At 39.1% G+C, this 117,548-nt stretch overlaps 5 protein-coding genes across 8 annotated transcripts; 3 read left to right on the top strand and 2 right to left on the bottom strand.

Annotated features, from left to right (window-relative positions):
* Nucleotides 1-13,756: 13,756 nt before the first annotated feature.
* On the bottom strand, nt 13,757-30,024 carry LOC118803006 (serine hydrolase-like protein). Of its 3 annotated transcripts, none has more exons than XM_036563503.1 (13): nt 29,795-30,024; nt 24,806-24,864; nt 23,911-24,054; nt 23,484-23,597; nt 22,853-22,888; nt 22,213-22,232; nt 22,046-22,120; nt 21,215-21,324; nt 21,048-21,127; nt 19,719-19,753; nt 19,501-19,577; nt 15,443-15,521; nt 13,757-14,708 (listed from the first exon to the last, which is right to left on the bottom strand). In XM_036563503.1, exons 2-13 carry the CDS (start codon nt 24,861-24,863, stop codon nt 14,580-14,582), a joined length of 957 nt encoding a protein of 318 aa, XP_036419396.1. In that variant the 5' UTR covers nt 24,864; nt 29,795-30,024; the 3' UTR covers nt 13,757-14,579. The 3 variants fall into 3 exon arrangements, with proteins under 3 accessions (XP_036419396.1, XP_036419395.1, XP_036419393.1); XM_036563502.1 differs by having other exon boundaries at nt 22,847-22,888; nt 29,683-30,024; XM_036563500.1 differs by having other exon boundaries at nt 22,847-22,888; nt 29,795-30,023.
* A 2,282-nt stretch (nt 30,025-32,306) lies between these two features.
* On the bottom strand, nt 32,307-43,963 carry serhl (serine hydrolase like). Its single transcript, XM_036563499.1, is given in 13 exon segments — nt 32,307-33,372; nt 34,528-34,606; nt 36,211-36,287; nt 36,665-36,699; nt 38,670-38,749; nt 38,835-38,944; nt 40,207-40,281; nt 40,384-40,403; nt 41,027-41,068; nt 41,635-41,748; nt 42,227-42,307; nt 42,310-42,369; nt 43,618-43,963. Coding segments are annotated over 13 exon segments (963 nt in total). The 5' UTR covers nt 43,676-43,963; the 3' UTR covers nt 32,307-33,240.
* A 384-nt stretch (nt 43,964-44,347) lies between these two features.
* On the top strand, nt 44,348-46,339 carry trappc5 (trafficking protein particle complex 5). The gene is made up of 3 exons (XM_036563504.1): nt 44,348-44,437; nt 44,916-45,187; nt 45,692-46,339. Exons 2-3 carry the CDS (start codon nt 44,918-44,920, stop codon nt 45,986-45,988), a joined length of 567 nt encoding a protein of 188 aa, XP_036419397.1. The 5' UTR covers nt 44,348-44,437; nt 44,916-44,917; the 3' UTR covers nt 45,989-46,339.
* Nucleotides 46,340-49,296: 2,957 nt separating this feature from the next.
* Nucleotides 49,297-78,754, top strand: mcoln1a (mucolipin 1a). The gene is made up of 15 exons (XM_036563414.1): nt 49,297-49,539; nt 63,009-63,250; nt 64,089-64,253; nt 67,432-67,588; nt 68,448-68,529; nt 68,633-68,729; nt 70,565-70,664; nt 71,371-71,477; nt 71,735-71,884; nt 72,710-72,811; nt 73,348-73,470; nt 73,638-73,754; nt 74,682-74,771; nt 75,076-75,206; nt 76,277-78,754. The coding sequence occupies exons 1-15, from the start codon at nt 49,497-49,499 to the stop codon at nt 76,311-76,313; spliced, it is 1,743 nt and encodes a 580-aa protein (XP_036419307.1). The 5' UTR covers nt 49,297-49,496; the 3' UTR covers nt 76,314-78,754.
* Nucleotides 78,755-84,818: 6,064 nt separating this feature from the next.
* On the top strand, nt 84,819-116,931 carry si:ch211-214c7.4 (protein piccolo). Of its 2 annotated transcripts, none has more exons than XM_036563383.1 (6): nt 84,819-85,194; nt 102,025-102,748; nt 103,592-103,673; nt 108,926-109,086; nt 109,302-111,950; nt 114,368-116,931. In XM_036563383.1, the coding sequence occupies exons 2-6, from the start codon at nt 102,133-102,135 to the stop codon at nt 115,465-115,467; spliced, it is 4,608 nt and encodes a 1,535-aa protein (XP_036419276.1). In that variant the 5' UTR covers nt 84,819-85,194; nt 102,025-102,132; the 3' UTR covers nt 115,468-116,931. The 2 variants fall into 2 exon arrangements, with proteins under 2 accessions (XP_036419276.1, XP_036419277.1); XM_036563384.1 differs by lacking the exon at nt 84,819-85,194 and adding an exon at nt 85,661-85,806.
* The last annotated feature ends 617 nt before the right edge of the window (nt 116,932-117,548 follow it).

Genomic DNA, 117,548 nt, shown 5'->3' on the forward strand with positions numbered 1-117,548 from the left:
GCTGTGCTGTGATGTGCAGGTTCATTTCTTTCGCTCTCACTTGTCTTTGAACCAAACAGAGAAGGGTTGGTTTTCTCTCCAAGATCCATAGAGCCTTGCTGTGAAACCTCTGCATGGTTTATATGGGTGTGGATCTCTCGACTGCTTAGATCTTTGATTGAAGATGATCGAGCCACTGTTCTGGTTGGTTTTGGAAAATGTCTGCTGTCCACTTTCTTAAAAGTAGGGACTTCAAACCCTTCCTCATCTTCAGAACCAGTTATACATACTGTTTTGAGCTGACTGGCAGGTTGATTCCTAACAGATCCTTCTGGAAATCTTTGAGATTTTGGACTCTTCTGAAGACTATTGTTGAGCACTGATGTCTGATTTCCCTCCTCAGATGCTGAAATCCGTTGCTTGGATTGAGGCACTGTTGCTACACCAATAAGATCTTTGTCTTTCTGAACGTTTAAGTGTCCTTGATTTATGATTGACTTTGCCTTGTCGCCAAAAACCCTTGAGCTGGAGTTTGCAGTCCTGCCAGTTTTGTTCAACCCTAGGCGGGCTTGAATTAAGATAGGATCCTGGGTTAGATGTCTTTTTCTGTAGGATGCAAGATTCTGTGATCCTCTTATGTGTCTCAGGTTTCCAGGACTTATACTTTCCTTCTTACATCCAGGAGATTTGTTAGCCAAATTGATATCTTGGTACTGATGCCTCAGCAACTGCTCCTGTCTTTGCTTCATTTGCGTCTGTGGAATCCTTGTGTTGGAGATGGGGATTGATTTGGCCCGTCTCTCACTGGATGGTATGGCTGTGAGTTTAGACCTCTCAATGTCTGTTGCCCATTTCTCATCTTCCTTAACAGGGGAATGGGACGGCCTGTAATTGTGAATGGGTATCTTTGAGAGGCGATCACTCATGGCTGTCTCACGTTGCCCATGGTCTTTGTTTGATGAGGATTCCTTTAGAGTCAAAGATGGATCCGTTGGAGAGGAGCACACAGAGGGGTCTTTCCTGTGGAAAGAAAGAATTATATCATTCAACAAATATTCAGTTACTCACTGGAAAGAATGGGCCTCAATCACCAATATCTTCTTGCAGAATTGTTCGCACCTTTGTGCTCTTGAATGTGCCTAAGAAAAAATCCCAAATAATAAAATATTGGCGAATATCAGAATCTTTGAGAAAACCCTACATGGGAAGAAATTTCTTCCTAAGAACAGTTGGCGAATGAGGCCCAATGATGTCTTGGTAAGTAAAATCTTCTGAAATCCAGTCACTATATCTAGACATAATGACATAAATTGACGATGTAAATATTTTAACTTGCCAAGATATATTTTTTTCCAAATTGCAATATTTGCACCAAATAAGCCACTTTCAAACAAACACATTGTGTGCATGCTTGACAGTGTTAGCTCCTGCTAGGAACTAAGTTTACAATTCACTCTATTGAAGAATACATATGCAAATTGTCATTGCTGCTAATTACTGCACATTTAAGGCAACACTGTGTAAGATTGTGTTGTTAAAATGGAAAGAAGTAGCATAACTGAATCAGGACGGGGAAAAATATATATATCGTATGATGTGCGTGCATCGCTGTGAGTCACACCGTAAAGCCTGAACTAATAATTTAAAAGTTACAGGTGTCAGGTAGGATTACACAGGAGTTTTTCAGACCACGTCATCCATTTTTATGTGTTAATGTCACACACACAGGCTCAAAAAGAAGGTCTGGCTTTGATGTTTAGGTCTCAAATGCAAAATCAACATTACACTGATGAAGATATGATGACAATAGTAGACAATTCACTTACATCCTCAGAAGACGCACCTTCATCAAGTTTTGACTGGGTTCACTTTGAATACTCTATCAATGTGCTCACAATCATTAGATTCATCCACTCAGGGAAGAGGTCCAAAGCAAAACCGATGAGTTACAAAATGTTCTTCTGAATGTTGCTTGCAATTACACATTTCCACCAGAGAGGTCTCCAAATCACCAAAATTCATATAGTGTAGCTTTAATGTTTGCATAGTTTATTGTATAGTGAGTAAATGCTTTAATATCAGTAGTTTTTGCACTGACTGATGTTTGTTTTGTTGTCACCTTATCTGCCTGTCAGCTGCTGTTTTACTAAGACCATATCACTTTGACCCAACAAAAACATTATGTTGGTGTGGCATAAATATGTGTGTATCATTCACACTGTTCTAAAATATTTCCACCATTCACACACTTTTTTTTTAGAATGCTGTCCTCCATTCACATTTTTTCTAGAATGTTCTCTCTCATTCACACTGTTCTAGAATATTTTCAATGATATACGCCACAGTTGCCAAGTCCACTTATTATAAGTGACTTTGGTCTCATTTTTAGTAAAGTTACTTACTAATACTTGCAGTCACAGGTTGCAGGTTTTTTGGGCTTGTTTTTAAGTACACTTTCTTATTTGGGCTTGGTCCCTGATCCTGTCTCTCTCCACTACACCTGTCTAAAAGGTGAAACTGCTAGTTTGATCTGTATCTGGATCTGTCCACAACCCTATTCCCTCCACCCCTTCCCCATACAAATCAAAACAAATCAAAATTGTGCCATTGATGGTCCATCAATGATGGAGTTTCTTTAGCTAGTTCATTAACTATGTCAGGGACTAAGTGGGTAAAATACAGAAAGAATACAACAAAGAGTGCATTTACAGTAGTTTGGTGGGTTTTTTAAAGAGCCAAGTCACTTCTTTTTTTGGCTTATTTTCATTGACCTTGTAGCTTGTTTCTCTTACAAGATTTGGTCGCACTGATTTACACTGTTCTAGAATGTTTTACACATTGTCTCCATCCACACTGTTCTAGAATCTGCTCTATCCACACTGGTTCATTTGGCTTCTCAGTTCCTCCCTGTGGTGGGGTTTGCTGGGGAATGTTGGGTCAGTGTATCATGGCCTTTTACAAATACAGACATCTGGTTGGTGTGTCATATTCATGTTAGATTTGGAGACCCCAGACACCCCAACCATCCAGAGAGTGAGACCTATTATGCTCTCTTGGACCTCTGCTCACAAATGGCAGGATCAAATCTGTGATCTCCTGATAACAGGGCCAACCCTTAGATTTTTGACTTAACTTTATTTGCCTTGACTTGAGACGTACCTGCATGGAACAGCATGGTCTGTAGTATCCAAGGGACTCCTGCTGTCACTGAATGAGGAGATGTGGATGGGCCTTTTCAGAATGACTGGAGACGAGAGTGGTGTGGAGCACGGAGATGATCTTGTTGGGGTATGAGAGGTGAGCAGTTGAGGACATGGAGAAAGCCTGTTAGGGGACGATGAATGGGATAGTGGTGGGCAAGGGGAAAGACGTATTACAGGTGAAGAGGAGGACATGGGAGATGGACAAGGGGATACACCCATAGAGGAGCACGATGATGGCGGAAGCTGGAGAGATAGAGAGATTTGTGTGGGTGAAGATGAAATGACAGGAACTGGACTTGGTGAGAGACGAGCAGGAGAGGTAGAAGAAGGAGAGGAAGAAGGGTGTTGGAGGGATGGAGAGAGACGAGTAGGGGATGTGGACGATGGGCGCTGGGGACATGGAGAAAGTCTTGTAGGGGAATGGGTGGAGACATATTGGAGACACTGGGAGAGGTTTGTTGGAGAGGAAGGAGCTGAATGTAATGAGGAATCAGTGGGGTCAATCTCGCTTGGGTTCATCATATAGTTGTGAACAGTAAAGCAACAAACAGCAGAGCTTAATCAAACAATCAGAGCACAAAGGAAGGAACAGGTTAAGATGTGTTTTTAGTGCAGGCCACAGGAGAAGTAAGTAAAAGCAGATTAAACAGGACAGCCACTGAAAGAGTGCATAAAAAAGAGCATGTCAAGGTAGTCAAATACAGACTGTACAGCTACATTTACTCAAGGCAGTAATGTTTTTTAGTGTCTTACTAAATGTACATTGAAACAGTGAGCATTAAAGTTCTGAACTGCATGGGCTGGTTGGTAAGGGGTCTTTGCTTAAATATACAGTACTAGGAAAAACCTTTACTTTTTATAGAACTTTTACATTATTTGGAGGTTCCTCAAACTTTAAAAAGGTTCTTCACACTCACATGTCTCATTTACAAAAATAGCTCTTCCAAGAATCATTCATTAAAAGGCTCTTAAGGAACCAAACGTCTGTGTCATCACGACAGACAACACTTTTTCGCACCGTTTTTAGGTGTGGACAGGCGTAAGCCAATGTATTCATCACCATTTCACGTAAATGCAGTCTGTGAGGTAGCTTTTAGAGGCATTAAACCTTTTTTCAGACGTCTGGGTCCCGTCACCACCACAGTGCACATTTCAAACTGGTTAAGTTTCTCTAGAACTACACGTTTCACATCGAACTACTCTGAATGACTTTGTTTACGTCTTAATGCTGTAATTATACAGAAATTTAGAACATTCAGTGGAACAAACTCACCTGTTAGTCTCCGTCTGCATCTTTCTGTTGACTGAGAGAGAGGGATTGACGAAACAAGACAGGGAGAGAGGGAGAGAGAGGGGGAGAGAGAGAGAGAGCAGCAGCAACAGGAAGTAGTGGGTACCAGATTCACATTCTCTCCATTCTTTTCATCTAAAGCCTCGCTGTCTCATTCACCCACTCCCATCACTCTGTGCTTGAGAAACGGTCGAGGGTGTGTGAAACTCTCGAATGTTTATGGAGACAGAGAAGAGCAACAAAGCCTTGAAAAGCTGCTGAGCGTGTCAAACAAATCTCCTTTTCCTTTTTAACTCAAAGGGCTCATATTGCTGTTTTCTACAAAAAGGAAATAGTTTTTAATGTGGTACTAAACATTATTAAAGTTTTGAAAATGTACCATTGACTCTCCAGTCCTTTACAGTCCATGTGGGCAAACTGAGCTGAAAAAACAGATCATTTTTAAAAATCATCATGGCTGTGATGTCACAACACACATATTTGCATATGTTGTATGCATTCAGCCTACAGCTTTACCTTGCTCTTTTATATTGAAGTGATAATGATGTTTACAATTAGCAAATATACTGCCGTCGCAACAAATTTTTGCTGTCGTTTTTCAGTTTTTGGCATGATTTGAAAAAGCCTGTTGCCCTTTACATTGTGTGTTATTTACATGATGAATGGACTAAAAGAAACGCCCCAGTGGACATTCCTGTGATTTTTACAGCACTGTTAGCTACATTAATCAGTGTCAGCATGTGCTACAGTTTCCCAGAAATGTTCATATTTTGCCCATAAAGGAGGTCAAGTGTTTGAAAGCCAGCCAGCTAAGTTAGCCAATGTTAATTAACAGTGGTTAATTAGCCTCCCTGACAAATATTGAATACTTTCTTCTTAAAGGAGTAGAATGCTTTACAAAACATGGTAGATGTACAGGAGTAAATCCTGAAATATCTTTTATTTGTAATGATGCAGACTGTACCACATGTAATGTGTACCACTGAGGGTGGGGTTACCCAGAATTCTTTGAGGTTTTAGTTCCTCTTTCTGATGTTTTGTGTTCAGATTCACCAGTACAGCTTGTCAGGTGGTAACTTTAAGCATAGCAATTACTAACTAGGCTTTCAGCAGGTAACTTTTTAGGGCTTTGCTCTATTGTCAGGATATCACATGTTTGAGTCCTGGCGATGCACAACCCTAAAAGGTGATTATTAGCGCATCATTAACATTATTTTTATTGATACAGCTAAACCTGTTGGTTGTCAGTATGACTGATATCTTGGTCGGGTTAAAATAGACAATACAGAGGATTTTTCTCCTCTTAGTTGAACAAAACATACATGACTTTTTTACAGTTAAAACTGTAAAATTATGGGATGTTCTGTATATTCAGTGAAGGAATTGCCCTTTATATACACAGAATATGCACTGTAATTTAACAGAATTGTCTGCTAACTTTACAGAAAATGTACTGGTCATTTTTTGCCAGTATGTTTTCCATTTTTATCTGATTTTTTATTTTTTTTTGCAGTGTACAACAGCTTAGCGCCATCCATTTATGCTGAAGCTATAAGGAGTGTTTCAGCCCCGATTGCTTGTTGAATGAGACGTAACACAGGGTGGCCATTAGAACAGAGCTAATTTACAAATATCAGTCTTAAAGTCACAGTGATAAAAAGGCTGTTTAATTCAAAGGGATCAATGCAAAAACAGGTTGGAAAATGACCATTTAAAAACAAATTATGAACGTTTGTGCAACAAACCATGTTGTGCCTTAAAAACAACATCAACTTCAGCATGTCTAAAATATGACACATTTATTCACATAGTGCATTTATTTTGTGAGAACATTCAAATAATAAATCAACCATCTATAAAAAAAGTGTTTTCCACCACAAATCAACAAACAAGTATCTCACTTAGGAGAAACAGAATGAGCAAATGAATGTGGAAAAAAATCAGCTGTCGTAACATCCAGAATCAAAATGTCACATATTTACAGGCATATTTGGCACAAAGTGGGCAACAGTAGCAAAAAGACACTGTATTTTCAGTTTCTCACATTTATTGGGATTACTGTCACTGATATTGTCTTGAAAAAAATACCAACATATTCAGACACACATTAGACTGACATCTAACATAAATAAGAACACACATCTAAATCACTGTCCAGGCAGCAAGCTGTGACTCTCAAATCAGATTTCCTCTTCACCTAATCTGATTCATTAAGAGTGGTATATGACTCTGAGCTAAACTGAAAAAAACATCTGGTTTTAATTAAAGTTTATGAAATAAATATAAACAGTGCCATGAAAAATCTTCCCCCTCCTTATTTTCTCTATTACTGCAGATAATAGACAAAAATTTCTCTAAACAAAGTGTAATATTAGACAAAGACTACCACATTATATAATACTGGACAATTAGAACCATATTAATCATAAACATACATCTTTACATATCTAATATTACATTTTGTTCAAAGATCTAAGAGCATTCACTGGGACAAATAACCAGAAAGGTACAAATACCTTTTCACAACACTGTATATATATATGTATGTAATGTATGTAGAGAAAATTAGGTTCATTGCAAATGTTGGCACTTCACCAGTTGTGCAGCAAAGGTGTACAGTTTGGCCACTAGTGGAATTTACATTAAACCTACACTGCCATTGAAAAGTTCAGAATCACTTTTCATATTAATCATTTTTGCTATTTTATACACAATAACAACTTCTGTAATCCACTCAGCCTGCAACTGTTGGTTATTTAGGTTTTTTTGTTTGTTTGTTTTTTAGTTGTTTTCTTGGCTGATTTATTATTATTATTATTATTATTATTATTGTTGTTGTTGTTGATATTATTATTATTATTATTATTATTATTATTATATTGATGTAATTTTTTTTTTATTTTTTCTTATAATTTTACAATTGTATCATTCCTATTATCATTTTAGAATGTTTTCTATTTTTTCTTTTTACCCTACTCAGATTTTTTTATTAGTTTATTTTAATTTCTAATCTGATTAACAGTTTTACTTGATTGTTTTGATTGGTTAATCTTTGTCTTTGTCTTAAAGTTTTCTATTTTTTTTTACCTTATGTACTGTTTTAATAATGATTTATGGTCTTGTTTTATTTTCTGTTATATTTCTACTATCATAAATATATATTTACTCTTTTCAATTGTTTGTTTTTGATAATGTTCAGCTATAGTGTTCTCTGAGTTTAAATATAGGTGGATTGACAACACAGATTTAAACGTCTAAACTGGACCACAAATTTCTTAACTAGACATCACATGTAATTTTTTGATGTTGTACTCATTATTTCATGTATTCTGTCAATAACAAATGGCAACATTATTGAAGGATAGTTATCTGCCTTGAAATGTAGTTGCAATGTGACTGCAGGTATTAAAAATATTATAACTAATTTTATTATAACTTCATGCAGACATTTGAGACTGATCTCCAGTTTTGTGCATCAATTTCGGCACATTTCTTATTTATTTATTCATGAATTATTTGTTATTATATAAACTAGTGAACTTAGCTAGTATATTAGAATCCCATAACTAGTGTATTAGAATCGTTTTATACATTGCCACCACACTCCTTTTATATTACTGAAAACACTGATTCCAGACTTCTGAATGATAGTGTAGATCATCAGTAGATTAAGTGCTAGACTAAACTAACTGGTGCAAACCTTACATGATTAAAAGACAAACACATACTACCACAAATCCAGCCATTACTGACACTGTGTAATGGCACAGTATATCTTAACATCTTCCAGGTGTTTTACTATCTGTCCATAAACACAACCTGCTAATTAATACTTGGAAGGACACTGCTTCTACATCATTTGGCCAGTCCATTTTACTGGTCTTCAGCCGCCACCACATGTCACCACATCCTGCCAGTTGGTACATTTTCTGTCAGGAGTCAAATTTCTGAAAATAGCTCTACTTTGAGAGCACAAACTGCAATGAAGCTGTTAGCTTGTGCAAACTAGCATAATACCTAACTGCCTACGCTACTGAGATTCTCCTCAATAGATGCTCTTTAGTTAACAGTTAAGCTTCTTAATCAACTGAAACCTCAACCTGTCAAAAAGCTCTCGATACAATAGAACATGTACGCAATTTTGGTGGAATTTGAGTGTTTAAAAGTCCTTAAGTGTTGGCTGCTTGTTGATGTGAGGCCAACATGAGGAGGCCACTTCTTGTGCTCCTCCTCCACGCGTCCTGTCATATAAGTGCAATGCTGTCGTCATCTCGGTGGGCTTGCGGTGTGGGTGCCAGGGGTTGCCGCTTTATGGACTTGTTGCTCCACTTGTGAGGGTCCTGAAGGCCGGGCTCCAGGAAATACAGACAGGCCCCGAAGCCGGCCAGCACCAGGACCGAAACCAGCAGATAGACAGGAACAAACCAGTCCACAAACATCCAGGGCATGCTGTATATAACAGACAAAGAGAGAAAGAGAGAGGGAGAGAGAGAGAGAGAGAGAGAGAGAGAGAGAGAGAGACTTCAGCTTTGGCATCTGTCCATCGACTTTGACAGTAAGTATTTTGAAAGTCAGTGGGTTTTCTATTCTTTTCTAAGTACATGGAAATACAGATGTCATGTCATTCCTTACTCACATAATTTACATATTAATTTCACTGTAGCTACTGCATAATTTACAGCAATAAGTGTTAAGATTAATAACTGAATTATAAGTCTATTGTTTAAGGGGTTCATTTATCATGCATTAACCATCCTTACTACAGCACACATTATCCATACATGATTTACACCATACATTAGCTACACAAGCTACACTGTATATTACCTTTACATTATCTGCATGATTACATACATTAACCTCCATAACTTATAGCACATATTAACCATGCATGACTTACATCATACATAACCTATATATGACTTGCAGCATACATTCACCCTACATAACTTAGAGCATACGTTAACCATGCAGGATTACACCATACATTAACCATACACGTAACGTACAGCATACATTAATCAAACATGGCATACACCATATGTTAACTATACATGGCTTACACCATACATTAACCCTACATAATATACCCCACACATTTACTATGCATGACCTACACTATACATTAACCCTACATGAATTACAGCATACTATAACCATATATGTGATATATATACACACATATGCTACACCGTACATTACCACATGCTCACACACTGCATGTAGGCTACTGTTGCATCTGCACATACCTGTAGATGCTCTTGTATTCCTTGGCTTGTTGTGTGACTTCAGGGTGTAGCACACGTCCAAACGATGTGAAAACACTGGTGCTGCAGTGTGATCAGGCTGTGAAGGTGAATGGAAAGATACAACCTTTTTGCTGATGTACACGAGGGTCCGCAAGCTCATGCGGTCTCTCCACACACACCCTCACCCTTCTAGTCAATGCTGTGCCAACCCTGTTTCAGAAAGGGGGGGTGGGTAACTATAGTAACAGCTCGGGTTGTGACGAAAGCAGGGAGGGTGAGTGTAAGAGTCTTATGTAAGGGATTTTTTTAAGGATTTTTGACCTCTTTTCATTACGTCCTTCTCTGCAGTAGTTGAAGGAGAGTGATGTACTGCAGATCAGTCAGTCTCTAAGAAGCAATAAAGTGATGGTTCAGCCAAAATTTAATTTACACAATTTTTTATTTACCCAAAATGTCAGTCAGCCTGGATTTATTTGCTTCTTTAGTTTTGCAGGAGCTAATAGAGCTAATGTAGCTAACCTCACCAATTAGCACTGTGCCAACTGCACATCTAAATCACAACAAACTGTATTGAAAATAACACAAAAATACTGAGGCACTACACTGGACTTTAGGGTTGGCCCAATTGGGAGAGCGGAGAGGAGTATGTAGAGGACTTCCGGAGTCATGTTTTTAGTTATATTTAATGTGCTAGATGGTGTTACTTATTAGTTATAATATATGTTACAACATAGTTGTGCTTTATTGTGGCCTTTTTATGTTAAACTAGGAGTTGGAAATGTTTACCTTCATCAAGTTTTGTTTTTCTGCCATTTTCCCCCATGTTCTAGTTCCCTTTCCTGTCTGTTCCAATAAAGCGCATTTTCCTGACAGAAAATGGTGGACTCTGAGTCTTCTTCTGCACTGACGCTACACTACTGTAGAAGTGGGCAGTGGGGCAGAGTCAAACAGCACATCTATGAACTCAAAGGCGAACTACAAAGAAGACTTGGCCTGGAGAAAAGGGCGCTATGCCTGCCCTCTCCCTGACAGGAGCTACATGGAGAAGGAGCCTGAGGAGGAGACTTCCTGCTGAGCTTTCCCCAAGCGAGTGGGGGCGGAACAACTGGTGTGCTATCGGTGCAGGAAGAGGGGACACTGGTGGAGAAAACAGCTCTCAGCGTTGACGCCACAGCCAAGGAAATCAGATGCCACCATGGACTTTGGGTTGACACAGTTGATGGCAGAGAAAGTGGAAGGCAAAGAAAGAGGGGTGCTGTTGCTGCTGTCGTCGCCCCCTGTAGCACCGGACTTGCTAAGAGCTGTGAGGACGCTCAGCGTCCCCCTCTTGGGCACGGCAGAACTCCTAGTGGCATTGACCATGGCCCTCCAGCAACGATTTGTGCAAGTACTGGTGGTGTCGTCAGTCAGGCAGCTGCTCCTGGAGAATCAGAGGCTAAAGGGACAGCAGGTAAGTGTGTAAGTGCGCTGGTGGCAGAGCTGGGCACAGTAATTCGACAGGCATTTCCCGCTTTGAAAAAAGCTGCACAGGAAGAGTTGGTGCTGGAACACTTCCTGAACACGCTGCTGCCAGAGGAGCTGAGAGGGTATGTGCAGCTCGCTACACTGGCCAACCTTCAAGCAGCCGCTGCTGAGGCAGAGAGGGCAGAACTCATCCTCAGCGTAGAGATGCTGCAGCAAGCAACACAGTGCTACATGGAGAAGGAGCCCGAGGAGGGGACTCCCTGCTGAGCATTCCCCAAGCAAGTGGGGGCGGAGCAACTGGTGTGCTTTTGGTGCAGGAAGAGGGGACACCCCACCAGTCAATGCCGTGAGCCTAAGCTGGTGGAGAAAACAGCTCTCAACAGCTCTCAGCGTTGATGCCACAGCCAAGGAGATCAGATGCTGACATGGACACAGAAGGCAAAGAAAGAGGGGTGCCATTGCTGCTGTCGTCGCCCCCTGTAGCACCGGACTTGATGCTATGAGCTGTGAGGAGTTCTGCTGTGCCCAAGAGGGGGACGCTGAGCACTCTTGGGCATGTAGATGGTTCCACGCAGTACAGAAACCGGGCTGAGCAAAAGTGATGCCACACAGGCCCGCTGCTAAGGTGCTTTGTGCCAGTTGGGACAGCCTCCGGATGCACGACGAGAAGCTGTACTGCATGTGGGAGGAACCAGGGGTTTAATGTGCTAAATATTGGTGCTTATTAGCTGCACTATATGCTATAATGTGGTTGCGCTTTTATCATGTCGTTTTTGTGTTTAACTAGGCGTTGAAAGTGTCTTTCCTTGTCAGGCTGTGTTTTACTGTTGGTGGCTTTCCCCCTCCATTTCCCCATAGTCCCCCTTTCCTCTCTGTTCCGATAAAAAGCATTATCCTGACAGAAAATGGCAGACTCCAGTTTTTTTTGTGCCAGTGCTTCAATACATTGCAATGCTAAAACAGTTTTGGAACCGTTTTCCAGATAACAGAATATCATACCATCTCAAAAACCACATCAGCAAATCTAGGTAACACCTTACTGAAGGGTAGAATTTAAGACTAAATTACACCTAACATTTCATGATAATGGAACATAAACCAACATAGACATTAAAAGCCATTTAAAGGGAAACTTGCTTTTAATTTTAGAAAGTAGAACAATGTATTCCATTAAAAAAAATAAAAAAACAATTTACCAGTATATTTTTGTATTTCTACAGCAAACAGGTTTTTGGCAGTGGCATGCCAGCATTACTGCTACTGAGTGTTGATTGGCTGGTGAGCCCATTGCACAAGTATTTTATGCTCTTCTGTGTTGTGATATTTAGTGCATTTTTCTCTATAAAAATGATTAAGCATTGACAAACTACAATTTTACACAAAAGCTCCATAGGAACCTATTCATTTAGAGTTTCTCAGGAGCGCCATCTAGCGTCTGTCAAACCTGGAAAACATTACTGAGTGGTCATTTTCATCACTAGATATTCCCTGGATCCGGCACAAAACTAAAGAAGGAGACTTCAGACACTAAACATGTCTGATTGGCTACACTTGGTGTAAGGGGAAAGTTGTGTAAAATTAATTTTTGGTCAAACTATTGCTTTAAGAATGTGTTATGAGGGGTAGGATGATGCGCTCATCACATACACCCACGTACTCTGCATATAAACACTTCAGAAATAGTCTTTTTCCTCTCTGCTGCACCATGACACATAAATGACACATTCAAACTCCCATGCACACACATATTACACCCAGTCCAAAATAATGTACTACTCACACAGACAAACAAACCTCCTCAATGCTCAGCCTTCAGAGTAAGCAGCTGACACACACTGCATGATCAGTAAAACACACAGTTACACTACATTTCCTCTAAGAGTGGGTCGTGCCTGTGATCAGGGTGAGCAATGTGTGTGTAAATCGACAAAATACATCTGCCTTGACTTTCATATCAACATGAGGCAAATGTGAATGGTTTAGTGAACAAACATAAGGACACAGGCCTCTCAGTATTCTGACCATTAGAAAAATGCTCCACTATAACAAAAGCTGATTGTTTATAATATTATTAAACTCTCCTTTGACTCCTTTTTTCTCTTGTAGGAGTGAACCACTTCTTCAGAGGATACTATCACCATGGCAATGTTAATGCGGCTGCATGAAAACTGCAAAAACAGGCAGGAAACGATGGTGAGAACTTAGCAGAGCTATGTCTAGTTCCAATAGGCCATTTACATAGTTAGCAAATAGCAGTAGTTGACCATGGTAAAGAAAAAAAAGTTCAGCACTTTGTGAAAGTGACATGAACATCGCAATCTTCTAAACATCATCTACACCTACTGTTGTAAAAGGTAGGCCTCTGTTTAATTAGCCTTTACTAGCTGTGGAATATGAGGCTGAGGTTGGCTAATTTCTTAAAGGCTTAGCTACAATAAAGTTCACTAATGCGAGGTCTCTGGGACATAATGCTTGCTAGTTGGCCATAGCCCTGAAAACCCACTCCCAAAAGAAGTCCTGGCTACGCTACTGCAACACATAAGGATAAGAAAAACACACATAGACGTATACACAGTGTCTATGTATTCTTTAATTGATAGCACCATCATACTACAGAATCAGACTAAGGCATAGTGTTCGTATAACATATTTTAGATCACTGTATGAAAAAAATAACAATGGATTTAGCTGAACAGGTGATGTACTGACTCCAATACAAAATCAGTCATCATACAGTTTACCCTGAATGGCATGAATGTCAAACCGAGACCCAACTGAATAAAACTGAAAACTGAAAAATAATTTCAGCCACTCCTTTCTGATGTTTGGATACTTTGGGAGCATGATGATACACTTTCTTCCTGACAGACAGGAGTAGCACACCGTTTAATCATTTTCCCACATCTTCCACTTTAATAAGGCTGCTACAGAGTGTTTGCAGTAACTATCACTTCATAGGCTAAGCTGCTCCAAGCTGGATGGGTGGTCAAATAAACATATGTACATGGTTGTGACATCACAACCCTGATGAATCCAAAACGGGTTGTATAATTTCCTTATATGGACTGTAAAGAGTGAACAGTTTTTTTTCAAAGCACATCAAACTCTCATTTTAGAAAAAAACAAGAAGAATTTAGCTTCCCTTAAAAAAATTCTTCAACACAGCCAGTTAAACTCATAACTATATAATGAGTTGGATCTGTTGTGTAAATTCAGCAGCGCTGTGGCCCTCCAAGACTGGTGTCTGACCCCTGTGTACAGCATACATTACACTGCAACTGAAAACAACGTTACCTTACTTTACCCTGTTAATTTAATTAGTTCTATATTATTAGTGAGAAAGCACAGATTTGGATATGAACATGCATACAAAAACGTGTGGAGAAGATTTCATTATTTGGCAGCTTGATTGGCAGTGTCTTCAGGCGTCACAGACTGCAGGAAGTCAGTGATTATTGGCGCCACAACCGCTGGGTCATTTAAGTGGATGTGATGGTCTCCTTCGACTGTCACAATAGTGCTCTGAGATAAACAGAGACAGAGTAACAGAGAAAATACTGAGGAAGTTGTAATGTCTCAATTTCATAATTCGATTTGGGACAAATCATCAAGTTCTAATCACACTTGCGTTCGCCAGTGAATTTTTCGCAAGCCTAATCTTATTCATTTCAATGGAAATTGGCGTGATGAGCATTTTTGTCTAGGGTGAATAAATACTGTATGCGTTGAGTTAAACTTTGGTACCAATAGTGCTGCTGCTTTGGCTGTCCTTCATAACAATGAACCTCCAAAACAGAAGACATGCTAATTTAACCACTGTCTAATCACAAACCTTTTACCATTCTTTCTGACTGGCTATAAACACATAAAATAGAAACTACATGATACTCAATCAGTCAGGAAAATATATTATATTTTCTTTTAGGGTTTTATTCTTTGTTTCAGATGAGTTAGGAAGCATGCTTACTGCGATATTAGCTCCATAGCTAACTGCAGAAGCAAACAAGTCACCCCACAGTGCCAACCACAGCACAAATGTGCAAATGTCTAGTGTGACTTCTGCTTTAGTGCTCTAGAAAAGTGTGTAGTTTTAGAAGCGGTTCTCAAACCGGTCCTCAGGGACCCTCAGGCGGCCCACATTTTGAAGCTTCATCCCAGGTTTCAACACACAGGGAGAGAACAAAAAACTGAACTGCTGGGGGTCCTGCTGTCTGTGTGTATGAGTGGAACGCAAGAAAACTGAGGTAGGCACTCACTTTGTCTTCCCAGCCCTTCTGTATGGGTTCAAATAAGTCCTCAGGTTGGGGAAAGACCTTTATCAAGCCCTGGTTTGCCCTGAAATAATCATAAAAAGCATTTAATCAAGTTGCTATAAGATGACTCAATTTAATCTATCACAGGCTACAGTGCCTGATTTCTCTGAATAGGCTTTCCTCCTCAAAGCAGGGCTATGTAAGTTTGGGGATTTGGAGCCTTCTGTGGTGGAAATATATAACTACAACCAACTGACAGAAGAACATTTTTGTAATGTCAGTTGTTCTGTGTATCCCTCTTCTAAACTATTTAATCTGGCCAACTAAGGAAGATGTTTTGACAAACTGAACAAACAAATTGTTCTACAAGCGATATACAGTGGTAAGTGAAAGTAGCACTGGAGTTTTATTGGCAAGACTCAAGGTGAGAAGAGGGAAAATGCAGGTAAATGCCATCCCCTGGATAAAAAAGCCTTATAAAACTGTCATTCCTTCCTGCAGAATTACAAAGAGCTTATACTTTGTTCTATCTAAACAAATGGGCAGTCTAATCACAGCGGACTGTGCTTAGCCCAGGCATAATATATATACATTAAACATACCCTACATAAGAACCCAGGGTCTGATAACTATGTTTATAATTATATGACCAAAAATTAAGATCATGATAAAGTGACAATGGCGGTCTACTGAAAGTTTATTCTAAAGGTCTAGTTATGTTAATTTCGCCCTCCCATGTGTGATATCCTGTGAGATCCTCACACCATTATGATTCACATTTTCTCTCGGAGAACGATGACATGGCTGTCTGTCCTATCTGCTGAGGATGTTTGCTTTCGATATGGTACATCAGAGTAGTTGTGCTATCATAAAGCGTCAGCGTCAAGGTTTCATGGTTAGTCACAATGTAACTTTTTTTTTTATTTTTCAAAATACCGATGAAAATATATTTACATCTATAACCATCTAGAAGTTATTGCTCCTTTACATAGTGTAGTATATATAGTTCTTTCTCTGGGTGTTTTCACATTTTTTTGTGTTTGCAATGCAAGTGAACTTAAAGTGGACGTGGTCCTAAAATGGTCTTTTTTAGTACAGACCACAGACCACTTGTTCACTTCACAACTTACTTAGAACTCAGACCCCACCTAGGAAATGTTTTTGGGTAGTGTTGTTCAAGTTCTTATGCATGTTTAACGCCATGGTAAAATACTGTAATAGTGTAAAGCTATTCCAAACCATTAAACAGTGACTGTTGTTCATGAAATCATTTTTGATCTTTGATCTTTAATTATACTTTAATATATTTATTTTACTGTATATTATATTTTTTGTTGTCATTTTATGAAAGCAATAAGCCACTCAATTCTGCATTACAACGATTTCAGTTCTGCTAGGGGGTTTAAGTCTGTGTTGCATGCGTGCTAAGCATAAGCCTAACACAGTAAAATCAAACAAGTTCTTATGTCTTATTGCTTTAATATGCTGCCGCTGCTGTCTCAACACGAGACAATGGGCCGTCTTTATCCCGAGTAGTACCTTAGATATGACCTGTGGTAGTCTGTTTTTACCTGCTAAAGTGCTGGAAGACTGTGGCTGTAAGTCTATTTTAGCTATGACCTCCTCCATTTCACCTCACACTGAAACACTTTACGCTCTCATAAATAAAGGTAGTAAACTGTCACTGGGGCAGTACCCCTCTTGTCACTGTGATGGGACCCTCAAGGGTACATCTCAGCACCTTTAGTCAGGGAACATAATTGCACCATAATCCATTGACATTATATTTTCTAAGTTGTATTGACTCCACACCCCATCTTGTCTCCAGGCTTTTTATTTTATTGTTCTGTTTTTAAACAAGAACTTTTTCAAACAAGAACAAAAGCAATATATACTTTTTAAATACGCCTTTCAGCGTAATCACATAATGTTTGATACTCAAAAGTCAGCTCAGTTGGCTGCTTTGCACTAAACTATTAAAAAAAACATACATTAATCAATAAAGCATACTGAAAACAAAGAAAAGAAAAAGGCAAGATTACAGCTGCAGCACACCTAAAGTCTGTAATATCCCTGCTTTGCTCAGCTTATTGTAGTTAACTAAAATTATTACTTGAAATTAGTAGTGAAAAAGGTGCTTGTTAACGTATAAAAAAGGTTTTCAAAAACATGTAACAAAATTAAAACCATAATGTCCACGGCAAAATTTACTGAGAAAAAAAACTTTAGTTTTTATTTTTCAGTATGTGAATGAGTGTTTAGAAGTGGATCATTTCTGTGCTTGGCTGTCTTTACAGAACTCTGTAGCCAAACTGAGCTCTGTCTACTGTTGTGCTAATTTTATTCTACTCTTATCAAATACCTACAACCACAGTATTCATCATAATACTAAAAATTCAACATAAAACTAAAACTGAAACTAAATAAAAACTAAACTGAAACTACAAATGCACCTTTAAAACTAACTGAAACTAAAAAGGGATCAAAAACCAAAATGAAAAACTAAATAAAATGAGATTTTACTATTTAACAGAAATATATTAGAAAAACTAAACACTAAACACTTTTGGTATTCCTTCATTTGATGCAAAGAAACATACAAAAGTATTCTCCACTTGAAGCACTGTGATTCCATGATACAAACCACCAAATTTTTATACTGGGTTGTAATACAGTGGAAATTTCAAACTGTGACACCCCTCACAGTGCTGCTGGCAGCTTTAAAAACCAGTGGAACTCAGTTAGTGAAATCCAGTGCTGTGGTACATAGCTAAAGTACACTGATGAGCCAAAATGTTATGACCACTCACAGATGAAGCAAATAACAGTGATTATCTCATAACAATGGCGCTTGTCAAGGTTGGGCATATATTAGACAGTAAGTGAACAGCTGATCATCAGACTCAACGTGTTGGAGAAATAGGCAGGCCGGAAGACCAGAGCGGCTTTGACAAGGGCCAAATCGTTTTAGCCAGACTGGGTTGGAGCATCTCCGAATTGGCAAGGCTTGTGGGGTGCTCCTGCTCAGCAGTGATGAGTACCTACTGACAGGGGTCAGAGGAGGGACAAAGAACGAACCGGCAACAGGGTGTTGTGCGCTACACCTCATCCACGCGTGAGGGCAACGAATGGACTATCCTGTCTGGACCAAACCAGCAGAAGAGCTACTGTGGCACTAGTCACAGAATTTTTTATGATAGTTACAGGAGGAATGTGTCACAACACACACTGCATCGCACCCTGTTGCATATGGGGCTGTAGCTGCAGACCTGTCAGAGTGCACATGCTAACCTACAATGGGCAGACGAGTGTCAGAACGGGACTCTTTTACATCACATGGACAGGTGGGTATGTGTGCAGCATTTACCTGAAGAAGTGATGGCAATAGGATGCACTGTGGGAAGAAGACAGGCTGGTGTAAGGAGTATGATGCTCTAGGCAAAGTTCTTCTGGGAAACCCTGGGTCCAGGCATTCATGTGGACGTCAATTTGACACGTGCCACCTACCTAAACATTGTTTAGGCAGACCAGGTACACCCCTTCATGGCAATGGTATTCCCCGATGGCAGTGGCCTCTGAGCAGGGTAATGCTCCTGCCACGCTGTACACATTGTTCGGGAATGGTCTAAGGAACATGATTAGGGACTCATGGTGTTGCCCTGGTCTCCAAATTCCCCAGATCTCAGTCTGATCGAGTATCTGTGGGATGTGCTGGAACAAGTCAGATCCACAGTTGCTTCAACTTGCAACTTACAGGAATGAAAGGATCTGCTTCTCATGTGTTGGTGCCAGATACCACACGGCACCTTCAGAGGTCTTGTAGAGTCCCTTTAGGGCTCTGACCTGCTTAATGTGGTCATAATGTGGTCACAAATATTTTGACACATCGGTGTATGTGCTGAGAGGAAATGCCTAAACTACAAATTGTTTAACAACACAGTATTAATGATACAGTACTTTTAAGATGCTGTGGTTTAAAAACAGCTAAATGACAATGTGGCCAAGTACACTGTAAAGTTTAGTTAAACTTGCCACACCTAAGGTTTATAATCAGTACTCACCTCAGTAAAAGCACTTTAGCTTTTATCTGTGCCTGCAAGTCTAGACACTGTTCCAAGTCCATTCGTGCAATGTTAGTCTGAAACAAACCACACACTATTAAGCATTCACAATCAGCAGCACTGATCACAATAACATGTAACAGGATAAGATCATTACCTGATAATGAAAACAATGCATATATGTCATTTTTTAGACCAAATGCAGTTACCGAACTTACTAAATTGATTCTGATGTCCCTGCTGAACACCACTCCTACAAGAGAAAAAAATGGACTTATAAGTTAAAACAAGACAAAAAAAATGTCTTTTTCCTCTATTCTTTCCTGCCTGGGGGTTTATGCTGAACATCTGGAGTGAGGATTATGCTCAAAATTAATTCATGCAATCATTCCCTGATTATTGTTATGTGTGTTTAATTTGAGTATATATATGATGAAGGCCTTGTGCCCAAATGACAAAGATAAAATGCTTCCTAATTCTTGCTTGTTCTGGAGTACACCATGGTGCTGTTTAGTGACTCTCCTGCATCAACACACCTGATATTATGAAATTAACAAACCCTCTACTGCTCTAAGGCTGTGTTCTTATTACCAGTTTGAAGGGGCACAATTATTATAATTTCCTTTTCTTAATGTGACACTGATGTTTGATCTGATGTTTTAGCACTGTGTGAACACAAACATCTAAACTCTTCAAATCAAATCTGAGCCACTTTCATATATAGTCTTACATGGGATACATCTTCGAATTATGGCCATGTGACCTTAATGAGAATGAAATGTGTGTTTTTTTAAACATTGCTTATGTGCATATTACAGTCTTTATGCAGTGTTCAGTTTCTGCTGGTAAACATTGCAGAAGCATTACTGTTTTCGCTTGTTGTTCACCTTATACCAGCTAATAGCTATTCATGATTAGAGCTAATGATCTTAAGTTGTCCATCTGTTACTGTTATTGTTCGTTATTTTTTCTGGCCTAACAGTTTTCTTGGTTGTAAGTTATTCAAAACTAATGTTTGTGTGAGCACATATCTGTCCTGAAATGACCAACATGCTCACATTTTCTAAATAAATAACGTGTTGTTCATGATCCACAGGCATGAAAAACAACTATGCAAGTAGTTAATTTTTTCCCTAGTGTTAGCTGCTGACGCACTGTAATACTGACTGGTCGGATTTGAAAAGATCAGATTTGCGTGTCCACACAGCTCTAATATCATCAGATCTGAGTCACATTTGGGCAAAAAATCGGATTTGTGCCACTTCAACCTGGTAATGTGAACATAGCCCCAGATATGTATCCAATTTAGAAACATGTATGTCACTGGTTCAAATCTAATTTGAAAAGATTTTTGTTCCCACAGCTGTGAAAAAATCAGATGTGTCACAATCTGTTTTGTGCTACAATCGTGTAATGGGAACACAGTGGAAAATGAGTGCTTCTTATGTTTGAATTGCAGAAGATGGTTAAAAAAATGCACACATTTCATTATAAAATATCATCACATGCAAACAGGCCAAGACTGGCAAATAAAGAAAATATCTAACCTCCATCCACCTGCTTAACTCCTCGTTCTAGAAGGCTCTGAGCAGACTGATCTGAAAGAAATGGATTTGTTGCCTTCAGCCTGGAGGAGAATGAAAGAAGAACATTCTCTGAATCAGATTAACTAATCTTTCAGTTTGACTGCATGAAAGAGTTCATAAAAAAATACCTTTCTTTGGCTGACTCATATGTGTAGATCCTTTCTTTCCTGTCACCCATCTTTTTTTCATATTCAATCATTTCATTCATCCCTTTCCTTATGATGTTGTTGATCTCTTTCTGTGAACAAAAAAGCACCATGTATGAGTGCAATGATTATGTTTGCCTTAATCACTGCAATCTAAATAGGGCAAATTATTGTAAATTTACAGTAAAAAATAAATATTATTTAACATATGACTGTCATGAGTGGACCAATAAAAATGGTCCAATATGACTTTAAATAAAAGCATATTAATTTAAAGGGGCCATATCCAACATTTTTTTGTATTTTATTTTTTTCCCTGAGGTCCTTTTATGATAACTTGGTGCACTAAAAACAATTCATTTGAACATTTGTCACATTCTCTATCATTTAGAATTTATTAGGCTGTTTTTATCATTGTGTCTTTAAGACTGATTTATATAAATGACCTTGGTTCTGACTGGCTGCCCCATATTGTGCCTCAGTCAAAAAACACTCCAGTAAAGAAAGCCAGTAAAATCAAACAGGCTGTTTTTGCAGCTTACTTTACATATATGGACTGCCTAGACTGGGAAGTCAATGTTTTGAAACTTGCAATGAAACTTCCTAACAATGTTTGCACAGTGCATCAAACACAAAAAAGCAAAAAAATATGTAGGCCCCTTTACTTAAATAAAAAGAAAAAATGTTCTTATAAAGTTACCATTTTGGAGATATAGTTTTGTTATGATAGTGACAATGCAGGAATGAATACAGAAGGAATTTACATTATAGATATTATATCTATTTTTAAAATTTAATGTGGTATAGTTGTACCTTGCATGCTGGGAGAAACCCAAAAGAGTCCAGGAGCACTACAGCCTCCACCATCTCTGGATACAATGCACTGAACTGCCAACAAAACAGCCATAAACAAAACAAGTTGCATTTGCATTCTCTCTTCATCCTATACACTGCATAACCATAACACGATAAGGTCTTACCATTGCAGCTATGCTTCCACCTGTAATGTAAAAAAGACATAACCCCAGTGTTTAAGTGAATAAGACACTGAGGTTCTGTTTAGCTACAGATCAATAAACAGTTTATCCTGAATAAACGCATGTATAATACAAGTAAACATTCACAGAGAATGAACATTGGTCAGTCACTCAAATCAGCTACTCATTATTTTATGATAAGAGCAGCTGTGGTGTCCAAGTCAGCAATAACCTGTCACCTAAATACCTCTGGTCTTATTACTCTCACACTGTTACTAGCCACATTTCAATGAGTTACTACAGAAAGCACATACAATACTGCAAAAAGGGAATGTGATTTGGAATGATGTGAATCAAAAACACACAAAACATGTTGTATTACACACATGCTAAAAATCAAGTGATATTTACTGCAGGATTTTAAAGTAACTGCCAGGCTAGCATATCTTACCTAAGTTAGACTGGTTTCAATAAGTTTAATGTGCTTGAAGTGGGCACTGTACAGTACTGGACCAGACTGGATTGGATTATATGAAAAATCAAAGACTGTGACTGTGTGTTGGAACTAAATTTAGAGATCTTAGGCAAAAAACTTTGGGACATCCTTAGTGAGGAAAAAGTATAATAATAAAATTACCCATACTGTGTCCTATTGCAGAGAAGCGCTTCCACTGAACAGCTGCACACAGAAATACAATATCTATTAGTGGCATAGGGCCATCGGTATCAAACACAGGTGAATGCAAGAGCATAACAACTTTAAATATAGTTTCTTACAACACAACAAAAAAATCATTTATTAGCAGTAGCATACATAGAAAACAAAAACCTATTAAAGTTATCCTGATATCAAAATTGACCTTTTTTAATGTTTCTCAGTTCATATCCTGGGTCATATTAAGCACAATTCATTATACTATATAATCAAACAAAATTCTTGTTTTCCAGTAGTCATCAAAATGTAGTGACTTTTGCCCGCCTGTAAACATGTGATTTTTTTAACCATGTCACTGTGCACCAGCAGGCCGGAACAAACCTTGTATTAATCAATCATGTTTCACTTTGCCCTTCTTCCACCTCCACCTATTACTGAGCACAAACAGTCAGCTCAGAGACTCTCTCTGATACTGTGTTTCCCTTGAAAGTACATCACAGTACAGAATGAAAATGTATTCTGATTTCTGTTGACTTGTGTTGAATGTTTACGTTCTTCATTTGCAATGTGTTTATATTATAAGTTCTGATGCATTTATAGAAGCATGATGGACTCAAACCTTCTATGACTCGTCTCACGTCTGCAACATAATAAGGAAAGCCGTAGAAAACACCTGCAGGTCTATGAGACGAGAAGCCATGACCAGGCAAATCTATGGCCAAACATCTCCAATCTATGAGAAACACAGAGAGAAAAAAAGAAAGGCATAGATAAACAGAGAGACAGCCAAAAAGATAGATAGATACATACATACATACCCACTGGAAAACATGTATAATTCACTGAATTCTCCACATGTGCTATATAAGCCTGTTCAAAGGAATTACTGACATCTTGACATACAATACTTGTATGTAACAAGTAGTGTACATACATTTTTTAAGACGTACAGTACATGAATACTTTAGACAGTCGTCTAAAACAATCCAGTAAATTCAAGGTCACGTTTATAATTGCTGTTGTGTAATTCTACAAAGATACTTTACCGCTGGGCAGCAGTGGAATCAGGCTGTTGAAAGAGCCACTGTTGTCTGACCAGCCATGCATACACAGCACTGGCCGCCCATTTTCTGGACCCCAAATCCTGCCCCTTATCTCTCCCCATGGAACAGGCACACGAAACTCTGACACTGTCAAAGCAAACAGACTGATATAGTTATAGAAGGTCTGATTTCTCAAACAGTCATAAGCATTGTGCAGTGAAGTAATGACCAATACTCAGACCCCCACCCTTACAAAAAGATCTGCAGCAGCGCTGCTCAAAGTGGGGTTGCGGCTCAAAATAGGCCTGTGAGGATGTTTGATTTGATTGCCAGAAAGTTACCCTAACTTCACCCGTTCATAAATGAGAAAACAAATATTTTTAATACTTTATACCACTTTCTCCATTGTTATCTTAATAAAAAATATGGCATGATGTTATTAAATAGACTTCTGAAAACTCAACTTGAACTCTACCTGCCTTCTTTGTTACTTTACTGTCTCTTTGGCCTTCAACCCATCACAAACATTACACTTTGGCCCCTCAAGATAAAAAAAATAATCAAACTAATCTATAGTAATATTGGAACAAACTATGAGGTTTGTATAGCGCTGCATAATATGCCTATAATAATGTTTAATATTGTTTTCTTTGTATATTATTCATATAGTACTCTCTTATAGTTATTTGTACTACTATGTTCTGTAGTAATTATCCGAAATTACTACGAGACTCTTCATGTTGTAGAAATTACAATAGTAACCCTATAGATCTTTTTCACAAGGGTGATTACAACCGAATATATATGCATATACTTTTAAACAATACAGTCACATTAGAAAATACAGTGCCAGTTAATTGCACATAATCAAACAACACATGTAAAAAATTTCACTCACCTCTATAGTTCATAGCTGCTGTGGCCAAGTGTCTCACACTTTTCAGGGTCTGAATCATCCTACAAACACGACAACATCACAATTTTTCATTTGAGATTACAACAAAATCAGTACCACTAAGTTTATGTGAGCTATCTAGCTAACACTGATACTTGAACCGTTGATCACTCAGGGACATTTAGCAACAAGAGAGACCTGACAGACCACTTTCTACCACTTTCATAGACATTACAAACAAAAAAAATAATGACAGTAAAAAATTCCAAACTTGATAACAACTTGGAATGTATCCTGTAAAGTCACACCACCAACACAGCAGGTTATGACATGAGTGAAGTCAGCAGTGACAGAAAGTTCACATTGTTCATGGCTGTTCTTCAAAACGCAAAACTGTAGTATGCATACACTAATAAGTGTGCTAGAGATATACAATGGAACTTTTTCCTTACTTGTATTTTCATTCCCGAGATTTGGTGGTGTTCAGTTACCTAATATTTTAATACAATATATTAACGCTATATGAACACACCTATATTAAGAAGTGAATGTAATTCTAAGTTTTGTTTCTAAACATGAGTGACTTAATTCTATAGTAGTCTGAGTAAATGTTAATGTAAGTCTGGGGAAAAAAAATAAATAATAAATAAAAACACTTGTTGCACACTTGCAGTTTGCTGTTGTCCAAATAAAATGAATTGAATTCTGAGAGGGACAACTTAACACATTTTGTTTTTTTGCTAAATAATTTTAGAAGTATTTGAGCAAGATTAATATTTTTGTGTACACAGACTGGAACTGTTGATATATTAATAAATATTTCATAACGACTCATAAGGAGTCATCTGTTTTGCTGACTTGTAACATTAGCATAACCCTTTTTGGTGCTAAACAGAAACCTTTTCAAAAAGGTTCTATAGAGAACTATCAACAGCACATTCTCCATCAATCTGAAGAACCCGTTCATGATGCTAAGAACCCTTTAATCATGCAAAAGGGTTCTTTGAGTGTTCATGGTCCTATATAGAACCATTCTCTTTACTAAAGAAACATTGAAGAACTGCTTTTTTTTAAACATGTAGGGCAGAGGTCTTCAACCCATCCTCAGGGGCCCCAGTCCACATTTTTGCTACAACTACACTCAGAATCCATAGGACAGAGCAAAAATATACAAGATGGGGGCCATCAGGACCAGTTTGAAGACCTGTGGTCTAGAGTGCCCTGAGGATCAGTTAGAAGTCACTCAGTAATTAAGCAGTTTTTGTTATACCTGAAGTTTTTGTATTAGTGGTGTACAAGTGCACTGTGACAATGCAATACTGCAGTACAAAACTGTGGCAATGCACAGCGTAGAATGGGCAATCTGTTAACTTTGGGTTCAAATGCAGTTGCTTTCCTTGAGCACCGAAGTTTGCAGAACACTAGCACCAATCATCAGCCTACTCTAGCATGCTCATTAGTAAGCTGTGCAACATGGATAGTCATGATTGTTCATTTGAATTTTGTTTAAAATAAATAAAGATTTTTGCTTACTTGAGGGCGTTTATGAAAAAACTAACCAACTTTTTACTCAGTTACGTTACCTAGGTTAACTAACTACATTAGTCATGAACATTTAGCTAGCCAGCTTTGTAAAGTGTCTTGTTCTATTGAATTTCACTAAGCTATGCTGTTGACAGTTTTACTAGAATCATTATTCCACTTAAGTGACAAGACTTTTAGTTTGGGTTCAAACTCGCCTCTGTTAATAACGTTTTCCTCATAACCACTTGAGGGCATTTGTGTTGTTATAACGGACTTCCCGGTTTGAACGATATGGCGTTGTCATGGAGACTTGGCAGCGCATAGCTAACTGTCACGCATACGTAGCGGGTGAAGCAATAAACCACCAGAGAACTTGCAGAGAGGAGAATTACGCTAGAGGGCGCTCCCGAGCGAGTCCAAAATGAATGGGTTGATATGGAGCATTTGAGCAGAATCATAGTTTATAAATGCTTAAACATTTTTAATGTAAAGGAATACAATCATTTCCTGAACATTTAATATCATAAAACATTTTAACATATATACGTATATACATATATACGTAACGTATATTCATGACGTTAGTGAGCGCGAACAGCCAATGAGCTGCTCCGCTCGCCAATCAATCATCACGCTCTGGCAGTAATGCCCGCCTCCTACTGCCCAAAACCCGTTTGCTGTAGAAAAACGGAAATATATAGGTAGTTAAGATTTCTTTGTTTTTTTTTTTTTTTCAGTGAAATACATCCTTCTACTTTCTAAAATTAAATAAAAGTTCTGGTCAAATGATTAGAAACTATTTTAACTTTTCGTTTTTAGCCATTTACTCCCATTCATTGTGTTCTGTTGTTTAGCAGGTCTGTTTTTGATATAATGGGGGGAATAGGAAGTGGCCAGGCTCCTCATAAACCGGCTCTAAAACTACTTCTTAAAAACTCCCTTCCCCGTGATAAAGTCGCAGTTATCGGCGGCCTTATGTAGCTTATTGCTTTTATATACAGCGGCCAACATAAAATATGATTAAATATACAGTTTTCGGAAAATAATTTAAGTCACTTTTGATAATAATCAACATGAACAAGTATTCCACTGAGAAATGTACGTTAGCTGCGTATGTATGTAATGTAGTGTATGATATCGTTGCCAAGCAACCACTGACTGCTAAATGCAGAGGAGAACGTTCGTTCGCCCATCGCTGTATACTGCGGTCATTTTATAAACCTTTTTGTCGTATAACAATGAACATATCATAACATAGCACCGTTTAATGCAAAACCATTGCTTTATGAGTATTTTTGGTCACCAAATTACCACTGCGAGTTTTATGTAACACCAATCCAATGGCGCTCCCCACTCGAACTTGGTCTGAATGTCAAATGGCTGCCTGCTCCCTACACAGTGAACTACACTTAAATACTGGCTCCTGTATCCCAACAGTAAAGACTTTGGTTGCTCAAGGGGGATTGAATGTTTTTCAGTCATGATGATAAGTACTCAAACACAGTTTTGATTCTCAAGTCTGGAGAAATAACATGCTTGCTATAACCAAGTTCACCTCTGACCACTTGATGCTGCTGTATCACTTTTTTTCCTTGTCATTGTTGGACAGACTGACTTTCATTTCTCTGTTAATGAGATTCTGGAGATGTCAAATTCAACAAATATACCCTTATTATCTCTGCTTATCTAACTAGGAGCACTTAATGAACTATGTTACAAACACAACACTGCATAAACAGAAGTTGGCCCTTGTGATTTAAATGGCAGTCATTCTTAACATTAATTTTGGTTGAAATGTCAGCAGACTTTACAGTCAGGAGTATTTAAAACCGGCTGAAATTATACTGGGGTGCAATATTTGATTAAAATAAAACTTATTCTGCTGATTTATGTTGGTGTGTATATGATACCATCTAAGGCATATGTCCCCAGGTTTAATGGGGGATTTTATGAGGGGTTGTAGGATTTTGGCAATGCTGTTTTAACACTTGCTGAAATAATACTCCCTCTGTGATCTCAGGAGTGCAGTGTCAGATTCACTTCAAATTTATTTTAGGGCATGACTGGGTCTGTAGATTGTGCTCAAAAATGCATTTTTCATTATGTTCAACAGGGGGGATTTTAATGGAGCACAATTTTGGCAGTGTTAATTTGACAACTGCCGAAATTATACTTCCCCTCTGGTATGAAGACTGCAAGGTCTGGTTAATATCACATTTATTCTGGTAGCATGTCTTGGTCTGTAGATTGTGCCCTAAAATGCTTTTATTCTAGATTCAACAGGTGGGATTTTACTGGTGGAGTACAATTTTGGTGGTGTTATTTTTAAAAACTTAAAGTGAACTAGACATTGCAGTCCTGAGATCATGGGGGAGGAGTATAATTTAGCCAGGCTGCCAAAATTCAACTCCCCCTGATATAATCCCCCCTGTTAAACTTGCCAGCTAGACATGCGCTGTATGTGGTAAAACATATACACCAAGATAAGTTACAACAATAAGTTTTATATGAACCAGATCTTGAATCTGAGGCATAAGGGGGAGTATAATTTCGACAGGTGATAAAACAGCATTGCCAAAATTCTGCTCCCCTGATAAAATCCTCCCTGTTAAACTTAGAAACATATGCCTTATATGGTATAACACACACATCAACATAAGTCACCAGAATAAGTTTGATTTTGATCAGACCTAGAAATCAGGATGGAGTATATTTTCAACAGGTGCTCAATTAACACTGACAAAATTGTACTCCCCCAGTAAAATCCCACCAGTTGAACCTATAGCAATGCATTTCAGGGCACAATCAACCAAGATTGTGCCCTGAAATACCATGCTACCAAAATAAATGTGATGATAACCTGACCATGCAGTCTTCAGATCAGAGGGGGGAGTATAATTTCAGCAGGTGTCAAAATAACAACCAAATTGTACTCCCCCCATTAAAATCCCCCTTGTTGAACCTAGAGTAAAATGCATTTTAGGGCACAATCTACAGACAAAGCCATGCCACCAAAATAAATTTGGAGTGAATCTGACACTGCACTCCTGAGATCATGGGGGGAGTATAGTTTTGGAAGGTGTCAAACCAGTACTGCCAAAATTCTACTCCCCCTGATAAAAAAGAGAAATGAAAGTCAGGCTGTGAAACAATGACGAGGAAAAAAGTAATACAGCAGCGTCACGTGGTCAGAGGTGAACTTAGTTATAGCAAGCAAGTTATTGCTCCAGACCTGAGCATTAAAACTGAGTTTAAAGAGTTCCGGTAATACTCACCATTTTGACTGAAGAACATTCAGTCCCCCTGAGTGCTGCGGGCAGAACCAAAGTCTTTGGTTCGTTATATTTAATTAATACCTTTTAATACACTTTGACTCCTTGTTTGGCTTCAGGTCCTGCTGTGCTGTTTGCTGTGAGGGATCATTAAAGAGTAGCCGTTATATATAGATGTATATATGTATATATATACCGAAATCCCAGGTGTCATCTGTAGCCTGTGTGACGCGCGTGCACGCGAAGGGGAGCCGGATTCGGCCGGGGGAGCCCGAATTCAGCCCAACACCGGCACTGCCCGATCCGTGCCGCCTGTCAGCAGTAGTAAGGTGTGTAATTTGCACTCTTCTCTGCTCACTTGGCAAGTTATCCACTTGAACACACAGACCTTTGAGCCATCCTGCTTTGTACACGATGTCGGTCTTAGCCTGTATTTGGGCTACAATCACAACAGCTTGAGCAGAGCTGGGCAACATATAGGCTCAGTCACAAATGGCTGTCTATTCCCTATGTAGTGCGCACTACATGGATCATTATGTAACGGCTTCTGCACACAAACAGTGCATTATATGTCCAAATAAAAGCTATTTATATTCAGTCAAGGCTGCACAACGTCTAGTGCACTGTTGTGGTGTAGAATCCCTGAATTCATGATCTACGCAGCGCACTATGTAGGGAGTGAGGAGCCATTTGAGATTCAGCCACAGGCATGGTCTCATGCTAAACAAACATGATAGTAATTGGTCAGGTTTTTTTTTTTGTCTGTACTCCTCTCGTCTCACTGCGCTCTAACCTGAATGTTTTCACTCACAGAAAGACACGTTTTAATTAGTATTAAAGTACGAAAGAGAATGAGACCAAGTTACAAATACAGTGGTCTCAGCATTAAACACCCTATGCTACCCTAGGCCGAGGACGCAGATCGGCTAGCAATCTCACCCATCCCTGTCATGGTACTAGCCGTGTTATTGGATGAATCATACATATCACAGCCATCAATCAACGATTTTGGGAGTAACCTCAAAATGCATGGGTAGATGTGCACGTGCCTGACTTTTAGTGAACTTAAATATTTTCATAAACAAATGTAACAAAAGTAGCACACAACTGAATCAAAACCGTGTCACGGTTTACAGTTTATAGTACTGGCTTGCATGATAATGAAAACGTGCTAACTTGCTAACTCTGGCCAAGGTTCCCTCAGAGGACTTGTAGAGAGGAGAATTAGTTACCGCTCTGCAATGTCTTCTGGGTTTTTCAGACACAAGAGGGCGCTCCCGAGCGAGTCCAAAATGAATGGATTGATACGGCGCATTTGAGCTAAATCATAGTTTATAAATACTTTTTTAATGTAAAAGTAAAACATTTTTAATGTAAAAGAATGCAGTCATTTGCTGAACACAGAACAGCATAAAACATTTTAACACAGCTGTTATATTTTAAGAGCTTTTAAACTCGAGTTATAGGAGTTTAAAACGGCGCCTCATGTATGTTCATGACGTCAGTGAGCGCGAACAGCCAATGAGCTGCTCCGCTCGCCAATCAATCATCACGCTCTAGCAGTAATGCCCGCCTCCTGCTGCCAAAAACCCGTTTGCTGTAGAAAAACGGAAATATATAGGTAGGATTTCTTTGCTTTTTTGGTGAAATACATCCTTCTACTTTCTAAAATTAAATAAACGTTCTGGGCGAGTGATTAGAAACTATTTTAACTTTTCATTTTAAGCCATTCATCTCCATTTACTCACATTCATTGAGGACTCCCTCTCGGGCACCCTCTGATGTTCAGCAGTCCTGTTTTAGATATACCAGGGCAATAGGAAGTGGCCAGGCTCCTCATAAACCGGCTCTGGTTCCACGGGAAGTGAAATCAGGACAGGGATGTGAGATTGGGCTGCACACCGGTTTAAGAGGAGCCGGGCCTCATCCTATTTCCCCCGTTATATCAAAAACATAACCGCGAAACGCCAGGGGGCGCCTGTGAGCAAGTCCTCAATGAATGGGGGCAAATGGAGCTAAACAGCTAAAAACGAAAAGTTAAAATAGTTTCTAATCACTCGCCCAGAACTGTCCTTTTGTTTTAGAAAGTAGAAGGATGTATTTCACTAGAAAAACATGCCTGTATGTTTCCTTGTTTCCACAGCAAACAGGTTTTGGGCAGCAGGACTCTGGCATTACTGCTACTGAGTGCTGATTGGTTGGCGAACTGAGCAGCTCATTGGCTCATGAACGTCCGCGAGGCACCATTTTAAACTCCTGCAACTCCAGTTTAAAAGCTCTTAAAAGTATAACAACAGTGTTAAAATGCTTTATGGAATTTAGTGTTCAGGACATGATTGTATTCTTTTACATTAAAAATGTTTAAGTATTTATAAACTTATAAATTTTGGACTCGCTCGGGAGCGCCCTCTAGCGTTTGAGAAACCTGAAAGACATTACAGAGTGGTAATTCTCTTCTCTGATGCAAGACAAAAAATAAATAAATAAAACTGACAAACTTATTACACAAATATAAACATGTTTTTCACCTTATAATGGTTTATGCTCTACTGTTTTAATGTGTCGTGACTTAAAGTCACCACCATTCCACAGTGGACAAAATTGGTCATTGCTAATCTCTTCGGTAATGAAATGAACTGGAAGGCATAAGAACATTGTGAAAGACAGAGATAGACATATACACAGTGTCTATGTTTTTTTGTTTTTTTTTAATTAACAGCACCAGTATATTACAGAATCAGACTACACCACAGCATATGTATAAAACATTTTAGACTGTGTTATAAATATAAAAAAAATACTCATGAGTTTAGTTGTTCAGTCAATGTACTCATAAAATTATTACAAAATTAGTTTTCATGTTGTTTACCCTGTATGGCAAGAATGTCAAACTGAGACCAAACTGAGGTGCTGGAGAGCCACGCACTGCAGATTTCAGCATTTCTATATATACAAACTTTTCCTGTTATTTTATTTTAACAGTTGTGTGGGTTTTTGTACCAAAATGAACATAAATCATTTCACATGATCATTTTTTAACCAATTAAACAGGCTGTTTTTGTTGCCGTTACTGCGACATCATAACCCCAACAAATCCAAAATGGGCTGTATAATTTCTATATATGAACTGTATGGTTTGAGAAGTGAATAGTATTTCTTGAAATCGGAACAATTTTTAAAAAAGCAAGGAAAATTTAGTATCCCATGATGTAAGCTCTTTAACACGACTCATGAAAGGCTTTGTAATTAGCTGATGAGCTGAATCTGGTGTGTAAATTTAGCAGAAGTGTGGCACTCCAAGACTGGTGTCTGACCGCCCAGTGTACAGCATACAGAACATTTTAATTGAAAATACCCATTACGACATTATCTTACTGTATGACTTCGTTATTTTGCATAGACATGAATGGAACTTAAGACATGAATGACCTGGAAAAAATCTATATTACTTGTGAGAGTACTGAAACCGACCTGGGCTGGGTTTCCCAAAAGCATCTTAGCTAAAGATAATTCTGTAAAGGTACAGCGTGCATCACACTGAACACTCTGTCTACCAGTTGAGATGATCTTAACATTAAGCTGCTTCTGGGAAACTGGGCCCTGAATATGAAAGTGCACACAGAAATATGTGTGATGGGCTTTTCATAATTTGGCAGTTTGGTTGGCGGTGTGTTGAGGCGTCACAGATTGCAGGAAGTCAGTGATGATTGGTGCCACAACCGACGCGTTGTTCATGTGGATGTGATGGTCTCCTTCGACACTCACAATAGTGCTCTGAGATAAACAGAGACAAAATAAGAGAGAAAGTACTGAGGAAATTGTAGTGACTCAATCTGACTATACAGTGTAGTGGCCACTTCTAGTGCAAGTAGGATGCTCACACTGAGAAATGCAAAAGGACGCAGTGTACCCGAACAATGTACTAGAAGTGACAAAAATGAAGTGTGGACATTGCGCACTGTTTGCACTCAGTGGCTGCAGGCTTGCAGAAACAGAGCCATCAGAGGTAATTGGCTTACGCATGTGACATGTTACACTGCTGCCAACTGTTTGTTTGGTGGCTATTTGCTTTAATTAAATTTATTAATGTTAGGAACCATGTGATAATTTTGATAATTCAATTTGGTGCAAACCATTAAGGCCCAGTCCCAATTGAATTTGCCAGCAAATTTTTGCAAGTGATTTCACAATGCAGACTTCCAGGACGATTCATTTTCTTGTTCAAATTTTCTCAGCAAGTTCACGTTAAGGGGTGGTCCTTCGTATCACTGAACCTCTAAAATGAAGAAAACGCTAATTTCTTCCCCACTGGCTGTAAAGAACCACATGAAATAGAGACTGCGTGATATGGGAGACTGCATTTTTATCTTTACTTTTATGGTTTGTTTTACAGCTTGCTAACTGTGATATTGGCTAACCACAGCTGCACACCCTACAAGTCACACCACAGCAGCCAACCACGGTATCTACATTTTTTACTCAGTGTGCAACACTATCTTCCCACACGTATATAGTTATCTGATATATGTTCACTTTTGTGTCGTCACTGTTTGTGGTTGGCGGTTCAGCTGGCTTGCTAAGTGCACCAAAATGGAGGACTTTTTTGTTGCCAGACCTCAAATCAGCCTCAGTCACACCCGTGTCACAAGGCAACACGGACTGTAAATGTCTAGTGTGAATGTGGCTTCAGTGTTTAAAGAGAAAAGTGCATAGTTTTAGCAGTGGTTCTCAAATCAGTCCTCTGGGAACCCTGGACGGTCCACATTTTGGTACTTCGTCACAACTTTCAACACACAGGGATAGAGCAAACCTAAACTGCTGGGGTTTGAGAACCACTAGTACAAGAATACAGTATATGGTGCCAAATAGAGAAAGGACACAATGTGTCTGTGTGTATGAGTGTAACACATAACTGAGACAGGGACTCACTCTGGTTTCCCAGCCCTTTTGTAAGCCTTCAAATAAGTCCTCAGGTTGGGGAAAGATCTTTAGCAAACCATCACTGGCCCTGAAATAAACATAAAAAGCATTTAATTGCAAGTTGCTAAAGGGCCCAAAAGCAGCACTACACAAGTCTGGGGATTTGGAGCCCTCTATGGTGGATATACAGAACTTCAAGCAACTAGCAGAAGAACATCATTTATGAATTTGTGCTGTACATTCCTCCCCTAAACTGATTAATCTGGGCAACTAAGGGAGACGTTTTGAAGTATCTTGTATGTTATTCAAGCAACATACAATGATAAGCCAAAGCAGCGCTGGAGTTTTATTGGCAGACTTTGATAAGAGGGGGAGGTGCAGGTGAAAAAATATCTTTTGGATTAATGTCTTCATGTGATATCACTTGTTTTAAAAATGCACATTTGATTACAGGAGGTAATCTATATCCATTCAGTTTAAACCAAGGGGCTGACAAATATAATTTGTTGGTATGTTCAAAAACAAACCAGTTTTGGGGATAATAAAATACAATGGGCCTCATACACCAATATCTTCCTGAAGTTTTCCTCAATTAGTTCTTGAGAAAGGCCCTAAGAAAAAGTCAGATTCATGATGGGACCCAATGACGGGTCAGTGAAAGTTCTATATTCCAAAGTTCTAGTTATATTTACCACTCATCACTAGTCACTAAGAGACTGTTGCGCAATTTTAATCGCACAGAAACTTTGGGCCTCATTCACCAACCGTTCTTCTTGAAACCCACTTACGCAGTTTTCACGAAGATTCTGACGTTCACTTATGTTTTCTCATTTGGGATTTGTTCTTAGGTAAAAACAGAATGTAAACACATGCAAGAACATAAAGGTGTGAACAGTTCTGTGGTTTAAGAACACGTCATGAATCTGACACAGACTTCTTCTTAGGACCTTTCTTAAGAACAAATTTAAGAAACAACTTAGGAAGATAATGGTGAATGAGGCCCATTGTTTTAGCCTATAAAAACAACAGGATATCATTAGACAGGGATTTCATATGGAAAAGTCATTTTCAAAAGTATGTTATCAAATTAGCTGTATATGTTTTTTCCGGCAACCATCTGTGATTCCTCAAAGTTACCCTCCTGAGAACAACTGCCTTAAACAACAGTAGTCTAGACATATCTCAGAAAAACAGTAAATTATTGAGGCTACTATTTATGGTAACAATTTAAATGTAACAATTCAAATCTTCCTTTTGGCTTTTCTGTATTTAACAGGCATGTAAAAAGGTACGTCTTAAGTTAGAGCTAAATCCAACTTGTAATTGCTCTGACTTTTGAATGAATATTTTAGGCTTTACAGGGTGACTCACGACAGCACAAAGACACCAAGTTATAAAATATTTTTCTCTCTACTAACCGAGTCATGCAACTTCTATAATCTTTAACAAAATGAATTGCGTAGGGCAGCTTTAACAACCAGTGGAAACCAATGAAATCAGGTGCTAGGATACATAGTTAAAAATACGAGCTGAGAGGAAACTACAAAGTGCTTAACAGTACTGCACTAACACAACAGTACTTTTAAGCTGTTGTGGTTTAAGGAAAAAAAATCTGCTAATTGATAATGCAGCCAAGTAGACTGTAAGGTTTAATTCATGTTGCTGTACATAAGGGTTGTAGTCAATACTCACCGCAATACTAACACTTTAGCTTTTATCTGCGCCAACAAACTCAGACTCTGCTCCAAGGTAATTCGTGCAATGTTAGTCTGAAATAAACAACACACTACTATGGGATCACAATCAACAGCACTGATCACAATAACATTGAACAGAATAATAAAAACATAGCATACAAAATATTTTAACCCCCTTAAGTTTTATTACACAATTCTATAACCTAAGAACAGCTCCAGTAGTTTTTATTGAAGTCCCTGTAGTTACTGAATAATAAGCCTTTGCATAAAATAAAGCTGGAATGTTAAAGGGTTAAAGTTAACCATTTTACAGTCAAAGTATCAAATTAAAGTTGAAAGAACAGAGAAAAGAAATGAACAGATATTAAACTGGATTGCTGGACATTACTTAGCAAAAAGAGAGTGAAATTGAATACACTGAAAAAACCAAATGAAGTTACTAAACTCACAAAGTTGATTCTGATGTCCCTGCTGAACACCACTCCTGTAAAAGAAAAGACACCCAAATATAAGACAAAATAAGATAGCAATATGATTTTCCTCCATTCATTCCTGCATGGCAATATGGTCTGGACTGAGGATTATGCTCAAAATTCATTGATTCAGTCATTCACTTGTGGCCAAATGTTGTGTGTGTGGCCTTTTCCATTTTTTAACTTAAAAATTAAATGCTTCCCCATTCTTGCTTGTCCAGAAGTACCTCTGCCTTGTGTTGTTTAGGGATCTCCTTGCATGTGTTGATGATATATATTGCATATTATGTAATTAACAAGCTCTCTGTTGCTCTAAGGCTATGCTAACCTTACCAGTTTAAAGTGGCACAAATGCACTTTTACTGTCTGAATGCAAACATCTGGGGCCCAATTTGTAAAACATTTCACACTTGTTGTTAAGAAAATTCCTCAGCATGTGTGTAAATGATTTAAAAAAGGAGCGAACGCTTGAATATGTGCACGCAATTTAGAACTGCAGCTGATCTTTTATAAATCACACACGCAAAGTGACCACACCTGAATGAGCTGTCCAGCTCCGCTTACCTTTTAACTGATTTGCATATGCAAATAAACGCTCGAAGGGAGAGAAGTGTATAGCACAGCATGGTCTCTTTAGCATGAATAAATGAATGAATTAATAAATTAACAAAAAAAAATCTTTGCTTGTACAATATTTGAAATTTGAAATTTTTAAAAAGTTACTAGATATACCTAATTGGATTGCTACATAATATCAGAATACAAAAAAAAAAAACATAAAACAGTAAGGTACGGTTAAAACAATGTGTTGTTTGCTGATGAAGTTAGATGTTTGGCCTGTTTTTTCACTGCTGGATTGTCCCAAGCCTCAAATCTTTGTTTTTACCATGAGCATGTGATTTATTCTGTCATGTTACAGCTAGACTGCTCATTTTCTATTGCTGTTTTTCATAATCCACGTGGATTATTCATATGACGCAACTGATTAGGATGGGTGCATGTGGGTCATTTCATGGCACAGATTCGTTCAAACTAAAGAAAGATGTGGGTCACTTACACAAATGTGAACCATCAAGGCAGAAAGATCAGATTGGAGTAAAAAATTAAGAATTGAGCAATAAGGCTTGTAATGCAAATTAGTTATAATGTCTATTGTTATTAATGCAGCGTACAGCTATATTAATTCAGATTTCTTTTCCAAATACAATCTTTTTTCCTTTACAATGTTCTTGGTTGAAAGTGATTCATATCTAACATTAGTGTAAGCACATCTGTCCTGAAAGAATCCACACATGCAAATTTTCAAAATCAATATCATTTGCAGGAGCCATAGGCATCTTTTCAAGACAGTCCACCCTCACAGCCCCTTTACAAAACAGACAAACTAGCAGCAGTTGCTCAGAAGCTGTTTGTGATTATGGCTAGAAGGCCAAAAAAGGCCACATACAGAGCTTGTGCAACTTGTGCAACAGCAACAGTGGATGATGATGACAGTGTTATGTGCATGTACGATAAAGTGTGAAACACAAATTTCATTAGTTTTATTTAGACAAGCAGCTCAAATCTGATTATTTTCTGTAGTCTGAACAATAAAAAGACACATGAAATATGACATATGACATATGTAAACAAATACAACTACGGTCTGAACTTACAAGTCAGATTTCTTTTTACAATGTGAACACAATCTTAAAAATCTTAATCTTAAAAAATGGATTTAAGAAATTGATGGTTTGCTGTGGAAACACCCATCTGAAAGTGGCTCAAATGATTTTGAAAAGACCAGAATTTTGGGTTCTCACAGACATGAAAAAAAAATCTGATCTGTGCCACACAAATCACACTCTAACCAAAGAGTGCCTGTTAAATTAGAATTGGGGATTTAAGGTTTAACAAAGCACACGTTTCACTGTGTAACATCATCACATGCAAACAGGCCAAGACCAGCCCCCTGGGAGTGATAAGCAAATGAATATCTAACCTCCATCCACCTGCTTAACTCCTCGTTCTAGAAGGATTTCAGCAGACTGGTCTGAAAGAAATGGATTTGCCTCCTTCAGCCTGGAAGAGAATGAAAGAAGAACATTTTCTGAATCAGATAACTGATATTTCAATTTGACTGCATGAAAGAGTTCATAAAAAATACCTTTCTTTGGCTGCCTCATACGTGTAGATCCTTTCTTTCCGGTCAGTCATCTTTTTTTCATAGTCCAACATTTCATCCATGCCTTTCCTTAGGTTTTCGTTTATTTTTTCCTGTGAACAGAGACGTATCACCTATCTACTTGCTATTTAAAGAATAGCTTGCTATGTAAAAAATAGGTCAAATTATTGTTTTGTAAAAACAATGTATTATAACACCACTGTCATATAAAATGTTGTAACTCTGTCCTTTATGGTCCTTCACAGTAGAAATGGTCCAAAATGATGTTAAATAAATCATTACTTCAAACGGGCCATGTCCTGAATTTTATTTTTTATTTTTTTTAGATTCTCTATGATGTTTTGATTGTTTTATGCACTAAAAATCAAATTCCCAATTAATTTATACATTATCATTTTTTTAACCTCTCTGTCTTTTAGAACTAAACAGACTGTTTTTGTTACTGTAACTTTAACACTGACATATGTAAATGAGTTCTGTTCTGATAGGCTGCCCTGTATTATGCCTGATTCAAAAAGCAGTCTGGGCTAAAACACTTCTTATAACTTCAATATGAATGGGCAGAGCTAAATTGCTGTAGTCTGGATAGGTGGATATACACTGATTGGCCACTTCAGTAAGTACACCTCCTTGTATCTACACTCAATGTCCATTTTATCAGGTCCACTTGCAATACAGGTGCACTTTGTAGTTCAACAATTACAGACTGTAGTCCATCTGTTCCTCTGCATACTTTGTTAGCCCTCTTTCACCCTGTTCTTCAATGGTCAGGCCCCCTCAGGACCACTACAGAGCAGGAAGTACTTGGGTGCTGCAGTGCAGAGAATGATCCACCACCCAAATAATGCCTGCTCTGTGAGGGTCCCAGGGGCGTAATGACCACTGAAGAACAGGGTAAAGGTAAATAAGGGCTAACAAAGTATGCAGAGGAACAGAAGGACTACAAAGTGCACCGATATGGTAAGCACACCTAATAAAATGGACAATGAGTTCAGAAACAATGAGATGTACTTAATGAAATGGCTGGTATATATGAGTTTTTGTGACATCACCAGTAAAAGCAGAACTGGCTGTTTTTGCAGACTGGTTTAAATACATGGACTGGATGGACTGGAAAGTTGGTATGTTTTGAAACTTTAATAATGTTTACATACTACGTCAGACACAAAGAGCAAAGAAAACTTGTTTTTTTTTTCATGATAAGGGCCCTTTAACTCATAACTGTAATCTATAAAGTTACAATTTCTGAAGATATGATTTTGTTACAACAATGACTATGTGGTAATCAATACAGCAGTGATTTACTTTATAGATATCATTTCTATTTGTTTAATCCAGTGTGTTATGTTTGTACCATGTGTGCTGGGAGAAACCCATAAGAGTCCAGGAGCACTAGAGCCTCCACCATCTCCGGATACAATGCGCTGAACTGCCAACAAAACAGCCATAAACAAAACAAGCTACATGTACATGCTATCTATATTGATCCTGTACATCGCACAACTTTAACAATCATGTGATAAGGTCTTACCATTCCAGCCATGTTCCCACCTGTAATGTAAACAAATAAATAACCACAATGTTCAAGTCAAAAAGACATTGAGGTTCTTTAAGCTACAGAACAATAGACAGTTATCCTGAGTAAAGACATAATGTACAACGGGAGTAAAAGTTCACATTGAGTAAACAGGCCATTCAATCAATTACTCTTTGCATGATAAGAGCAGCTAAGGTGTCAAAGTCAGCAACGACCTCTCACCTAAATACTTCTGACCTCACTGCCCTCACTAGACACATCTCAATGAGTATCTACAGAGAGTAGAAAAAATCATGCGAAAAGGTGCTCTAAAAAACAAACATAACACATCAGTTTAGAGTGTGTTGTATGACGCACATAATAAATATAAAGTGATTCTGACTGTAGCATCTTAAGGTAACTGCTAGCCTACCACATCTTACCTAAGATGGGCTGGTTTTAATAATTTTAAAGCACTTGAACTGGGCACTGTGCAGCTGAAGTATCTATGAAAACAAAAACCGGACTAAATTATATGAAAAGTATATTTGTGTTGCCACATAGTATTAAACTAGAAAACGATCTTGGACAAAAAACTTAAGAACATCCTTTGTGGAGGATCAGGAAAACTGTGCAGCAAGTATAATAGTAAGCTTACCCATACTGTGTCCTATTATGGAAAAGCGTTTCCACTGAACAGCTGCACACAGAAACACTGTCCATTAGTGGCATGGGGCCATTGTTATCAAACACAGGTGAATGCAAATACATAAGCACAACTTCGAATACATTTAGATTCCAATAAAACATAAAACACATTTTAGCAGTAGCATACATAGCAAAGGTCATCCTAAGTTATCCTAATATCAAAGTTGACCTTTTTAGTCTTGTTAATTCATGGCCCTAGTCATATTAAGCACAATTCATCCTATCATATAATTTTACAGACAAAATTATTTTGCTCAAGTCATCAAAATGTAGCCATTTTTGCCTGTCTGTAAATGTGTTGATCAAAACACTATATTAACCAATCATAATTTGCCTCCCCCTTCTTCCATCCCTAACTATTACCTATTAAACACTTAGTCAGCTCAGAGACCCTCTCTGATACTGTTACACTCAGAACTACATCACAGTACTGAAAGAAAACGCATTCTGATTTCTGTTGACTTTAAAGAATAATTTATGTGTACTTTAAATGCCTCATTTGCAGTGCGTTTACATTATATGCTCTGATGCATTTATAACAGCGTGATGGACTCAAACCTTCTATGACTCGTTTCATGTCTGCAACATAATAAGGAAAGCTGTAGAAAACTCCTGCAGGTCTATGAGAGGAGAAGCCATGACCAGGCAAATCTATGGCCAAACATCTCCAATCTAAGAGAAACACAAAGAGAAAAAAAAGAAAAGGCATCTATAGACAGATACCTAGTAAAGGAAAATGACTGTATCTGAAAATAACTGCCACTAAATCTGAAATAAAATTTTTACTCAGATTTTACTTAGATACAATTTAAGCTCAAGTCACTAAATAATAAAATGTTCTGACACATGTTCCCAGCACCTAGACTATCATTTGTTACTATTTTATAAAGATCACTGCTACTTGGCATGAAAGTGAATATAATATGTACTCATAGTTTTATGAACATGAATCTTCAGGGTCATATAGACATATGAAGAATTAATTCGCACACACATACATAACATATATCTAACTCTGTCAAATATATATGTCCACATATTGTATATGTTAATGCTTTCGACAATCATCTAAAAAATTCAATAAATGAAAATGACTCATTCAAGATCATGTTTATAATTGCTGCTGTGTAATTCTACACAGATACTTTACCGCTGGGCAGCAGTGGAATCAGGTTGTTGAAAGAGCCACTGTTGTCTGACCAGCCATGAATACACAGCACTGGACGCCCATTTCTGGACCCCAAATCCTGCCCCTCATCTCTCCCCATGGAACAGGCACACGAAACTCTGACACTGTCAAAGCAAACAGACTGACTCAGTTATGATTTACTTTGCACAACAGATGTGGAGGATCTACTTAAGTGGATCATATTGTGATAAGCATTGTGTGGTGAAGTAATGACAATAACCAGTCCACTGTCTACTGACTGTAATACAATACAGAGAAAAGTATGAACCCTTTGAACTACCTAGTTTTCTGCATTAATTGATTTATGTCATAAGTACAGACAAACACAATGTGCTGAAGTTAATAACAAAAACTATTATAATTTTTCATGCCTTTATTGTGCACACCAGTTTAACATTCACAGCGCTGGTGGAAAAAGTAAATGAACTCTTGCATTTATTAAATGATTGAACTTCCTTTGGCAGCAACAACCTCAAGCAAGGGCTTCTGGTAGCTGCAGATCCAACCTGCTTAACGTTCAAGAGGAACAGCGAACTATTCTTTCTCACAGATCTGCTTTCGCTCAACCATATTATTTAGACGTCTGGTGTGAACGGCTCAAAAAGCGGATTTTATTTTATTTTAAAATGATTCTGTAGTAGATTTACTTCAATGCAGTGATGTTTTTTGTGGACACCATGCCTGTTCAATGTTTTTCATATGGTAGACTCTTGAACAGAGATGTTAACCAGTTTAAGGTCATTTGTCAACTTGAAACTACCTTCCTTCTTTATCAGTTTATTGTCTTTTTAGCCCTCGACCCACACAAACATTGCACTTTAGACCACCAAGACAAACAGTTGGAGCACCATAATCTATAGTGATATTAGAACAAACTATAAGGTTCCTATTGGGCTGTATTGAACATACTATGGGGCTGTATTTAACATATTTAACAAGACACATTAAAAAAGCCAAAACACATTACAAAACCATCAGTAACCAACAGAAGCGTTTAATGGTTTTTATGGGTTTGTTCAGCAGGGAAATGATTCACTGGTTTAACAGGTGTTCTGGGATCTGATACATTTGATGGTTACCTAACGGGATCTAAAGCTGTCCTACAGAAAACTAGTGTTTTCTAATGATAACCATTAGGCCAATTCCCATTAGATGGCAAAACCAGATTTAATCCAAGGTGATCTTGTAGAAGTCCCTGTGGTTCCACTAGCCCATTGATCTTTTTCACAAGGGCGATTCCAACCAAATATATGCATATACTTTTAAACAATACAGTCATGTTGGAGCATGCAGTGCCAGTTAATCGTACAAAAACAACACTAACGCATGTAAAAAGAAGCGATTTCTCTCACCTCTGTGTTTCATAGCTGCTGTGGCCAAGTGTCTCGCACTTTTCAGGGTCTGAATCATCCTATTCACACGACGACACCGTAATGCCGTGACAGGGTGACAAGCAATGTTTTTCACGCGAGATTGTGATTAAAACAAAATCAGTACCACTAAGTTTATGTGAGCTGCCTAGCTAGCATTGAAAACTGGGATCATGTTTCACGCGGAGTCATTCAGCAACAAGACAGACACGCTGCACAGATACTACAAACAGAACAGTAATAAAAGCCACGCTTGATAACTTTAACTTTTTTTAAACCGGCCTGCAAAGTCACGCCACCAAAACTGCAGGTTGAGGCAGGAGTGAAGTCAGCAATGACAGATAAATCACACTGTTCACGGGGGCTTTTCAAAACGCAGAACTGAAGTCTCCGCAAAGCTTTTACTTACTTGAAATTCGGCCCCTGGAAAAAACATTATCCGCTCTGGCTAGAACACAAATACACATATTGGACTGCAGCCTTGAAATATCACTTGACATGTTGATGACTATGGTGATGGACATAGAATTGCCTAAGTGCATTTATTTATTTTAAAAAGAAATATTGAAATCCATAGCTTATCATATCATTATATATAGTTTTTCTTAGCATTGCGTATTCGTAAGTCGTTCAAGAACTGAAACTAACCTAAGCTCTGTAAAAAAAGGGAAGGATTAGGTCACTAGAATTTAAACATTTATTTTGCTACGCGGCTTTTATTTTGAAATGCGTGCCCGCCTCCACCTGACAATGACAGAGTGTTGAAATTGTGGCTTCGCAGCATTAAGACCCAAAACATCAGGTAAGCGCAATAAATATACTGGAGTTTTACATGTCAGTTAAAACAATATGTTTTTGAGTGAACAGTACTGGTTTATGCCGTCTTCATGTCTTTATTGCATACTGAAATGTAAGCTTAGCGTTACTTGGCTAGCCAGCTATGAATGAACGGTACTACAGCATCCAGCTAAACAGTCTCCATCCGTTTTAGCGACGCTGCTAAATCAGCTTCTTATTCTCTCTTATTCTCATTCTGGCGCCTCTTCCTTTAAGGTGGAACGGGGCAAATCAGAACAAGAAGCAGGCAAATAGTAAGCCAGCTTCAGCCTCGCGTCTTAGCGTTAATACGGTCCTGGCTTTAGTGCTGGATGGCTAGTAAATGACGCCTAAAACCAGCCTGACGTCGTTAGCTAAGTTAACCTAGCTGTTTAGATACGGTTTCATAGTGCGCTTCGTAGTTCCTCTCTGCTTTTGACTAAACTGTCCGTCTCGCTTCTCAGAAATGGAGACTCGCTTCACTAGAGGGAAGTCCTCCATCCTGGAGCGCTCTCTGACCAGGCCTAAGACGGAGGTGAGCGTCAGCGCCTTCGCCCTGCTCTTCTCGGAGATGGTGCAGTACTGCCAGAGCCGGGTGTACTCCGTGTCCGAGCTGCAGGGCCGCCTGGCCGACATGGGCCAAGGTGTCGGTGCCAGTCTGCTGGATGTTCTGGTGATGAGAGAGAAAAACGGCAAACGAGAGACCAAAGTGCTCAACATACTGCTCTTTATCAAGGTAAGTGATAGGACTAGCATGAGGCTACACAAGGAATATAGCAGTGGTCACCGACCCTCCTCCTGGAGATCTGCTTTCCGACATAGTCTAGTCCCAACCTGCATCTTACACGCATCTGATCCAGCCAACCAAGTTAGAAACAAGATTGAGTTGATTGGCTGCAGCAGATGTGGCAGATTGTGATACCCATAATTTCTTGAAGATAATTTTTGGTGAATAGACACATGTAGGCATAGATTAGTTAGTTAAAGCTAAAATCACGCAAAAACAATATTCTGTACCCTTCATTTACATATTACAGTAGAGGAAGAGAGGGTGAAAAATGGACATGTGAAAAAAAATACAGTTGTCTCTGGTACATAATGCACAAACTTCATAACACACATCATAATTTGACCTCAGGAGAAAAAAAACTAGGAAAACAAAATAGGATATGGGTCATTCACCTTCAGTAACTTACATTAACAAATGTTTATTCTCTCCCTGTTCCTTTCTTCCGCCAAGGTGAACGTATGGAAAGCCCTGTTCGGCAAGGAAGCTGATAAACTGGAGCAGGCAAACGATGACGACAAGACTTACTACATCATAGAGAAGGAGCCGCTGATTAACGCATACATATCAGTCCCGAAAGAGAACAGCACTCTGAACTGCGCAGCCTTTACTGGAGGCATCGTAGAGGCCATTTTGACTCACAGTGGATTCCCAGCTAAAGTAACTGTGCACTGGCATAAAGGAACCACGCTCATGATTAAGTTTGACGAGGCAGTTATTGCTCGAGATAAGGCTCTGGATGGCAGATAAGAGACCGTAGTGTAGTTCTGTGAGGAAATTGCCTTGTTCCCTGACTGATATTGAATTTCCAATAGTCCAGTTTTTCAAAGGACACTGATTGAGGCAGTAAGGTCAGCAATGTCAGTGAGGGAGTGAGGGCATGACGCTGTTTGAGAGAGTGCTGAAAGTGGACCACTTCTTTGGTCAGTTCATGTTCCATGTTTGAATTTGCAAAAGTTCAACAAAAGATCAAACATCACTTGACAGCACAAGCTACAGTGTTGGGTTAGTAGTGAGGTGAGAGCATGATTGGTAAGGGGTCAGAATTCATTTGGAGTAGAACTGGACAGTATCTATCTTTTATTAAAGGGCCCATATCATGGAAAACCAGATTTTTCTCACTTTTTTAAATTAGGAGGTTGATAAAGTGTCAATGTACTATTCAATCACCAGTTCATACAGTCATGTATGAAAACTAAACTGAAAAAGTCTGTTTTGAATTTGTTGTTTTTGTGATGTCACAATTTCCATATGTCCACCTTTTCACCCTACAGCAGTTTAGCCCTGCCCATTCATGTTGAAGTTATAAGGGATAAATAAAAGAACCTTTGGTCAAATTACATTTTGTTGACTTTCTAAGTAAAAATAAGTTACACATCCTCTACAGAGAACACACTTCTGCACATTTTAAGGCACACTTACTGTTTATTACTGTTGATTATAATATATTGGGAAATAAACATAAAATCTTGCCTGTGCAACAATATTTTAAACTCAGCAAATAAATAAATTAGAAATTGTGACAAAAATTTGCCAGAAAATACCTGTTTACTTCTGTAAATTAGAAAATCAACAAAACATGTAATTTGACCAGGGGTGGTGATATTATTCTTAAAGATATTGCAACAAAAAAGCCTGTTTATTTGTAAAAAGGTTAGAACTGGTAATGTAAAAATGAATAATGACTGTTTTTGGTACATAAATTCACCAAAATCATAAGTAAAATGCACTGAAGGACATGCAGAAAATTATTATACTATTAATGTATTATGTTATTGAAGTCAGAGGCCACTGTAAATGACAAACACACTGTAGTTTTAATGCACCCACCTTAAAGGTGTGATATATAATATGTTCTCATTTTGCTTGTAAGTTGTGTGTTTCATGCCTGTTCGCTGGTCACATGGTGCTGGAAGATGAATCAACCTGCTGAGACGGCCATTGTAGAAAGACAGGCATTTCCCCAACGTCTGGATTGGAAAGAATTTGCACTTCTTTTCACCATGTTATTTTCCACACTGCTGCAATATTATGTTTTTTCTTAATGTTCTGCAGATTTTATTGGGAAATATTATTGTATTTTAACTTATGCTAACAAATGTGATGCTCTGCTTTAAAAAAGGCAATGCATGATCAACCTTTTTTCATGTTAAATCATTGTGCATTGTGTCCTATGAATGAGCTTCACCCACTACACAAACAATGCTATCAATAGACAAAGTGTTGATATATTAAAAATATTTCAGAACGACTCTTAAGGAGTCGTCTGTTTGACTGTCTTTGACTAATAATGTTTTTCTTAGTGAGTTCCTCTTAAACACTGTTTAGTTTAAACGCCTCAGAGAGCTTAGTTCTGTGATAATGGACTTTCCAGTGTGAACAATGTTGCATTGCTGTGGAAAATTGTATTGTTTGCAATGCATTGCTAAAAGATAAATGTCTTTGGGTCCATGTAATAAAATATCTGAACACCAATAAAAGGCTTGTGAACTGTTCCCCACTAATTAAAGTGTTGAAATCAAAGTCTCTCTGTTTAAGAAGAGCATAAACTCAGGTAATTTTGGTAGATTTGTACTTTGGAAATGAATTTCATGCAGTTAGTGACATTGTATGTATTCCTGTTGGTCACATTTCTGACTTTTGAGTTTATTGTATTCCTTAGAACAAAAGTGCATAAAAAAAACAGAACGACAGACTTCAGTTCATAAGCTGATAGACGCAGAATGTTTGGGGTCATCCCAAAGGCACTCGGTGAAATGTCTTAACAGACTGTGCCCCATCCCCCCACCCCCCTGCTCTGTGTTCCCTTTTTGTGATTTTGAAAACAGCCCTATGTTTCCTCACTAAAATCTTGTAGGAAACCCAATGGCCTTATGTTTTCTCAACGTTTCTTCAATATGACAATAAGACCTTAAATCTATACCTCATATATTTAATACCAGACACATTCTGATATCATGTTCTCAGTAAATAATATCTGAAACTTTCTGGACATGCTGCTTTCGAATAGAGTCCCTTATTAGACCACACTCTGGTTGCACATTTCAGTGGACAAAAATAAGGATTTATTCAGTGATAAGGCAAGGTTTTAAAAGTTTTACTCACAAATTTATTTCAGTGTCACAGTATTACCAGAATTGCAAAGTATTAGCTAGACCCTTAAGAACCAGAGTGTGCCAAAGTCTACTTTAAAATACATACAAGAATAAGTTATCTATTATATATTATATAGCCACTTGAGGGTGATTTGGTGACCCCATGACCCTAACCATGGTACTAAAGATCTGAGAGAATATGTAATCCATGTAAAGAACTGAGGGAATATAACCCAAGGGCCCTGGGAACATATGGTGCTCCAATACAGTAGAATTTATTACTCATACATATATATATATATATATATATATATATTATATATATATATATATATATATATATATATATATATATGTGTGTGTGTGTGTGTAGGTCACACACACATCTTTGCATGGTGAAATGGTTCTTCAGATTGATGGAGAATGACTTGTATAATATGTTTGTATTTAGAACCTTTTTGAAAATGGTTCTAGCACCAAAAAGGCTTTTTCTACTGTTACAAGCTTGACATCGTTACAATAGCAGAACCCATTTTTGGTGGAATACATAACCTAGCTAGAACCATTTTCAAAAAGGTTCGATGTAGAACACATGGTTCTAAATAGAACCATTACCTTTACTAAAGAACCCTTGAAGAACCATATTTTTGTGTACCCCCTCTGTTAAATAACGGTTTATTCTTATGGAGCTCCTCATAAACTCCTCAGGCCATTTGTGTTGTTATAGCGTATTTGCCAGTTTGAACGATGTTTGGTTGTCATGGAAACGTCCATGAATTTTCTCGTGTGCAGCGCACCGCTAATGTTTAAGGCGTCTCAAAAGTCTTAGAGTCCGTGTAATGAAACGTTTGAACGCCAACAAGAGCCGGAGAAATGTTTTACACCACTTTAAAGAGTGAAACCATTCTTTCTAAGAAGTGAAACAATAAAAGATAGAGAGTGTCATCATGTGGTTCGGTCACATGACCGCTGTTAGGAAGCGAGATATCGCACTCGAGCTCGTACGGAGTGTCGGAGAGGTGGCCAGGCGAGCCTTCGACAAACTTCCTACACAAGTACAGACGCGTCTTTCTCCTTCATATCGGTTTACGTTCTGCTATTTTAATGCGTCCTGACTTAAACTCGCGTTTTATGAAGGATACTTCCCTCACGGCGTCGTCAACATGGCCGCGGTTGACAAAAATAATGTCATTCACGACTCCTCCGGTAAGTCATCAAACTCGTTTCCCTCAACAGCTTTGTAAACTCGTACTGAAGTCTGTGGGTATTTGGCCAGTGCAAAACAGAAGAACGAGAACGAGCAAAGGACTTTTAAATAGCAAGCTAGCTAACTGTTTGTTTTTACTGTCAGTGCAGCAGATAAATAACCTACGAGTGTTAGGAGTTTAGCAGTATTTCGAGATGCTAATAAAACACCGTGCGAGAGCCTGGAAGCAGATGAATTTTGCTCCACAGACTAGCTGGGTTACTTAACGTCTTCTGCTACTTTGCACAGCTTTCATAGGTTATTTGTTCAGTAAAGGCAAGCAGGTACAAGCAGTTAGCTAACGTTATTTAGTTAGGTAACTTAAGGGTAGGCGATAAGGCAGAAGCACAACAAAACGATATTTGTAAACATTTTCACGATACACGATATGTCTCATAATGTTTAGTTTTTCTTGGAACCGTCAAAATACAACACTAGTTTCAGGCATTTTTCAAACATGCAAAGACGCACAATTATAAGGAAGCACAGTCACATTGTTATCAGCAGATATTTGCTCACCGCTTCTCTCAATGCATCCATACAGAAAAGCATATTGTGATGTTGTTTATCATGATGATGGTAAATCGATGATAATTACTGTTTTTGATTCATTCCAGCATAATGTGTATTCACACTTTTAATGAAGAAGTGAAAGCTGATTTTCATCTTAAATTAAAGCCAAATTTGTGCAAATGGTCACTTGTTAGATTTGTACATTAACAGTGTGCTAATAATCACAGGCTTGATTGTTTGACTGCAGTTACGCCTCTAACATATACACTTTAGGATCAGGAACATCTGTATCTTCCACAGTTTTGTCTGTAAGGTCATCAGTCCACCACTGATTGATCAGTGTTCATTTTTACACCTAAGAATTTCGTCTTATTGATGCTGCATGTTTCAAGGCAGGGTGACAGACTGAGACTGAGGCAGAGGCAGAGTCATTCTGCATTTGAAGCTCAGAGGGTCATCAAGTCCTGAGGGCTTGCAAAATGTCTGAGGCATGCGGAGAAATGGTTTGACTCCCAGACATCTTGAGACAAGAGTTTTTCTTACCATAATAAGTACGAATGTTAAATGCAGATAAAAACAAGTGACTCAGTAGTGTTTGCGCTACATTGCAGAGTCATCTAATGGCATGGTCCAGCCGCGCCATCCAGGCCAGTGGTCAGTCTCAAGTGTTATGGTAATCACGGGTTTTTGGCCTGTGAGCTGAATACAGCTAAATATAACCTATTTTGAGTCTGTTGGAAAATGCCCATCATTGCATTTGCAGCTAACACAGTTTAGTGGTCTTAAGCTGTCTGGCTTGTGCTACATAATACTCAAAACCCGGTGAATGATTCTTTTGTTTTTTTTGCCTGGCTGAAAACCGGATTATTCATTGACCCCATCGGTTAAATCAAAGAAATGGGGACACTGTACAGCACAAACAATGGCTTACATCACGCTTGTTGCCACTTTTTGAAGAGCTTCTTATAAATGACTGCATTGTGCTGATACAGGTGTTTTTGCTGCTGCCTCAGTGGTGTCTAATTGTGGGTGATATAATAAAAATATAACCTCACAATACTTGAATAGATGTACACTTTATTGTGAATGGGAATTCTGATCTGATGCAGATGTCCGATATTTTGCATGCCCATATCTGTGGCTGTCAGTGCCTCCATTTTATAAAATATAGAAATTGGGTCTAGAATCTCTTGGATTAGCATAATGCAGAAATGCATTTATTTATAGAGGCTTAGGAGAGCAGTAAAATGAATAAAATCTAGACAGTTTAGCACAGTAGCCCTGCATCGCCCAAACATTCTGCATTTCTTATCTACAATAAATGCATCATCAAATCGCTGCTGTCAGAAAGAAACGGCCCAAAATTACTTGGTAAAATATCTGGTTTCATTGACTTACATTAAAAGTAAAATAGGTTTTTCCTTCTCCTGTAAAGTTACCATTTTGGAGATACGAGGTTTTCTTCTGACAACAGCGAAATATTGGTTTTAAATATCGGTTAAACCTAGACACCAATCAGATGCCAATCATTATTTTCAACAGTTTTCTTACATATTTTCTGAACACAAAATATGTAAGGCAAATTAGTAGTGCCACGTGAAAAATAATGTGTGCAATGATTTTTTTATTCATTCATGTTCACAAATATAATGTATTTAAGAAGGAGCGTGAGGAAAAATCAAGCAATAAGTAAAAATTATTTGAAAAAATAATAAGATTGTGTTATAATGGACTGATATCCAGTCAACTAATTTTTACTTCTACTATCATACTGGTTTTGTTATTTAATCTGTCTTTTTATGATAAATGCAGTTGTTCAGTGTTGTAGAAGTACTGATGATGCCTACGATATACTCAGAAAAGCATAAATATGTATTTATCACAACAGTGATAACATTCCGTCACATTGCCCGCCCTTAGTGGCATCATGTTTCACTTCTCGCTATGACAGTACAAAGCTGTTTAGACCCTCATTTATGTTCCTGTTCACCAGAGTCTCTTTTAAACTGCTTCGTCATGGTGGACGGTTTAGAAGGTGGAAGGTCAAGCAACAGGGCCGATTTACTGCCTTTTGGGCCTGGTTTCTGGATGTTAATCTCACTGCTGAAAAGGATTTTCAACAGAAAAATCCCACTGGTGGTGGAAAGTAGTCCAAGACAAAATCTGTGTTTCTGGAACTAGATTCAGATATTCTTAATTAGGTTTAAAATGAGCTTATTCAATGCTCATTCTAGATTAGCCTTAGACCCAGATTGCTGCTCAGTGGTCTGTTTTTGTTGCCTTTTTTTGCATAACAGTTCTACTGTGATTTCTTATGATATGATATGATTAGCCCTGTATAGCTCACACAATGATTTATGTCATACACGTGTTTTATGTGACGCACAGGCCAAAGGTGCGTTGCTTTTGATGTACTTTGCTTTTGGTTTTTGCTTTCTGTTGACCCTTTTATTAAGTTGCACATGCATGTTTATGGAAACCATTTTGTTTTTATATGAATCCAAACATGCTTACACTGCACACTTTGGTCTCATTTGCTGTATTCATGTCAACTGGAAACTCGTAATTTTCCAGCTTCCTACTTCCTTTTATAAAGCATTTGTGCAACTTCATCTGTTTGAGGTTGGAAACAACATTGGCTGTTCACAGTTAGCTAGTGCTTATTTGCTTGCTGTGTGAGTATGAAAAGCTTTCAAATAGCTTTTATACTGACATTGGTTTGTTAGTGCTTTCTTTAATTTAAGTGGATGTAGGCAAAATTCTTCCTCAGAGTGACTTAACCTTCCGAGTATCCAAGTATCGCCCTGTGTTTAGTAATCTGAAGCATATCATACACAAATAAAAACCTGAATTTCTGCTTAAAAAGCTTAACATGATCACTACTACGTCCAGTGATCCAGCACGTAGTTGTCTTTTTGAGTTTTTGCTCCAGTTTATTCTTGTTTAGCTGAGGTTTAAATAATGGAAAGTGCTTACTGTAAAAACAAAGCCTTTGGCTAGAGTGACTAAGTAACTCTGTGGGTTCATTTTCTGACCACAGTGTCCAGACACAGCCAGTGTACTGTAAACACGTAAGCCTGGTCTTGGTACAGAGAGAGAGTGTTTCTACTTGTAACTTTAATCAGGCCTGAAGTTCAAATCGTGTCTGAACCTGACCCAAACCACGTCATTAAGATCCAAGTACAGTAAAATTCAGTCCCAAACTGACCCAGGCTAGCCCGTTCTCACCCAAGGTGCTGAATTAAACCTGATAAGTCAGTGCGAGGTAGTAAGAGCTGTCATCAGATCACATACAAGTAGAGGTGGCACCATGCCACTATTTCTTTTGATACCAATACTAAAATCTTAAGGATTGACCAATTCTGATACTGATCTGATGAACTACTAAGCTTTAAAATTAGCTGTTTTTAATCGAAGCACTTAAGATGAACATCTAAAAGTATGCTATCATGCTCAGAACTACTCAAAGAGCCTGTTTACACCTTCCATCGACGTGTATTTCATATCTGGATCATATCTGGATATCAGGGTTTGTACGGTCATGAAAGTCATGGAAAAGTCATGGAATATGGAAATTTGGTTTTCCAGGCCTGGAAAAGTCATGGAAGATAATAAGTGCTGGAAAAATCATGGAATTTCTCGGACTTTTGTCCCCCATGCTGTTCATTTCGTCACATTTGAATCACTAAAGAGTCTAGATTGGAAAAAGCACCGAGACCCAAGACTAATGTATCTGCATGTGGACTAGCTTTACGAACATGTTGTTAATATGAATCTCGGCTGGCTGAGGTGTGACACTCAGGACGTGTGTGTTGTGGAAGATGTTTTGACATTCGAACACTGGAGAACACAATTTGCCAAGCCCAACATAAGAATTAAAACACACCGTTGCTGCTTCTCATCAAGACCTCCATGACTAGCTCCTTCACTGTGAGTATACTGTATACTTCAAGTGTTGTAAGTGGCGTGATGGTGCATGCACCAGAAATGACTCAACCGCAGAGTGTTGTCATGCACCTCCAAAATTTGTAACTTTGCGCAGACTGTACGCCACTTTGTTCAAACTGAATGAATTTGAAGGGAGATTTGCATAGCCAGTTCACCTCTACATGTGCTTGTATGATACTGAGCAAAATGACAGATCTGTTTTTGAGGTCAGAGTGTTAAACCTGGTGCAGATTTTTGTGCAAGGGTCAGATTTAAATTTCACCTGCAGTCATTCCATTTAAACTGCATTTCAACCACCTAGCTGATAATATTTAAATATGAAATTAATGTATAGATAACATAGGTCTTTTTTCCTCTCGTAACTGCTGTCTATATGTTAAATTAGTGCTGGCTGGTTACTGATAAAATTGAATATTGTGGTATTTTCAAACATATCACAGCATCATACTGGTGCTCGTCAAGTGATATTAAAGTTTAACATTAATAAAGTTAATGAGCTCATGCTTCGTTTCCTTATTTTTATGGATTTTAAGCAAATGAGTTAAATGTAAATCATCAAGGACTGCATACGATGAGTAAAGTGCACAAAATTAAATGGTCCTATATGGCTAAAATGATCAGAAAAACAGGAAATAGTATGTCAGTATCACAGTATACTCATATACAGTGGTGTGAAAAAGTGTTTGCCCCCTTCCTGATTTTTCTTATTCTTTTGCATGTTTGTCACACTTAAATGTTTCAGATCACCAAACAAATTTAAATATTAGACAAAGATAACACAAGTAAACACAAAATGCAGTTTATAAATGAAGGTCTTTATTATTAAGGGAAAAAGAAATCCAAATCTACAGGGCCCTGTGTGAAAAAGTGATTGCCCCCTAAACCTAATAACTGGTTGGGCCACCCGTAGCAGCAACAACTGCAATCAAGCGTTTGTGATAACTGGCAGTGAGTCTTTTACAGCGCTGTGGAGGAATTTTGGCTCAGTCATCTTTGCAGAATTGTTGTAATTCAGTCACATTGGAGGGTTTCCAAGCATGAACCACCTTTTTAAGGTCATGCCACAGCATCTCAATTAGATTCAGGTCAGGACTTTGACTAGGCCACTTCAAAGTCTTAATTTTGTTTTTCTTAAGCCATTCAGAGGTGGACTTGCAGGTGTGTTTTGGATCATTGTCCTGCTGCAGAACCCAAGTGCGCTTTAGCTTGAGGTCACAAACAGATGGCCGGACATTCTCCTTCAGGATTTTTTGGTAGACAGCAGAATTCATGGTTCCATTTACCACAGCAAGTCTTCCAGGTCCTGAAGCAGCAAAACAGCCCCAGACCATCACACTACCACCACCATATTTTACTGTTGGTATGATGTTCCTTTTCTGAAATGCCGTGTTACTTCTTTGCCAGATGTAATGGGACATATACCTTCCAAAAAGTTCAACTTTTGTCTTGTTAGTCCACAGAGTATTCTCCCAGAAGTCTTGGGGATCATCAAGATGTTTTCTGGCAAAACTGAGATGAGCCTTTGTGTTCTTTTTGCTCAGCAGAGGTTTTCGTCTTGGAACTCTGCCATGCAGGCCATTTTTGCCCAGTCTCTTTCTTATGGTGGAGTCATGAACACTGACCTTAACTGAGGCAAGTGAGGCCTGCAGTTCTTTGGATGTTGTTGTGGGGTCTTTTGTGACCTCTTGGATGAGTCATCACTGCACTCTTGGGGTAATTTTGGTCGTCCGGCCACTCCTGGGAAGGTTCACCACTGGTCCGTGTTTTCGCCATTTGTGGATAATGGCTCTCACTGTGGTTCGCTGGAGTCCCAAAGCTTTAGAAAAGGCTTTATAACCTTTTCCAGACTGATAGATCTCAATTACTTTGTTTCTCATTTGTTCCTGAATTTCTGTGGATCGCAGCATGATGTCTAGCTTTTGAGGATCTTTTGGTCTACTTCACTTTGTCAGGCAGGTCCTATTTAAGTGATTTTTTGATTGAGAACAGGTGTGGCCTGGGTGTGGCTAGGGAAATTGAACTCAGCTTTCCAAAGATCTAAAAAGTGATTTATGTTTTAACGGGGGGCAATAACTTTTTCACACAGGGGCCCTGTAGGTGTGGATTTCTTTTTCCCTTAATAATAAAGACCTTCATTTATAAACTGCATTTTGTGTTTACTTGTGTTATCTTTGTCTACTATTTAAATTTGTTTGGTGATCTGAAACATTTAAGTGTGACAAACACGCAAAGGAATAAGAAATCAGGAAGGGGGCAAACACTTTTTCACACCACTGTAGATGTTATATCGCCCAGCATTATGCTAAATGTTTGCCTTGGAAATTTCATTTTATGTCATGGAAAAGTCATGGAATTCCATTGTTTAAAAAGTGTACAAGCCCTGGGATATGCTTTGGTTATCTTCCATGTACACTTTTGTGACCAGATGTGATCCAATATTTCTTAGCCATGTGAAAAGCACGTCAGTACATGCACTGTTTCTGTTGTACTTTTGTTTACTTTTTTCCCCATTGTGATATGAGTCAACAAGCTTGGCTTGGACACTTTCATTCACCCAGAGTGCAAGATGGCTCTCGGTTTCGGGATGACTCCAGCCTAGTGTTTCCTCCATCATTTTTTTTTCTTGTTGATCCTCTCACCTGCTAGTCGGCATTAATTTCCACTCATGTAATTGTATATGGATACTGAAAACACATTCCATTTACACCTGTGTTAAATGTGGTCAAGATCCATCTCTAACCATCTCTAAATGTGATTTGAGTCATCCAATCATGAAAGTGCAAACTGGTAGTGTTTACACCTGGCTTTTCATGCCGCACCTGGTCAAGAGGAATCCAAACATGATCCAGTCATGGAAAACGAATGTTGATGCAAGGTGTTAACAGGTCCAGACTCTCTACTACCATATAAGAAAAAATGAACCAACTAACAATATGTGAGAGTGTGTTTTTCAGGATAAGATGAATGCAGAATTAAATTTAATTCTTATTTCAACTCTTCTTTTAATTCATTTCATTCTTTTTCCCCTTCTGATATCCGCATTTTCCACATTTTCTGCTATATTGGTCTAATACTGATACCTGGTATCGGATCAGTACCATCACTATGAACAAATAAAATTTAAAAAATAATAAATCAAGCAGTGCTTTCGAACAATATGCCAAACTCTGGATAAATGTTTCGTTATGCACTGTAGTATCCCGTAATATTTATTGTGCAACCATTTTCTCATGAACATGGGCTGTAAAGACCTCAAATTCCTAAACTAACAAGTGGCCAATGTCCCTGATTACATTTACTGTAATGGAATGAAAGTAGAGAGAAAAAAAGTGGGAAGCTGTGAGAACCTCAACATGAAACTTGAACCTGACCCGAGCCTGACACATTTTTGGGGAAATGACATCCATATGCAACCACACCCGAACCCAACGTGAACAGCCAGGGCCCATTGCACTGGGACATGTATTTCAAACTCTGTTTCTGCTTTGTGTGATGGACAGGCTAGAGAGAACAAGTGCGAGTGTGATAAAGCAATAGCTTGATGGAAAATCAGTTTTAAGTAATCCTAATGAAGCATGCTTATGTGGTTCCTGACACTGTATGAAACTGTTATGTATAAAAATAGACAAATGTACATCATATTGCTAAACGTAATAGTAGCAACCATCTTAAAGCTGGATTTGGAACTTTGTATTTTTGTTAAAGCAGCAGTATGTAAGATTTTTTTTGTTAGAAAATGAGAGAAGTAGCATTACTGAGTCAGGAGGAGAAAAACATGCTAAGATGGTGTGCACATGCTACTTTGAATCTTCCTGTTATTTTATAACAGTATGTCAGGCAGTTTGCAGGAGGCTGATTTATGGCAGATACCAAGTAAATTTCTATTACTTGTTAGTTGTGCTAGACTTTTGGTTCCAGTGCAGAACTAGAGAAGCAATCTTCAGATGTCAGATGTTTAGGGTAAAATGTATGTAAATTAATTTAGTTTTTGATGAACCTTTTGCTGTAAACTAGTAGTGTATAGTAAGCTAAAATACTATGTTGCATGTGTGTCTGTGTCTGTGTTGTTCTTTTGCATGTGTGTATTGTGTACTGTATTGTTTCAGTGATGTGTCCATGGTGTGCATGTGTGTGCGCTGTTTGTTTGGGTAGTGTGGCTGCGGGTGGCCCGGTGTGGAGTGACAGATCCAGATGACACTTTGGATAAGACTGATAGTTACACTTCTGCATCTCTCTCTGACAGCTGGAGCGTGTGTGGTAGTGTCCGAAGACTTACCTCACTGCTCACAAAGCTGGACGGATGAGATTTTTTCACTTATTTAACCCTGTTTGACTGACTCTATCGTTCCGTTTTAGACATGGTGGCTCAACGCAGCCTAAATACACCCGTATCGTCTATGATTTTCTTCAAGATCAGTATCACTCGGTCAGTATCCGTCCATGTTTACGGGAATTTTGTCCTGTTGACACGACATCAAGAAACACATACGTAAGTCCTGTCACTGAAGCAGCTGACTTCATGATCCTTCTGATTAAAAAAAGCTGGTATGGGTTGACTTCCTGTTTGAAAACAGAAGTCTTATTCTTTCAGTGTTTTCAACAGTGTTGAGCCTCTTAGTTTTGGCATTGTTCAGTCATTGAGGAATCTACTGATATGCTGCTGAAGGGCTGAACATGATGTCACACAGACAGTAGCATAGCCAGGGGACGGGGTTAGTTACTTCATTGTATGTTAGCTTAGTTATTCTATTTCCCACCTATTACCATATTAGCCTCAAAGTACCATTGCTTACTTGCATTTAAATGCCAGCATTAGTTACTATAATAGCTTACAGCATACCAGAGTAGGTAGAGGCTAATTAACCAAATCATACCTTTTACAGCACTGGGAGCAGATGTCTTGCGTGAACGATTGAACACTGACATTCTTGTCCTTTTTTGACAGTATTATTTGTTTACATTGGTATCTAAGAATTTTTTTCACCACTCAGAAATCTGGGGGGCCTTACTTCAAAGTGGAGGGCCCTAGGCTACCTCAGAATCCCACCCTCCCCAAGTGGCTGCGCCCTGAGACGTTAGAGGTGTTAGAATACGCATATTAAAAGGGCTGATAATCAAAATGCAATACTTTTATGGTACTGACCAAACTGCTTCAGTTCTGCTGTAAAATTTACAATTTCTATTTCATTAGTCAGTCTTATCACCATCCTTGAGCCAATTAGCATGCTGCTACCAAAATCTAGACTGATGATTGACTAACTAAATATCACTTCATATGCATATTCACATCAGTGCTTCTTGATTAGCCTGTAATCCATTGTGGTTTTCCCACACTTCACATTCATTTCTGGTTTAAGCCACACCCACTTTTGGTTTGTAATTTAAAAGAAGGTATCAGGAAAAAGTGTTATTCAGGAATTGGCATTGATACTTCTTTATTAAAAATGTGTCAAAAATGTTTGATCAATATCCAGCCCTACATATGACTAAGTTTTCAGCAATACGAGATATAATACGAGCTGTGAACACGTTTAGGTTTTGCACTATAAAATATCTGTGATATCAGATATTCTGACATGAATTGGGGTGGTTTCACTGTTCCATTAAAAACAAAGTCAAATGAAAGTAGGAAAAGAAACCCTCCTGCCCCCGAAACCATTCACACTTTTAATATATTTAAATTTATTTGTCATCTAAGAAAATGACACAAAAAAATGCAAAGTTAATGTTTTTTTTTTCCTTTTGTATTGAAACCTTGGTGCAAACATGTCACTGTGTATTATAATGAAATTGGTGTAGCGTTATACCCTGGGCAGATGTACCGGTTTTGAAAATGATTCTAAGCTCTGCTGACTCAAGATACGGTCACTGCGAACTGCGTCAGCACACCAACACCATAAAAGCGCTTTATAGGCACATTCCCTTCTGTGGTCTTTTCTGTCGACCTTTAATCTTGTTTGCTTTGCTGACCGATTTGTTTTATTTTCTTCTCTGTTTCTTTTTCTCTTTCACTTCCATTTTTCTTCTGGACCGGAGCGGCTGCTGTCACCTCGGGTAGTGATTTATTTCGCCTTTAATGAGCCATGCTGAGTGCTCTTCCTCTATCGCTCCATCCAGTGACCGTGTGTACATGCGGGTGTTCACTGCTCACTTTGGTGATTTATCGTGATTTATTTGACCTCGAAATCGAATTCCGAACACATTTTAGCTGACATTTTTCACCTGACAATACCATTGTAGACTGCAGGTTTTACTTAGTCTTCAGTGAGCTGTAGCAAAGTGTTATTTCTTTAACACTTACGCGTATGATGGCATTTGCCGTTTACTATTGCGATGTGTCATGATGTAATTTGCTCCGCATCAAATTCCTGCGAATTTTAAAGCTGGAATGCCCTTGTATGCCAGAGGGAGTACCGAGTACCTTGTATGCCAGAGGCTGTACCGAGAAAGTGCGTAATATGTTCCAGATACTAGGCGTAAGACAGTGTGCTCTGCCGACATGCTCGGCTCGTGCCATGGCACAGGTTTAAGGATTATCCTAATGTGAAATTCCCTAGGATTAACTGTAAATAACAGTAAGTAAACCTTTACATGTTGTTTAGGGTTTTTTTTATATAGAATATAGTACATAAAAATGGTTATATTACACTGTAAATATTATATTTAAAATTGGTCTTTGGTAGGTGTGGGCAGTATGTCTATGGTATTAACATTGTCATCATTTATAACATTATTAATCGTGATAATTTATTTTTTCCAATTACAGTCATATGCAAATGTTGGTTGGTCAAATCTCTGACATGTTTTCTTAATTTTTCTAAGTGATAATAAGTTAACACAGCTTCTACAGGGAACACCCTTCTGTGCATTGTAATGTACAATTACTATTTAATTGCTAAAATTAACTATTTTACATTTTATTTTTCCATTTATTTTTCCAATGTGTTAAACTTAACAAATACATAGTATGCACTAAAATTGAAAAGAAAAATGCCAAATTTAAATGTGTTCTCTGTAGAGGATGTGTTGACTTATTTTCACATAGAAAAACAACAAAAAATGTAATTTGACCAGGAGTGTTTAAACTTTTGAAGCCTGCCATATGCAAACGAGCCCACACATAAAGAAAAAACGTGACCAATCAGTTCCAGATGATTGAATTTGGTCACAATAATGCAGGCTAATTTTTAACCATGTCGCATACTCGGTTCACCAGACATATCACAATCACACAAATGAAGCAGTGTAATCACAATCACAGTATTATATCAATATCTCTATTGTATTGTGTGAAGTCAAGTGCTTAGTGTTCTCCTCCAAGCATACTGAGGCAAAGAGTAATGTTTGTAGCAAAGTAAATCCACAAATGTGCAGGCATCTGGATTTCTAGAGCAGCCAGTGGTGTTTGATCATTTTGTGCGATGTATTACTTTAGCAGTTTAGCTACTAAACATTGGTTATAATTGAAATTCAGACAGTACCAAAAAATCAGACTTTCTCCTACGTCTGAAACTGATGAGTCACCTAGATTGCCTTGAGCAACGGATAAGAGCTTTGACAGATATTTCAGACATTCTGCGTCACCATGGTGCCTCAGGGGCCAGAACATGTTTTTGTTCTAGAACAGCTACAGAATGTTACAGTGCAATACGGGTGGAAATATTCGATCTCAGGGTTAAATTCTTTTGGAGACTATTCAGTGTAGGGGTAAGTGATATGGCAGAAGTATAACAATACCTGAAGATATTTTCACAAATTAGTTTTACTGTGGTTTGATGTTGGAACATGCGAAAAAGAACCAGTAGTGCAACGTTAAAAAAAATCTATGAATACAATTATTTTTATTCAATATTTTACACTAAATTCAGTTAAACAGGACCAGTTATGCTCTCTTTTTCATGAAACTTGCAGTTGGTCAGTCTTTAAGAACTAACAAAATCCACAAATATTCTCAAAAAAAGTATTGTTATTTAATATTTCACAACTATATTGCACATTCCTAAATCAGCCGGTCATCAAATCTCAGATTTCACCATGAGTTGATTTGATTATTTTGGTTCAATTCTGATTTTAAATGCACTACATTCACCCGTGCATGGGCAAACTGTTTAAACAGTAGGGGGAATATAGGTAATAAAAACAATATACAAAGCATTTTGTTCCATTTTTACATTTGAAAATTTTGTATACTAGATATTTTTATATCCCTATATTACATTAGTATATATGTAATATAGTACAGATAAAACCCAGCCCACTACAATATCTCTGCTGTGTCATCATTTAAGGATCCCTATAGTACAATATATGATGTTTTCTTGAGTATTCACATGAATAAAAGGTACCATTTTTCACAGGTACATTGTCAGTCTTTTTCCATGCTTTGTTTTTGTTATTTTTACCTCCTGTTGATCTTAGCAAAGAACAGTCAGAATCAACCAGATGGAGGGCTCCTTCGTTCAAGCATACTCTGTTGCTCTCAAATGGGCTGTAAAAGCATTAGTGGGGTAGGTGAGGCAGAATGATGTGAATTCATGCCTGCTTCACGCCTCTGAGGGTTTACTTACTTACAGTACTATGACTGACCTCTGCATCTTTAGGTCTACTGAACTGGAAGCTGAGGTATTTAAGGAATACTTCACCCTAAAATAATGTGGCTCATCATTTATGAAAACTGGAGGGAACCTGTTACAATGAGCTTGTTGGGACAATAAACAGGTTCCTGCTAATGTTAATTCATTATTAGCAACATTAGCATAATTGGATAAAAGATAAATCACCAAGCCAACTACAATATCTCTGTTGTGTTGTTGGTTAAAGGTGATGACTGTGGTTTCTGATATGGTTTGTAGCATGTTGAAGGAGATTAGATCACCGCTCAGCTGATTCTTATCAGCTCTTTTTTTGTGCTGATGACCTGTCTTTCTTGAATTATTTTGCACATTCTCTGCTCTCTGTTTTTTTCCAGAAAGGGAAAAGTTGCTGTCTCCAGTGACTCGCTATGGTTCCCATGACTGCAACAATGACCACAGCAACCGAAGGTTGCCCCCTGCGACAGGAACCTGGGTGACCGTGGACCAAGAAGAGGAAGCCTTGCGCAGGAAGCTGAAATATTTCTTCATGAGCCCTTGTGATAAGTTCCATGCCAAAGGCCGGAAGCCATATAAACTGGCCCTGCAGCTCATAAAGATCATTATAGTCACAGTACAGGTACAAGACTGATCTGCAGTTTGAAACAGTTTATTTTCTTGCTTTACTCTTAAGCAAGGGTATAAGAATTTTAGGACATATACATTTGAAACAGTTGAAATTTAAAACCGTATTATCCGTGCCTTTCTGAGAGTTTCTCATTGGCCGTTTTTCACGGAAACTGCTGCCAGTGATCAAAAATAGCCATCTGGGTGCATCCTTTTAGAGTAAAATAAGAGGTGGTCACTATATAAAACTCCATGCTCAAATGACTGGCCTTTTTTTTTCGAAGTGTGTGACTTTTGGGGCTTATTTTGTTAGAGCACTGGAGTAGCCAAATTATGCCAAACCAATCTATGTAGTATTGTACTATGTAGCAGTGTGAATGCTGATGATGCTGCAACTGTCTGTAATTACTGGCTTTTTAGCTGTGATATTTTTGCCTGTACAGGTACCAGCACAGATGCTCAGTGGTGTGTCAGCATTGTTGGCCGATTAATACCAGCCAACTGATATATCTTTCGGCCTCTAATATGTGTTATTCACACAATAAATTTGCTAGTGTCCAGTGACCACCTGAACACAAGCCGCTGGTAGTTAAATTTGGTGATGTGTCAGCCTTCACATAATGATTAGATGATGACCATCCAAACGAACTGAGACTGTTCAAGCAAACAGTGCTAATATGAGTTTGAGTCTGAAGCATAATTTTAGGCTAATGCTATTTTTCTTTCACTTTTTCTTTCGCCTTGACACTGAAACCGTGATCACTGTAACGTAATATGTGATGTACATGCTGTGTTTCATTTTTCATGCTTTCTTCAGAAATAACTGAATGCTTCTCTTTATCTCTCTCTAGCTGGTGATGTTTGGTCTAAGTAACCAGATGGTTGTGACATTTAAAGAAGAGAACACAGCCTCGTTTAAACATCTGTTCCTCAAAGGCTACGACGGCGCAAGTGATGCACTGGCAGTGTACACGCAGAGTGATGTCTATGACTGCATCTACTATGCAATAAAGCAGGTAAACACTACTAACGTTTACATATTCAGCAGGCCATGGGCTTGGTGTATTAATAGCCTTCGCACATAGTAATAGAGGGTATGAGTATGATATCACTGTTGGCAGTAGTCAACGCGGTTATACCCACTGAGAGGCAGAAAGACTACTTAAGTGGCAATGTTAGCAAATGGGTCGCCATTGACATGGCAGTGAAGTACACGGCATGTCATCACACATCCTCTTTCTGGACATAACTGCAAACATCAACGCTGCTGCATACGAATATGTCTCTCTAAGTCCTGCCATGCATGGTCAATGAGTTGTTAAAATTGTCCCTGTCTTGTCTGCAGTTATCCAAGGTTTCAGTGGAGGCTGACATTGAGCGACATGAAAGTCATTCAGAGGGGTTTGAATGACTTGTGTTTGAATGCATTGTGGAGAAACTTGATGGGAACCAGGGGTTGCAATGTGAACAATGCAAATAGGACCATTTCCATTTTATTTACAGTCCGGAATGACAAAATGAACCCACTGGTAATGTAGATAATGGTAATATATTGGTAAAGCTGGGAAAAAATAATAAAATTTGTCTCAAAACTATTGCAAATCAATCTTTCAGGCCTCCGGCTGCATATTTGTTTCCATTTCATGTAACAGCTTTCTGTGGGGTAGCCTTTGTAAGTATTAAACCCGTTTGATGTCTGGTTCCTTTCACTACAGCTGTGAGTTTCCGTAGGGTGGTGCATTTTACTAGTGTGAGTGACTTTTTTTATATCTCAAGGAAGAAGTTTGGAAAAATGGTGAAATACCTCTTTAAATGTTTCCTCATGTAAAAGCACTGCACCGATTTTTGACAGCTTCTTAGACAGCAGACTTAACTCATCAGCTATTTTTTTTTAAGTGTTTTTGAGCTTCAGAAGTAGTTGTTGAGTAGGGAATAGTGCAATATAGTGCAGTGCTGATTAAGATAATGGAAGGCTTAAATCTTATGGTGGATGGATTGGTGTGTTAAAGGGGTCTTAGGCAGCTAAGTTGTTTATGAACTTCATGACTTGGCCACCTGTAATGTGCCTTACTGGCTAAAAATGGGCTGTGAGATCTGCTACATAACAAAGAGACTGCAATTACCGTAGTCATATGATGTACTGCATGATGTGGAAAATATTATGTGTGATTGTAGGACTTCGGTGCTGAAGCGTCTGTATGCGATGATTGTTATGTAACTTAAAGGAAAACAGGGAAATTGCTCATTCGCATAATAGCTAGCTCTCTTTTCCACTTGCTACCTGTCGTCAGCGCTGGATAAGTATAGACAAAGCAAGCCATAATTTGCCAGTGATGAGTCAGAATGGACTTAACACTTAAGTCTATTAAAATCTTTCTGTCTGGAGCAGATGTGATCTTAAATTGCCTCACTGCAGGTGTTGCCAACAGTTTTTGTGATATATACACACACTTATCATGCTTTGGGATATTTGAGTCATCTGAAGAAAGAGGGTTCTATCCCCATTCTGTTTACAATGAGCGAGAAATACACAGTTGCTTATAAATGAAGTTACACTGTGCCATTGGTGAATTGGGGTCTGAACACTAGTTAGGTTTCCATCCACTTATTTGTAATGTGTATTTTGACATATTGAACAAAAGAAGACTTGATGGAAAAATCAAAAAAGACTAAAGCTTTGTTGCAAAGATTATGTAATGCTTTAAATTAGGATAGAAATGCTTTTGTTAAATAAATAATGTCAATGTGAGTAGCATAAAGTCATGTGACTCATCGCTTGTTTCTGTTACTGTCAGTTTTTAGCAACAAATCACAGAAGGTGGCAGCTACCGCCATCCATCAAAGTAGAGTGGTTTTTACGCCACCTCTAAAATGTTTTTGAAATGTTCTTGAACCAGTAGGCAGTATACTATCTCCCTCCAACTGCCCTCACCAATCATCAAGCAAATCATAAAGTTGGACATGCACTGAAATCTTCTAGAACATCACTTCTAGAATGTGTTGCCGATGGTCCTTTAATTGATTAAGAAATCCAGAGACAAACTCCATCAAATCAAGTATTCCTGTTATGTTGTATTTCTATAGTATTATTAATGCCATTGCTGCTATTATGATATATTGTGTGCAAGACTTTTATGATCAATCATATGAGATTATATCATCTCAGACGGTTCGAGACTATATAGTACTGAATGTCAGTGAGTGGAACATCAAAATTGAGAGTGTTATTTTTTACTTGCCCTGTAAAACTCCATATTTTTAACTATGTTATAGCTTTAATGACTATTTTATCTGACATACTGTTACTATTTCCTATCTTTTACCCAGCCAGTATCATGTCTGTCACTGTTATGTTGCAGTAAGAAGTGGTGTGATGAGTGTTGTCACTGATGGTGACCAAGAATACACAGTTCAATGCTACTAAAAAACTTTTCTTTTTTTAAAGAATATGTTGAGCATGTGGATGTGACTTTGGAACTTCTGTCTAGATGCATGAAGTGTATTATCATAACACAAGTTGCTTTAGTGTTCATCATTTAAAGAGATGAAAAAGCCATAAATCTCAGCAGGTCTAACAAACACGAGAGTTTGCAGTAGCAGCTTTCAAAATGAGAGGTGAAAAAGTTTATTACCAATATATTATTAGCTATATACTAATATATTCAGTTATTCAGTTTTATTGATGTTAAGACCATATAGAACGTAGCTGCAGCGGACAGTGTTTGAGTTTCACTGTTGATCTGCTGCTGTTCAAATGTGTCTATGCTGACAGGTGCAGAAGAGCGAAGAAAAGAAGCAGCGCTTTCAGTCACTATTTCACGTTTTTATTCTTATTCAGATTGTTTATGTATTAATTTTTGACACTTCATCGTCATCAACGTCTGTTTAATGTGGTTCTTCTATAGCATCAGTTCGAAGAACGTTTGAGGCACCTTTGTTTTTAAGAGACTCATCAGGAGAGACAGGTTTGAACTATGTACAGCCCGCATGATGATTATCTCTGGGCAGTTTCAGAAAGTTCTTTTGCTTGTCATCATAATTTGCCCAATGTCGGGGCAAAACTAACCAGCTTGACCTAAAACTGATCTAAAACTTTGGGGGTTATCAGATGTTTCACACTTTGTCCTTTTGCTCTTTTCTTTTGTACTCCTCCCTCTCCTCAATTCCTCTTTACCTCTTCTTTCCTTCCGTCAGTACCTGGCCTTGCCGGACACCACAGTGGGCCGCTATGCGTACGTGTATGGGGTGGGAGTCAATGGCAGCGCTTTGTCTCTCTGCCAGCAGTATTATAAAAAGGGCTGGATAGACCCTGCCAACGACACCTTCTTCATAGACCCCCACATTATGACAGGTAAAACTTTTTTTTAACTCATTAATACCACCTGATGGATTTTTCCTTATTCCACATGATGGAATGTACACTAGATTTGATTTGAAATTTGATCACCACTTTTCAAATACAAGGCTTTCTGCAAATAAACTAGTGCCAGTGAAACTAGATTCCTGTGTATTGCAAGCCCAGCATTTTTGTACAAATTTGTGAAACTCTGCTCCTCTTTGCTGTCATGAAATAAACATTAACTGTAACTGTTATTGGTGTTTAACTTAACCTGTTATAACCTATTTGACAACCTACATTTATAAATTTTAGCCTTTGGTTGTTTCTCCGCAGCTTCAGATTCCATTTTTATGGATCCAGTAAGTTTAGTGCATAATTCTAGCTGAATTTGACAGATATTGATGATAGCTGTTTTTGCCAAAACAAATTTCTGTGGTTAAAAATCAAACAAGCTTGGTGTATTGTCTTTAAAGCTAAATTTACACTAGTGTGTAAGTAGCTCCTCCTGTCTCTTTTGTGTATTTTTTAAAATAATTCTGAATTGTGTTTAAAAAATTTACTCAAATTTCATGATAGCATGAATAATGTTAATAATTAAATCGTATTATTGTGAGGGAGTGATTTGCACACCTGTTTCATACTGCGTTCAAAGCACAGCCATAAATACTGTAGGTGAGAATTACTTCTTCATAGAAGTATAGAAAAAGTACCACATCCTACTGGTGCACTTCAAAACAAATGGTTGTAAAATGAGTCCTACAGTGACCAGCTGTGATCAGAGAAAAATCTGAGGTTTGTCTCTCCATCTCCCCCCGCCCCACTTTCCCCCTTCTCCCTTTGTCTCTTTTTCTCCTTCTGTCTCTCGCCGTAGACTGCGTAGGGGTCACCCCGCTTGCCACACCTCCAGAAGGTTTAGGAAGTGACTACAAAAACTTTACCCTCAAATTTCATAAGTAAGTTTGAATCTGTTCCTGAAGACATCCACACTGTGAAAAGTGAGAGTGTTTCTTACATCCTTTCTTTTCTTCAACTGTTTGCCAATCCTGACTTTCTCAGGCTCATCAATGTGACGATACAGTTTCAGCTTAAGGCTATAAATCTTCAGACCATCATAAACAATGAGATACCGGACTGCTACACTTTTGTAATCACGGTGAGTATTACAGTATGTGGTCACCCCCCACATTGTATGACCCAACTATTTGGATAGTCATAAAAATATCAGTGATTTTTGTACAGTTTAGTTTTTGGGGGGTTGATTTCACCAGACATTAACCAGGTTTTGTACCCAATTACTCCATGAACAGCCCTCTTCCCAGAAAATTTCTTTTTAACCTTTAACCCTTATGCTTTGGACTTCTCTTTAAAGCGATAGTTTGTCAAAAATCTAATTGACCCAATCTTCCACTTGCCTCAGATGTGGTTAATCAGCCAAGACATGTTAGGTGTTTGCTTCATTGCACTGGAAATATAAGACAAATGTGGTAAACAAATAATGGAAGCTTAGGTCCTACCAGTTGATGTCATGCAACCTGCACACCTAAATAACCACACGCTTGTCATATAGTATGTTGTGTTCTTAAGTAATGTCAAATAGAGTTGCTTATGTGCTTCCTGACACTGTGACATAGTTATGTACAAAAAAAAATGCTTCCAAATTAACATTATTATTATTATTATTATTATTATTATTATTAATATTATTATTGGCGAAATACGTTACATACTTTTTGTCTGTTCTTATAGATGGCATGCAGTTGGTGGTACATAAGCAGAGCCAGTTTAAAAGGACCACTTGCTATTTCTCAACATATATCAGAAACACATGTCTGTAAAACACGTCCACGAGCGAGTCCTAAATGAACGGGGGTGAATGGAGCTAAACGGCTAAAAATTGACTTCTTTTTAACCATTTGTGCAAGACCTTTTCTTTAATTTTGGAAGGTAGATGGGATATATTCCATTAAAAATGAAAGAAAACTTACCAATATCTTTATCTGAGGGAAGCGGTTCACCCTCACTGACACTAAAGTCCTGTAGCACTGTAGAAATATGACAGCAGTGTTGAAATATTTTATGCTGGTCTACGTTCATTTTGCTCTATTAATGTCTAAGCATTTACAAACTAAATGCTCCATTGGAACAAAAGAACCAAAGAACCCATTCATTTTGGCCATCTAGCATCTGACAAACACAGAAGACATTACTGAGTGGCATTTCTCCTCACTACATGTTCTCTGCTGTAAGCTCCTATTACTTGCTTGCTACATTAGCCTCGTAGTTCTAGCACAGAACTGAAAGAGCATACTTTGGGTGTAAAACATGTCTGGCTTGTCACCTATATTTAGGGTAAGGGGAAAATCTTTTTATCTCTTCAAAGTACAGTTCTATAATTTGACATATAAAAACATAAAGGCCAGAGCACAGCAGTCAAATATCAATGAACCCAAATGCTGAGTACGAATAAACTCAGGAGACTCTAAACTGTTCTCTCCCATCCACACTGTTCTGGGATGCTCTGCTCCGTTCACACTGTTGTAGAACGTTTTAAACCCATTCACAGTGTTCTTGAATTCTCTGCCCCGTTTGCACTGCTGTAGGATGTTCTCCATCTTTTGCATAGTTCTAGAATGTTCTTTCGCATTCACAAAGTTCTAGGATTTTCTCACCCATACACACTGTTGCACAATGCTCTGCCCCATCCACACTGTTCAGGAATGTTCTCCATTCTCACTGTTCTAGAATCTTCTGCCCCATTCACGCTGTTCTAGAATGCTCTGCCCTCTTCACATGGTTCTAGAATGTACTCCATCCATTAACACAGTTCTAGAATGTTTTCCCGCATTCACATTGCTTCACCTGCCAAAGTTCAAATATTGATGTATGTTTGTTTGGTCAGTGAGCTCTTGTGATTCTTGTGTTCTGAGACGCGAGTAGAAAACTAAATGAGTCTATGTGATCAATGTTGTTTCCTGGCTGTCTGAGCAGATAGTGCTGGACAACAAGGCTCACAGCGGCAAAGTGAAGGTCAGTCTGGATAATGAAGTCACTATTAAGGAATGCAGAGGCCACAGCGTGTCCGGCCATGGTGAGATTACGATTTAATTCATTTGTTAGATTTAGTTAAGTTTAATCCAATTTACGCGCACTTTTTAAAAAGGTATTTTCAACTGTTGCATGATTGTTATAATATATAATGTCAACTATTGCATTACATGCTCCGTGAATTGCCTGGATTCAGTTTATTACAGGGAGTGATGCGGTTAAACGTAAATGGCCGTTTTCCCAGACCTAGTTTAAATCTAAGACTGGACAAAGGATTTTCAAAAATGATCCACCCTTTTAGTCTTTTAATGGTCAGAGTCCAGATTTGAACCCTACAGCTTATAGTTGGTTTCACATTAAACACAAACCAGCTTGGCCATGTTTTTCAACTGTTTTGAGTGGAACAATAGTGACTCTTTTTTTCTCCACAAGACTTCAACATTTTAAAAAATCAAAGGAAAAGCTGTCCCATATTAGTTTATCAATTTGTTCAATGATTTGTTGTTAAGACCAGTCAAAGGTTAATGTTTCGCCATGTTGGACTTGACACATCTTTTTGCAGGGGTAATGTGTGTGTGGGAAACCGGCTGCCAGTGATTTCTGTTTTTCATTCTCCATTTTTTCTAGCTTTTTCAGTCATATGATTTGTCTATTGTACCCCAAATGCCTAAAACTATCATGTGATATATTCCCACAAGACCTTCCTGTGATCCTTCTGGTGTGACCACTCTTTTTCTCTCTTTCTTTAGCGGAGAACTATACTCGGGTGGCGTTTGATGTGATGGTAGCAGTGGTGTGTGCACTGTCTCTGCTGCTGTGTAGCCGCTCCATCGTCAGAGGAATCCTCCTTCAGCTTGTAAGAGAGATTCATGTTCTTCACCAAAGCAGTACTACTATAGTTAAACTCTGGAACTGTTCCAATAAAACAAGGCACTTAATAGGTCTGCAGCTGCCTTTTTATGACACATACAGTTGTTCATTGTTCTAGAAGTACTGATAATACTCATGATATACTTGGAAAAGTGTATCGTAACTCCTCTAAAATACGATAACAATAACATATCAACATACTGACCACCCCAGTACAACTTCAATGCTTCCCCTTTGCTGCAGGAGTTTGTGCAGTTCTTTAAGGACACCCTAAATCGTAGAGTGTCTTGGGGAGACCGAATGGAGTTCATTAATGGCTGGTACATCCTCCTCATCATCAGTGACCTGCTCACCATCACCGGCTCCTTCATCAAGATCGGCATCGAGTCAAAGGTGCATCAAACAATACTGACCTCACTGTTCGGAGCACAAATTAAGGAAAATAACAAGAGCCTTTTCACCCACATCTTCATGAGGGGATGTCTGCCAATAGCACTGTTAGAGCAGCATTAGTTTTCACACAGAGTTATGTAATGTAATTTGCTGGAGATTTAACAGGCCAATTCATAGGGGATTGTAATTTATCCAAATTACCACATATAGCCCAGGTTGAAATGTAATAACCCAGAAGTACATGTCCTCAATACATGATGGTTGTGAAATTTATTAACAGTTACCTTTTTGCTGAAAATGTTGTCGTGTGCAGAAGGCCTGAAGTGAGGACAATAGAACTGTGTCAAGTCACTCTGTTTTAGCGGTACTCTTCCTCTACAGACATGTCATACAGACATATTCATGCTGGGCCAAAATCACATCTCTTTGGCAATCACTTATTAAAGTACCCCCCCAAAGTTCAATCTAGTCCAGCATGAATGGTTCTAATGTACCTCCAAAGGCCATTTGAATGCCATTAGCTTGTTGTTACTCAGTATACTGGCAAAATGGCTGTCAATGTCATCAGAAGATGAGGCAACCTTTCATGTCAACTGACTGCAGTAGCAGTTGGAAATTTATTTCCATTTCACAGGTTACTTTTAGTCTTCTGTTTTAATTTCTTTTTTCTAATCTTACTTGAAATTTTGTATTATAGTTTTCGAGGTTATATTAATATATTTTTTAAATAGCCGAAAATAATAATTCATGCAGAAAATTGGATCGTTTTTAATTGACGTTATCTCAGCTCTAATGCTGTTTTTCTGTCTTTGGCACTCCCCACAGAATATCGCGTCTTATGACGTATGTGGGATTCTTTTGGGAACCTCGACACTTTTGGTTTGGGTGGGGGTCATTCGCTACCTCAGCTTCTTCCAGAAGTACAATGTGAGTAAAGTAAAATTTTTTTAAAGAATTACATTAAAACCCATCGACAGCTGTAAATAAGAACAGAGCCATAGAAGAGTCTAAAAATGACCGAGAAAGCCATATAGCATCAAGAATGAAGTTATATTAAAATTATATTGAGAAATATTTTTTTTAAAAATTGAGATCAAGTGTGTATGTGTGTGTGTATGTGTGTATGTATGTGTGTGTGTATGTGTGTGTGTATGTGTGTATGTGTGTGTGTATGTGTGTGTGTATGTATGTATGTATATATACATACATGGGAGTCACAAAATCCACTTTCCTACTCTGAAGCCACAAGTAGTCATTGTAGGTTTTTGTTTTGAAATACAATGCCGGTGCTCTGAAATGTAGAAGGGCATATCTAGATATTAACCCTAGATTAAGCATAAGTCCAATAGCCCAAATGTCATTTAAATTCTTCCCAAATAAAAAAAGAGCCTGTTTATCTTCTAAAATCTGTTTTAAAGTAGTTTTTGATTGCTGAAGAGTGGAGATTTGCTTTCATGTTCCAGATTCTGATAGTGACGTTGCGGGCTGCGTTTCCAAACGTGATCCGTTTCTGCTGCTGCGTGGCAGTCATCTACCTGGGCTACTGCTTCTGCGGGTGGATTGTTTTGGGGCCCTATCATGTCAAGGTATGGAGTAAAAGCCCTCGTATTTGAAATTTAGGACATTATTTTATTGCTATATGTAGGTTGATATTCCCCTCTCATCCATAATAGGAAAAGGGTGTTGAGGTTATTGTAGTCTGGTTCTTTTATGTTATTTCTTTTTTATTCTTTTTTCCCCTTCTTTCTGTTAGTTCCGCTCTTTGTCCATGGTGTCGGAGTGCCTGTTCTCTCTGATAAATGGAGATGACATGTTTGTCACCTTTAGCGGCATGCAGGAGAGCAGCACACTGGTGTGGGTCTTCAGCCAGGTATGTTTATACTCTGCTCACACACATGCATGAACAAAGTACACGCAGGCAACACACGTCTATAGTTAGACTTATAAATATGCATGTATAGCACAACACAAATGTAGGCCTTATATATTAAATTACACATCCACAATTTCACTTTCAGTGTGGTCAGCCTTGCGGTTGCTGAGAGGCAGCCAGAACACATCTGTGACTGACTGTAAAAGCTTAGGATTATACATGAGGAAGTATTTGTAAGTCAGCACTTTCAGCGAGTTGCAAGACCCATACAGTGTGCTCTGGTGGTTTTAGAAATAGAGAAGAGGGAATAGCTGGATATGTAGGAAAAAGTCAAACCATAAATCTACACATTTGGTTTGTCTTAATTAAAACAAACAAACAAAAACAACAGCTCCTAAATACGAACTAGCTCATAAAGTTCACCTATTACAGTAGGCAGAATGCCAGTGGCGCTCTTTCTATTCTTTGAATCCATAATGGTTTAACATGATAATGACATATCTGGTTGTATATATAACTGTTGACAGAGAGGATTTGAAGGGGGAACCTTTGTATGAAGTTTACATGGTTCGATTGGGAAGGCAAAATTTAAACCATGCAGAGCTCTAAGGCCACTTGCTAAGGTATCTAAGTTGCTAGTAAGCTTGATTGAGCTAACTATCTAACTTTTATGGATGACTGATACATTCTGAAAAGTATAAAAACATAAGCAGAAATCTGGATTTTATTCTCATTGCGAGCTTGTATGTTACTTTTAAACAGCCCAGATATGTTCAGTATAGTTTGTTTATTTCCATAGCAATAACTATATAGCAATGGCCGCCAGCAGTGAGCACAGGCATCCACTGTGGTGGAATGTAGCAAGAAAAAGTGCAAGTGGACATGTACCTTGAGTTTTTATGTTTGGTGTTTGTTTTTTCATAGGTGTACCTTTATACCTTCATCTCTCTGTTCATCTACATGGTGCTCTCGCTCTTCATTGCCCTCATCACTGGCGCTTATGAGACCATTAAGGTAAGATGGAAGGACAGAAGAGATCAGAAAAGAAGAAGGAGGGTGTGGATGGAGGAATATTTTGAGTGGAGTTGAAAAATACAATGTTTTACTGTCTCTCTCTCTCTCTCTCTCTCTCTCTCTATATATATATATATATATATATATATATATATATATATATATATATATATATATATATATATATAGAAGAAGTGTAGTGAATAGAATGTACATTTACATTATAATTATGCTACAGTGTTCATGCTATTATTTTACTCTCCTGCATCTGCATCTGTGCATCTTATGTGTTTTTGTCAAATAGCACCAAACTCATGAGCCCATGCACATCACGGATCTACACGCGTTCGTTGCTGAGTGCAAGGACACGCCCAACTCTGGAAAATTCCGTGGCCTGGAAACCTCACCATGCTCATTCTTCTGCTGCTGCGACAGGTCTGACTACAGGCAAAAGTGGACTATGAATTATCCTTTTATTTTTATTTAGATTAGAACTTAGTTGAGGAGCTTAGCTGGATTTGTTAAAAGATGCTAAAATTGAATTAAAGCTAAATTCATAAGCCAGTAGAGATTAGTTAGCATGATCTTACTTGCATAATGGTGACTAGCGGCCTTTCACTGTAACAGGCAGCTTTAGCCTATAACAAAGCATTCATTTAAAATGTAGATTAGGCTTGATCTAGTCAGGTTTTTCAGTCCAAGAAAAGGAAGCAAGCAAAGCCTTCACTCCTCTCTAATACAAAGTAAACAAAAAACTTTATTGCAGCTTGTTTAAAATGGACACAAAACATGATCATAAAACTCACATAAAACTCTAGAACTGCTACCATGTTATCAAAATAAAAAGCAAGTGCATTTAACAGGCTATGTATGTATCATACCTGATATATGGGATACTGTAAAATAGTATAGGAGTAAAATAAAATGTCTATTTGGACAAGTTTTGTTTATTTTTTATTATAGAATATTATAGTAAATTATATAGTGTGTTTACTTTAATACAGTCGTATGCAAAAGTTTGGTCAGGTTTCATGTTTTGTTGATTTTCTGTATGACAGTAAGTTAACATGTCTGTATATTTCTATACATTTAATGTAAAATTACATTTTACTTGCTGAATTTAACATACTGGGAAAGAACATAAAATCTTTTATTAAACTTCTGGCACATTTTATATTTTCATTTTTTCCCAATATGTTAAACTCAGCAAATAGATAGAAATTATGCACTAAACCCTGCAGAAAACTGTCATATTTAGGTCTGTTCACTGTAGAGGATGTGTTAACTTATTTTTACTTAGAAAATTAAACAAACTGTTGTGTTCAAACTTTTGCATATAAATGTATATTCTGTCTTACTGTCCACACTTTCTTATGAATTCATCATAACTGCTAGTCCTGGAAGCTACCCAACCAAGGTGATAGCCAGTGCCCATACTGCTGTCAATATGTGCTCAAAAAGTTTGTTCATGCTAATGTATTCATGTGTCTAACTGTACCTTACAGGACCACCACCTATGAAGACGTGTTACTGGTGAACTAGTCCCAGAACTTCAGTCTGCTGCCCTCTGTTGGCGACACCGGAACTGCATCTGCATTCATTGTTAGCAGCGGCCTTGTGCACTGTTACAGCAGTGGCACATCCAACACACATTCACTCCGACAGACATACAGCTGCACACTCTCTCTTCACATGCTGAAGAAACAAAGGACAGAGGACATTTTTCTGCTGAATGTGACTGAAGAAAAGTGAATCCCACTTTGTTTATTAGGCTTCCCAGAATCTTTCCATGGTTTTCACAGAGCAAGCTCTTCCATGGTTTTAACAACAGAGGGTGGAAAATAAGTATCATTTGGTGGGGAAAAAGAAAAGAAGGCTTGTAGGCGTCCTCCCGTATCTGTCTCTAACCATGCCGGGCTCTCCGTGCAAAAGATTTCTTCAGAAAGTAAGTGGGTTTTTGCAGTGTAGCTGTCATCAGTTTTATTGAATATCATGATTTTAGTGTTAAGTGGTAAATGTTTATGTTCTGTTGATAATGGTCTTTTAACATTCTGTTTTAAATGAATGAGTCATGACTGCCTCAGTGTTTTGAAGAAAAAAGAGAACTGATCCTTGCCTACCCCACAATGACATGGCACTTGTTCAGTCCGCAGAGTTCACAATGTTGTTCCCTAGAAGACCAAACTAGTCACTATTCACCTTAGACATAGTGTTCGATGTCTTCTGTCTGTTTGGGCTATACACTTACCAAATGCTAAGACATTTTCAGTGGACAGTCACCACTGAAAGCATTTTAGTCCAGGGCTAGGCTTAATCTGTGTCAAGCAGACATCACTGCTGAGTATGTATACGAACTCAGCAGTGAAAAGAAGACAGTCTGAAATAGCCGTAAGCAGTTTTTACTCATTTTAGAGCGAGGTGTGAATTGACTACATCCCAATTGGTTCCACAAAGAGCTTGCTCTGAACCTGGCTGGGCTTTAATAGAGACCAGCATGTGAAGACTAGAAATTCTTCGGTGGACCACTAGAGATGTTTACTTTACATGCTTTGGGACAATGAACTTAAGCAACGACACGGGGCATATTGAGGTCAGATGGTTCCAGTTGTTCTGGAATGTTCTCAAGCTCCAGTCATTACATCCTGGATAATTCAGCAGCGATCTCTTCAGTTATGATGCTCTTTGATGTAAACTGGCTCGTTAGGGTGCAGTGCTGCAATTCTGTAGGATCCAGAACAATAGAATTCCTTAATCGTGCGTGACGGCGGTTGACCTACATCAGGAGCAGCTCTGGATGGTAAACACATTTGCCTCGTTTTGGAGTTTTGAGAAGTTTCCTCAGCCTCATGGACCACTGCAGTGCATTAACTCTATTTGATGGACCCCAGAACTAATGCATTTAAGTGCCATTAAAAATCCAAGCCTCATTGAGGAAAGCTAAACGAGCACAGATTGATGTAATGGAATCAGACAAACTTAAGCAGTTGTTAAAATAGAACACGACGTTTTTTTTCCTGTCAGTAACAATGTCTAAGTCCAAGTTAATCACAATGTACAGAATTTTAATTTATTGTTATTTGTTTCGTATTGTTTTTGTTGTACGTACTGAATTTAAAGCGCACAATTAGTAGACCTTCTTTCAAGTTAATTTTTTCAGTTTTTGAGAGAGCTTATATTTGCCCCTGAACACTGACATAGGACCGGTTTCCTTTTTAAAAAATTCTGAGCCCTAATCATTGCAGGAGGAAGAGGAAACTGGTCTCGTATCAGCGGTCAAAGGCTAGAATGAAAGCTCACCATTCACCACACAGATATAAAGGAATGGTTCGCTGAAAAATCTAATGTACACAATGTCTCCCCAGTCCCTAACGTAATCGATGGGCCAAGACATGTTTGCTTTTTCAGTTTTGCTCTGGAGTATAAAGTCAGTGTAGCTAATAAGTAATGGAAGTTTATGTCTACTCAAAATTTTTGGGTGACATTGACATCTATTACATTAGCCATGTAGCTCAGCTATAAAACTAAAGAAGAAAACTTCAGATGCCAAGCATGTCTTGGCACATCAGCTAGAATTGGGTTAAGGGGAAATTCTGTAAACTTGATTTTTCAGTAAACTCTTCCTTTAAAAACGCATGGCCAGGTCACATACAATGGATGTACTTGAATGAAACTTCTTAACCAATGTAACCTATTTATGGTGTATGTAACATTTATATGTTAAACTCTGAAATGTTCAATATATCAGTGTGGCATGGTTTTCTGACCAAGGTGTAGTCCTGCCACTAGTGTTTGGTGAACAGGCCACTTCGTGCAAAATCCAGTGTTTACTGGAAGAGAATTTTTAAATACAGAGATTTTGGACACTTTTAAAGCAGACCATGTTTTTGTAACAGGGTATTTTTCACAGTTTTGTCTCTGTGTTTTGTTACTGTAGATTCGTCCATGTTGGTACACGTTCAATACAGATTTTCTGAAATCTTTAAGTGTAGACTGTCTTTATTTCTTTAATGTAGTGCCATGACAGTCAGTGAATCTGTTTCTGTTTTGCAGAACATAAGTTCCTTAAACTAAAAAGTCGTTTTTACATCAAATTAACTCGCAGAGTAAAAATGTTCTAAGGAATGTGGAAATGTGGAAAGAGTGAAGTGAGAGAGAAGTCTGCTATCTTCTACATGTAAATGGAACTATGCGTTCTAAGGTGAGGGACTTTATGTTGAAACCTGAACAAATTCAAGGATAGATTAACTTTATAAAGTTATAGAAAATGTCCTACAGCTGATGAAAACTTTCTTAGTGGAAAATAGGCATTGTGGTAATACCCCAACTTGCCCCTAGGTGGCGAACTAAGAACATCATTTCACAAATCTGCAAACACATATGTTTGTTTTATTGAGAAAGACATTACAGAGCAAGCAAGTGGAGGAAAACCTCAGGCTTATAACACCCTTTTAAAGGGCTATAACTCCTATTTTAATATCTTATAAATTTCAACATAGTTCTGGAGTTGGGCTGCCCGGTTTGGGTCCAGATAAGACAGAATTTAGCACAGTTTGGTGATTTTCCTACTCAAACACACCAAACCTGGTTATTAAAGCAATAGTTTGGCCAAAAATCTAATTTACCCACTTTTCCCCCTTATCGTAAAAGTAACTGATCAGTTGAGACATGCACTAGTGAACAACTAAAGACCAGCATTGTGTTTTGGATGCTGATATGATCATGCTGGGTGACCAGCACTAAACCGGCACAGACCAGAATGGAATTTATGCAGGCTGTTTTTTCATCAAGGAGGCTACTGTAGCTATCAAGTAATGGTAGCTTGTTCTAAGAAATATGCTTTAAACAAGCAAAGTTGTCTGCCAATACAGTGAATTATACTTGATAAAATGACTTAAAACAGGTAACAAATGTATAGAAATAAGGAAGAATAATCTTATAGTATTCCTACATCCATCTCAAAATTAGGAGTGTTACATTGACTAGATTTAAGATAATTTCACTTGACAAGGTTTTTTTTTGCAGCCATCTTAAAGCCTTAAGTCTGTATTTTTCTCCATTGAAGATCAGTGGTCAGTTAAGAGCAACCTGTTACTTCTTTGTTTTTTAGCTTGGCTTTTTAAATGCATTTTATGTGATTTCATGATCTAAAATCAGCCATTTGGTGTGCCAGCATTGTGATCTGGACCCCACCCTTCTGTTCGAGTACACAGGCAGAAACCAGTTTGTTCAGCATCACTCACAGTGATCATATTAAATCTGTTTATTGAATCTGCAGACTCACATTGTAACCTGGAATTCTCTCACCACTTTGATACATGATTCTAGGAGCTCAAATCTAGAGGCAAATTGGTTCTAGAAAGCTTTAATGCAGGCTTTCGATCAGCAGCAGATTAGACTCAGTCTGACGTAAAAGGCTTAGTAAATGCTATGGCCTCTTGAGATTTTTACTCAGTAATAAGGCCTCTCTAATAGATATGCACTTCAAATTCAGATACATTAAAGGTCAGGAGAATGACTGGGCAGATTCTAAGCACACTCACAGTAACAGACATCCAAGTAAGAAATACTACAATATGAATAACTATTTGAAATGTGTAGCTTTTAGTTAGGGGAAGGGCAGATCAATATTGAAGTATTGATACTTCCGTCCCTGTCATTAAAAAATCAATACCAAGTTTTATCTTTAACTAGTATTGTTAATATTTCAACAGTATTGAAATGTAGAAATCAAAATGTAGCAAACAAGTGCATCATCAATTTATGGCCTAATATTAGGTTATTTAAATCATTTTAGCACCTTTTATTTCTCAAGCATGATTTTACAGTTATAGCACAATGCGTAAGCACATACAGACATAGACTGGGCAAGTAATTAAAGGGGAATACCAACCTTTTTTCAAAAATTGTAAAAAAAAAAATGTAATTCACAGAGTGGATTGATGTGAAATGGTTCATTGTAGTGAAACATACCGACTCAAGAACCAGGGGGAAGCATTGTCTACAACACAAATATAGCCATTTTTTTACTATCCAAAACAACCAGTAAACCTAGACGTATCTGAGTTTTTATACATAATATTGACAACAGTAAAATAGTTGTAAATCTGAAAAAAAAGCTTTTTGGTACTATTTCACCTTATTTTAGGCCTGCATGTACCACACTACCATTAAATTTTCTTTAAATTAAATTTTAGGTGGCAGCACAGTGGCGCAGTGGATAGCGCTGTTGCCTCACAGCGAGAATGGCCTAGGTTCGATTCCTGGCTGGGCGACCAGGGTCGTTTCTGTGTGGAGTTTGCATGTTCTCCCCATGTCTGCGTGGGTTTCTTCCGGGTACTCTGGTTTCCTCCCACAGTCCAAAAACATACAGTTAAGCTAATTGGACACACTAAATTGCCCCTAGGAGTGAATGTGTATGTCTGTTTGTCTGTCTGCCCTGTGATGGACTGGCGACCTGCCCAGGGTGTATCCTGCCTTCTGCCCAATGACAGCTGGGATAGGCTCCAGCACCCCACCGCAACCCAGAAGGATAAGTGGTTTAGATGATGTATGTAATTTTTGGGCCCAAATCTTATCTCAAAACTAGTGTAAAACAATGTCTCTGACAGGTGGCAGCATTTTTATAACCAATCGCTGTAATAACTTTCTGTGATGGAGGTTTTTGAGGCATTAAACTCTTCAGACGTCTGGTTCCCATCACCATCACTATGAACAATTCTAACACGGTGAGTTTCTCAAGAATGTATTATTTCATATCAAACCACTCAGAATGAGTTTGTTTACATCTTAACCACTTAAATGCACAAAGACAAAAAAGAAAAATCTATTAAATTCCCCTTTAAGACTAATCTAAAGACATACTATTATGGATGGATGTACTCCACTTTTCTCAATTATCTCCCCTTTTCATCAGTGCAAGAAGATTTTTAAAGGTAGAGAGGTACAATGCTGTGAAACAGTATCTGTCCCCTTCCCAATTCCTTCTATTTTTGCATATTTGTCACACGTGAATGTTTCAGATTATCAAACTACTTTTGATATCAGACAAAGATAACCCAAGTAAACACAAAATGCTGTTTTTAAAGGATGATTTCATTTATTGAAGGAAAAATGTTGTTCAGCTCTACCTGGCCCTGTGTGAAAAAGTAATTGTTCCCTTACCTACTAAATCAACCAGTTATACAAATTCAGTTGACTATTGGGTTCACTTTCACTAGCCACACCCAGACATGATTACTGCCAGACCGGCTGAGTCTAAACACCACTTAAACAGAACCTGTCTGGTAATGTGAAGCAGGCTAGATCTCAAAAAGCAACACATGATGCCACGTTCTAAAGAGATTCAAATACAGATGCAAAACAAAGTCACTGAAATCTACCAGTCTGTAAAGGGTTACAAAGCCATTGCTAAAGCTCTGGGACCCCAGCGAACCACAGTGAGAGCCATTATCCACAAATGGAGCAAACCTGGAACAGTGGTGAGCCTTCCCAGGAATGGCAGATCCCCCAAATTTTACCAAGAGTGCATCAAATGGGCAAAAATGGCATCCATGTGAGAGTTGCAAGGCATAAACCACTGCTGACCAAAAAGAACACTAGGGCTCATCTTGCATTTCCAAAAAACATCTAGATGACCCCCAAGACTTTTGGGATAATATTCTGTTGACGGATGAGTCAAATGTGGAACCGTTTGAAAGACATAAGTGCCATTACATCTGGGGTAAATCTAACACCGCATTCCACCATAAGAACATCATACCAACAGAAAAACATGGTGGTGGTAGTGTGATGGTCTGGGGCTGCTTTGCTTCTGCAGGACCTGGACGACTTGTCATAATTGATTGTACAGCGATGTAAAAGACTTACCGCAAGTTATTGCAAACATTTGATTGCAGTTGTTACTGCCAAAGGTGGCACAGGCAGTTATTAGGTTTAGGGAGGCAATTACTTTTTCAAATGAGTGATATATATATTTTGAATAAATCTATCCTCAATAAATGGACTGATCATCTAAAATCTACGTTTTTGTGTTTACTCTTTATCTTAGATTAAAATTATTGATTAAAATTAGTTGGTCTTAAACATTTAAACTTGAGAAATTAGCACAGATGAATGATGCAGATGAAATCGGGTGAAGGGCAAATTCTTTTTCACAGCACTGTAGTTTAGCCTTTGTATTGGGTATGACTCAGTATCAGATCAAACAGATAATCTGGGATGTTGCCCAACCCATACATTTCAATAGCAAGTAATACAAGCTGCCCAGTGAAACACAGCTACTGCATGAAGCGTCAGGCTTATCTCCTCTAAGGCACACTGTCCACACAGACAGGGATATGTGCTCAGATAAGACCTAGAGAAGTAAATACAGACGCACATAGACAGGCAGACAGAAAACATGAGTCATCTGTCGTCCTCGGCCAAGGAGGGGTTTGGAACACACATACACACATATGCAAACTCAATTTTTCACGCGAACAGCGAAGACAGGCTACGTGATGTGAGCCTCTCAGCATAACCGATTATTTTCCCTGTGGCCTCTGCAGGAGCCTGTCTGTCATGACTTGCAGTTTGTTTGGAGGCCTTCTTTTTCCACTGAATGAGCATTTTATCCCCTTGCCCATCCTTTTGTTCTTCTCTGGCTTGCAGTATTTGTTTTTTACCAAAACTTTGTGTCTGGCTTCATTCAGACTCTGTTCTTTTCCCCTCTCTCCTTTTTTCAATGGCTGCAGCTGCAGATGTAACTAACAAAAGACACTTCTGTTCTTGTCGAGCTCTTGTTCAAACACATTGAACCAGTCAAATGGAGTTTGAGATATAAGATATAAAGGCCTTTGCCACCCATGTTTTACTTTTTATTCGTCCGCGGTGATGAAATGAATTTAGACTTGTATTGAGCTGAGACCAAACAAACATACTTGTTGCTCAGTTTTCACGTGAACCTTCAGACTCGGTAGCGAGTCGTTTAAACGTCAGTGAGGTTTGACTCGTGAATGAATAGAATCTTTTGAACCGATTCTTTTTAATAAACTGGCCCAAACCATTCAAAAGTCCAACTTAATCGAGTGAACGAATGACTTCTAATGTTTGAAAGATATTATTTGACGGTCGAACCTGGTAGATTCACCATATTAAAACGCTGTAACATTAAGAACAATCCTTTCTGAATTTGCTTAGCCTACATTTTCTGTCAGTAGACTTCTGCTTTCCATTATTCTGCATATTTTCTCTCTGAGGTTGAGAGCTAAGTGCACATTAAGAGACTGACCCTGTTAGTGGCAGTAGCATAGTTGAATGAAAACGTTTCCTATCTGCTTTCCATGATTTTTGCTTATCCTGTAACAACAATTCATTATCCTAATTTAATATATACATATGTTAATGCTTAATTTCTACTCTTTTGAATCTATTGCATTTCTAGTCTCATTTTTAAAGGATTTTATCTTTGTATGTTTTCCTTTGTTAAGCATTTTAAATGATCACATATGCTATAAACTACATACATAAATATGCCATATAAATAAACTTGTCTTTCCTTGCCTGGCCTCAATACATAGGCTAACAGATCTGACCATCAGTCTGTACCGATGTTAGATCGGACAAAATCAAGGAACGTGGATAGGAAATAAAGTTTTAATAAGTCTACGAATCAAAGAATCATTGATTCGGGCGTTCGATTATTTTAAACGGACAGTTCAAAAGGATCGGTTCATTAAACTGAATCGAGCTTCCCATCACTATTAGAGAGGCGACTCCAGAGCTCCGTCAAAGAATAGAAATAACCACATTAGGCTGCTGTATATAGGAGGTATAAGAATAAGGTTGAAGCGAATAATCACTGTGCCCCCCACCAACACCGGGGAGGAAAATTAATCGCTGAATCGGACATGTTTGAATGAATCGGTTCGGGAGGCTGAATCGAGTCATTATTCACATCCCTATTAAACATTAGCCGGTTAGCAAAAAGAGGGCTGAAGAGGACCCGGGCTGTAGAGTTTTTGGGGTCGGTGGGTGGGGCGGAGAGTAGGGGGAGAAGGGATAGGGAGGGGCGGGAGTTTATAAAACGTGACATCACTGATCTGGGAGAAATCTCGGTTCAGCCTTCGGTTTGGCCCGAGCACAACGGGGAGCAAAGAAGATGCATTTTCTCTGATCTTCTGTGTCTCTCCTGCAATCACCGCGGCACGAGCGCTCTCGGAGTTTAACGGTCGCTAGAACCAACTGAGAGAACCCTCGGCGCGCGTGGCTCAGAACGGTCGGAGTTTGGCGGTCTTGTTTTTGCTCGTCGGAGGAGCAGCAGACTCGGAGGAGAGTTAAAAACCCCGCGTCTGGCTCCAGCTCCAGCTCCACCGGCTGCTGGGAGGTCTGAGGTTTGACTTGGTTGTCCAAACGCGCCGAGAGGAGCTCAGCTGACGGACGGACGGTAGGAAACCGCTCGGCTCGATGAAGCCTTGTTTTCATTGTGCTAACATACATGATTGTAGACGACACGCTGAGCGGTATCGCTTAAAGTTACTAGGCGTTGATGATGAAAAACGTCAGTCAATATTTGCTCGAATTGGTTTCATAGCCTACCATATGCTTCTTATTCCAATTTCCCCGTTCCACCTTAAATGGTGCAGCGGTTACTGTCACTGCTGCACCATTTAAGGTGGAACGGAGAAATTCGAACAAGAAGCCGGCGAGTACGGAGCCAGCGTCAGCCTCGACGTTTTCTGTTGAAATGCTTTTGTGTGGATGGGATGAAAGGATGAAAGGGCTGGGCTGGGAAGGCTGCTCACCACAGCAGCAGCCGCTGCACGGGCTGCACGCCCTGCGTTGCTCTTCACGTTCATATAAATGTAGCGAGCCTCCGTTTAAGCTTTAAACCGTCTTGTTTTTGTGGACGGACGTCTCTGTTTTTATTCCTTTGGCGAAATGGCCACAGCTCAGATGTGACCAGCTTCATGTCCCACCTCTGTTCGAACCGCTCCTGAACCCAATGGATCCAGCCATTGTGTGGCAGCCATGCACAGCCGTACAGACCAACACTCAGGTTTGCATCAGGTTACCAAATAAGGAGCAGGCCTGGGGAATATCCCTAATATCGCGCATTAATTTCTCCAGTGGTTAAAACAAATTAAAAACAGTTTAGACGACATTCTGTAGTGCTCTGTTGTGGTTGGTCGCGCATGTTGTGTTTGGGCCATTGTCCTGTTGAATGGTCTGTGTTTCCTTTGCTCATAAGATCAAATGTAACACCGTGGTCGATATTTATGGTGATGGACGAGCAGCACTGTATCCGTAGCATAAAGCACTTACAGCTCGATAGACGCTAACGCTACGCAAGTGGAAGCTACTGCTCAGTCATTTAGGAGCTGGACAAACTGTCTGTCATTCTGTTTACCGGAGACATTTAGCTACCAAACGTGCTCAGAAAATCAATATCCTGTAATGGAGCACAGTAGATCCTAATCGCCTGCAGGAGGTGTGGTGTAAACAGCCGTGATAGGGCCTGAAGCAGGATTTCTTTTTTTCAGTAGCTCTGGATCATTTAAACCAAAAGTAAAGAGAAATGTCCCTCAACTCTTCTCCCATTGGACAGACCTGACTTTGAGCCTGGACTTTAGCTGTCCAGCTATACTGAAAGCTCCCTCTTTGTGAGACACCTCCCTGATAAGGCCTCTGTGTGTTTAACCAACGTTTACTTGCCCGTTTTAGTTCAGTTGGAGATGTTAACTGGTGGACTTGGTGCCTGCAGGTCTAAAGATGAGCTTGGATTAGTTTATCAGATTCATCAAAGCAGTGTTTACACTGCAGAGGTTTAAGTTCATGACCGTTGTTTCGCTTTGCACTGGAAATGACCCTGATCTTTGCACCCATCAAGTCAAGGGAGCAGAGGCAACAGTTCAGTTTGGGGTGAACCTTATGTCGTACATACCAAAATCATTGGGGTGGAGTCTACCAGTGCATACAGTTCAATGCAGTTCTCAAATGTGAGGTCAAGATTGGAGTTTTATACTACAATGTCTAGTATTACAATAAGTCTTTGTTTGAAAGACAGCAAATTAAGGACAGTTGGAAAGGGCTGTGGGGTGTTTCAACATGGTCTTTTGAAAATGTGTTTGTTTTGAGCATTTGTTCTTTCAGTTTTATTTTAATGAATTGTATTAAATAAAATAATCCTGTAAAGCATGCATTACAAGAAGTTGTAGGTTTTCACTAAACCATTTGCTGTCCACTGGCAGCTGACATGCTGCTGATCCCATTTACATTTCCTGGGCTACTTTGCAAGATATCAGATTAACAAATGGGTGATTTAAAAGTGACAACTGCTGCAGCCCACTTGTGAACTTTCTCTGGTATGTCCCAAGTGTCATTTATGACCTGATGTGTCCTGATTGTCCTGGGCTGTCCTCTTCACTGTGGACTTAAACTTTGGGGGTTATTTTGTTAAACACACTTACAAAGGTGGCTGGCCAACTTTAGCCAATAGATTAGGCAGAACACAATAGCTTGGCTATTAGACTTTGGTTTAATTGACAACATTTTATGGAATTGTTATAAAACTTGATCATGCCTGATTGAAAAACAGACAGTTCAAATTTGTTCTTGATGAACTGGCAATGGTTAGTTGGTAGTTTGCGTGATATTGCATATTTTAAATTCTCCTTCTGGTCTCTCTTACTCTACTGAGCCTGATGGACATACTCCTTTTTATTGTTTTTTATTTATTTATTTATTTATTTTTTGGCAATTTTTTTAAGGTCTTCTAGTCTTTGAAAGGCTATGGATGTTTTTTAGTTCAGATACATCCATTTCTACTGTTTGGCCTTTCTTAAACCTATGATTCATTAAATAATCATTAAGTAATTGGTAGGTTACTCTTTTACTTGTATAGTTAATGATATACTATGTAATCGGCCCTAAATTTTCCATTATTGTCATAAAATCCTTGAACACAGGTGAGTTGGTTCTAGAATTGCTCAATATAGCTCCATCAAAGACTCCAGAGTTCTGATACAGAACTTTGACCATGGTGGCTTCTTGTCTTCCGCATGGTTTATGGCACTTGCTGTTTTGACAGTGTGGCTAACCTTAGGCCACTCACTGTGGGCCAGAATAACACAGTTGCTTCAGGTTATTTTAGACATTCTATTAACGAAAAGTCTTTTGGCCACACTGTCTCATAGTTTGAGTTAACAGCGCTGTTTCTGGAAGTAATTGCTTCATAGTGCAGTGGTCCTGGAGATTTGAATGAACAATGTGAGTCTGCGGTTCTGCATTAGCTTGTGTGGGCCCGGCTCTGGAAGCTGTAATGGTTACTTTTGGTGGTGGCCATCGCCGTTGCATGCAGTGAGCTAACGATTTCATCATTCTTTGAGTCACCAGTTTAATGTTTTCCACAGTCTCAGGCTCCTCTGTGGTGTGGGGGTGTGTGCTGGTCTAGATGATCGAACAAATGCTAGTTTTTGTCACTGTTTTGGCTCAGTGGCCCTTTCCCTGTTCTCTTGCGGACTCAAGTTGTGAGTGTCCGTCTCGCTTGTGTGAAACTTGGATGTGGCAACATCGCTGTGTCCAAGTAGAAGTTGCAAACAGAGTTGGAGTCCTGATTGCAGCTTGATTTTTGGACTAGTTTGCCCAATCTAAACTGAAAGAAAGATGCCAGATGTTAATGTGTTCAGAATGGTCCATGCTTTTAACCCTTACACTGTTCTCTACGTAGCATTTGCCATGTAGTGAACTGAGTAACAGACGACCAGAACATTTATTGTATAATTCAGCCAACACTACAAAATGATTAACACACTATATAAAGCACCGTTTCTTCAACAGAGAGTGATCTTTGCTAGAAAAACACAACTTATTTTTCACTCCTTCATTTTGTTTGCATTTAAAGAGGTACTGGCCTGTATTGTGTGGAGTGTTCAACTTTTACAAAATCAAATTCTTTAGTATTTGTAGTCTCTGTTTTGCAGATTTTCTTTGAGTTAGATCTTATTGCTTGGGACTTATTCTTTGCTCAACCAAAACTCAACCAAACATTTCAACAGCAGCCACTTTGTGACTGGTACAGAAGTTTCTTAAGTGAACTGGAAATGTTTCAGAACCATAATGGTAGTTTTTATAGGTGATGTGAAAAGCCAGCTGAAAAATTGGCTTTGAGATGAAGGTGATGTCAGCTTTGTTAGTTGTCAGGAGAGGCCTGGCAGCTGAGCGGCTCATAGCCCGATACACAAACACGCACACATTGGCGGTGTTTGGCATGTAAGCAGACTCCTCTGCCCTGTTTTTAATCCACTTGGGCACGGTCCCTATCTATTACAAACCCCACTGTGTGCTGTACGCAGACCACACTGTGCCAAGTGACTCAACCCATCACGCCATCCATCATCCACCATCTGCATCTCTCTCTCTCTCTCTCTCTCTCTCTCTCTCTCTCTCTCTCTCTCTGTGTAACTGATCACTACAGAAAATTGAAGTTTGCAGTATTGGCTTTCTTTCTGAGTGTGTGTGCATTAAAGGGCTGTGGCTGCCACCTGACGGCCGAGGCCTGGCTGTCTTTCTTTTTTGCTTTCTTCCACTCACTTTCTCTGCTTTTTCTCTGTTTTTTTTTACTTTTCTCTGGCTTACTTTTCTTTCTGTTTGCCTCTTATTTTTGTTCGCTTTAATCTTCTTTTTTGTTTTTCCTCTCTGCCCTTTCTTTCTTTTTCCTCTCCCTTTTGCCCATCGTCTTTTTTTTTTTCTCTGATTATCTCTCTTTGTATATAATTTTCTTTCTCTTTTTGTTTTTGTTTCTTCTCCCTCTCTCTTTCCTTGCGTTCTTTTCTTCTCTTTCTCTCTCTGTCAGTATATATTTCTTTCTGTATCTTGGATCTATTTCTTTTCTCCCTCTCTCTGTTTCAGCTAATTGTCCTTTTGTTTCTTAGTCTGATTCTTTTCTCTTTCATTTTCCTTTCCCCTTTTCTTCTTCTAGTTCTCTTTCTCTATTCTCTCTTATTCTCTCTTGTTCTCTCTCTCACTGTCTCTCTCTTCCTGTCACACCAGATGCCCCCGTCATGACTTTGCCCAGCCCCCCACCAGCTTGGCATAGTAGAGAAGACAATAGAAAGCGTTTCTCTCTTAATCCTTACAATACACAGACCCCATATCGAACCCTGCAGGGTCATTACGCCCCATTCACACCCCGACCAGCGCTAGACACTCACATGCGCACACATGCATGTCTGGTGCTAATCCGACTGGATGGTAGAGACGCTGTCTGCTTCAGCAGGGCTTTCCTGTTTATCTGAGCCTGCGTGAGCAGTTAAAGCTCCCTGTATTCAGCCATCTTCAGCCCCCTTTCACAATTTACGCCTTGAATCTTCTTAGTTTATACACTGAGGTTTAACCTATTACCAACACAGACTTAAAGGGCAAATGTCATGGAAAACTACATTTTCTTTTCTTGTTTGAAAAAAGAAACTGATGCAGTATGTAAACATCATTAGGCTGAAAACATACCGTCCACTCCATACGTTTGATGTCTGGAAATTAAGCTGCAAAAACATCCTGATTTGAATTCTCTGTTTTTGTGATGAAACAGAAACCAGCTAATTTAAATATCTGACTATTTCCTACAGCAGTTTAGCCCCGCCCGTTTACATTGAAGTTATAAAGAGAGTTTCTGCCTGGACTGCTTTTTGAATAAGGCACACTACAAAGCAGCCAGTCAGAACAGAGCTCATTTACATATGTCCATCTTAAAGGCATGAGGGGAGGTTGCAAAATGGCCATGTTTTATTTATTTTTTTTGATACTTAAAACCACGCAGATTATATTATAAGAAGACTTCTGTGAAAATATTACAATAACAATAATGAGCTGTAAGCCCTGAAAAACATTTCATAAATGCATGTTCTGTCAAAGGTGGCAAAATAACATTTCAAATGCCAGATTTATTAAGTATGAAATAAAAATGTGACTTCGTAATTCACTCATGTTGAAATTATCAAAAAGTTACTGGTTCCCAAGACTAAATTGCACTAATTAAATGTATAACCCTGTCACGTTTCTCTGTAATGGTGATCCAGGTAAATATAGTCCCGATTTCTACATTTAAAGAAAAATGGATGCATTTGCACTGGTATCTGCCTCAGCATATATGTACATGGAAAAATATCTGAGCCCAGAATTCCTATATGGGTGTCTCTCTTTCCTCACATTATTTACTTATCTACCTTGCTTCCTAGCTGCTCCCTAACTTCTCCCTGACAAGCAGCTCGAAACCAAATAAACAAACATTACCCTGTGTTCACATCAGCAAGACAGTGTTACAAAGCAGCTGGAGTTCATTGCTTTTGAACGAGAGCTGTCAGTTTCAGGCGACAGTAGGCAGCACAAAGTGGGCGGAGTCAGCGACACAACAAAGTGAGCAAAGTTTAACTTCATGCTTGTTGAAAGGAGTGAAGAGATGTGGTGATTAGCATTGGGAGTAGAATAACACATGCTTTCTCTGCCACTTTGAAACAGTATGTGCCTTTTTTGGTTCCTAGATATTTGTTCCTACTAGTGATTGGAGAAGTGGTGGCGATCACAAAGACCAAACAATGTTTTCTTCCTGAACTGACTGCACAGCCAATGATGCACTATGCAGGGATTAAATTAATAGACAACTGATTTTTCTGTAGGTTTTAGTGGGAACGCTTCTGATTTGTGGTGTCAGTGAAATCATGGCAACCAACTCTTTGCTCGAGTTCAGAAATGCCCATAGGCAACAAGCGATCAGTGATTAGAGTGACAAGAGGCAAAAAGTCACTGCTGGTGTGAACGCACGGTTACTCTCCACTGCCCTTTGGCAGTGTTATAGCAACAAGTCTGCTTTTTAAATTTACGTTTGCCCCAACCCAATAGATGAAAATGCACCCAATTTACATCCAAGTTGCAAGTAAATAACTGAGGTCTGCTAAAAGAATCACATGGTTGTTTAATAATTGTGACAGACCTACAATACTGTTTGTGACCTTTGACTGTACAGTGGTAACGAGAATGTAATTCTTTACATGCTTGAAATACCTACAAATGGCCTCATAATGGAAATGGCATGCTTTCTCCTCCATGTATTGAGCATTACTTTCTTACTTTGAACATTAGGGTTGCAGATTGCAGATGCTTTATTGTGTGACCATTCTGACCCGACCTAAGAAGATCCAGGTGCATTTTGCTGGGTGTTTTTAATAAATTAAGGAATTGACCTATATCCATGATCTGCCCACAGATTAATTCTGTTGAAGCAGCACACTAGCAAATCTCAGTCGAGCTAGTGTTAGCATTAGCAATGCACCAACAAAATGTCATTTGACCTTCTGTAAAGCTGGTCCAGTCTGGCAACAGTTGCTACTAAAGAATGCATTTGTGGGGAAATAGGTGACATCCATTCACATGATCCAATAAACTCAACTAATTGGCCACAAATAATGCAGGGTGATCGTTGACAATGTTGCATAAACAATTCACTGCACGGTTTAATAAGATGCATCCCAATCGCAGCATTGAATTTTGTCCATGTTGCTCAGCCTTACTATACAGATAATCCTTAATGATTTTCAATTAAAGTATCCATTGCACTGAAATTTTACACCCTCATATTTTATTACTAAAATGTTGGCCATTTGTGAGTCATTTGTTTTCCTCTGGTTACTGAATACCCACAGAGCTGTAGCTGTAGAAGTTTAGTGTTACAGAGCAGCCACAGAGGAGCCACAAAATGCCAAACAGTGGCCTCATCCCACACTGCCATGCTGAAGTAGTTGAGACACGCTGTAAGAAGTCCTCCACACCAGGGCTCCACGCCAGCACTCCGTTTGTCAGGACAGTGATGAATGGCTGGTCATAATGAGAGGGAGAGGGAGAGAGAAGGAGGGGAATGGAGAGCATGAAAGGTATTAAAGAGGAAAAAAAAGATGAAGAGATTTCATCAGGAGGTTGGATCCATGTGTGTGTTCACCAGTGTCTGTTTGGGGGCATGGTGAGATTGCAGCCTTTTATGGTTATATGGTGTGAGATGTGTGCACATACACAGCCTCTCTTCCCTTCTCAGATGACTCCTTCATTGCTTGCATTCCTAGACCAATGGGCTAATATGTAACAGCTAATTTAGTTGCATTTCTGCCATAAACATCATTAGGAATGTCCCGATCTGTTCTGAAATACCGCTATCTGAGCCGATCCAGGCTAGGGATGTTCAGGATTAACCAGCTAACCATTAACATACATAAGCGTTCAACCAGTGCTTCCAGTTACCTTTCCATTACAGGGTTTTTCATTTAACTCAAGAACAGTGTTTTCATTGTATATGTAAAGGTGCAAGAGCGCTACTTGTTCTGGTAGCCCTACTTAGTGAGGCACAACTCTTCAGTTTTCCCCTGTACTGTGATGAGCTGCACCCAGATGCCTAGTTTCGATCACTGAGGGTGGTGTTCTTGTGAAATAAGAGACCCTCAGAAAAGACCGGGGCATATCGGTAATAATCTTTAATTTCGATCCACTTTCAAATGTTCATGTATTAGATTGTTTAATACTTTGTTGACATTGTTATACCATTACTATTTATGCCAGTGTTGTACAGGTGACACAGACACTATCCACAGCTTGTAGCAGTGAGACATGTTTTCTGAAGTTTATTATTAGAGGTTTATAACATTTTTAAAGAGAAAAATGAAAATAGCCTGTTTTTGCTTGTTTAAAAAAAAAGTCTACCAACCACTTAAAATATGATAGTAACTAGCAACACTCTAGCAACCACCAGAGATACCATAGTAATCAGTATCTCGGGATCTCTAGCAACCACCTGGAATACCATAGCAACACCCTAACATTCCTATAAAATACCGTTGTACTTGCCTGGCAACACCCTAGCAACCATCTGGAAATTGCTTAAGCATACATAACCTATGCATGCACTCTTTCGGTATGTATCTTTAAAAGAAAATAGTCTTCCTACAGCCACTTTATTTGTATTGCTGGTGTTTCAACTGTGTTTAAACTAGCTGATTTCTATTATAGAAGGCGTAATTTGAGTGTGCAGTTATATACTTCTCTGTAGAATATCAGTGTGAGGAACAGCAGATTATACAAAGTGTTAGTGTCATGTTATTTTACTGTAGCCCTATAAAGTAATCGGCAGTCCAGCGTATCCACCAATGGGGTTGGTTTTACTAACTTTTTTAAAATGTGCACTGTGTGGCTGTGTTATCTACAAAATCAGATTGGATTTAGTATCTATATACACTCAGCTCTGTACTGATGGCGAACGTTCCTTAACTTAATGTTGAATTGATTAACCAGTTGACAAATTATCATTGATCTTTTAATAAAAATACTTTGGCTAGAATGATGCAGCTGCCTTTTTCTCTGATCTATCACTCCGAGCTGTGAGTTGCCGAATCTTGTGCAGTGAAATTCTCCTTTTGCTTTGCTTAAAATGGAGGGACAGAGGGGGGAAAGATGGATTGGGTTGTAGAGCTGGCTCTTATGTCAAGAATGCAGGATGTGGCCAGTGTGCAGCTGCTCAGGAACACCACACACACACACACATACGGTACACAGTCAGTCAGATTGTAACTGCTGTTAGTGTAATAGTCGTATGAGACCCAAAACTGGAATGTGAGTGAGCTGTTTTCACTCAGGACCTGGAAATTACATAACTTTGTTATACATTCGTTTCAGTTTTGCTGTTAAATTTAGGTACTTTTTACTGTGTTTTTCCACCCACATACCAGCACCACTGCTGCTGCTTATACTCTTAATATTGCTGCTGCTTATGTATGAATGCATGGAGTCCTTGTCTGTCTTGCCTTACATGTGATATGTACCTATGAAGCTTCTGTTTTCATAAAATATTCATGGTGTTCTGTGATACAGGTACACCCAGTAGGAGGGGTTGCGGCACACCTTCAAAAGCGTTGAGGCAAAATTGTTTAAAAAAGGAGAAAAAAACACAGCTGGCTGAGTGACAAAATGCAGCTAGGCTATTGCTTGGCTAAATAAACTACCTTTTATGTCATTTTAATAACACATGTCTATAAACCTATCTATAAACAGTGTCAGTATTTTTCATCATGCACTTCAGAGTTCAGCCTCAGATAGCTAACTGAAGAATATCAAGCTGTTTTTTTCTGTTAGATCATAAATTTTGCAGTGATACAGGCTCTGTTACGGTTGCTAATATGAAAGTAGAAAATAGAGATGTGTTTTGTGGGTATCGCAAACCTTTTTATGATTGGTTTACCAATTTGAACATAAACAATCAGGTTGTTGATGCTTGGCCAAAAATATGCTCCATATACCAAAATCAAAAGTATCTCTTTGCTATGTTTTTAATGCCTGTCTGCTGTTATTCACAGCGGCTCGTTGGAACGATCTGTGCTTTTGTAAAGAATAAATGTTAAAACGGACAGATTATGCGGATAGTACAGCTCTGTTGTGTGCACTGAGAAAAGCATTTGCTCATTTGATTCAAGACCATTGTAAACATGCATTCTACTCAGCGGCACACTGAATCAGGGCCTTTTTTCATGCAGCATAACAGGTACGAATACACATTACCATGAACCTGTTTCAGGCATATAGCTGGGTCTTACACTATGATGGTGAAATTTAAAAAATAAAAATACGTAATTTCAGCATCTGAAGAGCTCACATGGAGTCTTGTCTTCTCTGAGTCTTTTGTTTGGCTGGGTGAGCTGTAGTTGAATGTTATGTGAAGTAGCTCTGTCTAAAAACAGTATAAAATCAGTGTATTTCTGGTGGGGAATCTGCCAAGGCGGAATGTTTCAAAGTGACAAACAGCTTTGTCTCTGTCTGTCACAGAGTCAGTAACACTTCTGTGTGAGCAGAGCCTCTTCCACTGTGTTTGTTCATTAGTGCGGCAGTGTACACTCGTCACACGGTATCAGCGGGTATTGGAACGTTGGTATCTGTGAGTTTTGAGTACATTGGCGCAGTATCCTCCTGATATACAATACTAGTGTCTATCAATGCATTTCTAGTCAGCTGTTTAAAATCCTTTAAACCAGACACTTTTTGCAATTTTTAAATTTGTTTTAGATTATTTTATTGAGTGATTGAAACAACTTTTGGTGCCCCTGGGCTTTGGGTGCCAAAGGGCAGTCATCCAATATGTTAGCACTCCATGCAGTTTAGAGACAGATTTTCTTTCCGTTGCAAGAGTCTTGTACTCGGTCAGAAAGTTGTGGGTCGTCACCCCAGGACTTGAAAAAGTGGTTGGTCAAATGCCAGCTCGCCCCGTGGTTCCAGCTGCCCTGCCCAGTAGGCTGGCGGGTTACATTAGGTGTCTGTTTTCATTCAAAAGAATAGGTAGGCTAACATTCATATTGAGAATAGGTTTTATGGGCAGGATAGATATGAATTACATGCAGTAATCGACTAGAGAAAGTTCTTAAACCCTTATTTCAAATACTGCTGGCTGACCATATATGCAGCCACCACAACCCCACCCTTCCAGTCACACCCTTTAGTGGGGGTGCAGTGATAGAGATCACAGTATGATATTTATTGTGGTTGATTTTTGATACAGTAAAAATGCAAAAGAAACACATTCGTTTTGTTAGGGATGCACCAATGCTGATAATTTTGTTCATCTGTTGATGCCAATACATAAGCATTTGTAAAATGTAGAAATTGGGACTCCAGCATTAGACAAATAACATTTAATTTGATAAATATTTTGTGCTTCCGGAGTGCAGCCAATACAATCATGCAAAGGTTTGGGTACCCCAGGTGAAATTACGTTTTGTTGGATTTCTAAGTTAAAATAAGTACATAATGTAGCCTTTGTAAAGGGTATGGCACATTTTTGTTTTATGCTTTCCCCCAATAAACCCAGCAAATAAGTAGAAATTGTGCACTACAATTTGCAGAAAAATGGTATATTTGTTTGCCCCCCCCACCTTTTTTTGTAACTCCTCTACCCTCTGCTACACCTGCATCTATAGCAAATCATGCATGCCCTCTGTACGCTCCCCCCCTCTTACAGGATCACGTGAGATACCTTATACTTCATTTCTGATGTCATACCACATCCTACTCTCTCCAGTAATTATCCTCATTGCATTAATTCTAAAGCACACACACTGTGTGCTAGCACAGTTTAACGGGCATTAAATGTGACCTACTTAGAAACAGATGTTCAGACAGAGAGCATGAGACTGAAAGATGGGAAAAGAAAGATGGAAGACTTTCAGTGAAGATAAGGGATATAAAATTGCATCAATAAATTGTGACCCATCAATCTGAAGCTGATTCAGCTGCATTGTTAATGTTAAATTTGATTAGTATAAAAGTATTTTTATCCTTTTTGTCCAAAAATAAATGTCTTTGTTTATTTTTTAGAGTACTCAAACTTTTTTTATTGTCTATATTGCACTACACTCTGTTACATCTGTGTATTGTTTATAGTTTTTATGAAGTAATTCTGAATGTGTCCAAAATAAATCTCATTTGAATGGTGGTGAAATGAGATTCACTGAATCATTTCCTAAAGACTTGTGATTGAGTCGAATCATTAAATTCAGAGGTTCACACACCTAGTGAAGGTGGGGGTCAGTGGTGGGTAGTGAACAGTCAGGATGATGAATGGAGTACCGAGTGAGAGATGGATGGAAAAGGTGTTCTCTGGTCTAGACAGTAGTCTGAGCTGGTCTCCTCAGAGACTGAACAGTTTTATGAGGCTGTCAGATCTCTGTCCTGCCAAGGAATATTTTTCAGAGCTGTTTGGGTTCTAAATGATGAAACTGCTCTGTATAAAACAGTGTGTATACATGTTCCAGCTCACTGACCAGGTGTGTGTGTGTGTGTGTGTGTGTGTGTTTGTACTCCAGAGAGAGTTTGTTCTGTTGCTTCTCTCAGCCAAAACACTCTGCTTTATTCAGTCCAACCAGGTCATAATGTTATAATCCTACAGCTTGGTCTGTCTGTCTCTCTGTCTGTCTCTCTGACGGTCATGTCAGACAGTAAAACTTATGATTTATGTTTGAGTAGAAGTCCTAGAATTGGTATTATTGGTTAACAGAATATTTAATATGGTATTCATGTATGCGATTTGTATATTTATTGGGCTGTATTATTAAAAATGTAAAATGTTTGTTTCTGCTCACAGATCATAGTAGTTCTGGCTGTTCTGGGTCTTAAGTTTCAGCCTCAGAAAGCTGATACTACCTTGTTTTGCAATTGGCATCAAAATGAGAAGGAGGCTGTTATTTGTGAAACAGGAGATTGTGTGTGTGTGTGTGTGTGTGTTTTGAGAGAAATGCGGTAACATTTCTGTCCAAACCAATCAATCCTGTTGGTCAGGATTCCCTCTTTGATATCTCCAGTTCTGGTTGGGGCGTGGCCTTGTGACAGCCTTATCTTAGCACTTTCAATCAGTTATCTAAAACGCAAACCTGCAAGCATTGTTTCAGACAGTCTGTGTGTTTTGCACTGGCATTCCGGAAAACATTCATTTAAAAACCCAACCCTTACAATACAACCCGTACAGTCCCTTGGTATTGTTTCTTCTGCATCGTTGATTTCCTGTTAGGATTTAAGTGTGTATGGAAGTTACATGTATTGCAGTCATGGCACACCTGCACAGTGTACAGTGATCTCTATTAGCTGTCCCTGTTGATCATTTTAAATTAAGCCATCCTTTATTGATTTATCAAGTAAGCAAAGCTTTAACACCCAAACGGAACAGTTGTCATTTATTTTAGCATAATCACTTTCCTGCCTCTCTTTATCCCTTAGAATTAAATGGGCTGTTTTTTTACAAACGTGCCTTTAAGGTTGATGTGTCTAAATGAGCTCTGTTCTGATTAACTGCCCTATATTGTGCCTCATTCAAAACACAGTCCAGGCTACAAGACTCAGTGGGAGGATGCCTGTGAATGTTTTGGTTTTGGTGACCTTGGAAAAAACAAATTGTAAATGGGCTGTTTTTTGCAGCTTAGTTTATCCTCTCCTATGTAACACCCTTACATTAATCAGTATAGTGTTCACTTGTCCCTGCACACAAAGCGTGGGCGTGTGCCAGGTACATGAAGCATTATGAAAACAAACAGTTTTGCCGGCTACGCCATGAAGTGTTTGCACAGATTTTTGCTTTACAAGTGTTTACATTTTTACTCTGTTTTACTCTGAGGTTGGGGGGAAAACAGATTGAATGAATCAGCTTGAAAAACCCATCCAGCAGGTGGGGAGTAAACTTCATGTGATGAATATAACTTATCAGGTCTGGAATAGCGATCTGCCTTTGTTAGATACAGCAAACAGTGATATTGTTTTACACACCAACAAAAAGGTACAAAATGGAATTGAGGATGGGTGAAGCTTTAAAATGAGGCTGCAGGAGGGAAGAACTGAACACTGCTTCCATACAAGCAAACGGAAGGAGATACTAGAGCATGTGTAGTAGTATTTACACAGTAAAGAATACTTTTCAGTTGCAAACTTTTAGGAATGACTATTTATTTGTTTATTAATTTTACTTTTACAGGCCTATAAAAATTTGCAGTAATAATGGCAATACCAATACGAGTATTATTAGTATTAATGATTTTTATTGTTGTAGCATCATTATTACTATTGTTAATATTATAAATTTGGCTATGTTTTTTGATAGTGATAACATGAGCAGTAGAAGCAGGTACAGTCTAGGCATGTCATGGCTACTTGGTTAACTGTTTCAGGTGTCGGTATTCAATACTGAAATAACTATTGAGGTAATTGTTACGCACCATCACAAAGTCATGGAAATTACAGAACAGCAGGGTTGTAAAGCATGAACATCCCTGATACCGTCCACCTCATTTATTTATTTATTTATTTATTTATTTATTTATTTATTTATTTATTTATTTTACACATGTATACGTGCTGTGTGTATGCACTGTTTCACAGTGAACTTATTTGAAAGCCTCCTCCCTTTCCTGCATATCACCATAGATGCATCAGCATGAAGTGGCTTTTTTTTTCAGTGCTTTGCAGAAAGATGACCTCACCCTTCATCAACTCCTGCTCCCCCTCCCCCTCTTTGAATGTTCTTTCATTTTCTTCTTTTTCATTTCATTCTGCTTCTGCCTGTTCTTCCATCTACCTTCTGTAATGTTGTCTAAAAGAAATTGAATTTCTCCACTTCCTTCATTTTCTTACACACACACACACACACACACACACACACACACACACACACACACACACACTTTGTTCAGTCTCTTGCTTGCCGGTCCAGGCCGGTTTTTGAGTCTACACAATAGCGGTGCTGCCCAGGCCATCTGTGTAACTGTTGACAGGGAGCAGATCTCATAGGGAGGATCGGGGGAGGAAGACAGAAGAATAAGTAGAAAAGAGAGGAGAGTGGGGGGAAAAAAAGAGAATCCATGAGGGCAGTGTGGCTAAAGAAGGGGAGACTTTTGAAAGGAAAGAGGTCAGCGAGTGCACTGCCTTTTTTTTTATTTATTTTTTTTTCTGTCCTTTTGTGTTCTGTTCTTTTATTCTCTCAATGTTGGTCATAAGATGTATAGATTAAATGCAGTAAAAGGGATGAAGCAGTGAAGAGTTAAATGTTTTTGGCGAAAAGTGATGGCGATTAAAGCTATGTATGTTGTGGAGATTTGGAGACCTTTCTGGTCGAAATGTGTAATTGCATGCAACATGTGGAGCAACACTTTGTAACATGAGAGGTTTCAGCCCCCTTCCCCGAGTGGATGAATCTGAGGTTTGCCTGCACTTTGAGAGTACTCAAAGAGAACTTCTTTTTAAGACTTAACGTCACACACACACAAAGACAATGACGTGGTCCAAAAAACTCCTGCAAAATCCGACCCAGCACCTCTGACTTTTTGAATTATTACTTTAGGCTTTACAGGATGCCTTGCAGCAGCACGTACACCATATTTTACTGTGTGCATGAGGGAGGATTCCCCCCCCTTATTTCTCCCTCTGCTGACTCAGCAATGCTGCCCATTTCAGTGTTAACAAAAAAGTCTTACACAATGCCAGTTTTAAGTATTCCTCAACAAGTACTCTACAAACACTCTGCAAATGTATTTGTTGGTCATAGGGATGCAGGAATACGCTATATGTATTACATTTTTGATACAGAAGAAGTGAGACTGCAGTGCCTGTTAAATGACTTGTGTTAAACATGTTTTTATGTTATTTTTTGGTAGCTCTCTCTTATTGTTAAATATGAACAAAATTTGTCATAACACCCAGTTGGTCATGAATTGAATGAAGGCATTGGTGTTGATTAAGGATTTCCCAGTCATCTGTGCTTTCTTTATTCATATAGGCTAAAAACTTTAGTTTTTGGTTTTGTTGCTCTTTTATATTTTATTTGGTCAATCATTTTTTGATTGTTCACTGTGCCATAGTTTCATAAAATAAAAAGGCTATTTTTGTAGAGACCTGTGATTGACATAACCAGCATTTTTAAAATGGTGCATTGAGTGGTTGTGCAACTAAAGTACAAAGGTTGTGCATTCATGGAATTATAATTATTTAAGTATAATTAATTATTAAGCATTTCACTTACTGCAAAAGATTATTTCCTGTGACATTTTCTTGTGTCTGAATCTGTGGTTGTGGCTTCTTCCCATTTTCCTGTGGTTTGAAGGAGTTGTGAGTAAAATGAGTCTGTAATAAGATTTTTTTAGACATGATCTTCGCTCAGCTTTTAGGATTATGGTAACTCTTCCTGTGAGTTGTTTGACCTGGATTTGACCTTTTTGTTTATTTTGGGTCTTGTTTATTTCCTTTCCTGTTTGTGTTGACCGATGCAATGCATTAGGTGGTTCCATGTTGGAAATGCTATTTCCCTTTTCTCTTGTACTACTTTCCATTGTTTTCTTTGTCAACTCACTTGTTTAGGTCCTCCTTAATAGTGATACACAATTTTATGATAAGAAACGAGAGATATCATGATGTACAGATGGCAAATATTTTTGATATAAATGTAAAAAAGAAAAACCAACACCTTTTTGCTTTCATCCTTTTGATCACAGGCCAAATGACCACAGTGCCTGGTGAAAGCATAATTAATACAAGCAAGTAAGCAACTAAACTTAGTGTGAAATGATTCAGGTGAAGTACATGACAATAAAAAAAATTAATATTAACCAGTGTAAATTTTATTTATTTATTTATTTATTTATTTTACTGGAGTGCCAGATGTGTTAGTTTAATAAATGGATACTTGGATATTAACTGTTCTGTTTTGTTTTGTTTTTTGTAGGGAAATTTAAGTTGGCCTACCAACACCAAACCCTGGGATTAGTGCGTACAGCATTGAATCCAGTGAGCACGTACTGGAGCATCCAAAAACTCGCCAGGCAACGCGGAGATGAAACCTGATGACGTTGCCACGGTGCCGGCAGAGCCAACAGAAGCCCCTGAGGCGGCAGCTATAGCTGAGGAAGCTGCCACTGAGGAGCAACTCCAAGAAGAGAGTCCATCACCTCCACAGCATGAAGAGCCTAAAAATTTACAAGAGGGAGCAGACTCAATAGCGCCCCCTCCAGAAAAGAAAACTAACAGCAAGACATCACAGCCTGCAAACAAGACCAAAGCCCCAGTAAAGAACAAGCCAAGTACAGCAGTGACTAAAACAACCACAAGTGCAGCCTCTCGGTCTGCTCCAGCTCAAAATAGAGTGGCTAACGGTGTTACGAGGACCGCGGCAAATGGTGCAACCAAGAGACCTGCAACTGCAGCATCGGAGGCAAAGAAAACTGTCCCTGTTGGAGCAGCTGCACAAGCCAAAAAAGGCCCTGCTGCTACTGTAGCACTGAGGACACCGACTAAGGTGGCTGAACGGAAGCCTGTTGGAACTACTAGACCAGCAGTGGCCTCCACAAACAGTGGTACCAAACCAGGAGCAGTCGCAAATGCGACAGCATCACTGGGCAAAAAGCCAGCCACAGCATCTAACAGTGCTGCAGTCAAGCCCAAGACCACAGGTAAGGCCTATTATAGCAACTGGAATCGTCGTGTTGTGTTCCTAAATTTAAGAATATACATCCTAAAGTTAAGAATATACAAGAATAAACAGCTGGTTCTTTTAATAGGTCATTTTAAGTAAATGCTTAGACAATTTTATGACAAACAGAAAAATGAAAATTAGACAGAAAAGCTGACATCCTCTGAATTGGTCTTAAAATCTCGGCCTTTGTCTTAAAATCTCCCACCAGTGTAGCAGCTACCCATGGCTGGAAATTGTAATTTTGTTACAATGTGTTTTCTGACATTATTTCAGCAAACAGATGTGAAACAAAATGAAGTGGTTCAGTTGTTGTCTGATACTAGCACTAACAACTATACTAGTTGTTGTTAAAGAAGCCACCAAAACAGACCAGGCCACAATCTCTACCTAGCCTCAGAGAATGAATGGGGCCAGTAAAATGTTTCAGTGCTTGCTGTTCAAATGGCTTAGGGCCTTGTTTCTCAATCAAGCTGGTGAATTAGACTACTTGTCTAAAGCATAAACCACAGTGTCTGGAAAGTCTGCCCGATGTTCCTCAAAGTATTACACTGAAGAAACGCACACCACATATTCACAGTTGGCCAAGGAAGCATACTTAACGTGCTTTCTTATCTTCTTGAAATGATGGGTGCTACTATGAGATTTTAGTTGCTCTGTTTTGGGTAACTCAGAGTTTGATAGTGGTGATGATTATCAGTTATTTAGATGTGAGCAAAACAGTGTGAATGTGCAAAGCCACAGCTTACTTTATTGCACTCTTTACCATAGTTCTTTTGCTTTTTCTTAATCCATCTCTCTCCTCTCCTTGTCTTTTCTGCAGCACCAAGGCCAGCAACTGCTCCTGCTGCCAAACCCAGTGTTTCCACCACCTCCAGAACTGCTCCTGGTACCAAGACAACAAGGTAAGCCCATCAGTGAGGTATTGCTAAAAATATTGGGTGTGAATTTTTTCTTTTTCTTTTTAAAGATTAAGATCTGAGGCATTGGTCCATGGGTGATATAAATCTTCACATGAATGGTGAGTGATGTTTATGAACATTTGAGAGCAATATGTAAGTATATCCAATGGAAGAGATGTGAAAAGTACTTACGGCAGCCTGACAAAAAACTTATGCTACCATTCAGCAAACTGAAATTGAGAAGAAAAAAAACAAATTAAGAAGCATTCTTGTCGTTTTCACTTGGCAGTTAACCGACAAACATTAATGAGGGTTTGTGTTTGGGATACTCAGATAAATTGCCACAATGAAATTGTTAGACTTCAGTGTTTGCAAGATATGACAAAACTAAGCATAGTTTAATGTGAGGTTAAACTTTTGATATGAAAACACAAAGCATAGAGGCTACATAGGTTTCCATTAGTCTCATATTAAAACTGATGCTGATATCAGCCTTCATGATGTTTGCACATAATCCAGAGTTAAATCTCTATGTAATTTTCATACTCTCCTGTTTGGTTACTGTGCCCATAGGAATGATTTAAACAAAATGGAAAAACTGAAGTGTCTTTTTAAAAAAAAAAAAGCCATAAATTTGGGAAAGGGTATTTTTTGTGTTTCTGTGTATGCCTGTCTGTGTGGTTCTGTTTAAATAATCTACAGAGTAGTTTAATACTGCTTCAGCCGAGTCACTTAGGTTGAGAGCTGCCAAAACGAAAGAGGTTTGGTGGGGATTTTGCACTGAGGGCGCACACTTCAATTGTGGCATTTGACTGTGGGCTTTGGCAGTGAATTGGCCTCCTTTGCATGTTTGGTGGTTACTGCTTCATACTCTTGTCCTTGTCTGAGTCAAACGTACATGAGGAATAAAGTCAGGCTTTGATTAAAGGAATACCCCAGTGTTTCTCATCATGATCTCCATCTGCCACATCTGTAGTATACTCTGTTACCACGGACAGTTTCCAGTTATTCCTTTAACTGGAATTGTTCAAGTTTGGTTTTTAGCTTCCCAGGAGGATAAGCTGAGGTTTTCCTCCCCTAACTCAAGATGAATAATGGGACTTTGTTTGGTTTACTTCATGCTGACTTTCTTTTACTGCCTTATCTCTCAGTTTGTTCTTGATTTGAATGTTTAGCTTTTATTGTATTTGCATGAAATACTGATTGTCACTGTAGCAACTGCTGACTTCCTCCCTAATGCAGTGCTTTATTGGATAAAGAGCACAACAGCATAAATCCTACTATACACACACATACACACACACACACACAGCACCTCAAGAAAAATGTTTGTACACACAAACACACACAAAGCCCCTTTTATTTAATTTCGTTTCGAGAGCACTCTAGCACCGTCTTCTGCAGCTGACAGTTCTATTGAGGGCATTCTGAAGTGTTTTGTTGGCTCTCATCTGAACTTAAACTGGATTGTGTTCAGCCAGTTTTACAGACATTTATCAGCCTGTCATGATCTTAAGAAGCCTTTAAATTAGAACCATTTGTTGCCATGGCAAGTAAGTTTGTAATCTTTTCTGGACAGTTTTCCAGTGCAAAATTTGCCCAAAATCAATTGTGATTGTGTCTTTTACTTCTAACATGCATTGAGAACACAGGAAAAAACAGCAATTAAATTAATTCCTTCTCAAATTGGCTGAATAATTGTGGTACGTCATTTCAGTGTTTAACAAAATAATCAAGGGTACATTCCATCTAAAAAGTTTGGGTTCCCTCCCACTTTTAGCCCAAATTTCTCATGGATGTCACCAGACCTTCTCGTTACGATATTGTTTGGCCCTACAAGCCTTCTATGTTCTGAGCCTACTGTTGTAAATACAAGCTGTGAAAATGTGCACAGTGCCATATGATGAGCCTGTGCATGGGTGTGGTCAGCCAAGTTGGTGTTTGACAGACTTGGGGAGATGGAGGGGAAAAAAAAGAGGGGGGTTATGATGGACCAAGAGAAAGACACAGGGGGAGGGGTACAGAAAAGGGCACAGTGTGAAAGAGAACTGCCAAATTTGAACAGAAAGTAATACTCTGGGGGAAACTCTGGGACTTGTGTGTTCTGCTAAGGCAGCGCAATGTACTGTTTATTTGCAATATTGTTTTTTGCAATACTGATATCGCAGAAGGCTTCAATATGCAAACAAGCCCCTGACCAGTCACAGTGCTGTGAGCACCCTGGTCAATCAAGGCTCTAGATGTAATCCTTAAATCAATAATCTGACATGGTTAACTAATATTTAATATACTTCAAGGCATATTGCAACATGTAGCCGTTTAATCGCAATTATCTTCATCTTTCGCTCCACAGTATTATAGCCAGCAGTTACCAGTATCAGTTTAGCGTTATGGATACAGAGATGCAAAGTGATTTTCCACTCTTGTAGGCGTGGGTTTGTTTTTTTTATTTTTGGAGGGGTTTAACCTTATCGCTTTCAATTAGGGCAGAGTTCAACTGCTGTAAGTTTGTTTTAATAATAATCTGATGCTACATGTGAGACACACAAATGCACACTCCATACTTATGTTCAGACGAGCACAGCCCAAAGTCTGAGAGATTACTTTTATCCTGGGAGATTTCGGAAATTGTTCTAGAATTTAGCACTCCAGCCCCTCCCACCCTCGTTTGTCTCTCTCACAGTGGTATGTCTGACGGACTCCAGAAACCAAAGAGGAGGGGGGAGATTTATCCTGGTCTCTGCCAGGCTTTGGACTGCAGCTTAACAGAAACATCCCCTTTCTGTGACTGCTTCTAAGAGAGAAGATTGCCCGTCTCTTTCTGTCTGTCAGTTCTTAGGCTTTTCTGTCTGTCACACAGCCTTTGATTTAAACTTAGTTTAAAGCTTGACTAATTTTTTGGTGTGTGTGTGTGTGTGGTGCAGTGGGGGGGGGGCTTGGCTTGTCTCTCCCAGATCAAGCCTCTTGGATTTTTCTGCCTGGGTAAGCTGTGCAGCAAAGCTGGTTTTGGACAGCAGTCAGGCCAAGCAAACAGTGCGTTCCAGAGCTTTGTCAGGACAGGGTTGTAATCCGCTGTGGCGAAGAAATGCTTTTTGCTGGAGGAAAAGTCTGTTTGCAATTGAATTTGTGTCACTAATCTAAATGTGTTTTTAGAACTTAATGCATTAAAATGCTATGTGGACACAAACTTGCACAAACCAATGTAATGATGCCAGTGCAGCTCGAGTGTACTGTGCTGTCTCTAATAATACAGATATTTAGGCAAAAGAGCACTTTAATTCCTATAGAGTCCAAGTTGATTGGTTTAATTCTTCTCACGTTGGAAAGGAACAAGACTAGGTTCATTTTTAGACACATAAAACATCTTGCAACTGAGTCCTTTGAGAACAAGCTAATGAGGGGCTGATATGCCTAAAGCAGTTTTGGCTGTGAATGTTTTTGCTTTCATGAAAAGTCTGGATTTCCTTCTTAATTTAATAAACGCATTGGGACTAAACCAAGGAACGCTGTCAGTCTAGGTGTAGAAAAGTGGATGTGCTGGGGAGAGAAGTTCAGACCAAGTTGTTCTTAACGTTTTGAATAGTGGTTAAACTCTTCGGTTTCTGCTTCAGTAGTTCTATTTCAACCTTCACTCTGTGTGTGTGTGTGTGTGTGTGTGTGTGTGTGTGTGTGTGTGTGTGTTGTGTGTGTGTGTGTGTGTGTGTGTGTGTGTGTGTGTGTGTGTGTGTGTGTGTGTGTGTGTTGGGGGGTGCTTTTTTGTTTTTTTTCCTTCTCTTTGCCAATTATTTTTTGTTTACGGTTGGGGAAAAATGAAACGGCATTAGGCTTTTCTTTTCCAGTTTTTCAGAGTTCTTTCAGGATATGTAACTGCATTATAAAGTCCACGTTTTTGTCATTGGGTTTGGTCAAGCGTAGCCATTTTCTTACTTTAAATGGCTTATGACATGGCCTTCCAGCATTTCTTAAATCCTAGGTCTGACATGATTGAGTCAATGGTCTTGATAGGGATAGGGGTTAAATGTATGTCTCCTTCCTCTAAGCGGAAACTTTTGTTTCTTTCCCATTACAGTTTGGCTTAATTGAGTTCTTTGGTTACTTTGGATGTTGCAGTGATACATAAACTGATTACACTGGTCTACATTAGTGCTGTTTATCTCTACTTAACGTCCTCCATTTCATTGAATCCATTTGTTGTCTTTGTAGGCCAATAATTCCCTCCCCATACATTTATTTATTCATTCATGCGCCGCCCTCTTATTCACCTATCAGCCTACAAAGCTGTCTGTTTGTCTTACTTCCTTTAGCCCAAGTTGAGTCCATCGGTCATCTTGATCCTTTTAGATTGATGGAATCTAACAAGGAATTCCAGATCTTTTGTTGTGGTTCCAGAACACTCGTCCATTGTTGCAGACTGATTTGTGGGGGCGAAATTATAGTCCAGGCATGTGGGGCCCAGGCATTTAAACATGTCCTGCATTGTGTGCACATATAAGGAACACGTTCACTGCACTTTTTGGCCACGTCATGGCTAAAATATTACTGTTTCCATGATGTTTCATAGCACTACATTCTCCATATGCTGGCTTGTCTTTTGATGTGTTGTTTTGTCTTCTGAAGTCCTTTCCTGATGTCTTGGTACTGGTTTAAAAAGTTCTGCAAAGGACACAAACAAAAAAAAATCTTTGTTGCAGTGAACAATCACATCTACAAGCTTGTTATTCGTGTTATTCAGTGAATATGATTCTGGGTAAATGTTATATCCTGGTATCAGTGTTCATTGGGACCCAGGTAGTAATGGTTCAGATTGGTTTGCATGGGAGTACACAGAAGAATGTTAGAAAGGGAAAAGACAGGAAGTTTTGGAGATTGAGTTGCTGAGCTAATGTGCACATGTTCCACCACTACCATAATAAATGCCATGTTGTGAGGACAGAGGATAAGAGCATAGCACTAAACTGAAAAGTAGGCTGCTGGAAATTGATTAGACTTTCTTTTCAGCATACTGAGCAAAACACTAATTCCTTCGCCCATCTTTGAAACTGCTGGTATAAATGGTATAAAACGGTATAAAACAGTTTGTGAACTAATAACTTAAGCAACTGTGTCTGCAAGATCATTACTATGCCCATCTCAAAAGTTAAGAGAGTAAATTTATATAAAAAAGACCACTGGAAGGTGAAGGCCATCAGAATCTGTGTGCTGATTATCCGTATCTCTTTGAAAGGTTTTTATTAATCTTCATTTCCTCACTCTAGGCCTACTGCCCCTCATTCTACCACTTCCTCAGCTTCAATAAGACCAACAGTCACCACCACAAAACCTGCATCCTCAAGAACTGTCTCAGCCCCCTCTGCTGCCCGCTCAGCATCATTACAACCCTCTAAAGCATCAACTACAACTGCAGCAGCCAAGAAAGGTAGAGTTCTGTTTGTGTGGTAACAAAACATTTGAGGTTTTGTTTTTCACTCTGAATTATTGAGAGGGCTGCTAAAAGATAGCCATGAATAATTTCTCAGGTTGTATTTGTGGCCATGATGAGTAGAAGCTTCCATTACTTCTTCCCTCAGTGCAGCCTTTTAGTATTTAATGTTTTCATCCAGTTAAATGTCAATTTGTTTCTCTGTATTCTAGATGTTGGTAAACCTTCCACCAGTGCACCGGCCAGAAAACTGAATGCTACCAAGACCAGCACCCAACCTACAGCTACAAAAACCTCAAAACCTGAACCCCTAAAAACGGCAGCAGCTGCCAAACGACCACCTCCAGACACCAAAACAGCTCGACTAAAAGCAGATGGAAATAAGTCTGTACCAACACGGAAGGTCCCTCCAAGCCCCCGAAATATTGCTTCGCGGCCTGCTTCAAGCAAGACAGCTACAGCGTCCCACAGCCAGAAGCAAGGAGGCAGTAGTACCCCAGTTGCTGTGAAACGACAAACATCCAAACCGACACAGTCTGTTTCACCATTGGTAATCAAGGGAAAGTCTACTGAAGAACAAGCAGCAGAGACTGTTGAACCTTCATCAGCTTCTCTGGCCACTGTGTCTGCAGCAACAACTACACCTTTAGCAGCTGTAGAGTCTGTTCCAGAAGTGGAAGCTACTTCAGCAGTACAGTTAGAAGAACAGCCAGATGAACAGATCAGTGCCCCAGTGGAAGTTCAGGAAGATGAAGTGGTACAAATGCCTGCCTCGGGGACTTCAGATATTGAGATTGTTCCCACTGTGCAGCAAGATGATATTGAGCCATTAGCTATACAGCCAGAGGCTGAAGTGCCTTCTCCTGAAGTGTCTAGTTCTGCCTCTGTTCCATTTGGAGAAGAATTCCAAAAAGATGATGAGGACTATATTTCGGTCAATGTTCCAGCAGAGCAGGAAGTGACACAGCTGTTACAAGAACCTGTAATGGCTCCACCATTTGAATTATGTGTTGCTGATCCAGTGCCCCCTAAAGGCATGGAGGTGATTGAGAAGGCAGAACAGCTAATCCACAATGATGTAGATGAAGAGGAAGAGGAGAAGGAGGGCAGTCAGCAGGTGTCTGTGTCCGACATGAGCGGTACGCAGCCTACAGAGGAGTCCCGGCCTGGTTCAGCAGGTCTGACTGGATCAGTATGGCGGGCAGGAGGTCTGCTCTCTGAGCCTGATTCTGAGGATGTCAGTTGCAGTCAGCAGGGGGCCTCAGAGCTTAGTGCTCCTGGTGTCCTTGAGGGCACTGAAAGTATGGATGATCTAGGTGAGGCTAGCCTGAAAGGTGCTGATGCTGAAGGTGCATCTGCTGGATCTCCAGATTTTGAGAAGGTCCCTGACATTCCTGCCAATGAAGAAGATGAAGACGATGACTATGATGATGAAGATCGTGTCTGCGATATGGAAGTGGGATCAGAAAGAGCAGAAGACCCACACAGGCAGTGCCCTGATAATGAGGATGAGGAAGATGAAGATGTGGAAATGGCTAGTGAGGGTATTACTGAGAGTGGGCTTGAAAGTTATGGAAATGCAGATGAAGATGACTTTGCAGAAGACTACAGATTAGACAACCTGAACCGTATGCAGCCTCCACCCATTGTTCCTTCTGCACCTCCTGCAGCTCAGTGGGACCAACCAAATCTTTTTGCTGATCCTTGGGCCCAGCCACTACAACCAGACCCCACTCTCTCAAGTCCTTCCTCTAGCCCCTGGCAACCCAGCATGGAAACACCAATCCAAGCTCCTCATCAAGGCTGGCTGGATGTTGAAAATGCCAAAGGAGGCCCCTCGTGTCAATCCCCAGCTCTTATAGAGCCCATTCTAAGCTCACCTCAGCTTGCACCAGTGCCTTCTGCAGAGGATGCTAGCTTCAATCCAGGCTTGGCACCTCATCCCCAAGGCATGTCCCTGTCCAACACCTCAAGTGGCCCAGAACAAGCTGCCCACAGTTTCAGCGACACCAGCACACCTGAGGAGCTGAAAGACTACAATGTAAGCCCTGGATTGGAGAACCAGCAGCAGCAGCCTGCACCAGTCAGTCCTGTTCCTGCTGCTCTGCCAGATATCATGCAAGATCTAGGCATCCAACTTGAACAAGGTGATGAGGAGGAAGAACCGGAGAATCTGCCTGCTGATGTGTTGGGTGGTCCAGCAACTGCACCAACATCTCTGCCATCGTCCCCTTCTTCAGCCACTGAAGATGAGGCTAGTGACACTGAAGGAGAGATGCAGATCAGTGAGTCCAATGTGGAACCTGTTGCCACTGGCAAAGAAGGCTCTGGCAGCACACAAGTGGCCCACAGCTTATCTACCTTAGAGGAACGTGAGGATGCCTGTGTTGAGACAGAAGGAGGTGGTGGTAGTGACACCCCTCAGTCTGCCACCTCAGCTGCCTCCTATGGGTTTGACTGCACCACCACATCTAACTCCAATGCCCAGTCTACCACTGAGAGTTGCGCCAAAAGCCCAGGTATTTTCTCCCTGGAGAACGAAGAGCAGCTTCCAGAGGAGGCTAAAGATCCATCACTCATCAAGGAGCTGAATCTTCAGCCCACCTGTGCTTCTGGAGATATTGACCAGCTTCATCTTGAGCAACAAGGAGATCTACAGCCCAACTCGGAGCAACAGTACATGCTTTGTGGGAAGGCGAGTGAGGAGTTGCCAGAACCTTGTTCACAAGGTGGCACTGTGCCTGTTGAGGAAGGCTTGGTTAATCCTTCCTCTCCACAGCACCAAGAAGAGGACTGGGACCTTGACGCTCAGCATCCGTACTACTCCACAATATGCGAAAAAACTGATAGCTCCTTGGCAGGTAACGTATAAATTGCACTTCGTAAATGCACCTTTGTGTCCCTTGTCTCATTGCCAGGGTCTTTCCAGCTTTGTCTTAATGTTGTTTAAAAGGGAAAAATTTTACGAGTAGACGAAAAGAGGCTGATCAGAATGAGTAACATCCACCCTGCAACATATATTACTAGTACAGTTACATTTATGGATACATGGCTTAAATTCCTGTATGTGCAATAGCTACTGCTATTTACAATTAGGGCAACAGTGTTTCTCTCCTTTTCAAAATACTCATGGTGTTACCTTGAACTGGCATGAATTGTTGTGGAGTTCAGAGAATGAAAAAAAAAATGAAGTATTGAAGCAAAAAGAACTGTGGAATGGACTTTTGAAAGGTGTGTGTATTTATCCAAACCTTTTTACTGAAAATGCAAATTAATTGGTTTTGTATTATGTTTATTTACTCCTTTGAGTTTGTCGTCTGTCCTCTTTAACCTTAGTCCTCTCTCCCCCTTCATGCACATGCCCTGTTTATCTTCTGCACTTTAGGGTTTGCTTAACCCTTACCTTTAATGTTGTGATAACTGTGTGTTTTTTGAGTACTTGCTGTCGTAGCTTTAAATAAAGGTTAGACATTTAACACAATCCCTCTCTTCCCAGTATATTTCTTCAGATTGCTGGATTTTCTGAAATGAAAATTAACTTCTTTTTATCATTATAGTGGAGAAGCATGGACTTAACAATGGTGAACCGCAGCACTTGCAATGGGTTGAATATGCCCTCCATTCAGTTTGTCGTTGGTGCATCGTAAAAATCACGTGGGAGGTGGGGGGGGTTGAGATCAGGAAAGATTCAAGAGGAGAAGCACGTTTGTATAGCAAATCACCAAAGGTCACTTGGAGAATCTGTCTACTAATTTATCTTCCCACAGGATACAGCCTATCCCTAAAATGCAGCCAATACAATGAGATGCATGCAAGCCTTCCTGTACTAATCGATGTAGCCTTTTATGGAATGATGATTGGTTGGTGGGGCATTGCCCCACTAAATGACTGCCTAAAGCTGAGCCAGGCTAATCCACACTACACATTCTGTAAAAGTATATAGATTTGTTTTAATTTTAACAGATGGAACGATTAAATAAATGCCTACATATGTATTATACTAACAAAATTGGATAAACTCATTAGGCACCCCCTAGTTTTGTAATTATTTAGCCTTATTGGTGAAAGTGGTACCTTGTGTTTGGTCAGTCACTGCAGCATTATGACAGGATTTATAACAAACCAGCTGACTGGTTTTTACATAAACACCACAAAAATAAGTTAATTTACACATGAATGATGAAAAGACACCTGAAGAACATGGAGAACATTTCTGCTCTCCTGTCCCAGTGTACTTCCACTTCTGTTCTTGTGTTCCCCAACCCCCACCTTTTTTTTTTTCGCCCTTCTTTTAAATTTTTTTTAAAAACCTTGTCTCCTCCTCGATTCCCACCATCCTGAGGAGGAAGGAGGAAATGCGAGATCTGATCCTACGAGGCTTCTGGATCTCATTCTTTATCAAGGTGCTTAGTACTCCTCTCCCTTTCTTCCTCCCTTGTTGTTTTTTTTTGTTTTTGTTTTTGTTTTTTTTTAATCCCTACACCTCCTTGTGGTTTGGTTTTTTTTCTTTTCTGCTGTTTGTCTGGGACTGACCAAGTGCACTGCTTTGATTAGCAGCCAAAATTGATTTTGGTTATTTAAACTTTTTAAAGAAGCTGGCTGGCACATTGTGAGTTGCATTGAGAAGACATCAAGTCTGTTCACTTGGATGCACCAAACTACACGCACCCCTAAACTAGATGAGCTTACACTTATTTTGCTCACTGTATGTGAACTGCATGGCTGCCAGAACTGTGAAGTTTGCTGTTCACTACGGTTGCTTGACGCATGCTGTGGTGTGATGTGTGCATATGCATGGAGTTCATATGCTTATCAATAAGAACAAAGTTGGATGCACCAACAAAGTCCCTACTCACTTACTGCTGTCTTATTTTAATATGCATGGTGAGTGCTTGGTCTTGCATGTGTTCACCTAACTGCCCTGTTGAAGAGGGTTGTTTTAACCTCACAAGCTTTTCTTTTTCCTGTCTCCTCTTCACAATAGTCAGTGGTTATTGCATATACAGGGTGTGACCGCTTTCACTGCACAAACTTCTGCACAAAATCTATTCACCAAGGTTTCTCACTCTGAACAGTGTAATGCAAATGTATTGAATGTGTTTATCTATGCCTTGCTTAGCATTCCATTGTAATATGCTTTACATCCAATTCTCCCTTCCCCATCTCTCCTTTTAATGCTTTATTCCTACTGCACCCTTCACTCTTTTATTGCTTTGCCACCCTGTCCCTCTGTGTTTGATCTAACACTTGCTTGGACCATTTGCCTTTTTTTCCACAGGAAGGAACAACCGGCACCAACAAGAAGTCCTCACCATCCACATGACCATGTCACCCAAGCGCCGTCCCAGGCCACATGTGGATCATGTGACCAATCCACCACGTCTGCCTACTGATCTTCCTCCAAGAATACCAAGTGTGGGACCCAATGCCCAGCTCCGACGGCTGGAACATCACCAGCAGCAGCTCCGGCAGATCGAACAACGGCGAGAAGAGCAGAGCCAATGGGTTGAGAGTCAAGAGGAGGAAAGAATAGGGGAGAAAGAGCATGAGGCCAATGACTGCAACAGTTATCATGGTGATGAAAAAACGGAAGAGAGGAACCAAATGGAGGAGGAGTTGGAAGAAAAGAGGATGAGGGAGGAGAAAGAGAAGGAGTTGGAGGAACAGAGGAGGGATCTTCTTCAGCTGCAGATTCAGCAACAGCAGCAGGAACTGAAGCAGAGGCAACAGATAATGCAGTGGCAGCAAGAGCTAGAGCAACAACAAAATAAGCACCCAAATAAACAACACAAGACCGTGACAAAAGTTCTCCTCTCCCCTTCTGGGCTTGGCACTATCTATGAAGCACTGGAGATGAGCGATGCAGAAGAAGACCTCGAAGATGAAATGGAGGAGAAAGAAATGGTGAAGGAAGACAAGGCTGAATATAAAACCCCCAAAGAGTTATGTAGTAAGACAGAGGCAACCAAAGATCCTCCACAAGACAACACATCTCCCATGACACAAAGCACATGTTCTCTGAAATTCATCCAGGACCAAGTGGGGCTCACCCACCCTGCAGCTCCAGACAGCCCTCCTCTAAATAATTCAGAGCAGCCCTCTCCTCTGGAGCTGGACTGGGGCAAGAAGGTTGACATTGTCCAGCAGCTGATCAACCAGACGTTGCTGCTGGCTGGAGACAGCTGCTCCCCGCTGCTTCTTCTGCCTGGTGGAGCAGGCGGGACACTGAGCCCCCTAGAGACCAGCCTGTGGCCGAACCTGTTGCCCCCACTCACTCCACCTTCTGCCACAGTTACCTCGGTGAGCAGCTTTTCACCAGAGGCTTCAGGTTCTTCTCAAGGGGAGTGGACAGTAGTAGAGCTGGAGACTCATCATTAAGGTTAGTGTTAGACTGAGCAGGCTGAAAAGGCGATATTTGGAACTCAGGGTCTAGAGCAGAGGTTTTTTAATCTGGACTTTAAATCCTGTTTCCAGTCCAGTGGATTTTTTGGTCACTGGTAGGTATGACAACTAGGTGGCCAACCAGGAACATCAGGTCATTTAACTATCAGTGATGACAAATTGAGACTGGCAATTAGATTCAGGGTCTAAATTTGAAGACCTCCCATCTGGAGCATTGGCCATCGATTCTTGTCTTTTCACACACAATTTAGCTCCTCAACTCATTAATTACCAGGCTTAGTCCAACTGTGAAACTCATCCACGCTAGCCTTTTGAGAATAGAATTGATGTTCCTTGATGTAGAGCAGGGGTGCCTAGTCCTAGTACTGGTGATCTCTTACCCTTCAGAGTTTAGCTCCAACCTTAATCTAGCACACCTATCCAGGCAACTGAATATTAGATGCTCGTGTGTTGGATCTGAACTCTCCTGCTAGATCTCCAGGACCAGGACCCCTGGTGTAGAGGGTTAGAATAGTGTCCAAGTGTTTAAACTAAAAGTATGTGCGGTTGAGATGCCTTTTTCATTCACTGTTTTACAAGCAATCTATGGACTTCTGTCTGATTATGAACCAGCAGATTTGATCACAGCCAAGGTTACCATGTTATATCTGATACCCTGTAACCACTTATACAGTTTCATTTACAGTGACTGATGCTGTAAATGCTTTCTGTGGAATTTCATTGTCACCCTTGCCCTCAGTCTCTCAATTTAAGAGCTACTGAACACCCAGCAATTTACTACAGCTGATTCACTATCTACAATATACAGTGTATTATGGTGAGACATCATATACACTTCCTCACCTCTGCCAGATGGCTTTGCTATTTCACACCAGCCCTCAGAGCCAAAAGGCTGTTTACTTAAGTTTACTGAACGCCTGGCTACCTTTCTCAAGGCACATTTATATTTCAGCTGTGTTGCTACATCACGCAGAGTAGTTTGACTAATAGTACTGTGCCAAAATCTATGGCAAAACTCTTGGTGTATTTCTGTCAGTTATATCTTCTGTGGACAGTGCTCTCAATGTCTGGAGAGAAGGCTTTTGTAATTGGAACCCTTTCTAAGATTTTTCTATGGAGGTTTCTAGAATATCTAGTATGGTCAAACAAGAATGTTGCCAATTGACCAGATGTTTTTTGTTCTGTCCGTGTTATTTTTATGGACTAAAGCACTGCAAACCACTAAGGCTCTGAGACAGAGGAAGTGCACTGTTTTTAATTTGGTGAACTATCCACCAGGTTCTTAAAGATAAATCTTTTTGTTTTTTTTTCTTCAGTCCTATGCTTCTGCCAGCATACTGCTGGGAATGAGCTCTAGAAGCATTAAAGATTAAGCCATGGTTTGCTTCCTTCTATAAACTTTTTTAGTATGTTTCAGTAAAATGAAGGGTTAGCTTAAAAGGAACTTAGTGCTCTGGACTTGGATCACTTTTTAAAATATAGCCATTACTTGTACTGTAATGTGAGGCATTATGTAGCATATTACGTATGGGAAAGAAATTTATAGGAATTATGACAGTTGAGTGAAGGCTTGTTTACCTATTCCTGATTAGCAGCCCTTTCAGTTTCAGACCAGATGAATTAAGTAGCTAAACAATTATATATTCATTCTGATAAAAGGGAAATCAGGGACTTAATTTACTGAATGATCAGCAAAACTGTAGCTTACACTGCAAAATGGTGCTCAGTATTTCTTGGGAGAAATACGGTGTTCTGATAACAAAGGATATTCATTCATAAGCACAACCATATACCACCATAGATTAGTTTTCTAAACTTTAGCTGTTAAAATGCACTGATATCAGTCTGTAATAGTAGACAACACTGACAAAAAGCCATGTTGGGTCTTGTTTGTTGTGCCTCATTAAAGTTCCTGAGAGCTTTTTGTTTTGTCATCTTATGTATATGGTCCTACACTGTGACTGACATGAAGTGTACATGTCAAATTCTTTATATTATAAAAATGTCTTGTATGTCATTCAGTGTGCTGTCACACTGCCAACCCCCTGTTAAATGTG

This window comes from Colossoma macropomum, unplaced genomic scaffold (genome assembly GCF_904425465.1).
Source record: "Colossoma macropomum unplaced genomic scaffold, Colossoma_macropomum, whole genome shotgun sequence".
NCBI lineage: Eukaryota > Metazoa > Chordata > Actinopteri > Characiformes > Serrasalmidae > Colossoma > Colossoma macropomum.

Coding starts and splice junctions, on each gene's coding strand:
- si:ch211-214c7.4 (XM_036563383.1), top strand. CDS start 102,133: ATGAAACCTGATGACGTTGCCACGGTGCCGGCAGAGCCAACAGAAGCC. Junction 102,749..103,591: donor AGTCAAGCCCAAGACCACAG/GTAAGGCCTATT, acceptor TCTTTTCTGCAG/CACCAAGGCCAGCAACTGCT. Junction 109,087..109,301: donor AACTGCAGCAGCCAAGAAAG/GTAGAGTTCTGT, acceptor TCTGTATTCTAG/ATGTTGGTAAACCTTCCACC.
- trappc5 (XM_036563504.1), top strand. CDS start 44,918: ATGGAGACTCGCTTCACTAGAGGGAAGTCCTCCATCCTGGAGCGCTCT. Junction 45,188..45,691: donor ACATACTGCTCTTTATCAAG/GTAAGTGATAGG, acceptor TCTTCCGCCAAG/GTGAACGTATGGAAAGCCCT.
- LOC118803006 (XM_036563502.1), bottom strand. CDS start 24,863: ATGATTCAGACCCTGAAAAGTGTGAGACACTTGGCCACAGCAGCTATG. Junction 19,754..21,047: donor AGTTAAGCAGGTGGATGGAG/GTTAGATATTTT, acceptor TTTCTCTTGTAG/GAGTGGTGTTCAGCAGGGAC. Junction 14,709..15,442: donor AGAAGGGCTGGGAAGACAAA/GTGAGTGCCTAC, acceptor TGTTTATCTCAG/AGCACTATTGTGACAGTCGA.
- mcoln1a (XM_036563414.1), top strand. CDS start 49,497: ATGGCCGCGGTTGACAAAAATAATGTCATTCACGACTCCTCCG. Junction 68,530..68,632: donor TTTACCCTCAAATTTCATAA/GTAAGTTTGAAT, acceptor TGACTTTCTCAG/GCTCATCAATGTGACGATAC. Junction 70,665..71,370: donor CCACAGCGTGTCCGGCCATG/GTGAGATTACGA, acceptor CTCTTTCTTTAG/CGGAGAACTATACTCGGGTG.